The 110,690-nt window shown below is 42.6% G+C and overlaps 1 protein-coding gene, 1 non-coding gene and 1 pseudogene across 14 annotated transcripts; 1 reads left to right on the top strand and 2 right to left on the bottom strand.

The window, feature by feature from the left end:
* Positions 1 to 405: 405 nt before the first annotated feature.
* Positions 406 to 75,569, bottom strand: RCBTB1 (RCC1 and BTB domain containing protein 1). Of its 13 annotated transcripts, XM_058276795.1 has the most exons (14): positions 75,245 to 75,338; positions 74,809 to 74,894; positions 64,648 to 64,903; positions 29,354 to 29,523; positions 28,810 to 28,960; positions 24,013 to 24,179; positions 20,681 to 20,839; positions 19,334 to 19,441; positions 18,826 to 18,968; positions 16,429 to 16,619; positions 12,497 to 12,623; positions 9,276 to 9,427; positions 8,618 to 8,748; positions 406 to 2,572 (listed from the first exon to the last, which is right to left on the bottom strand). In XM_058276795.1, the coding sequence occupies exons 4-14, from the start codon at positions 29,477 to 29,479 to the stop codon at positions 2,432 to 2,434; spliced, it is 1,596 nt and encodes a 531-aa protein (XP_058132778.1). In that variant the 5' UTR covers positions 29,480 to 29,523; positions 64,648 to 64,903; positions 74,809 to 74,894; positions 75,245 to 75,338; the 3' UTR covers positions 406 to 2,431. The 13 variants fall into 13 exon arrangements, with proteins under 13 accessions (XP_058132778.1, XP_004472249.1, XP_004472248.1 ...); XM_004472192.5 differs by lacking the exon at positions 64,648 to 64,903 and having other exon boundaries at positions 29,354 to 29,500; positions 75,245 to 75,569; XM_004472191.4 differs by lacking the exon at positions 64,648 to 64,903 and having other exon boundaries at positions 75,245 to 75,528.
* Positions 75,570 to 93,849: 18,280 nt separating this feature from the next.
* On the top strand, positions 93,850 to 93,952 carry LOC111758824 (U6 spliceosomal RNA). The gene has a single exon (XR_002792976.1). It is a non-coding gene; the product is annotated as a U6 spliceosomal RNA (small nuclear RNA).
* A 5,528-nt stretch (positions 93,953 to 99,480) lies between these two features.
* On the bottom strand, positions 99,481 to 101,322 carry LOC139436505 (low molecular weight phosphotyrosine protein phosphatase-like; annotated as a pseudogene).
* Between the last annotated feature and the right edge of the window lie 9,368 nt (positions 101,323 to 110,690).

Below are 110,690 nucleotides of genomic sequence, written 5' to 3'. Positions count from 1 at the left end.
CTCCATTCTAACCTAATGAACGTGCCTACGGTACGTTCCGAGAGGCTCTCCAGCCCCACGCTGGGCGTCTGTTCAAGCTGTGACCCTGTCTGGTGATGAGGAAGGAGGACACTTTCGTTTCCCCGTGACACTGCCCACAGTATCTTCAGGACGTCTTCTCCTACTAACCACGTCGGCTTGCTTCTCAGTGAGCATCATGAGAAGCTGTGCATGGTGTGACGTCTCAGTGGTGCCCAAGCCTGCCTCTTCTCTCTCCTATGACTGGGTCCTTGAGGATGGAGAGTTAAGCCTACAGCATGTGTGCATGGAAGGTCTTGGGGGCACCTGCTTTTAGCCTGATACCTAAGAACTATACTTTATTTGGGGCAGGGGGCAGGGTGCAGGGAAAGCAACTGTCCAAGCCTCTTTAATAGATTATTTTATTAACAATTTTATTAACAATTCTAAACATTACATAAATACAGCCTATAATGTACTAGAGTATCAAACATTATTCCAGCAAGAAGTTCAAGAGTACATTTAAGGGCTATTTTAAGAAATGTGAATACTTTGGCTTCCATTATTACATCAGAAGAAAAAAAATCAATTCAAAGAACAGTATTCATTTCTTGTATGATTAACAACAAAACCAAATAGAAAAATAAGCGTGTACTTTTTCTTAAGGACTTACTCCTGTTCTCTATACTACCAGATACACACAAGCTGCTCAGTAAGAGAACATGAGAAGTGGTTTTTCACTTTTATTAGGAACTCAAATATTTGCTAACATCTATAGAAATGGATGTTACTTTAAGTTGTGCTTTTTCTGAAGTTTAGTTTTTTCAAGTAAGAGTAAGAGTAAACATAGGAAGTCCTCATTTTACTCATTTCATAACCCTACAGAACAGTGATGGCTACAAACACAACCCCTCATCGCTCCTTATTAAATTAATGTGCCTTTATCAGCCTAGTAAGAAAACTTCTATTATGTTGCAGAACTAATTCTAACCTCTTTGTTCACTTACAACGTTTAAAAAAAAAGGAGGCTGGGACTTGTGGGCTTGTACCTCCTTGAATTCCTACTTTTGGGGCCTCTTCCTTCTTCCCCCACATTTAAAAACATTGCAAAAAACAAAGAAACTGCAGCCTGTCTTCACCCTCTTGTTAGGCTTCTACTTTAGATAGGAGGGCATCTAAGCAGAAACAAGAATCACTAAGAGAATGCACACCAACAGAAAAGGGTTCACGGACCAAAGGAAAAAAAGCTTTGCTCTCAAAGCAAGCTCTATGGAACACACATAATAGAACTCAAAGCTGAGACCTCTTAAATCCTAAAGACAGGTTTCATAACCTGGCCAAAGATGACAGAGCCACTGCCTCTTTAAATGGAATCTTTTCAGGAAAACCTTAATTTTGACCCTTTCTCAAAGTTACTATGTACAAAATATTATACCTAAAGCAATTAAAAGTGAAAGTTGGTGACATTTCAAATTAGCAAATCTGTGGTGGTATTTGGCTTACATAAAATAGGTAAAGCAAATTCCACTAAATCCTGTAAGAAAGTTGGTTTTAAGAACCACTTCTTCAGTTCATGTGTAGCAGACTTGATAATTTAGCGGATGATATTCAGGAAGGTAAGAGCTTATGGAACATGTCATTTTTTTCCTCTCATGAGTCAGAATTTACTGAGGAAAGGGGAAAGGAGATAATTTAAGTTCTCAAATTTTACCTTAATAAACTAAAATATCTTTGGGGAAGGAGTGGAGAGTCTACTTTATAAAATGCCCCCATTTATCCAAGGAAATTTCATTATCAACTTGCCATGGGAAGTTCTAAATGACTACTTTTTAAGTGTGCTTAAATCTTAAGAGAAATCTTTGCTACCTAGAAATTTATCTTTACATAATATCATTTCAGTTAGGTTAACCCGTGTTACACTGAATAGTACTGGGATACACGGTGAAGTTAAGAAGTCACCCAGCACCAGCCACCACCAGAGCCGGCCCCGCCGCCCTCACAGCAGGGCCGCCAGCCAGCCGTGCGGCAGCGCCACGGGCCGGTGCCATCAGCCTGGGCCCTGCAAGCTTATCTCGCCAGTCAGAAACGTCAGGAAACGTCACAGCTCTTGCACCACCAGGGCTGAGGAGACGTGACCCCAGGGTGCTGCTTCCCAGGGCTCAGGAGTTCCTCCCATCAAAAAACCAGAAGCTAAACTTTCACCCTTCTCCAAGGTTCCAGCCCAGAAGTAAGTAAGGTCCCATTTAAGGTACACCTCTCGAGAGGCGAGCTGTGTGAGCGGATTCAGGAAAAGCTGGACATCCTTCACGGAGAACTGTGTCTCGGGCGGAAAAACCACCTGATTTTTTTTACCTGCGGAATTTGGCCAGGGGAGAGCGCCAGCGACACCCGCCAGCAGCGCCTGGGCACTCCCGCCAGACTCCCAGCTCGGGCTTCAGTTCTTAAAGGCTCCGCATTTACTGGCTTTAGCAATGAACTCCTTCAGCAGGGGGCCGTCCATTTGCCAAAATGCTGCAGTCTGTGTGACTTCTGTCAAATGATTGATGCAAAACTTAAAGCAGAATTCTTCTAACTCCTGGGCACACACGACAAAAATAAAAACAAGAAGAACTTTTAAAATTAACTTTGATGGCATGACGTCTCTCCAAACCCCTCACCTGACTGTCTCGTCCTCTCCTAGGAAAGATGTTCGAGAGGCTGACAAGGTCCAGGCAAACCAACGCCCATACGGGGGGCAGGGGAGCCACGCTGCTTACTCGCGGCAGTGACGCCCCCGGCCACGCCTGGCCTGCCAGCCCCACACGCACACAGCCCACGGGCAGGTCTCCTCCGTGGTCGTCAGAGAGCCTGGCCACACTCCACGGCTGCTAGGAAGGCGGAAAGCACTTCAGTCCACATCGCCATGTTCTACCACATTCACGGAATGAGAGAAGAACTAAGATGCAGGTTATTCAGGTGAAAGAAGAGAAGGCTTTAAAAAACAGAAAAGTGGTGAAGGTGACATGATGAGATGTGGTCAACCTAAAGTAATTTATTTCTAAAGATTCTGAGGGCTACTTTCATGCCCTTCTAAATAAAAACACTTTAGTTTTAAAGCCACACGGAATAAGAAACTAAAAAAAAATTTCCACTACACTCATTCCACAGATAATCAACCCCAGAGAGGTATATTCAAACGGATTGGATTTTTCAGTCAGACAAATCCAAGTTCCAACTACCGACATTTGTAAGTGACATAACCAAGTCGTAAACCAAGACAATAAAAAAAATCTTATTATGTCTATGCTAAGGTATCCTTTCATCTCCAGCAAAACTCTACTATAATATTGTTGGTCCCTCAAATGTTGGAACATATACTCACTAAATTCAATTACATGCCTGGCGTGTATAGGTACACAAAGACTAAACATCTATGAAAGCAAACCACAAGCTTTTACCACAAACAACTTGATTTTTAGTACCTGGCCTGCTGGTGAGTCCTGCACCAAAGCAATACTCAAGGTTCTACTGGGAAATGGACTTGGCCCAGGGGTTTGGGTGTCCACCTACCACACGGGAGGTCCGCGGTTCAAACCTCGGGCCTCCTCGACCTGTGTGGAGCTGGCCCATGCGCAGTGCTGATACACGCAGGGGGTGCCGTGCCACGCAGGGGTGTCCCCACGTAGGGGAGCCCCACGTGCAAGGAGTGCGCCCGTAGGGAGAGCCGCCCAGCGCAAAAGAAAGTGCAGCCTGCCCAGGAATGGGGCTGCCCACACGGAGAGCTGACACAGCAAGATGACGCAACAAAAAGAAACAGATTCCCAGTGTTACTAATAAGGATAGAAGAAGTCACAGAAGAACACACAGTGAGTGGACACAGAGAGCAGACAACTTGGTGGGAAGGGGAGAGAAATAAATAAAAATTTTTAAAAAAGGTTCTACTGACCCAGGCGCTCAGTAAGATTTGCGGGGAAGTTTAGGCAGAGCAGAGAAGGGCCGACACAAATACAGAGACCCCTCTTGTGCTCGCTCAATGCAGGCCTCTGCAGGCACATGTTCCTTCCTCTCAGGGCCCACCTATCCTGGCGGAAAGACGCCCTAGAATGAACTCGGGAGATTCGCTCAGTCATGTCACCACCGAGAGAGAAACGCCGCCTAACGCGTGGCAATGCTGCCACCGGAGTCCTGTCTTCCAGATCAAGGCGCACTCTAAACGCTAGCACAATGCCTGGATCCACGGTTTCAGGGAAGAGTGGACACCCCTGTGCTGTGTGTGCTGTAATACATGTCAAATGAGGGGAGGTATTTCCTCTCAGGTCATTGCCAAAGATCAAGCTCTGCTCCAGGTTACAACTCAAGGACGAACAAACGGCTCCACCCCCAGCTAAAGGCTAGACTTCTATCTTATTTAGTCATCAGAATAGAAAACTCGTTTATCCAGACATAACTTAGAAAGACGAGAAGACCCTCCTTAGTCAGGAGCACAAGCAAGTAAAGCTTCAGATAAGGACCTTCAAAAACGAGAAGTCTCACGTATATAATTAAGAGTGTGCTACGTTCTGGCATCATAAACCCTGATCACTTCTGTGTCATTAATCTGGGGTCAAGGGAAGTGTACATGAAAGCGTTTACTCCGCTACTAACCGTGCAGCTACTCACTGGTGTGCACGCATTACGAACTTCTTACACTGGCACAGGCGCACAAATGGTGCTTTGACTTACGGTCCCCCATCAAGCGGGCCTTCCCTTTCTCTCATTCGTTTGGCTGGTGGGATAATTCAGTGTGTAAAAATGCTTAACAGTTTCTAACATTAAAAGTCTAAAAAACACTGAAAATAATCTAAATCTGGAATTTAAAAAATAACTAATTGAACCTGGATTAAGACAGATCCATGGAGAAGGAAGCACAGGATGTATTGTAAGGAGATAAAAATTGAACTCTGCAAGTTCATGTACATGAACCGAGCGTGCTCACCTCTGCCGTATGAATTATGACCACTCTTCTGGTGAGCTAGTTCTTTAGTACTCCAAGAACATATACGACCTGTTCCCCTCAATCTACATGTGATCAGATCTTCAATTACCTAGAAAATAACACAACTCTTATCTAAGTAATAAGTCAACCATAAAAAGATTGCTGGGCTTTAAAGAAAACATTTCCAAGAAGGATGACAAGGACCAATAGATGAAAAAAGTTCACAAGAACGAAAAGTGTCTTTCAAGGTCAATAAAATAGGAAGGTGGTAGAGGTGTGAAATCAAGCAGTCTAATGTGGACTTCTTGATATCATAGAAACTAAACTCCATGTTATGGCATTCTATAGTGAAAATTATTATTAAATGGTTCTGAGGCAAATGAGACAAAATATCAGGTTTATTGTAATTAGCAAGGAACAGCAACATAAATATTTGCTAATTCTAAAATAATTTATAAGTTCATTCCAAATATTTCAATGTTTAAATTATTCCAATCACTATACATACTCTGAAAATAGTTTTCCTTGGATTTTCTTTAGAAACAACACAGAGAATTGATGGCCTTAGTAGTCCTATTTTTAAAAATGCTAATACAGCCTTCAAAGGAGTCCTACCCAGCTTACAATGCCAAAGCTAAAACAGCTGAATGTTAAGACCTGTTATGGAAGGCCAGGGTGAGAGAGCGTTGGCCTGAAAGCTGGATCACAAGCCACCCTGGAGATACAGTCCAGATGGGAAGAGACCGCAAACCCCACCAAACTGTCCAATCTTGTTGCTAGAGCAGTTATAGAACAAACCTCCAAACTATACATCTGCAATTCATTTCATAGTCTACCAGGTACAAAATATTCCGTATCAGAGTGGTTTTTTCCTTTGCGCTTAGAATCTATTTAAATGTCTTACCATATGGGAAAAAAACAAAGGTGTCAACTTACTACAAAAAAAAAAATTTTACAGCCTACTGATCATAGAAAACTTTTAATCTGGCCCTCTGAAAGGAGAAAAAAATGCTGACCATCTCACCTTAATGCAAAGTTTTCCAATACTCATATCTCAAACCAATTTTGGAATTAAGATTCCTGGGCTCCTACTTATTACTTCCCACCTAAAGTAAAACCATAAGAAAAGGTTGCTTAGCAGGTAAAATTTTCTGGAAATTTCTTTACTCTGGTTGTACAAATAATACTTCCTGTTTTTCCCAGTGTTCAAACATACATAAAATTTTTTTTAAAAGTCCTGATTCTATAGAAATAGTATAAATAAAATCATTTCAATTTTTTTTTAACAATGTGATAGTGAAATATCCTTCTGTTTTAATTCACGTTTTCTCCCTTGATGTCAGTATTTATTTCGGTCTGTAGTGGAAGAATATTTAAGTGTTCCTTCTTCAAGTCTTTCTTTACTTTATACAACTTGTAGAAAATTTGACAATATATTCATAAAGCAAGGGCTCCACAGCCATCAGTTTACTTTTTAAAATCCTAATAACTTCTGAGTCAATACATTTTTGTTACTTTTATGTGTGTTAATTTGCTTCAAAATAATCTCGTCAAAAGGGGGTATGTGGGCACTGCAATAACTTACAGAAAAGAGAAGTAATATGAAAAGCAGGTAGATCCCATCTTCCTAGCTTTTTGATTCACAGCATGAAGGAAAAGTCATCTAGTAGCCCAAAAGCTGAGCTTCTAAAATACTCTTTGACGTTAATTTCCCATCTGGCTTAGAAGCTTCCTATCAACTAATAGACATTGTAAGTGGGTTCTATTTTTGTACTCAAAACAGTTCATTTATTTACTTACTACATACTTAATATAGCATCAAGGAAATAAAATGCCAAAGTACATTAGTCAATTTTATAGCTCCTAGCAGAACCCAAAAAATATACCCCTACACCAAAATATGACCATGGTTATCCAGAAAGAAAGTAGTAGTGGTGATTATTTCTCTTTCTGTCTTTTCTAATTTTTCTACATTAAATGTGTAATATTTGTAGGGTTTTTAAAAAGTGTTTTTTTAAAAAGCACATCTTCATGGTGAGGTGTCTCAAATCCATTCATTCATTCAACAGCTATGGATGATGGGACAGACTGGTGAGTCACATGCATTTGCTATCTCTCTACAGCAACAGATTTGTTTATAATTAATATGAGAAAAACGAAGGCTAGGAGGGGAGAGGCTCGGCTGGCGTGGGGAGAAGAGGCTAGATTCTCAGTAAGCTTTCCGGGGCAGACCTTAACGGAAGGCGAAGCGAGGCACTGCAGCCGGGAGGGCCGAGATGTCTGCCTGGGCTCTCCCGCTGCTGCGAGCCGGGGGACGGAACTCGCTGGCAGGAGGAAGGTGCACGACGCAGAGTCCGCACTCAATCCCCAAACGGAGGGAAAAGCTGTCAACCCAGTTTAAAACTATACCGCTGGGTGGAAACGGAATCTAAAAAAATAGGATTTCTAATAAAGAAGTTCATGATGTCACAGGAAGGGTAGTTTAAAAAATGAAACATACCTCCATTTTCTATGAGAAATGATTTACTTTGATCAACCCTTACATCTACTGTCAAGCTGCAAAGAGAGTCAGCTATGTTTGACCTTATCAACTATTTATAATCATAATAAAATCGCCAACATAAAAAATAGGATACATTTTGAAAATACAAGACATGAAGTCATTTTCCATCTCTAAGTGTAATAAATATGAACTCTGTCCTCTGCTGCATTTCTAAAGTCATAGCTGCAGATCAGATCTTCGCAGGAATCTGATGAATTTCCTCATACTAGGTATTCTGCCTGTCAAATGATGGCAAAATACCTTTAAGAACAGACTAACTAGCTAGAAATCTTGACCCTCTAAGGCTAATCCCTGTTTTATTCTCTTTGCGTTTGTCAAGCCAGCTGCTACCAGCCTTTCACACACTAGTTATGTCCTGTGTGCGTCCTTTAGGGCGTTCTGTTTTCATTCAGTACAACATTTACCATCAAATGCCGAAGACATGCCAGGCACTACAGGGACAAAGCTCCTGCTCACGAGGCACTTCCAGTTTAATGCTCTGGTTCTTCACCTCAAGAAATTATTTAAAAAAACCATAATGCAAAACTTCAGACTTCTGGAAGCCTGTTCATTCACAGATGCACCAGATATCCATAAACCCAGTTTAAGAACTTAATCCAATGCAAAACAAACAAAAAACAAACAACAAAAGGGAGTCCACAGCAAGTTCTTAACACTGGGTAATTGTGTCTTACAATTAGACGATGACGAAATTACAGATACAATTCATACAGCATCCTTGGCGCATGACAGGGTAGAGCCACAAAGACAGAATAGTGGGTCTTGAAAAAAACACAGACACTGGCATTGAGAAATACTTGAAACTAAGACATGTTTGTTAGTACAACTAGGTATTTGTTTTCCAAATTGCAGGAGAGCTGGGAGGGAACTCAGTTTCTTATCCAAGTTTAAAATAGAAGAAGAGGAACAACCACTTTGGAAGTATGAGCACAGAAAGAAGCAGCAAGGCCAGACTTTATTTTGAAGCTCAGTCAGCTCCCTGACTCCCTGGACAGAGGGGAGCTACTCCTGGTCTTTCCCGGTTTCACGCGGGAGAAACGGGGGGAAGGGGCACTCGGTGAGCTAAGGGTGGTGCTGCTTTTCTGCCTGCTGCTTTGGGTTACCTCTGCATCATATCTGACTGCAGCAGAGAATAAGGAGAAGGCGTTCTCCACGGTAATTCCTCGCTTGATAATGTGCTGGCAGAGTTTCTTCAGTCTGTTTTCACAGTAAGATGTGGCCAAATCCAAAAGACCTAAAAGCAAACGATGTGGAAAGGTTTCATCAAGTTTACAGTAATTTCCCACAATTTTTAAAAGTATATATTTCATTTTGGTGAAAAGAGTTATATAGGTAAATCAGTAGAAGTTTCAAGAGTAATAGTCTGAATTTTATTAGATAAATTCTCTTGTTTACTCCCTATCTCCAAAAAAGTACCTCTATTTACTTTAGGCAATTTCTTCTACAACACAAAGAGAAAAAAGAAAGCATATCCACCTTCCTCATCTTTTTTTCTAAGCTGAAGATAAATATCTTCCCACCAAAATGATATGCTAAATCCTAATCAGCAATGGACACTATACTATTAACAGATTAAAGTGAGTCCACAGTCGTAACACTGTTCACAATTATTAATCTGGACAGTTGAACAATACTATTTTTAATGACCTTTCCTTCAAATCTTTATTTAAATCACAAAAAAAGCCAATAAATTGAAACTGTTCATTTTTGGCACTACAAGAGCAAGAGGAGGTACATTTTGGCGCTGTGTAGCTGAGGTACCTATGGCGTCTTCAGGCGGCAGATCAACTGTGTCTGTGTAAAGGTACTGCAGAAAGGCACGGTACACGGGGTAGGAAAACTGGTCTATTTCTATCACCTCCTTCATGTCCTCATTCCAGTACGACTGGAACATGGATCGAAAGTGCTCACACCTAAAACCAAGAGCAAGTTACTGGGTCAAGCAGATGAAATAAAAAAAACAAATGCTTCCCTGCTGTCCTTGAGGCCTGCAACGTGCCAGGACCACATATCTTAACAACTTTCCATGTGCACGGGATTTTTATGTATGCCTTTTACACATATGAATGTTCATTTCTGGTGACTATCTCCTATTAAATAGGAAGAATGACACACAGAGTCTACAAGTACCTAGGTTTCAACTGTATAGCCATTTGACAATCTCTATTCCAACAAAGTTTTGGTCCCATTGTGGCTGTTTTTTAAAGATGTTGTACAGAAATGTAACTTAAACAATGAAATGAAAAGTTCAGAAATGACTGTTCAGAATTTCAGCCACCTAAGTTAAAAATCACTTAAATTATATGTTTATGTAACCAGCATATTCCTTCAATTGTTAAATGTTAACTGAATGATGTTCAGCTGATTTTTAAAAAAAATTTTTTTAAATGTTACATTCAAAAAATATAAGAGGTTCCCATATACCCCCCATCCCCCCTCACCCCACTCCTCCCACATCAACAATCTCTTTCATCATTGTGGGACATTCACTGCATTTGGTGAATACATTTCAGAGCACTGCTGCACCACATGGATACACTCTTTCCTTGATACTGATGACTATGCTTATGAACCTGTGCACCTGAAATATGAACTAGGTCTAGAGCTGCAGGGTGCCTAAGAGTTACCTCCTGAGATCCTCCATGTTACTCAGATGTGGCCACTCTCTAAGCCAAACTCAGCATGTAAATGCATTACCTTCCCCACAGCATGGGACATGACTCCTGGGGATGAGCCTCCCTGGCGCCAAGGGATTACTACCAAGCACCAGCTGATGATGTAACTAGAAAAAGACCTTGAATAAAAGGGTTACCTCAGACCAGCAGAATATCTCAGACTACATGTAATATCAGGTGTTAAAAACTGCTTTTGAACCTTGAATAAAAGGGGGAAATGGAAAGGATAAATGAGTTTATATGGCTGAGTCTCCAAAAAAGAGTCAGGAGGTCATCAGAGGGGTCGCACTTACGCATGCCTCAGCAGGGTCCCAGAGACAGTCAAAGTAGATACAACCCCAGGTATTGGCTCTCCTGAGGGCTACAGAGACCCACAGATTCTATGGCCATGGCAGATGGCTCTGGAGTTCAGTGCCATGTCAGTTGGCCCTACTTTGGAGTCTGTGTTCCTGAGTGTGACGGAGTTGGACTCAGATGTGACCTTTCTACACATGCCTCTTCTGTTACTTTTTCCAGACCTGTGGTTGGTGCTGGGGTTGGTGTAAACTCAGGAGACCTGAATCTCTGGACTGTCCATGTGACAGCCAGGCCCTGAGCTTCAGCAGACTTGCAACTCCTACCCTTTGGTTTACTGGACTTACCCTGGCCAGCTAAGAGGGAGGTGAAGAAAGTCAACCTCCACACCAGGAAGCCAAGAGTGCCTACAACTGCAAGCAGGAGAATTGCATCCATCATCCATGTGGAATCTAAGGCACCTCTCGATATAGAGGTGGAGTGGACATCACCATCCCAGGGTCAGCAGGATGGAGGAAGAGAGTATGGATTAGAGCAGACTTACTGATATTCTACTATGGAACTACTGTGATTAGTAATGGAAGAAATTGTAGCACTGATGTGGAGAAAGTGGTCATAGTAGCTGCTAAGGGTAGGGAGAGGGAAGAAGAGATATGATGTGGGGGCATTTTTACGACTTGGAGTTGTCCTGGATGGTACTGTAGGGACAAATGTTCAGCTGATTATTATTCCACTGACTTACAAGACAATTTTTTCTTCTTTTCTGATCACCTCCAAAACAGCCACACTTTGACTTTGCTTCTCTGCCTCGCCCTGCCCTTTTTCCTCTCCTCCCAATTCCATCACATAGCTACTTAGAAAACACTCCCCATAATCTGGAAGAGTCACATATTTTAAGAAAACCTAAAAGGCTTGTTTTGTATTGTATTTATATGGACAAATCCACCTGTAAGAGGAACTAATTTCTGAGTTCTGGATTTTCTTAAGAGAGAATACATATTATGTTTTTATGAAACCATTTTTTCATATCCTATTAAAATGAGACCCAGTATAAACAAACACAAAGTAGTTTCAAAAACCATTTCAAATACTAAAGGAACAGCTCCCCGTACATAAGAAATTACTCCATCTGAGAAATAAAGAGTTGTCTGAGAAAGGAAAAACAGATGTAATGGGTCAGAAAACATGACTGCAAATGTGTCTGAACCTTACTAGGATGTGAACCTGGACAATAAGAGTCCCTTGAACCGTAAGTGAAATACGTAGCCTGGCTCTGTAGCCACAGATGCACAGGTAAGGACACTTACCTGCAATTAACACTTAGAGCATTGTATCAAGTAATGAATGAATATGGATATTCTCCCTTAGGACCTAAGTTATTTTGTAAATACACTTTTAACTAAACTTCCAAAATAATTTGTAAGTGGCCAGTTTGACCCTTAATGGTCTGAAATGTGAAGACTCTGTCTCTGGACTGGCAACCTCAGTGAGGGAACAGTCCCCAAACAGTGCCTAACATGTGTGCAGCTCCCCCAACACCTCACCAGGGAACTCCTGTCATTCACACCTGAAGAGCATGTCTCTGATTAGAATTAGATGTCCTGCAAAACCAAAAGCCCAGCATTCCTGACGAATATGCGTTTTCTGCTTGGGGAAAAAGAACCTCTCACTTAAGAGTAGAAGAGGCATAAACACTTTTCATTGACGATCTTTTGAATTTTTTTAAACCATATACACAAATTTTTCAATGGAAATAAGTACTCACAAGAACCTTCATTTTTAAAAAATATAGATATACTTATAATCCACTTACAGTTTTTCTAAAAGGAACATGTACACAAAACTCTTTAATAATAATTGAGAAAAAGCTGTTATCATTACAACAGATAATTTGTGACACCTCTCTCTACCATCAAGGGTATTACTTAGTCCTCATTTTGTTGTTAATTGAAGAATTTGAGATGGCAAAAAGAAAGCAAGGTTACTGATGCCCCTAAGCTTATGCAAAAGTACCTGATTTTTAAAACAGCTTTATGGACATGAATATATTTCCCATCAATGCGAAACTTCAGATCAGCAGTTTCTGGACTATCAAATTCCTTCTTCAGGGACTCCGCAACTGTTAAAAAGTCTTCATGCTCTGCAGGCAACGAGTATATGGTTAATAAAGAAAGCCAAGAAAACATATTCAAGATTCGAGTCAGATTTTGGGAAGATAATTGTCAGCATGGTGATAATTCCATTAGATTTTTTTTTTTACAAGAAAGCTCATGCCTTATCTGGCAAACCAATTTCACAGTATTAAAACAAACAACCTGTGTTTATAAACTACCAAAAATATATACAGAGGTATTTAGAAAGACCAAATACACGTTTAACACATTAAGTTAGACATCAGAAATGTGAATTTGAAAAAATAAGCTGTAGGAAGTCCATGATGAACCACCTGACTGGTTCTCTTCTAGGGCAAAGAACTGACAACTTCTCCTCGACAGAAACACTCAGTACATCTCTGCTCTGCTCTGGGGGGTCAGGGCTTGGCACAGTCCCAAGAAACAAACCTATTTCTCATGCAGTCTAGCTAAGCAGGCATGCTCCAGTAGAGAAACCCTTCTTCCTAAGGACCTGGGACAGAAACATCGCTTTTAGTCCTAAAATCAAGCTACAGTGTCTTTACACACCACCTGAAAACAGAGCAAATTTACTTAGTTACAGTACAGAAACATGTGGCCACGTTACCTGATAAGAACTGCTGTTAACGATTATAGGGAAGTAGTAGTGTGTTATTGTAAAGAAAAGTACAGGTACTTGTGCAAGCTCATGAAACACTTTCTTGTGCTTTGTGTGCATGGAAGGAGGAGAGGGCTGACGGGGCACTGGACAAGCCGCCAAGGACGCAGGACACAGGTTTCCACCACTTACAAGGAGCAAGCCTCCAGGTCTGGGGAGACCCGTGTGTTGTCAGCAGCCTGGAGTTCCTGGGGTAACTGAGAGAAGGGAACGCTGCTATGCCGAGACTGAACTACAAACAGGCTTACTCGCAAGCTTTATCACTGGAGTCCCAAGGAAACACCCCTTGCCCGGGTCCTGCTGATTCTGAGGCTAGGCTCCGACTGCACGCCGTGCTAGGGTGTGTCCCAACCAAGGCCCCGCACAGTCGGGAGTGCCCTTGACAGAAGAGGAAGGAGGGAAATCTCCCAAAACTCAGGCTTTTCCTGATCCTGTAATCTGGATGACCAGTGAATAAAACAAAGAAAACGATTAAGATGGGAAAAAAGTCCAGGGGTCTCGAACACTAGCCCACCCACCCAAAAGCAGTTTCTCGTCAGTGCCTCCACTTCTCCATCTAGTCATAAAGGTGGAATAACACGTGCCCCTCTATATTTCTGACAACTAGAACAGAACCTCCTTTCAAAGAAATATTCCTTGGAGGTGTGAATTCATCAAATATCTTTTTTCCTAACACTCAGCTAAGATTGTTAACAGAGAAAAAACATCATTTCTGACTTTTGGTGGGTAGAAGGGAAAGGAGTTTTCTAGAAGATACATTCAATGCTCACAGTTTCCCAACTTAACCTTAACAGCAACTCCAGCAGCAGAAAAGACTACTGACTGTAAAATGACAAGGACAGCCATGCAAGCAACATCCACCACAACCGAAGATCCAAAACAGCTCCCAGAGCCACAACTATTGCACCCAAAGTAACCACAGCAAGAGACTATCACAACTGAAGAAACAACAGTGACAACAAAAGGCACAGCTAATCTTAAAGTGACAGCTTGGCCCCAACGCCAGCACAGCACCTAACGTGAGAACACCGAAGTCTACCACTCCCTCGAAGATGAACCCACCTCTTCTGAAGAAGCTTCGTTCCAAACCACCACCAGCCCCGCCCACACGGCAAGCTCAGAAACAGCCAAGAACGAAGCTGCGCGGGCAAAGGTGCTGGCAGGCACCCTGGAGGAGCTCCTCCAGGCACCCCAGGCACGGATCCGTGGGGAGAGGCCCCGAACGGGCGCGGGCACCAGCACCAGGCTTTCCGGGGAGCGCACCTACGCAACGGGTAGCCAGGGACGGCCGGCGACTGCACAGCGGGCAGCAGGCGTTCAGGGGTCCTCACTTCCGGGTGCTGTCCGCTGGTCCACCAGCGCCACCTTGGGGAAGTACGGAAGTTTGGAGTATTCCCTTCCCCCGTGACACTGTTTCCACTGTGGATGCAACTGTGAAGGAAAACCTTCCCCCTTTAAGCCATCTCGGTACTGGTGTGTGGCCAACGATGTAGAAGATGGAGGGCACCGCACACAAATCGTACAGGAATCTGGAGGACTGAGTGGAAAAAAGAGCGGCTACTTTCTCAATAGCTAAATGCAATCCAGGCCCGAGTCTCGGTATTCCTGCAGGAGAGGGGGAGGCCTCGGCAGTGCACCTAAAACAGGACCCCAGGAGGACGCACGTGGGAAGCAGGCTGCTGGACGCTGCTCAGGGGGTGGGCCTTCTCAGACCCTCACCCCAGGGCTCCTGAGTCACCCCGTCACGAGGCGGAGGTGAGGGGGAGACGGTGGGCCAAGCGGACAGCACCCACGAATAAGGACCCCTGTGCGCACTACTGCCCCCCTGTGCGGTCGCCAGCCGTGGAGAGGGTTTTCCAGCATGGGTCCCCTGCTATGCCATTGCCCAACGTCAGAAAAGCTGCAGGCGCGACAGCCACGCCTCCTCTAGGAATCACTACGGTGATACCAACGTGCCGACTCCACCAGCAAGAGCAACCGCTCATGCCGGGCAGGCCCCATGCAAAGGGGCCCCGCGGCTCCTAGACTTTTGGCAGAGGAAGAACCAACCAAAATGAAAAAAAGAAAGGAAGAGTGTTGATGCTGAAATACATTTCATTGACAAAGGGTACTGAGATTAGGAAAAACATAAAGTTAGGTTATCTGCTCTGAAAAGAAAGTCTGGGCCATCCTGAGACACAGGAACCTGGGCCAGCGTCTCATAAAGGGGTCTGGGGTAGGTGGTAAGTGGAAATCTAACATGTTGCATGTATGGTTATGACCAGACAATTCATGTCTTATTATGTTTACTAAATTTTTAAAAATCACAATATTCACTGCAAAAAAAAACACCCAAATCCAGTGTCATAAAGAACCTGGTCAAATGAACCTTAAGGAAATGCTCGCTCTGTTTGACTTTAGGTTGAGAGGCAGGTTAACTCCTCCAAGCACAGTGCTGCCCTCACGGCCGTTAAGACTGGGCACCTGACACGGGGACAGCTGTGGATGTCTGACAGCAGGACAGAAGACTGGCCTTCCAAGTCAAAGGCTGAGCAGCCCAAGCACCTTGGTTGCCAAGGATGACATTGATTTTCAAGCACAGGGCATCAGAACCCACTCGCTCCCTCTGCTTATCAACAGAAAGAACAACTTAGGAAAAATATGGGGGCAAAAAGAACAAGAAATAAGAAAGAGAGAGATGAAAATCACCTTGTCAATGGCCACCCAGATTTAAGACCTCTTAACATTTTCAACCAATGATGGACTCTTAGACAATATTTAGATACGTGACCCAAAGATAATCCTCAATTTTACTGCCTGTAAAATACCTCTTTTTGATGCCCTTCCACAATAGAAGTATATGAGATTGGATGAAAAAAAGAGAGAGAGAAGGAAGGCAGGGTTAACTCATCATCTTAAAAACCACAGGCTCTTCACTTGTTTTAGAGTTCATTTTTGATTAGTATTATATTGAATTACACAATAAATTTAGTATAGCGAAAGCACATAATGAGAAAATGGTAGTCCTTGGATTATTTAATCACACATGAATAAAGCCCACCACGTCACTCTCATCTGGGCCACGGTGCTCAGCACTCCAGAACCCACAGGAGCCCGTCCCCAGCACACAGCCGGCAGCGCCCCTCCTCGGTGGGCGCTCTCCTGCGCGCTCTTACCCACAGACAGGAGGCGCCACGTGACGGCGGGAGTGGCGAAGCAGGCGAACACGTCGTCGGTGCAGGAGAGGTGCGTGAGGTGGGGCAGGGTCACCGACTGGCCGCGGCACTGGCCCCACATGTACACGTTCCCTCCCTGGGTCCTGGCGGCGGACGTGTGCGCAGAGTGACAGGCCGCGATCTCCACCACCCTGAGAAGTTTTAGCAAAAGTGCACGTCACTCTTCACCGTGTGGGCCACAGCACACCACACAGGGTCATTCAGGGTGCAGCTCAGAACACTTCACAGAGCCGCCGAGGGCTGGGGTGCCAGCTGCCAGGTCCGCCTGACGGGCGCAGGACCGGGGCCAGACCACCAAGCCTCCCTGGCTGACGCCCCTTCTCATCCTAATCTTTTTCTGAATTAGGACAAGTATCACGTATTGTTGAGGAAAACTTGGAAAAGGGGACTAGAATCAAAGTAAATGAGGAAAGTGGACACTGGCAAAACCAACAGTTCTGCGGGCTTGGACAGTAGCAAAAAATACTGTGTCTTGAGTCAGAATCTAGAATATAGGTGACCAGGGGAGGGGTGAGATAGGGAATGGGAAGCTAAGGCTTAAAATGCACAGCGTTCCTCTTCGGAACGATGGAAATGTGCTGGGAGTGGAGGTGACAATGGCAGCACAACGTCGTGAACACAGTTAACAGCACTGGAATGTGTTTCTGAAGGCGATTCAAAGGGAAGATGCTAGAGTGTATGTACAGTAACAGAATTAAATTTTTTAAAACCCAAGGAACTGCTCTACACAGGGATCCCTAACTTAAACCGTGGACTTTCATCACTTGTAACAAATGTTCCACACCAGTGCACGCTGTTAATAAGAGGGTGGTATGTGGGAATCAATCCTGTATTTTACGCATGATTGTTCTGCAAACCCACAACTTCTCTAACAAACAGCTCAAGCAGCTGAAAAGACTGGTCTAGATGATAAGGCCTCTAAACCATTCCACTTCAAATGGACATATAAGCCAAACAGACTACGTTTCTAAAGTGTGTTTCTCAGGTAGGCTCCCGGAATTAGAAGTCAACGCTCTGAGACTCAGTAGGTGAGACCTCATGATTTGGCTGAACAAACATGAAATATCTATTCCAGTAACATGCATTAAGTCGTATCAGCACTTAAATAGAAAATATTCTTTCAAAGGCAGATTTTATTTACTTCAAAGTTGTTTTAGTTGGCTCAGGGAAAAGACTGTACCGCCCCATGAATTTCATCATGGTCATAGACTCTATTTGACTTCCCTACTAAATGGGCACAGAAGGTTTGTAGGAATTGTGTCAAGGTTCATTCATGCCACTCAATCACAGCTGGTTATTTTAGAAAGCTGCATAAGAATCATATCAACTTTATGATCATTCCAACTGGTACTCAAATTCTTTCGTTCAAAAAGGAAAATTACTGTGGTGGTTTGGAGCAGAATGTATACCAGAAAACAAAGTTCTTAAACTTACTCCATTCCCGTGGGTGGGAACCCACTGTTAGTTGGACCTTTGGATGAGGTCACTGCAGTTAAGGAGTGGCCTTAATCCTATTTTAGGGAAGCGGATGTGGCTCAACTGATAGAGTATTCGCCTACCACATGGGAGGTTCAGGGTTCAGGGCCTCCTGATCCATGCGGTGAGCTGGCCCATGTGCTGTGCTGTTGCGCTCAAGGAGTGCTGTGCCACGCAGGGGTGTCCCCATGTAGGGAAGCCCCACATGCAAGGAGAGCTGCCCCATGTGAAAACAGTACAGCCTGCCCAGGAGTGGTGCTGCACACATGGAGAGCTGACGCAGCAAGATGACGCAACAAAAAAAGAGACGCAGTTTCCCAGTGCCGCCTGATAATCCAAACAGACACAGAAGAACACACAGCGAATGAACAGAGAGCAGACAACAGGGGGGAAGGGGAGAGAAATAAAAAATACATCTAAATAAATAAATAAAATAAATAATTAATTTTTTAAAAAATCCTATTTTAAACAGAAAGAAATTCAGACAGGTAGAAAGAAAGCCCCTGGATGCAAGAAGCTGGGAGTACACAGAACTCAGAAGAGAAGGGAGATCAGGAGAGGCCACCATGTGCATGCCCAAGTGACGGAGCCACGTCCCAGGACAGCTGGCAGCCAGCCCCAGGACGCCAGGCGCTGGGCGGAAAGCAGGGCCTTGATGACACCTTGACTGTGGACTTTCCCAGCCTCAAACCTGTGAGCCAATAAATTCCCATTGTCTAAGCCAGCCCACTGCGTGGTACTTGAGTTACCAGTGAGGAAACTGAAACCGTTATCAATGGAAGAGTCACAGGGCCCAACACGACGGCTCCAGCCCACGGGCCCAGAGTGAACGCAGTCACAGGCACGCTGCAGCCACGTTACCTTTCTTTCTCCAGCATGACGTGTGCCGGGCTCAGCAAGTTACTTTTATTGCCAGTTCCCAGCTGCCCATACGTGTTAGCTCCCCAGGCGTACAGCAAGCCCTCATCTGTTAGTGCGAGAGTGTGTGCGTAGCCGCAGACAATCTGCAAGTAATGTAAATGGTTACCATGGTTACCAAAAACAGGAACAGAGGGAGGGCAGGAAAACACCTCCTAACCAACCACAGCCAGCTTCTGCAGAAGGTCAGTCCATCACCAGGTATGGACCAACACTCTCCAGAGCATTAAAGAAGCACCAGCAAAGCCCACACCTTACCACTATGGATTTTTCCTTTAATTTCCTGGCACCTCAAGAATGCTGTGCCAGTGCCATGGTCTTCTCTGGATCACAGAGATGTAGGGAAGATGTTACATTAAACGTGGATGGCAAAGGCACAGCATATTCCCAGGAAGCTGTAGGCTGAGTATCCAGGACTTCCCCCTTTCTGGCCAGAGCAGACCACACTCACCTGATGCACACACACGCTGTGCAACGCCGCTACCCGCACAGGGGTCAGCTGGTTGCCATTGTTGCCCAGGCCCAGCTGCCCGTTGCCGTTGTAGCCCCAGCCGTACACCTTCGAGGGGAGGGACACAGAGAGTGGGAGAGGTAAGAAGGCAGCCCACGTCGACAGCCGTACTCTAGTCTATGGATGCCACAGCTGGCATCCAAAGGGAAATGACTCCGGGGGCAGGAGTGGGGACAAAAGAATGACAGCGAGCCTCTGGGAGTTGCTTCTGATTCCCTACTCTGTATCTTAATGTTGGATAACCTTGAGCAAGCCATTCACTCCGATTTTATAAAGGAGGTAGCGGAGGCTCATAGTGCCCACTCACTGAACACATATTAAGCACCTACTGCATATCAGGACACTGTGAAAGATGCTAGGAATAAGCCTCTGGTCATAGTTTAACAGAGGAGATGGACAAATAAATTTTTTGCAGCAAGGTGCTTAAGTGCTAGAACAGAGATCTGATCAAGGCTACAGGAGAAGAGAAAGAATTTAGGGCTAAGGAGAAGGTTTACAAGCAACTTTTCAGAAAACAGCTCTCTGAGCAGGGTTGCAGGGTGAATGTCAGGTGGCTGTCTCAAGGAAATGTTAAGTCATTAGAGATGATATCAGGATCTGAATCAAAAAATCAATTAACACAGGAGAGCATTCTGTAAACTCTAAAGCACTCTAGTAGCCCAATGCATGTATTTCTGGATAATTTTTCTCTCTCTGTATCTTCTGTACCTTTGAATAATTAAAACATGCACAGATGCTAACAGGCCCATTTAAATAGAGGTTGCACCCAGAAATCATTTCACAGAAATGACTGTCAGGTCAAAGGTGGCCTCCGTAAAGAAGGGTCACTAAGGGGTAGCTTTTAAAAAGTAGCTAAAAACAACTGGACAAAAAATCCTGCTTTTGCAAGTGCTTCCTCTTGTGAACAAGGACGTACGTAATCTGTTCTAAAATGACCTCTTGCCATCAGATTTCTTGGCTGTTTATAAGCATCATCTGTTAATTCTCAGTGAGTATATGGCTGACATATTCATTGGAAGAAAAAGGTGCTATCAAATTCTTTAACCCATTCCATTAAACTGCAAACAACAACCTCTAAGCATTAGGCTGTATGGATCTTGAAAAACAAAATGCAGACAGGCAAGTAAACCCTGGAATTTTAAAACGGCACCTTGATAAGCAGACCCGGCGTTGACGACCAGCAGGGCTACTGAGCACTCTTGCTCCCGCTGTGCACTGCACGGGCCTGGCGAAGGGGTTGCGCCTCCCTAGAAGGGAAGAGGCAGCAAGGGACAGGAGCGCACTCACCTCGCCGTTGTCCAGGACGGCCATGGACGAGGTCTGCCCACAGGCGATGCCCACCACCCTCTTAATGTGCAAACAGTTGGTGACTTTTCGAGGAGTTGGCTGATTTGCTGTCGATCCTGACCCCACCTGGCCGCAGTTGTTATAGCCCCAAGCAAACACCTGAGCAAGAGACGGGAAGCAGAAAAATAAAAAACAGCAAGAGTGGGACGTCTACCTTGAATGCACAGTATGGTCAGAAAATGAAAATAAACCCACTCAGGAAGCACCGATGCTGAGTCCAGGGGTTCTCGGGCCCCATTTAAGCCACTGTAATCCTCTAGGGTGAGGCAAGGGCAGGGGCTGTAGCCACCCCCATCCTACGTACAGAGACAGACAGAGAGGTTAAGCGGCTTGCTTGAGGTGCCATAGTTAGTGAGGAGCAGAGTTTGAACAGAAGCAGTCTGGCTGTGGTCTTTTTTTTAGGGGGTTCCAGGGATCCACCCTGGGACCTCGCAGATGGGAAACTGGCACTCAACCACTGAGCTACACCTGCTCCCATCTGGCTCTGAACCATGAGGCCAGCTAGCTTCTGTGATTACAGCAGTTTTTTTTAATTTGATTTTTTAAAAATCTGGCATTACTAGAATGTTAGGTATATACCACATAAATATCAGTGGTATGAAAAACCTGGCTAATTCTGGGCACAAATATTTATTGTTTTTCATGGGAATCTAAGCCATAGTATGCTTTTCCCTGTTTATTAGTAATAGTGGCTATCATATAACCTTTCCTTGATAACCCAGGACCACTACAATTACAACTGCCCATCGCAGCTCCACATCAAAACACAGTAATGCTCCCAAGTGCTGAGGAGAGACTTGCCCCACAGAAATGACACCAGAGCAGTAGGCCCTTTGAGTTCTACTTTGCTGTCTATCTGTCACCTCCAGGCAGCTCCCCTCCTTCTGAGCTACATCTTGGCTTTTTTTTTTAAAGATTTATTTATTTATTTTATTTCTACCCCCCCCCCAGTTGTCTGTTCTCTGTGTCTTTTTGCTGTGTGTTCTTCTTTATCTGCTTCTATTGTCAGCGGCATGGAAATCTGTGTTTCTTTTTGTTGCGTCATCTTGTTGTGTCAGCTCTCCATGTGGGCGGCGTCATTCCTGGGCAGGCTGCACTTCCTTTCGCGCTGGGCGGCGCTCCTTACGGGGTGCACTCCTTGCACGTGGGGCTCCCCTACGCGGGGGACACCCCTGTGTGGCAGGGCACTCCTTGCACGCATCAGCACTGCACATGGGCCAGCTCCACACGGGTCAAGGAGGCCCGGGGTTTGAACTGCGGACCTCCCATGTGGTAGACGGACGCCCTAACCACTGGGCCAAGCCGCTTCCGCTGGCTTACTTTTGACCTGTTATCTGCCATAACCTGGAAACCAAAGGTTCCTAAGGGAGAGGGACACAAATAGATCTCTAAGCTAGTTAAAAACTAGCAACAAGTGTGACAAACAAAATATTAAAAAGCTAATTACCTACTGATCCTATCAAATAGTACATGGCCAGAGAAAAACTGGGGCATGGGGGGTGGGGGTGGTGGCAGAGGCGGTTGACAGTAGAGGAAACAATTTCTTCAGCACTAAAAGAATTTCTAAGCACCGGCCCACCCCGACCTGGCATCACTTGCCTGCAGGAAGTGGCCCCCACACCTCCTGAGCTCTGGCCTCCACAATTAATTCTTTGCTCCCTCTGTCAGCACGTCTACCTCGGTTAGCGCACCTGACACTGTCCCAAAGCAAGCAACAGTAACACCCACCACGATGCGTTACAAGAATACGTACTACAGGTCCATCTCACAGGTGCAGCACTTCCACAAAGTGTATTCACAGGAATATCTAACGTAATAATGAAAACATTTATCGCAATTATCCCAAGGAGCACATGCTTAAGGTTAAAATAAGCCAGGAATTCAGCCTGTAAGAATGAGAGAGTTCTGTCTAACTGCACCTGCCTTTCTCCTGGCACTTCTTTCCACATAGTCCAAGCGACCTTGTAATGAATGCCTCTTATTTTTTAGAATGGGGACTGCTGCTCTACTTGCCAAGAAGTGGACTAGAAAAGAGCAGAGTCCAGGGCCTAAGGCCCGTGGGCCTGCCTCTGGCACATCCCACCATGAGACCCTGGGCATGTCACTCGATCCTCGCGAGCCTTCCTGGTCTCCTCAACACTTAGATCTCTGTATCACCATCAAGGGACGTTGAAAAGGGGAGCAAGGTCATTTATGTTCCAGAAATGAGAGGACAGAGAAGTCACGCTGGACAAGTAGACTTATTAAAAAGCTGTGGGGTGGGAAGCAGCTGCGGCTCAATCAGTCAGGCTACCGCCTACCACACGGGAGGCCCTGGGTTCCTCCTTGTGAAGGCAGGCTCAGCCACACGCTGCAGAGCACTGCCAGCCCACAGGCACGGCGGAAAGCTGACTCAGCAAGGTGACGCAACAAAAAAGGGAGACAAGTAAAAACACAGAAGAGAACACAGTGAATGGACACAGAGAGCAGACAGCAAGCAAGCCACAAAGTAGGAGGAGAAATAAAATAAGATAAAGACAGACACCGAAGAACACACAGAGAATAAGCAGAGAGAGCAGACAGCACGCAAAAAGCCACAAGGGGGCAGATAATAAAAAATAAAATTAAAATAGCTGTGGTAAAAAGAGCTATGGCAAGAGGCCGGCAGGAGATGGCAAGGCCTGAATGAAGGCTGCAGAGAGAGGATAAGGGGTGGAAAGGCAAATCAACAGATGAGTGGCCTTCAGGACACGCGTGGGGTGTGGTGGGCAGGCGGGTGGTACAGGTGCCTACTAGCATGCCAGTGACGTTATTTTCTATAATGTCTTCACATCTACTGAAAACAAACAGGACTTACGGGATGGCATCGTAAAAAACAAAAAACCTAGTGCAGAACACCATCAAAACACTTGATTTGTAGTCTTATCAAAGAACATGAGGCCTTACTGCCTTTTTTTTAATGAACCTTTTTTTGTCTACTGCCTTAAGAGGGACTTCTACTGTCACCAAGAGGGGTCCCATGAAGAGCAGATGCAGCTCAGTGGCTGAGCACCTGCTTCCCATGTACTTGGGTTCAACCCCAGGTACTTACCCAAAAACAGAAACAAAAAAAGAGTGGTCCTGGAGAAGGGGTGTAGCTCAGTGGGAAGAAAAAAAAGAATGTGACCCTGAGCACATAACATAGGTTGTGGTAGAGAAAGAGCCTATTCCACAATGCTTTTAGCTGCATGCCTAGGGCGACTAGGCTCAAGCACAAGTATGGTCTTTGGGGAAAAAAAGAATAGGGCGCTTACCTCTCCGTCAGCTGCCAGAGCCATTGAATGATGTGAGCCACAAGCTACTTCCACCACTTGCTTGATCAAGAGATTGGTGCAGATCTGGACGGGAGCAATGCCGGGATTGGTGGTCCCATTCCCAAGCTGGCTGTACCCGTTGTGGCCCCAGGCGTACACAACTCCATCTGCACGAGACAGCCACGTGGCAACAATCAGCTCCAAGGAAACGGCAAGCCTGGTCCTTTCTTCCCCCAACACTGCACTTGTTTTCTAATGCTTGTTTCTCTCCAACTGCCCCCTCCTCTCTATACAGTAACCACAGACTGGGAGTGGGGAAGAAGATTGGATGAGAGAGCAGGGGAGGCAGATCCCAAACCTTTAAGGAAAGGACGTGGTGCCGACAGAAAGAGGACCAGCTTGGGGTCAGAAGTCAAAGTTCGTTATCTACCAAAATGAGACCTCCTGGACTCTTGGGTCATCGCAACAGTTTCTGTGTCAAGTACCAAGCAAAGGGCCAAAGACATGAGAAAGATCATCACAGATTTTACCACAATGAATTTACCAAATACCATGCCCTGGGAAACACCTGGAGAGCGTGTGTGTGCAGGGGAAAGCGCTCCTCTCGAGCAGACAGTGTGGAGCCGTGAATTCTGGCTGCACTTCTGTCACTGGCCTGCTCTTTTAGAGATCTGGTAGAGGTAACTTCTGTTGATCCTCTCTTGAAGTACTGCTTTGGGCACTCCCCTACCCCCAGCAAACCTGAGTATTGAGAGCCGGTCTCCCCGAGTTACACCCTCTCTCATGCTTTTCCCACAGTAATGAAAGACCCTGACCTCTTAAGGACAACACAGACTAGGGACAGTGGGGGTCCAGGAGCAAGAGCAGAAACCCAAGGCTTCTGGAGGCTGGCTCTGACGGTAGTCCCCAGGCACCCAGGGAAGGCCTGATGTCAAACAGACGCGACTGATTACAGACCACACCGAGTTAGGGCCCCCTCCCCAGCATAAACCAGAGCATCACAGGAGCTGTTCCCTAGTACAGAAATCATGACAGAAACCATAAAGGGGAAATTTCATCCTAAGAAAACCAAAGACTGAAAGGGAGCAAGAGTATAAAACTTTAAAAAGTGATGCCTGATGTCATGTTAAAGTTAGATCAGGTAGAAGACATGTCCACAATCTATGAGTGTTTCAACTCTTGAAAGACAGAGAAATAGACTTGAACAGATGGAAATGCATCTTTGGAGGAGACAAACTGACTTAAAAGTTCATTGGGGGAAGAAACTGAGCTCCCGCCTACCACACGGGAGGTCCCAGGTTCAGTTCCTGGTGCCTCCTAAAGAAGACGAACAAGAGAGTGAGCGGACACATCGGCTGATAGCGCGAACTGACACAACAAGATGATGCAACAAAGAGACACAAGGAGGAAAACACAACTGGAGACTCAATAAAGCAGGGAGGCACCTCCCTCCCTCATGGGAAGGCCCTGGTTCGGTTCCAGTGCCTCCTAAAAAAAAGAAGAAATGCACACAATGAACAGACACAGCAAGTGCAAACAACAGGGGGTGGGGGCAGAAATAAATAAATAAATAAATCTTAAAACAATAGTTTATAAAGGGCGCCAGTAAGAGGATTAAGACTCACCCTAGGTCCCACCTTAACTGAAGTAATCTAACCAAAAACCTTACTTACAACAGGCTTACACCCACAGGAATGGATTAGCTTTAAGAACGTGATTTTTCTGAGGTCTGTAGAGTTTTTTTTTATTTTTAAATTTTAGTTTTTAAAAGATATTTAGATTACATAAATGTTACATAAAAAAATAGGGGGTTCCCATATGCCCTGCTGCCCACACTGCCCACATTTACCCACATTAACAACTTCCTTCATTAGTGTGGTACATTCATTGCAACTGATGAACACATTTTGGAGCATTGCCACTAAACATGGATTATAGTTTACATTGTAGCTTACACTCTCTCCCAAACAATTCTGAGGTTGTATAGCTTTAAATCATCAAAAATACCAAATGCATATTGTCCTTCAAAATATTCACCAGGTGGGGTAGATGTTCAGTTTAATAATATGGCACTGATGAAAATATTCCCAAAACACCCCTTAAAAATACTCCACAAGCTGGCAAAGCAGGGAGAATCGAATACACGTTTTTTATCTTCACTCCCTCCCCAAATCCTACTGAGATAATAATGAAAGGGGAGGGGAGCCATAAACACTCAAGAATAAGGGACACATTAGAGAAGAAAAGAGAGCACAAGAGATGTTAACAGAATTTTGGAAGATGGCAAGCGGCTGGGTGTAGTGACCGACGAAGCATACCAGGATATCTGACACCCAAGTCTGCCCAAGGGAAAGCCACTGGGAAGCCAACCCAGGCCCAGAACCCCAGGAAGGCCCAGGGATTGGAGGGACCAGAGACACAGGATTTGCAAGTGCAGGGCCCAGCTAAAACTGGGAGCAGTTAGATCATACCTGGTGTGTACAGATGTGCTCAAAGAAGGCTGACTACTCTACAGAAGAGTTGGGACATGTATTTACAATTAGATACACAGAAAAGTAATTAAATGAGAACAACCTGAGGCAATTATTAGCTGCAGGAAAACAAACAGTTATTCATGAAAGGAGATGGCTCAGCTATGAGCAATGTGTATATAGTCTTAATAATAAACACTGAATAAATACTGAGTAAATAATAAACACTTAAATAAAAATTGAATACTGATTTAGTAAAAATGGTGAAACCACTATATTGAAAGAATAAAGTGAAGGAAAGTAGGAAAAGAGAACTAAATTTCATCTACTATTACAGAAAGTCCAAGGAAAACAATCTTAAAATTGGAAATTCGGAAACAGCAGTATAAAGATGTTATTTTAAAATAAGACTACATATAAGAAGAAACATCTGAAAAAGTTAAAAGTTCCTTCGGAAGAGCAGTTCCTAAGAATGAAAAGGGGTAAGGCAAAGGAATCATTTTCATTAAAAGCCTTACACTATTTGATGACTCAAAGCAAGTATTAAGCCATTTTAAAATTTTGTTTATAATACATATAAAATACACATGAGTATACTACACACATATGAAACAACTTATAGTATCCTTAATATATATTGTATAAAACTTATAAAGGGAAACGGACTTTGGCCCAGTGGTTAGGGCGTCCGTCTACCACATGGGAGGTCCGCGGTTCAAACCCCGGGCCTCCTTGACCCGTGTGGAGCTGGCCCATGAGCAGTGCTGATGCGCGCAAGGAGTGCCCTGCCACGCAAGGGTGTCCCCCGCGTGGGGGAGCCCCTCGCGCAAGGAGTGCACCCGTGAGGAAAGCCGCCCAGCGTGAAAAGAAAGTGCAGCCTGCCCAGGAATGGCACCGCCCACACTTCCCGTGCCGCTGACAACAACAGAAGCGGACAAAGAAACAAGACGCAGCAAATAGACAGCAAGAACAGACAACCAGGGGAGGGGGGGAATTAAATAAATAAATAAATCTTTTTAAAAAAAAAACAAAGGAAAAAAAACTTATAAAAATTAAAATTGAGTAACAAAACAACACTCCCACAAAAAATTCAGTTATTTATTTTTATTTATAGTTTAACTGTAACATTCAGGATATTCAAAACTGTATTATCTGGACTCTGAAAATAATTCCAAAATAAAAAAAAGAATTAGTTTCCTAGGATCATCACTTTGAAGATGACCAAGAATTTGAATGTATATATTTTAGAGTATTTGCTTTTAAAAACTGCCTCAGCATTCTGTATTTGGATCTTTAAAAATATAAGAAATTAATGACTAGTGAAAACAGAAACATGTTAGAAAAAAATTAAATCCTAAGGTTGCAATGGATGACGGGATGAATCAGTCGGTAACGCAGTAACGGTCTGAAAGGGTCGGTGTGATACCAGACAGCACGATGACACAATGCGGAAGTGAGACAACCATCTCATTATGCTCAACGCCAGATAAATTCTATTATCTGATCATTTCTCACAGCTTCAGAAAGATGCAGAGAACTTGGAGTGGATTCAGATACGAATAAAGACAATGAAAATGCCAGATGCTAAAACCAAGGGAGCTGTGACTCCCTAGTCTAGAGATGGAAAGCTGGGGAAGCATGCTGCCTCCCAAAGCCATTCTTGAGGGTCCCCCAACAAAAGCTGAGGACCTGTACCAAAGAGAGAGCAAAGTCTAATGTGCCTTAAAAGAGAAGGGAAAATTTAAATTATATACAACAAACTTTCAAAGTGCGAATAAATTACCAAAGAAAAATGCCTCATCTCCTTTGTGGGCCAGGGGTGGTAGAGAAAAAAAGCAGAAACATCTGTTTGCTTGTATCCCCTATTCTTTCCATGACGGCATCATCATGAACACAGGGAATAAACTAAGATTTCTCTCATCTTCAAGATGCAGAAACTGCCTGAAGGGAGGAAAACCAGTACTTCAGTATCACCTGTGTTTGTAGAAATTATATCAGAGAACACTTGAAAGCTGCCCTGCTACCACAAATCCACTGAAAAATTAGGCTGGAAAGGACCACTTACCCTCTTTGCCACATCTAATCTTCTATAACTTTACATACATAGTCTAAAACCTCAGAAGATGGTCTAATTTGGAAAACACCCTATGGCTGTTCCCGAGTTAGCCTATACTTTCTTTTTACCTGCTTTGTGTACTGCCCCTCAGAAATGAAGAAACAAAACAAAATTCAAATTAATGATCTGCTACAGGCCTACCTCCTCTTAGTGTGCAATCAACTGCTCAACTGCCCACCACGTGCACAGTGAGATATGTCATCGCTTTACCTTCAGTGCTGAGAAGAACATGGGGTCCACTCCCGTAACTGAGGCTTTTAATCTTCTTTCCACATAAAGCTTCTAGCTTTTTGGGTACAAGGGTACTCTGATTATCTCCAGTTCCTAAACAGTTACTGTAGTTCAGTCCAAATACAAAGACCTAGGAAACAAATAGTTTTGTCTGAGGAGCTTGGCTTGAAGTTATATTAAAGACGCCATTCTCCACTCTGAAAATAGACACTCAATTCACATTTGATAGTATGATAGGTAGGAAGACACTGTTGAGACAAGGCTGTTAAGAAAAATCTCCATCTCTGCTGACATTATATCAGTTTTCGGACCATTTGGCTCTACTATGAAACACAAAGAGTAATAGAAGGTAGAAGGTGTTAAATCAAGAAGCTGAAAAGAGACACTATATGAAAGGCAAAGTTTTCCTGAATTTCAGCTTCCTTTTATCGTCCACTGTTCTCAGTCTTTAAAGGGCCTGCTTTAAAGCCCAAACCCCAAAATAAACCTTATAACTAAATTCCAGGCTTTGAGAGATTCTTACCTCATCATTATCAGTAACATACAGAGCTTCGTTGGCAGAGGTGCCAAAGACGCACGCTTTCCGAATCGAGGCGACTTCTTGAGGGGAGAGCAGAGTGAAGATGGGCCACTTTCCCACATCCACCATGGCTCTAGGTTCAAGCAATTCCTGTCAATAAGGTGACATCTCTGCTGTAAAAAACAGGAAGGATTCCGGGAGGAAAATAACCATTAAACCAACTAAAAAAGACACTATTTGTAAAAGCTAACAAAAGTTAATTCCATACTAAATTAGTGACCTTTGGTTAAACGGCTCACTGTGTGTCTGCCAGTTGTGAGTCAGTGCTCGCCTGTTACAATCATGCCTGTATGCAGTCAGAGAGCAGGGCACGGAGAGAAGACACGCTCACAGGGTGAAACCAGGGTCTCTTCTCATGTCCCCCGCTCCCCTCCAGGAGAGTGAGATAAAATTAAAGGTTACCAAAGGATTGGATCCAAGACGGTTAATTCTCAAATAGGAATCTGTACATACAGACATGTGCTAAGTATGTCTCTGTCACGCATGAAAGTCGGAATCATGATGTCTACCTCCCCGCTCTCCCAGGACACACTGAAACTCCCTCGATCCCAGGGGAAGATTGCTGCCACACAGCGCCACCGTTACTGATGGGAATGTGCCATCCTTCAAATAGGACAGAAAAATATTAGGAAGCACTAGCTTAAGACTTATTGGATGAAACCATAAAAGAAAGTACTATATTTCCTAAATATGGATAGTCCATATTTCATTTAATATTGAGAAAAATGACCATATGAACAAAGATAAGACAATTCACCCTACCTGGTGTTGAGCTGGGGATGGTAGCTGGCAAGCAAGTCACAATTAGTCTAAATAGCAACGATAAAAGGTAGGGGGATATATAAATGCCCATATATAGCTCTGGACTTTTCATCATTGGTGAAAGGAGTTTTAGGCAAAGAATCCTGGTCACAGCTCCAGTTCTTCTAGGGTTAAAAAGTATTTCTAGAAATTCCCCGGGCTGCACAAGCACAAAACTCAGGTGCTCCAAGGGAACTTCCGCTCTGGTTTCACCTCTGGAAACTGAAATAGAAGCAGCTGGAATACCACTGGGGCTACCACTGGGGCTTCCTAATGAGGGACAGAAGGCTCGGAGTTCCCTCCTGCTCAGCCTTAGATCTCTGAAACCGGCCAAGAGAGGCAGGCTTAAGGAGAGGTCTCTCTGGCTCCGGCCACACTGGTACCTGTAGAGAGCCTCTCAGCTTGGGTATTCTTAGCCAAGGCCTCCGTTTCCTCCACGCAGAGGGATTTTTCCCACCAGCACCACTGACGACAAGGGTCAGGCCTGCCGTCAGGTCAGCCTCAGGTCGTGCCCCCCAGCCAATAACAAACCCCCAGGTCAGGCTGTTCCCTCCCCCACGGCGAGAGCCTTGGATAACAACTTGAAGGTTCTGACAAGTATGCGTGGATGTGCGTTTTGGTGGGGACAGGTAAAGGGCCTGCGGGAGGGTACATATGTGATACATGAACATGGCAAAAAAAGTTTGTTTCCAGTGCTATGAAAGGGTATAGGAAAGTAAGCCTGTTTACCATCCCTCCCTGACTCACTCTCCTCAAAGACAATCACTGTTATTAGCTATTTGTGTTTCCTGCCAGAGGAAGGAAATATAAGTATCATATGTACGTGTGTAAATACACTTAAAAACACACAGTTTGAAGCTTTTCCTCCCACTCAACAGTACATCTTGGAAAGCATTCTAAGAGTGCACGTAGGTCTACGGCACTGCTTTCCAAAAGCACTGCAGCATTCTATTACATGGATTTAACCATTCACCTGTTTTTTGTTTTTAAAGATTTATTTATTTATTTCTCTCCCCGTTCCCCCCCATGCCGGTTGTCTGTTCTCTGTGTCTATTTGCTGCGTGTTCTTTGTCTGCTTCTGTTGTCAGCGGCACGGGAATCTGTGTTTGTTCGTCATCTTGTTGTGTCAGCTCTCCATGTGGGCAGCGCCATTCCTGGGCAGGCTGCACTTTCTTTCACACTGGGCGGCTCTCCTTATGGGGTGCACTCCTTGCACGTGAGGCTCCCCTACGCAGTGGACACCCCTGCATGGCAGGGCACTCCTTGCGCGCATCAGCACTGCGCATGGGCCAGCTGCACACGGGTCCACAGACCTCCCATGTGGTAGATGGACGCTTTAACCACTGGGCCAAGTCCACTTCCCCATTCACCTGATTTTTACCATGAGCCATTTAAGTCGTTTCCAGTCTTTTGCTAACATAAATAATGCTGCACTGGATGCCCATGTATGTATTAGACATATAATATACATAAATTTTATTGCAGTAACCTATATTTAACATGAAGTTTGCCACATTTTAACCATTTTTACACATGAAATTCAGTTGCATTAATTACATTCACAATGTTTTGCCACCACCATCATTCATTACCAAAATTTGTTCACCAACCCAAAGAGAAACTCTGTATACTCATTAAGTGGTAACTCCCTTTTTGCCTTTTTTTTTTTTTTAAACAAAAACTTCTAAGGTAAACTCCTAGAAATGGAATTGCTGGGTCAAATGCTAACAGCTATTTTAAACTTTAACAGCTATTTCAAACTGTCCTCTAATGAAGTACCACCCACACTCTTGCCACAAAGTGTATTACTTTGAGTCTTGCTTTGTTTAAACCTGCATTTCTCTTACCAGGAGAGAGGCTAAGCATCATTTTCTACAAATTACAGTAACAGCAACAATAACTAACAAGTATTGCACACTCAATCTATTTACAACACTGTTCTAGGAAGCTTTCCATTTATTCATTCATTTAATCCTCACTTTACAGATAAGGAAAGGTAGGCAGAGAGATTGAAAATCCTCACTCGGGCCAGGCAAAAGCAGAGTCCAGCTGTGAACGCAGGCGACCTGGAGATGACGCCGGCGCTCTGACCCATGCGCTCAGGGGGCTAAGAGCCTGTGCAGCATCCCTTTTGTGTGAAGTGCCTATTTTTCCTACTGGACTATTGTTCTTTTTCTTGTTCTTGATGTGTAAGTGTTCTTTGTACGGCAAGCAGATGATCTTAAATGCTTTGGGAAGTAACAGAAAAGATGGCCCCCGAATGGCCAGCCTTGTGTCTCTACAAGACAGATGGGGAAGGAATCCCAAGAAGGCAATCAGTGGGGCAAATGCCTTCGAGCAGGCAGATAAATTTCAAGAAACTCTAGATGTACGTCCTCCCAGAATATGAACTACAGCAAAGCTGATCTTCACATTTTTCAATTTTACATAATATAGAATTAAATTAGTCAAAAATATAAGATTTACCGCCTTTAAAATTACAGCGCAAAGGGTTTTTTTTTTTTTTTAAGATTTATTATTTATTTATTTAATTCCCCTCCCCTCCCCCGGTTGTCTGTTTTCTGTGTCTTTTTGCTGCGTCTTGTTTCTTTGTCCGCTTCTGTTGTCGTCAGCGGCACGGGAAGTGTGGGCGGTGCCATTCCTCGGCAGGCTGCTCCCTCCTTCGCGCTGGGCGGCTCTCCTTATGCGTGGGGCTCCCCTACGCGGGAGACACCCCTGTGTGGCAGGGCGCTCCTTGTGCGCATCAGCACTGCGCAGGGGCCAGCTGCACACGGGTCAAGGAGGCCCGGGGCTTGAACCGCGGGCCTCCCATGTGGTAGACGGATGCCCTAACCACTGGGCCAAAGTCCGTTTCCCCGAAGGGTTATTATTACCATTCAATGGCTCTACCCTAACCTGCTCTTAACTACCTTTAGCTCCTAAACCATCTTACTGTTTATCAAACAATCCCAGAAATATGAATCTTGGTCTTTTTTCTAAAAACTCGGGGAGTGGGTGTCACTGATAAGGTTTCACTCTCAATGTTTTAAAACAAAATTTCCCAGCTGGAAGTTAGTTTAGAACCCATATGATCCAAATGCATAAGCTGAGGCCAGAGATGCAGAGATTTGCCCACAATCACCCAGACAATTAGGGACAGACACCAGCAACCAGTTTCTTGGCTTCAAGTCTGCACTGGCTTCAAGTCCCCCAGCTCAACTTCTTCGTGACTCTGTCCAACCAATTTTCTGACTCAGTACAATTATTCTGAAAGCATTAATCAGTTACAGGCAGGAGCTGCAGGTTTTTTATATATATTCTCTGGATTTTAAGCCTGTGTCAGATCTATGGTTTCCAAATATTTTCTTCCATTCTGTAAGCTGTCTTTTCATTTTCCTTTTTTTTTTTTTAAGATTTATTTTATTTATTTCTCTCCCCTCCTTCCCTCCTCCATTGTCTGCTCCGTGTCCACTCGCTGTGTTCTTCACTGTCCACACTGGGAAACTGCATCTCTTTCTTCTTGCGTCATCTTGCTGCATCAGTTCTCCCTGTGTGTGCGGCACTACTCCTGGTCGGGCTGTGCTTTTTTCATGTGGGGTGGCTCTCCTTACAGGGTGTACTCCTTGTGTGGGGGGCACTCCCATGTGGGGGTGCCCCTGTGTGGCACAGCACTCCTTGAGCACAGCAACACTGCGCATTGGCCAGCTCACCACACAGGTCAGGAGGCCCGGGGTATCGAACCCTGGACCCTCCCAGCCACGTCCACTTCCCAGCCACATCTGCTTCCCTGCCATGTCTGCTTCATTTTCTTGATACTGTCCTTGATGCACAAAAGTTTTAAATTTTGATGCAGTCTAATTTATCTATTTATCTTTTTGTTGCTTTTGTTTTTGGTGTCATATCTAAGAACCCATTGTCAAATTCTAGGTCATGAAGATTTTCCATGTTTTAAGATTTTATGGTTTTAGCTCTTATATTTAGGTCACTGATCCATTTTAAGTCAATTTTTGTATATGGCATGAGGTAGGGGTCCAATTTCATTCTTTTACATATGGATAACAAGTATTCCCAGCACCATTTATAGAAGAGACTATTCTTTCCCTGTTAAATGGCCTTTTTACCCATGTCAAAAGTCAATTTTTTAGTGCTTCATATATAAAAGTACTTTTAAAAAAAGTGTTTCAAAATGCCTCTGCCCAAATGTGCCTGGTTAAGCCTCATGAATGTCATGCATCCCTTCCTTCCTCAACCTCCACCACCGGGCACAGGTTCTGGAGACAAAATGTGGCCTCTGTCCTCAGGGAGCTCCCGACAGTACAGTCACATCCTGGGCTAAAGACTGCTATGGCAGAAAATATGTCTCCATTAGACGATACTCCACCCGGGCAGCTGATGACATAAAGAGGGTATCCTAGAATTCAGACAAGGTTCTCAGAGGTTTCATGGGGGTATTAAAAAACCCACAGGATGTGTTATGTACAGTACAGAATAACACATCAGAGGCTTAACTTAGGCATGTGGTACAGACTCACTAAGGCAGCAGAGCAGAACTGTAAGTATCCCCAAAATTTTCTAATTAACTCAAAATTGCCATCATCACAGAATTAAATATTGTGGTGAGCTGTTTACTCCATTTTCCTGGGGGCAGTACAGCCTTGTTAGTATTAAAACAACCATACTAAATGTCCTACTTCTGTCAGCTTCAAGAATTAGTGTTTGATCTATCACAAAATTATAATGTGTATATACTAGTAATCAAATAACCCAATGCAGGTGGAGTCACTGAAAATTTTAACTAGTCTTTAATCTTTCCACTAAATCCCTTAATTATGAAATAAAGTATTAACAGTTTTCTTCTAATTGTATGGGCTTCATTTTAAAGGAATATAAATATAGCTCTGTTAAACTTCACTCGCATTAGCATTCCAGAGGTTGCAAAGTTATTTAGATGCTTCAAATAGTAAGATGTGGAGTTATTTTATTGACTTAATGAGGAGGCACTGCCAACAGGGGAGGCTCTTCAACTGGCCTGCTCAACCCAGCCATCCTCACAGGCAGGCACCGTGGTGAGTATTTAGCAGTGCTAAATGACGATCCTAAGCATGGTAACCCAGAGCGTTTTCTGACTAGCTACTACGCATTCCCCAAATCGTAATCACCCCAAGGACAGCATCCTGAGAGAAGATGCTAACAGCAGTATAATACGGCTGACCTGTGTGCTTACTTCCAAGTTAAAACCAAACAAGGTTTATGTACCTGAGGTCAGAAAAGGCAAAGTACCCTCAAAGGGTAACATGCTAAACCACTTGGCTCGCCGTATTTTCCTTAGCACTTGAAAATATACCCTGTATCTCCACTGGACTTATTCCGCATCCACTGGTACTACAGATCAATAGCCCATTCCAGGGATGGCTTTTCCTAGCTATTGGCACTGTTCCTCGGAAAACCTGTGGTACAGGAGAAAAGTGTTATTTTGTTTTTCACTGTGAAAGCAAACTGAGTCAGGAGGACAAACACACACCTTCCAATTTTAGAACTCTACATTTAGAACTGGAGAAAAGAAGGAGTGATATAGCAACCAATCTTTTTATTCCTCCAGAGCACAATTATTTTCCCCTCCCCTAGGAACCAAATATTAAGGGAGGGGAGGAGAGGATTTTGTTTTACTGATCTAACAAAAATATATTTGAAGATGTTTACAGAGTTTGAAAAATAACAGGAAAAGGAGAAAAACAGTACAGGAAAACTTTGTTTTTGATGAAATAATGGCCTCAAAGTTAAACAATCCTAGGAATTTAAGGCTGACCCGTAAGCAGGGGCTACCACGCAGACCTCAACCCTCAGCTCTAAACAGAACGCCTTCGGCACACAGGAGACGGATGCCACTGACGTAACTCTACGCTTCTACACCTACCTCCTGCCGACCGAGACCAGAACCGAGTACGAAATCCTCCAGAACTGACTCTCTTCTGGTGTCTGTCTTTGGGCATGAAGTAAACTGGTATCATTCTTTATCATGGAAGCTAACATCTTTACAAGAAATGGGGAGGACACTGAATGCTGGAACAACGCAGTTAAATGGGCTATACATGCTCTTCAGCATACAAGGCACAGCTGGTCACCTCAAATTTGATATTGTGAAACAGCAATGTCAAATTTGCAAAGTGATTTTTTTACTATAAAATATAAAATTAAATTAAAGCACTGATACCTCCCTGAAGATCCCTAATAGAGGTGTCTCTATTTTCATAAGCTGGAGGGGTGATAACTTCAGTTATCAGTCTAAATTGCTTAAGCTGTCTTACAATAGGGATTTATTTATACTTAATGAGCTATTAATAAAGTCGACAGTGTCCCAGAAAAGCAATATTGTATGATATTGTGAATGAAATAATATCATATTTTAACTCTTCTTCTAACACTGGCCTAAAATACCAAGAATGCTGAATGCTGAGTCCATCATAAAGAAAATGCAATCATGGTCTCTACCCTTGAAGAGCTCAGGATCTAATAGAAAGTCATCTGAGTAACTAGAAACCCAGAAAGCAAATGTGAGTGGAATAACTAACCAAAGTATGCAATGCAACATTCAAGTACACAGTCCAGGTGTCATGTGTTATTGTGTACATGAAAAATATATATAAAAAACACCTACAACTATATAAAAATTAGATAAATTAGGAAACTGTTATCTGAAATCCCAGAAACCAAATTCTCAATATTCTAGCAGATTATAAAGTATAAGCATTTCCTTAGATTATCCTGTTTCCTGCAAAAAGTGTTTTTCAGACTGTTCTTCCTTTTTTAAGAATGGCAGTTCCCCATTGAGCACGAAAGTCTTTATAGGATGACGTCTCCATCTCTATTTTTTTACTATGTTTTATTTCAATTCTAGGAAAACGTACAAACAGAAGAGTTCTAGGATTGTAGGTAAACTTAATGAAGTGTTGTGTTGTACATCTATGCTACAACAAAAGCAATTCAAAATGACTTCTCAAGTTACAGAAGATCCAAATGTTACCCTTCACAATTTCCACCATACTATTCTGATGAGCTTTTTGAGCTGAGCAGATGCTAGAGCTCTGATTTAGACACTAAATGTATTCCCCAGGTCCAGCACATGTCTAAGATAGAATGAGGTTCAAATATGCTTAAACAAAAATACATCTTGAAACTATTTCATGCAAACAAGAAGGCAGAGTGAGCTGCTTCAGGGCTCTGTGCTCCCCAAGAAGCTTTGAACCACCACCAAGACCTGGCAGAACACCTTTCTCAGAGCTCCAGAAAACAGCTAAAGAACAGCAGCTTCCCACGTACAAGGCCTGGGTTTACTCCCCAGTACCTCCTAAAAAAAAAAAAAAGAAGTGATCCTCTAGGGGTCCTCCCAAACCCCTCACCAGCTCAGAGCAGAGCCAGCCCAGCTGCCAGTTTGGACCCCAGGTCCCAGTACCAGAGAAGCAGAGTAAGTAAGCCTCATGCACATACTGGTAGCATGTATGTCTGGCCAATTTACCTGGGGGTGGCGTGAGGGACTAAACCATGACTGGTCACACACTCCCCATCCCGGAATTTGCCCTGCTCATGGAAGGCAGCTCACAGAGCTCTCCTACAGAACGCTGTGGGAGAGCGGACAAGTGGCTGCCTAGAGACCAGAGGACACACAGCGCAGGGCCCAGGCCATGAGGAACTGTTGCCTGGTGAAGAGGACACATTCATTCCATGTAAACAGGAATTCCAAGGGCCACACACACACGCCCAAGACAAGACACATGCACAGAAAGGATAAGGGCGGCCCCGATACTTTGGCCTGGAGCTATTCTCTAAACTTACATGTTTAAGTTCTGAAGGAGAGCACTAGCATTGGTCGATCTGCAAAGACTGGGAAAAGTGTTGTTTTTTCCGCTAGGTCATAGCATTCAAAGACAGCTCTGTCATAATACTAGCTACATACAAGCTTAAAGAACAGATGCCTCAAAGTCTAAATTCCAGCAATAACACATTAACTACCAAATGTCCAGGTTTTGATAAGATTACAAAATATACAAAGAATCAGGAAGCAATGGCCAAGGCAAAAAAGAAAATTAAAGCATTTAGAAACCATCACTAAGGAGGAGCAGACTTGGGACATACCAAAGACTTTTAAAAAATGGTCCTAAATGTGCTCAGAGAACTAAAGGAAAACATGGAAAAAAGAATGAAAAGAAATCAGGAAAATGATAGATACATACAAAGAGACTATTTCATCAACAAAGACACATAAATAATAAAACAGAACCAGAGATGAAGACCACAGTAGCAGAAATTTAAAATTCCCAAAGGTGTTCAACAGGAGATGAGAGCTGGAAGAAGAAAGCATCAGTGAACTTGAAGATAAGACGACTGGAATGACGCAGTCTGACGAGCACAAGTTAGAAAGAATAAAGAAAAGTGAACAGAGCCTGAGGAACCTGTGGGACACCATCAGGTATACCAAGTGACATACTGTGGGAGTCCCAGAGGAAGAAAGAGAGGAAGGGCAGAGAGCATATTCCAAGAAATAATGGTGGGGAACTTCCAAAATGTAATGAAAGCCGTGAATATACACGTCCAAGATGCTCAACAAACTCTAAATAGGACAAACTGAAACAGATCCACACTGCAACATATTATAACCAAACTATCTAAAGCCAAAGATAAAAAGAAAATTCTGAAAGCCACAAAAGATAAGCAAGAATAGGAAAGAGGGGCAAGATGGCGTCAGAATACGTGCACCCACATCACTTCTCCTATTAAAAAATGCCTGAGTGAGCTGTTCTCGGAATCCACAAAACAGGAGGCTTCAGGGCATCGATCTGGAAAGAGCAACACAAAAGGAGTGATTGCTTAAGGTAAAACTGTGAGTTTCTGGCACTTTAGGTGGGAGCTGGGGGCGGCTGAGCCCCTCCCTCAGGGCAGGAAGTCACAGCACTCCCTGACCCTTGCCAGTCAGTCAACTGGAAGAGACAAACTCCAAGAGTGGGAGAATTATGGTGAAGGGTGGAGAGGGACCATCCCCTGAGCATGGGTTTTATTGTCTGAACCCCCTTTTTTGAGCTTTGAGGAACATACCAGCTGGTTTGAGGAGAAACCAGGAAGAAGGAAGAGGCGAATGTGCTCAGGTAACCTGATTCGCCCAACCTCCCTGGGATAGGGAAAACTGATCTGGAAAAATGTGGGATCAGGCAGTTAACTAGTCCTGTGCAACTCACCTAAGGGAGGGGGACAGTAGGAAGGGCATAATAGGCTTCCAAGAGCATATTTGGGGTTCCTGGCAAGGTGTGGGTGCTCTCTCTCAAAGAGACTGACAATCATTTTATTCTGTGGTGAGTTAAGTCACCAGGGTCCCATGTGAATTTCAAAAGGGAACTCTCACACAGGCTATTGCTTCCTGCCACCCTGGGACAAAAAGCAGTTAGAAGGAAAAAAAAAAGGGAGGGGGGAAGGCAGGGAGGACAGATTCCTAATCAGCAGTTTATCCAATTGCAAAGAGTCAATCCTGCCCCAGGACTGAAGAGCTAATCAACCCAGCAGAAAGGTTTGGCTCAGTGGAGGAGTTTCAGTCCTGAACACACAAGGTCTCTAGTTTGATTCCCGGCTCCTCTTAGAGTAGTGACCCACTGGAATAAATGATAGTTTAGGACAGGGAAAACATAGACATTATCCTTGTACTAGCTTCTACTGGGTCTCTTATTTTTCCTAAAAAACAAAACAAAACAAAACACATTACTTTTATTATATGATTTAACTTAGTTTACTCACTGAAATGCACTTCAAAATCTGCAGTGAGAAAGCTGCACAGTAATTGATTGAGAAACACCAGCAGCCTGACAAGCTCCACAGGGTCTTAAGAGGGAAGTCTGTTTATTCTTAGTGTTTGGTTGACTCCCTGCTTGTATGTTTGTCTGTTTTTTGTTTTCCTATCTTTCCTTACTCTTTAACCCCACCCCCCAGCTTTTTAATTAGTTACTGCCAGCTTGTTTCTTGTATGCTGTGTTTCCTCTTTCTCAATTTCTTCTTTCCTGTGTGTAGTGATTTTGACTATCAATGCTATCTCTTTTCCCTCCTACATCTTTCTATCTTCTGCCTTCCGTTGTTGCTCTTACATTCCACCTCTCTTTGTTTAGCCCCCAATTTTTCTGGCTTTTTATTTCTAACACTTCTATTCTGTTTTCTATCTTTTATTAACTCTTTCTGTTTTTGTCCTTTCTTTTCTCTTTCCCTCTCTCCTCATCACACTAGCCTTTTAATTCATATTATATTCTTCTCCGTATTCACTTCCCCATTTCATTGTAGGTAGTCCACTTTTTCATTCCTATAACTCTATACTGCTTACATGAGTTTAATATTCATTCTCCTAGGTCTCACAGAGATCCTCTGCTAACTTTTACTATCAATATTACTTTATACTTTTTCTTTTCTTACCTCTTTTGCTTTCCCTCACCCTAATCTTTTTCCTTCTAGGAAACTTAGACAACAACAAGGAAATAGGAGAAGAAGAACAAAGTGTCAAAGAGAAAAATTAACACACAAAAAAAAACAGCAACTAAATAAAACCCGCAACTAGAGGGAGAAGCTAATCAAATGAACAAACCCATCAAGATAAAACGATGACCAGACAGCAACCAAAAATTACAAACCATACCAATAATCAGGAAGACATGGCCCAGTTAAATGAACAAACTAAAAACCAGGAAGAGGAGCAGAACATCGAATAACTAATCAAAGCTGTCCAAACAAATATCATGGACCAACTTAATGAAGTGAAGAAAGAAATTAAGGATATTAAGAAAACACCTGGAGAGCATGCTGAAGAAATTGTAAACATACACAAAAAGATAACAGATATGATGGTGATGAATGGCACAATCCAAGAAATCAAAAAATACACTCTCAGCAAATAACAGCAGATTTGAACAGGCAGAGCAAAGAATTAGTGGTGTGGAAGACAGTACATCTGAAATCAAACAGATAGTAGAATCGATATATTAAAAAGATAGAAAAAAATCCAATAGGGACTTTTGAATGACAACATAAAACACACAAACATAGGCATTATAGGCATTCCAGAAGGAGAAGAGAAGGGAAAGGGGACAGATGGGTGTTGGAGGAAATAATGGTTGAAAACTTCCCAAACCTATTGAGGGAGATGGATGTATAAGTCCAGGAAGCACAGCACACCCCAAACACTATAAATCCCATAGGCCTACTCCAAGATATATACTTGTCAAATTACCAAATGCTCAAGACAACGAGAAAATACTGAAGGCAGCAAGAGAAAAGAGAACCATCACATAGAAGGGAAGCCCAATAAGACAAACTGATTTCTCATCTGAAACCATGGAGGCAAGAAGTCAGTGGTATTACATAGTCAAGACACTGAAAGAAAAAAATCTCCAGCAAAGAATATTCTACCCAGCAAAGCTGGCATTCAAAAATGACGGAGAGTTCAAAATGTTCACAGATAAACAGAAACTAAGAGAATATGTCAATAAGAAACCTGCCCTTCAAGAAATAACTAAAAGGAGTTCTGCAGGTTGAAAGAAAAAAACAGGAGAAGACAGAGTTGGAGGACAGTGTAAGAACAACTAAAAAGACAAAAAAGAGAAATGAAAACAACATATGATCCACAGAAATTCAAGGAAAATATGGCTAATATAAGTAATTCCCTGGGAGTAATGTTAACAGATTAAACTCACCAGCCAAGAGACACAGATTGGCAGAATTGATAAGGAAATATGTCCCATCTATATGCTGTCTACAAGAAACCCACCTTAGATCCAGGGATTCAAGGAGGTTGAAAGTGAATGGCAGAAAACAATCTTACAAGCGAACAATAACCAAAAAAGGGCAGAAGTAGCTATACTAATATCAGACAAAATACACTTTAAATGCAAAACTATTGTGAGAGACAAAGATGGACACTATATATAGTAAAAGTGGTAATTTTTCAAGAAGATCAATCATAACCTAACCAGAGTGCCTCAAAATACATGAGGCAAATACTGGAAAAACTAAGTGGAGGAATAGATGCCTCTACAATTATAGTGGAGGACTTTTATACACCATTATCACCATTAGACAGAACATCTTGACAGAGAATCAATAAAGAAACAAAGACTTTGAATAATATATTAGAGGATCTGAACCTAGTAGACATAAACAGAACACTACAACCAAATACAGCAGGATATACACTCTTCTCAAGTGCACATGAATCATTCTCCAAGACAGACCATATGCTAGGCCACAGAGAAAGTCTCAACGAATTCAGAAAGACTGAAATCATACAGAACAATTTCTCTGATCACAATGGAATGAGGCTGGAAATCTGTAAGGGTCAGAGAATGAGAGTAGGCTCAAAGTTATGGAAGTTAAGCCACACACTCTTAGACAAACAGTGGGTCAAGGAGGAAATCTCAAAAGAAATCAGTAACTACCTTGAAACTAATGAAAATGACAACACAACATATCAAAACTTATGGGATGCAGCAAAAGCTGTACTGAGAGGAAATTCATAGCCATAAATTCATATATTAAAAAAGAAGAGCTAAAATCGAAGACCTAACTGCATACTTGGAAGAATTAGTAAAAAAACAACAACAAACTATCCCCAAGGGAAGAAGAAAGAATGAAATAACAAAGATCAGAGCAGAACTAAATGAAATAGAAAATAAGAAAGCACTAGAAAAAATAAACAAAGAGCTGGTACTTTGAGAAGATCAATAAAATCAGCAAACCTTTAGCTAGACTAACAAAAAAAAAAAAAAAGAGAGAAGATGCAAATACACAAAATAAGAAATGAGAAAGGGGATATCACCACTGACCCAAAATAAAGAGAATATCATAAGAGGACATTTGGAAAAAATATATGACAAGGACAATTTAGAGGAAATGGAAAAATTCCCAGAAACACATAAGCAGCCAACACTGACGAAAGAAGAAACTGATGATCTCAACAAACCAATCACAAGTAAAGAGATAGAATCAGTAATTAAAAATCTCCCAACTAAGAAGAACCCATGGGGGAAGCGGCTGTGGCTCAATCAGATGAGCTCCCGTCTACCATACAGGAGGCCCTCAGTTCGCATCCTGGGGCCTCCTTGTGAAGGCAGGTTCACCCGCAGATGCTGCAGAGTGCCGCCCGGCCCACAGATGCTGCGGAGAGCTGACTCAGCAAAGGTGACAAAACAAAAAGAAGGGGGACAAGCAAGAACACAGAAGAGCTGGCAGTGAATGAAAAGAGAGAGCAGACGGCAAGCAAGCAAGCTGCAGGGCAGGAAGGGAAAATAAATAAATACAGACACAGAAGATGTACACCAAAATGGACACAGAGAGCAGACAGCATGCAAAAAAGTCATAAGGGGTGGGGGATTAAAAAAAAAAAAAGAGCCCAGGGCCAGATGGCTTAACAGGTGAATTCTACCAAACATTCCAGAAAGAACTAAAACCAATCTTGCTTAAACTCTTCCAAAAAACTGAAATAGAAGGAACATTGCCTAACTCACTCTATGATGCCAACATTGCCCTAATACCAAAGCCAAAGATAACACAAGAAAGGAAAATTACAGACCAATCTCTCTAATGAACCTAGATGCTAAAATCCTCAACAAAATACTTGCTAATCGTATTCAGCAACACATCAAATGAATTATACACCATGACCAAGTGGGCTTCATCCCTGGTATGCAAGGACGGTTCAACAACGTAAGAAAATCAATCAATGTAACACACTACATAAACAGATCAAAGAAAAAAACTACATGATCATATCTATAGATGCAGAAAAAGCATTCAACAAAATACAGCATGCTTTCCTGATAAAAACACTGCAAAAGATAGGAATAGAAGGAAACTTTCTGAACATGATAAAGGGTATATATGAAAAACCCACAACTAACATCATATGCAATGGTGAAATCCTAAAATCTTCCACTCTAAAATCAGGAACAAGACAAGGATACCCACTACCACTCCTCCTATTTAACATTATGTTAGAAGTACTTGCTCAAGCACTAAAGCAAGAAACAGAATATAAAAGGCATCCATTTTGGAAAGGAAGAAGTCAAATTTTCACTATTTGCAGGCAACATGACCCTATACATAGAAAACCCTGAGAAATCCACAACAAAGCTTCTAGAACTTATAAATAAGTTCAGTAAAGTCACAGATTATAAGATCAACGTACAAAAATCAGTAGCATTTCTGTATACCAATAATGAGCAATCTGAGGAGAAAATCAAGAAAAAATATCATTTACAATAGTAAATTAAAAGATCAAATACCTAGGAATAAGTTTAAATATGTAAAAGATTTATATACAGAAAACTACACAACACTGTTAAAGAAAATAAAAGATGACTTAAATAAATGGAAGAATATTCCCTTTTCATGGACAGGAAATCTAAATATCATTAAAATGTCTATCCTACCCAAACTGATCTACAGATTTAATGCAATCCCAGCATTTTTTTAATGAACTGGAAAAACTACCATGAAATTTACTTGGAAAGGAAAGAGGCCCAAATAGCCAAAGACATATTGAAAAAGAAAAATGAAATCAGAGGAATCACACTACCTGCCTTTAAAACATACTACAAAACTATCCTGGTCAAAATGGCATGGTATTGGCACAAGGAGAGACATACTGACCAGTGGAACTGAATTGAGAGTTCTTATATAGATCCTCACATATACAGTCATCCGATATTTGACAAAGCCACCAAGCCCACTCAACTGGGAGAGAATGGCCTGTTCAATAAATGGTACCTGGAGAACTGGAAACCCATATGCAAAAGAATGAGAGGGAAATAACTTCTCACACCTTATACAAAAATCAACTCAAGATGGATCAAAGACCTAAATATAAGAGCTAAGACCATAAAGACCTTGGAAGACAATGTAGGGAAGCATCTACAGGACCCTGTGATAGGAAATGGCTTCATGAATTTCACATCCAAGGCACAAGCAGCAAAAGAAAAAATAGATAAATGGGACCTCCTCAGAATTAAAACTTTTGCACCTCAAAGGAGTTTATCAAGAAAGTAAAAAGACAGCCTATGCAATGGGAGAAAATATTTGGTAACCATATATCTGATAGGAGCATAATATCCAGCATATATAAAGAAATCCTATATCTCAAAAATAAAAAGACAAACAACCCATTTTAAAAACGGGCAAGAGATTTATTTGAACAGATGCTTCTCCAAAGAAGAAATACAAATGGCTAAAAAAGCACATGGAAAGATGCTCAACATCACTAGCTATTAGGGAAATGCAAATTCAAAACTACAATGAGATACCATCTTACACCCATGAGACTGGCAGCTATTAAAAAATCAGAGGACTACAAGTATTGGAGAGGATGTGGAGGAATGGGAACCCTCATCCATTGCTGGTGGGAATGTAGAAGGATCCAGCCATTCTGGAGGACAATTTGGCAGTTCCTCAAAAAACTAGCTTTGACATATGACCCAGCAATTCCACTGCTGGGTATATACCCTGAAGAACAGAAAGCAAGGACACGAACAAATACATGTACCAATGTTGACAGCAGCATTATTCACTATTGCCAAAAGTCAGAATCAACCCAGAGGCCCATCAACAGCTGAATGAATAAACAAAATGTGGTATACGCATACAATGGAATACTACCCAGCTATAAGAAGGAATACAGTACTAACACACAAGATTCATGGATGAATCTTTTTTTTTTTTTAAAGATTTATTTATTTATTTAATTTCCCCCCCTCCCCTGGTTGTCTGTTCTTGGTGTCTATTTGCTGCGTCTTGTTTCTTTGTCCGCTTCTGTTGTCGTCAGCGGCACGGGAAGTGTGGGCGGCACCATTCCTGGGCAGGCTGCTCTTTCTTTTCACGCTGGGCAGCTCTCCTCAGGGGCGCACTCCTTGCGCGTGGGGCTCCCCCACACGGGGGACACCCTTGCGTGGCACGGCACTCCTTGCGTGCATCAGCACTGCGCATGGCCAGCTCCACACGGGTCAAGGAGGCCCGGGGTTTGAACCGCGGACCTCCCATATGGTAGACGGACGCCCTAACCACTGGGCCAAAGTCCGTTTCCCCATGGATGAATCTTGAGGACCTTATGTTGAGTGAAGCAAAACAGGCATTGAAGAACAAATACTACATGACCTCTCTGAAAAGAATTAAGCAAATCAAGCTGTCTCAGAGAGCTAGAAACTGGAAGATAGGCTTACAGGAAATGGGGTGGGGAAAGGAAGGTTGTGAGCCAACACCCACAGGGGTGAAATCTATGATAAAGTGGAGGTAAGTATTTGTGCAGTGAAGGGATAAGACCAAGGTATAGAGGTACTATTAGGTTGAGCCTTGCAGGCTTACAGGGGGCTAGGGTGGGAAAGATGGGTCAGATGGTCCATGGAATTGGGAGGAGGATTGGAGGGGAGCAGGTGAACACAGGAGACTGTCAGGTACATGGTTGAAACGATAAGGTTTAGAAAACTCTTCAGAAAATATAATAAGGAAGGGTTGCTAGTTTAAGGTGTTTGATGGGGGGCATCTGGCACAGGGTGCACCTGGGGCAGCCTTCTAGGGAGTGTGTGAGTGCTCATCTTGTCATAGTGTGTTATATCAGTGGGTGGAGACCCATACAACGAACAGGAAGGTGTTGTACCCCCATCTGGGGAGGCCTGATGTTCTCACACAGAGGGGAAGGTGTCTCTTGAGAGCATGGGTGGCTCCCAATGGGGGAGGACAGACTAGTGTGTCAAGCCCTCAGCACTGCTGCAAGTATCTATGAATCTTGTCCTTCAAGCAGTGAAGCTTGTTTGTGGGCCCCAGAGGGTAGGGGGGGAGAGGAATAGAGTAGATAGAAGAGGGGGTTAACTGGTGGGCAATGGAGGTAAATTCTGCATGACTGTACAGTGATGGATGCAGGTCATGTTAAGTTTTACCAAAAGTTTGTAGAGGTGAATGGTCTAAAATGTAAACCATAATGCAAACCGTAATGTAACCAAAATTGTATAAAAGTGTACAGTCTAAAATGTAAACCATAATGTAACCATGGTTGGTAGCTATGTTTCAGTATTTGTATATTAGTAGTAGCAAATGTAACATTCACATGTAAAGAGATCATTGCTAGGGAGGGGGGAGAGGATGCTGGGTATGTGGGAGCCTCCTGTATTCTATTTGACTTCACTGTGACCTAAAACTTTTTTGAAGATATAACAGGAAAAAAAAAAAAAAAAAAAAAAAGATGTAAGACACTGAGGGAGAAGCAGAAGAGACTGCCTTGCCCTGTACATACGGGGAAACACTTATTACAGTGATGAAAGAAAAAACATTAAAAAAAAATTTTTATGCTATTTTTCATTTTAATACCCCAATTTATTTTTTACTTTTAGTTTTTCTAAATTATTACATATTTTATTTCTAATCTTTAAACCTATCATTACTATTTCATTTTCCTATTAATTGAATTTGGCAATATATTAGGCTTTATTTTTTAATAAGTTTTGGATCACAGAGGGGTTAACTATGGTAGGGGAGGAGCACTGATGTGGGGTGTCATTGAAGGGGGATGCATGGGTGGGAGGGAGTTTTCCAGGGCATCTATATAGAGTATATAGATATGTTCAGATGTTTGTTGGGTATTAACATAGTGGGTAGAGTTTCACACAACAACTGAGAGAGTGCTGAGTTCCCATCCTGTGAAGTTCTGTCACATTTCCCAGTGGAACAGCAACAATCCCTGAAGTGCAAGGGCACAGACCAGTGAAGGATGGTCCAATGATGGGCCCTTGATACTGATGACTATGCTTATGAGCCTGTGTGCTTAAAACTTCACCTTGGCCTAGAGCTGCAGGGTGCCTAAGAGTTACCTCCTGAGAGCCTCCGTGTTGCTCAAATGTGGCCATTCTCTAAGCCAAACTCAGCATGTAAATGCATTATAGTCCCTGCACCGTGGGACATGACTCCGGGGGGTGAGCCTCCCTGGTGCCAAGGAATTACAACCAAGTCCCGGTTGGTGATGCAACTAGAAAAAGATCTTGAATAAAAGGGGGAAATGGTAAAGACAAATGAGTTTATATGGCTAAGAGACTTCAAAGTGAGTCAGGAGGTCATCAGAGAGGTAGTACTTATGCACTTCTCAGCAGGAACTCAGAGATAGCCAAAGTAGATACTACCCCAGGTAGTGGTGTTCCTGAGAGCTATGGAGACACCCAGGTCCTACAGTCATGGTAGACAGCTCTGGAGTTCAGTGCCTTGCCAGTGGGCCCTACTTTGGAATTTGTGATCCTAATGTGATGAAGTGGACTCAGATGTGACTTCTCTCCACATGCCTCTTCTGTCACTTTTATTGAATCTGTGGTTGGTGCTGGGGTTGGGGTATGCCCAGGGGACTTGAATCTCTGGAATGTCCATGTGCCAGCTGGGTCCTGAGCCTCAACAGAGCGCAACACCTACTGTCCAGTACGTTGGACTTACCCAGGTCAGCTAACAAGGAGGTGAGGATAGTCAACCACCACACCAAGGAACCAAGAGAGTCTACAACTGCAAGCAGGAGAATTCCATCCATCAGCCATGTGGGATCTAAGCCCCAACTCAATTTAGAGGTGGAGTGGGCATAGCCATCCCAGGATCCTCAGGATGGAGGAATAAAATATGGATTAGAGTAGACTTACTGGTATTCTACTACAGAATTATTGTGACTCTGTGTCAGCTCTCCGTGTGTGCAGCACCATTCCTGGGCAGGCTGCACTTTCTTTCTTGCTGGGTGGCTCTCCTTACGGGGTGCACTCCTTGCGCATGGGGCTCCCCTACGCGGGGGACACCTCTGTGTGGCAGGGCACTCCTTGCGTGCATCAGCACTCCTTGCGCACATCAGCACTGCACATGGGCCAGCTCCACAAGGGTCAAGGAGGCCCGGGGTTTGAACCACAGACCTCCCATGTGGTAGACGGACACCCTAACCCCTGGGCCAAGTTCGCCGCCTGGTTGAAATTATATCATTGATGTGGAGACAGTGGCCACCGGAGTTGCTGAAGGCAGGGAGAGGGAAAAAGAGGTTTGACATGGGGGCATTTTTGGGACTTGGAGTTGTCCTGAATGATATTGCAGGGAAAGATACAGGACATTATATATCCTGCCATAACCCACTGAATGGACTGGGGGAGAGTGTAAACTACAATGTAAACTATAATCCATGCTGTGTAGCAGTGCTCCAAAATGTATTCATCAAATGCAATGAATGTACCACACTAATGAAAGAAGTTGATGTGGGAGGAGTGGGGGGTGTGGGGAATGGGGTATATGGAAACCTCTTATATTTTTTAATGTAACATTTTATGTGATCTATGTATCTTTGAAAAAAAAAAGATTAAAAAAAGGAAAAAAAAGAGATAAGCAAGGTGTCATGAACAAGGTGCTTCAATAAGACTAAGTACTGGTTTCTCATCAGAAACATGGAGGCAAGAAGGCAGTGGTATGAAATAAAGTGCTGAAAGCAAAAAACTGCTACCCAAGAATTTTACATCTGGCAATACTGACCTTCAAAACTGAGGGAGAAATTAAGACATTTCCAGGTTTACGAAAGCTGAAAGAGTTCATCACCATTATATCAGCCATACAAGTGATGCTAAAGAGTTCTGCAGGTTGAAAGGACACTAGACAATAGGCTGAAGACACATAAAGAAATAAGGATCTCCAGTAAGGGTAACAATGTGGCTAAATATAAACGCCAGTATCGTTGTATTCTTGGCTTCTAACTCCAAGATCTAAAATGCAAATTCATAAAATGTAATGAGAAATTATAATGTATAAACATGCAATTTATGACAGGAACTACATAAAACTAAAGGGACAGAAGAGTATAGAAGATAGTTTGTGTGTACTACTGAAGTTAGGTTGGTATCTAAGCAAACAAGACTGCTATAGATTTAGGACAGTAAATTTAACCCTCTGGTAAATACAAAGAAAATATCAGAGAATATATAAACTCATAGAGATAGAAATTGGAGTAAAGGTTCTTAGAGGAAAGGGGCAGATAGAACGCAGGGTTAATGCATAATGGGCATAGAGTTTCTGTTGGGGGAGATGAACAAGTTATAACATGGTGAATGTGATTAATCCCACTGAATGGTATGGTTGGGGAGTGGTTGAGTTGGGAAAGTTTATATTGTATTTAAGTTTATGTTGGAGTTTTTATAAAAAGAATGATCCCCCCCTCCCAATGTATTGGAGTTGGATACTTATAATTTTCCTACACACTGTTCCTAAGTCCCTTTTCTTTGAACCTCTAATTAACACTATACCCATTAAATACGTACCCCAGAGACTTAAATCTACTAGCTATTCATTTGGTGATTGAGTACCAAATCTCAGGAAAGTTGCAGCCAACACCTACTCTCCAACTTGTAGGACTCACACAGGACAACTAACAAAAGGATGATGATGGACAATGCTCATGCCAAAAAAACAGTATTTACAACTGTGAGCAAGACAGTTCCATCCATCTGCCCCCTAGGATCTAAGCCCCCTCTCAAGTGGAAGCAGAGTGGGCATTAGCATCCCAAAATCATTAACATAAGGGGGGAATGCAACTATGGACCAAAGTAGACTTATTATTCTAGTAATGGAAGAACTTGTAACATTATATAAAGACAATGGTCACCAGAGGTTCTGAGGAGAGGAATAGGGAAGAACAGGTATAACATGGGGCATTTCTGGGACACTGGAATTCTTATGCATGCCACTGCAATGATGGATAGAGGTCATTATATATAGGTCAAAACTTATAAAATTGTGGTGCAAAGTATAAACCATAACGTAAAGTACAGACCATGGTTAGTAGCAATGCTTCACTCTGTGTTCATCAGTTGTAACAAATGTACCACACTAATGAAAGATGTTGTTAATGAGGGAAAGTGTAGGAGGGGTAGGCGGTGGGGTATATAGGAATCCCCTCTATTTCTGATATATCATTTATGGAATCTAAAGCGTCTTTAAAAATAATTTAAAAAATTTTAAAAAGCATGAGCAGAGAGGGACAAGATGGTGGCAGAGTAAGGTGCTCCAAGAGTTAGATCATTCTATGGGGCAGTCAATAATCAACCAGAGCTATCTAAAGCACCTGTTTAGGAATCCCAGGAGACCAAAAAAGTATCCTGTAACATCCTTGAAACAATGGGAGGAGGAGACGGCATTTCTGCAGAGAAGATTCATGAGTAGAGTGCTCTACACCATGGAGGCTGGTATCCATAGGCCACTGGAAGCACAAGCCACCTCAGGAGTTATTCCATGGCTGGAGTTGGAAGCTCCATTTCCAAAGAAACAGGGGAGGAAAAGACAGTTGGGCACCAACTTTAGCTACTGATTAGTAAATTTGGTAGGCTAACGTATAATCCTTAAGAACAGCTAAAGTTTGAACCTGTCCAAGTGAGACACAGGCTGGTAGCCGCCATTTTTAACTACACTCCCAGCATGAGGGGAAGCAGGGGCTGACTGAAAATCACAGTGAAGGTAGGAACCAGCTTTTTCCACCCAGATCAGATTGCAGCTCTAGCAGGGAGGAAGCTGGGGGATCTGTGCCAGCCTCTCCTGGAACTGCAGGTCACGCCGCAGAAGCCGGTGCTCATCCTACCCTGGTGGAGCAAGCTGCCTCAGGAGCTATTCTGGGTCTGGAGTTGGAACCTCCATTTCCCAAACACAGAGGAGAGGAAGAAACAGTTAACCACCAACTTTTGCTCCTGATTAGTATATTCAGCTGCCTAAATATAACCCTAAGAATAGGTAAAGTTTGAGTCTGTCCAAGTCAGAAAGAGGCCGGTAGCTGCCATTTTGACTCCGCCCCTGGCATGAGGAGAAGCAGGGGTGATTGAAAATCACAGTGATGGTGGGGACCGGCTTCTTTCCACCCAGATCTGACGGCAGCCCTAACCTAGGCTTCAGTTCCACTTCTGGCTGGAGGAAGCTGGTGGGACCTGAACCAGCCTCTCTGGGAAACCGCAGGTACATTCAGCCCACAGACTGAATAGTCGGACACCTGTAGCTCCATCCCCACCCCCAAGTAAGAAAGGAGGGCAGTTGTGTTTCCGCTAACTTTCTGGGCAATGGCAGGTACTTTGGGCCTGCATGGCCTGGACTGGTGGGTACCTGTGGATCTACCCCCACCCCACAATAGGACAGGATGGGGTGGGTGTTTCCTCAGGCCCTCCGGGCAATAGCAGGCACTTCCGGTCTACAAGAATTGGACTGCTGGGCGCCTGTAGATCCACCTCATGCCCTAACCGGATAGGAGGGATGGTGTATCCTAGCTGCTCCAGACAGTGGCAGTCACTTTCAGCCTGCACGGAACGAACTATTGGGCATCAGTGGTTCTGCTCCCAGTCCCTAAAGGGCAGAAAGAGCAGTATTCCCTCAGCCTCCTGGGGCAACTGCAGGTGCATTCAGCCCACAAGAATTAGACTGTTGGGCAATCCAGAGGGTCCACCCCCCTGGCAAGGAGAAGGGGGCCAGTGCTACATCAGTCTAACTGGGCAACTGAGGTCATTTTGGACTCTCATGGCATAGACAGCTGCCGACACCTGCAGCTCCATCCCCACCCCAGGCAGGGGAGGAAAGGGTGTGAAGCTTCATTAGTCTTCCATGGCAACTAAAGACAGCCTTGCCCTGCACAACTTGGATTATTACACATGGCTGTAGCTCTATCCCTATGCCTGACAGAGGAGAAAGGTGAGAGAAGCTTCATCAGGTCCCAGGGACAATGCAGGCAGCCTCAGCCTCCACAGCTTACAGCACCAACTTCATCATCTTCTCCTACTACACAACCAGCAAAGAAGAAATAATACGAGTTTATTCTAAAGAAAGCCCTAAACTAAAGAGAGAAACTGCACAAAGAATAAATATATCTAGTAAGTCAGATGCCAAGACACCAAGAAAAAATTATAAGCTAGGGAAACGGATGTGGTTCAAGCAGTTGGGCTCCCATTTACCATATAGGAGGTCCAGAGTTCGATGTCCAGGGCCTCCTGGTGAAGGCAAGCTGGCCCATGTGCCAAGCTGGCCCATGGGGAGTGCCAGCCCCCACAAGAGTGCCACCCTGTACAGGAGAGCCACCCCATGCAAGAGTGCAAGCACAGCAAGATGACACAACAAGAGACACAGAGACTACTTAGAGACATAGCAGAACAGGGAGTTGAGGTGGCACAAGAGAATGATCACCTCTCTCCTACTCCAGAAGGTCCCAGGATCGGTTCCCAGAGCTGCCTAATAAGAATACAAGCAGACACAGAAGAACACACAGCGAATGGACAGAGAGACCAGACAACGGGGGTGGGGGTGGGGGAATAAATAAATAAATCTAAAAAAAAGGGAAAAAAATTATAATCCATATCAAGAAACAGGAAGATATGGCCCAATTAAAGGAACAAGATAATCCTTCAGATGACAAAAAGAAGTTGAGACAACTAATAATAGATGCTCAAACAAATCTCCTTAATAAATTCAATGAGATGGCTAAAGAGATTAAGGATATTAAGAAGACCCTGGGTGAGCTCAAAGAATTTGAATGCATACATAGAAAAATAGCAGCTCTTATGGGAATGAAAGACACAAAAGATGAAATTAGAAATATACTGCACATGCTCATCTCCTTCTCTGATGACTCACTTGCAGTACTTTCGGACAATGTGACAGCTACTTCGACAGCATCTGAAGGACAGGCGCCAGTGGGTGACTCAACTGCAGCCTGACAGGTGAATTTCTGTTCAGGAGTCTGGGTGGCGGTGCCCAGGGCAGTAAGCAGACTGGTGGACTGGTCTGGCACATAGTTACAGCAACTAAGGTGGGAAGCAAGAGGCCAACTCAGGTGGCCCCAGAGGACTGCGGGAAGACCTCAGCACTGTCCAGGTCCAGCTCCACCATGTTTCAGAACTTGCTCCCACTGTCCGACTCAGTCCTTTTAACCCCTGGACATCCAGGGTCTGGAGCGGGACAGCTGGACCTGCAGAGGGCTGAGACTGCGACTCAGATAGCACCAAGCCTCGGAGCCTGGGAAGCCAGGCAATAAGCCAGCTCATCTGTTCTTGGAGACACTGGTCCAGCTGAAGTCCCAGGAGATAGGAAGTTGCAGGCTGATGCCTCATGAAATCAGGGGCATGATGGAAGTGCAGTGGTTCAGGCTGAGAGCCATTCCCACCCCCAGGGCAGCCCCTTGACCCAGGGCAGCCAGCCAGGGTGGCTCACAAGCCGCTGCATCTGGATGCACCTGGTGGGGTCAAGGCGGGCTCCGAACACCCTGCCCAGCTAGGGCGGGCAGCTCTGGGGCAGCTCCACTTGCTGGGGCTCCTTGGGTTCTGACGTGGTGAGCTGGCAGCTCTCATTGGCCAGGCTGCTCTCCGCCTTCTGGATCTCTGGGTTGCTCCTGGCCCAGTTTCGGTGCATCTTCACCTTCTCCTCTGGGCCCAGCCGTGGGGGCGCCTCAGGCTCCTGCTGAAGCAGTGCAGTGAAGCAGTGCCCCTGGCAAGGCCACTCAACCTTCGGACTTCCTCCAGGATCGTCGCTCTTCCCTGAAAAGCCCATCTGCTTGGCCAGGTTTTAGCTGCTGCTGGAAGTAAGTGACACTGGATCTCCCTCAAGGGCTGAGGCTGAGCCAAGGGGCCTCAGCGGAAGATGAGAGGATGGACCCGGGGACATTTGCAGCTGAGGTGGGCCCATGTCCCCTTGGCTCTTGGGACAGCTTTTATTTCTGCTCCCTCCCGGGTGCCATGGGACATGCGGAGCAGAAGGGCACGGGGTGCACCGTGCCTGGGTGACCCACGTCCGTGCCCCCACTGCTGGCCCTGGAGCGGTGAGTGGAGCGGCCCTGGGCAGCCCTCAAGCCTGGCGCCCCAGGCCTTGCGGCACGGCCACGCTGTGGACCCTCCTGGCCCTGGAGAGCCGATGTGGACTGTGCCCCCCACTCACTGAGCGAAGGTCCCTTCCGGACCACCATGTGGGCACGGATGCAGCCTTCTGTCCCAGAGCTTGGTGCCCCCTGGCTGAAGTGACCCTCTCCACGTTCCTCACCCTGAAAAAGAAAAAGCCTCTTCCCTTTCTTCCCAGGTGGCCTGAGCTCTACACTGTGTGACAGGCGCCCCGCGGGGCTCCCTTGCATCCCTGCAGCGTGATGTCCACAGCTTCTGGACCCTTTTTCTGGAATGTCTACAGCCTGGTTGCCAAGAATGGTCTTCGTTCTCACACAGAGCAAAGAGCTCACTTTCCTAATGGTGTCTTTTTTAAAATTTTATTAAATTGTGTTTTTTAAATTAAATTGTCCTTTTTTTAAAGTACATAGATCACAAAAAATGTTACATTAAAAAATATAAGGGAGGAAAGCGGTTGTGACTCAAATGACAGAGCATCTGTCAACCATACGGAGGATCCAGGGTTCAATACCCAGGACCTCCTGACCCGTGTGGAGCTGGCCCATGCGCAGTGCTGCTGTGTGCAAGGAGTGCCGTGCCATGCCAGGGTGTCCCCGGCGTAGGGACGCCCCACGTGCAAGGACTGCGCCCCGCAAGGAGAGCCACCCTGCTTGAAAAAAACACAGCCCGCCCAGGAGTGGCACTACATGCACAGAGAGCTGACGCAGCAAGATGACCCAACAAATAAAGTGACAGTTTCCTGGTGCTGCATGACAAGAATGCAAGCGGACACAGAAGAACACACAACGAATGGACAGAGAGAGCAGACAAAGGGGAAGTGAAGAGAAATAAAAGAAATCTTAAAAAAAAAAATACATATATATATATATATATATATATATATATATATATAAAAGAGGCTCCCACATACCTCACCCCTCAACTCCTCCCACATCAACAACCTCTTTCATCATTGTGGCACTTTCATTGCATTTGGTGAATACATTTTGGAGCACTGCTGCACCGCATGGACTATAGTTTACATTGCAGTTTAAACTCTCCCCCGGTACATTCAGTGGGTTATGGCAGAATATATAATGTCCAGCATCTGTCCCTGCAGTATCATTTAGGACAACTCCAAGTCTCAAAAATACCCCCACGTCTCATCTTTTCTTCCCTCTCCCTGCCCTCAGCAACGACCGTGGCCACTTTCTCCACATCAATGCTACAGTTTCTTCCATTGCTAGTCACAATAGTTCTATAGTAGAATACCAGTAAATGCATTCTAGTCCATATTTAATTCCTCCACTGTGTGGACCTTGGGATGGTGATGTCCACTCCACCTCTATATCGCAAGGGGGCTTAGATCCCACATGGTTGATGGATGCGATTCTCCTGCTTGGAACTATAGGCACTCTCGGTTCCCAGGTGTGGTGGTTGACCATCTTCACCTTCCTGTTAGTCAACCTGTGCAAGTCCAACAAACCAGAGAGTAGGAGCTACAACTCTGCTGAGGCTCAAGGCCCAGCTGGCACATGGCCAGTCCAGAGATTCAAGTCTCCTGGGTATACTCCAACCCCAGAGCCAACCACAGGTTCAGTAAAAGTGACAGAAGAGGCATGTACAGGAAGTTCACAAATGGTGTCTTTTTAAGGACAAGAGCTCTCAGTTTTAATATAGTCATATTTTTTTCTTCCTGGTAAGAGGGTTTATGGCTTGTTTAGTAAAAATTAACCTACTCCCATATTATAAAAGTGTTCTTCCAGGGTGGTTTTTTTATTTTGTGTTTTAGGAGGTATCAGGATTGAACCCAGGACCTCAACACAGGAAGCAGGCACTCAATCAGAGTCAGTTTTTCCATTTCATTTGCTGATCGCCACTCAAAATTGGCAGCTTTCATAGCATCCAGTCTTCCAGACTTTCCAAGTGCATTCATCCTTTGGGTTCCAATTATTTGGGGAAGATTAGGGCCTAGTAGGTATATCAGGAAAATGCCTTCTCAACATTAGGTTCTCCTCTGTGAAGGGACTTCCCTAAGCAGCATCAGCAGAAGACTGCCCTGCCCCCACACTCACCACTAGGCTCTCTCTGTCACTCTGTTCTGTTCTCTTCTCGTCATAGCATTCGTCAAATCTGAAAATGTTCATTTGTGTGTGTGTTTACTAACTTATTAGTTTGCCCCTCCTAAGGGGGGAGAACCCACCATGAGGGCAGGGATTCTCTCTTTTCCATTCCTGTAGCCCCAGAAACTAGACTTGAGGAGCTCAATAAAATACTGAAGATTAAAAAAAAAAAACAAAAAAACACTGGAGGCATTTAACAGCAGATTTGAGGAGGCAGAGGGAAGGATCGGTGAGGCCTTAAGACATGGCCTCTGAAAGCAAACATAAAAAAGAAGATAAGAATGGAAAAAATGGAACAGGGTCTCAGAGAACTAAATAGACAGTAAGAAATGTGCAAATATACATGTCATGGGTGTCCCAGAGGAGAATAAAAAGGAAAAAGGGCAGAAGGAATATCTGAAGAAATAATGGTAGAAAATTTCCCAACCCTACTGAAGGACATAGATATATCTGTGTTCAAGAAGTACAATGTACTCCCACCCAAATAAACCCAAATAGACCAACTCCAAGACACATACTAATCAGAATGTCAAATGCCAAAGACAAAGAGAGAATTCTGACAAGAGAAAAGTAATGTATAACATATAAGGGATACCTGATAAGAGTAAGTGCTAATTTCTCATCAGAAACCATGAAGCAAGAATATAAGGTATGATATATTTAAGATACAAGACAAAAACTGCCAACCAAGCATCTTTCATCTGGCAAGACTGTCTTTCAGAAATGAGGGCAAGTTTAGAATATTCACAAATAAACAGAAACTGAGAGAGTTAATAACAAAGAGACAGGCCTACAAGAAATACTAAAGATATAAAGAACAGCTTGGGGAGAGTCTAGAAATGAAGAATATATTGGTGAAAGTGTCAGAAGAGTGATGAAAATAAAATATGACAGATAAAACCCAAAGGTCAAAATGGGTGAAATAAGAACTGCCTTTACAGTAATAACATTGCATGTTAAACTCCCTAATCAAAAGACGCAGACTGGAGAAATGGTAAGAAAATATGAACCATCTATATGCTGTCTACAAGAGATTCACCTTAGACCCAAGGATAGCAAAAGATTGAAAGTGAAAGCTGGAAAAAGATATTCCACGCATGCAGTAACCAAGAAAAAGAAAAAGGCTGGAGTAACTATACTTATATTGGATGAAATAGACATTAAAAGTAAAAGTGTTATTAGAGACAAGGAAGGACATTATATTAATAAGAAGGGAAATTCACCAGGAAGAAATAATCATAAATGTATATGAACATAACCAGGATGCCCCAAGATACATGAGGCAAACCCTGGCAAAACCGAAGGGAGAAATAGGTATATCTCTACAATAACAGTTGGAGACTTCAATATATCACTCTTAGCATTGGACAGAACATCTGGGCAGAGGATCAGTAAAGAAACACAGAGCTTCAATTACATGATAAATGAACCAAATTTTATAGATAAATGGATCTTTCTCTAGGATAAATCATACGGTGGGTCACAAAGCAAATCTCGATAAATTCAACAAGATTGAAATTTGGGGAGCAGATGTGACTCAAGCAATTGGACTCCCATCTACCATATAGGAGGTCCAGGGTTCGATACCCAGGGCCTCCTGGTAAAGACAAGCTGGTCCATGTGGCAAGCTGGCCCACAAAGAGTGCTGCCCCGTGCAGGAGTGCTGGCCCACATGGAGAGCTGGCGCAGTAAGATGACACAACAAAAAGAGACACAGAGGAGAGATAATAAGAGATGTGGCAGACCAGGGAGCTGAGGTGACACAAGAGCTTGATCACCTCTCTCCCACTCTGGAAGGTCCCAGGATCAGTTCCTGGAGCCACCTAATGAGAATACAAGCAGACACAGAAGAACACACAGCGAATGGACACAGGGAGCAGACAATGGAAGGAGGAGGGAGAAATAAATAAATTTTTAAAAGAAAGATTGAAATTACACAAAGTAGTTTCTCTGATCATAATGGAATAAAGTTAGAAATCAGCAAGAGACAAAAAATAAGGGAAAATTCACAAATATATGGAGATTAAACAACACACTCTTAAATAATCAGTAGGTTAAAGATATCTCAAGACAAATGATGAGAACACAACATATCAGAACATATCAGATGCAGCGAATGCAGTGCTGAGAGGGAAATTTACAGCCCTTAATGTTTACATTAAAAAAAGAAGAAAAAGCTAAAATCAATGACCTAACAACAAAGCTGGAGGAACTAGAAAAAGAACAGCAAACTAATCCCAAAGCAAGTAGAAGGAATGAAGTAGTAAAGATCTGAGCAGAAATAAATTAAATTAAGAACAAAAAAAACAACAGAGAATTAACAAAACCAAAGGTTGGTTCTTCAAGAAGATCAACAAAATTGGCAAACTCTTAGTTGTATGGACAAAGAAAAGAGAAAGAAGATGCAAAGAAATAAAATCAGAAATGAAAATGGGGACCTTATTACTGACCCCACAAAAATAAAAGAGATAAGAGGATACTATGAACAACTGTATGCCAAAAAACTAGACAATATAGACAAAATGGAAAAATTCCTAGGAAAAGTATGAACAACCCACACTGACCCTAGAAGAAACAGACGACCTCAACAAACCAATCACAAGTAAAGAGATTGAAACAATCATCAAACAACTCCCCAAAATGAAAAGCCCAGGACCAGATGGTTTCATAGGTGAGTTCTACCAAGCATGCAAAGAAGATTTAGTACCAATCTTATTCAAGTGCTTCCAAAAAATTTAACAAGAAGGAACACTACCAAATTCATCCTATGAAGCCAGTATCACCCTAATACCAAACCCAGATAAAGATATTACAAAAATAAGAAAATTACAGACCCATTTCCCTAATTGAATTCAGATAAATCCTCAACAAAATACTTGCTAATCAAATCGAACAACATATTAAAAGAATTATCATTATGATTAAATGGGTTGTATACCAGGCATGCAAGGGTGGTTCAACACAAGAAAATTCTTTGCGATCAGACAAGGATGCCCACTGTCACCAATGTTGTTCAATACAGTGCTAGAGGTTCTAGCTAGAGCAATCGGGCAAGGAAAAAAACAAAAACAAAGAAAGAAAGAAAAGAGGCATCCAAATCAGAAAGGAAGAAGTAAAACTTTTGTTATCCACAGATGATATGATCCTATGTCCTGGAAAATCTACAACAAAGCTGCTACAGCTAATAAATGATTTCAGGAGAGTGTCAGAATACAAGATAAATACACAAAAGTCAGTAGTGTTTCTATACACTAGAAATACACAAACTGAGAAGGAAGTCAGGAAAAAAATTCCAGTTACAATAGCAACTAAAAGAATCAAATGTTTAGGAATAAACTTAATTGAGGATGTAAAGCAATTGTATTCAGAAAACTACATTGCATTGCTAAAAGAAAAAATTTAAAGACCTAAAAACTGGAAGAACATTCCATGCTCATGGATTGGAAGACTAAATATCATTAAGATGTCAATTCTGGGAAGGGGATGTGGCTCAAGTAATTGGGCTACCATCTATAATATGGGAGGTCAAGGGTTCAATTCCCAGGGCCTCCTGGTGAAGGCGAGCTGGCCCACAAAGGAGTGCTAGTCCACACAGGAAGCTGGTCCAAGCAGAGAGCTGGTGCAGCAAGATGATGGAACATGAAGAGACAGAGGAGAGACAATGGGAGATGCTGAGGTTGCGCAAAAGATTAAGCACCTCTCTTCCACTCCAGAAGGTCCCAAGATCCTAGTGCCACCTAAAGAGAGGACAAGCAGACAAACAGAACAGACGAGGAAGGGGTGGGGGGGGGGGGAAATAAATAAATCTCTCTTTTAAAAAAATGTCAATTCTACACAGATTTATACACAGATTCAATACAATCCTGATAAAAATTACACCAGCATTTTTTAAACAAATGTAAAACACAATTATCAAATTTATTTGGAAGGGTATGGGGTCCTGAATAGCCAGAAACATCTTAAAGAGGAAAAGTGAAGTTGGAGGACTCTCACTGTTAGACTTTAAATCATATCACCTAGCTCCAGTAGTAAAAACAGCATGGTACTGGCATAAAGATAGACACATAGACCAATGGAACCAAACTGATGGTTCAGAAACAGACCCTTACATCTCTGGTCAAGTGATTTTTTACAAGCCTGGGTCAAAAATCACTTTTGTCAAACCCACCCAACTCAGGCACAACAGTATACTCAACAAATGGTGCTGGGAGAACTGGACAGGACCCATATCTCCCACCTTATACATAAACTACTTCAAAATGCATCAAAGACCTACATATAAGGGCAACAACCATAAAGCTCCTAGAAGAAAATGTAGGAAAACATCTTCAAAATCTGGTGGCAGGTGGTGGATTCTTAAACCTTACACCGAAAGCACAAGCCATTAAAGAAAACATGCATAAATGGAAACTCCTCAAACTTAAAACACTTTTGTGATTCAAAGGATTTAATCAAGAAGGTGGAAAGGCAGCCCACCTAATGGAAGAAAATATTTGGAAACCACATATCCGATAAGTATTCGATTTCCATGCTATATCAAGAGATCATGCAACTCAACAATAAAAGAGCAAGCAATCCAATTAAAATATGGGTAAAAGTTTTAAATAGACATTTCTCCAAAGAGGAAATAAAAATGGCAAAAAGCACATGAAAAAATGCTCTAAATCACACTATTAGAGAAATGTAGATGTCATCTCACACCTCACAGAACAGCCATTATTTTAAAAAACCAAAAACATTAAGTGCTGGAGAGGATGTGGACAATAGGAACATTCCTTCACTGTTGGTAGGATTGTAAAATGGTGCAGCCACCGTGGAAGAGAGTTTGCAGTACCTCAGGAAGCTGAATATAGAACTGCTATATGATCCAGCAATTCCTCTACTAGGAATATATCCAGAAGAACTGAAAACTGACATGAACAGACATCTGCACATCGATGTTCACAGTGGCATTATTCACAACTGCCACAAGATGGAAACAACCAAGTGTTTATCAACCAATGAAAGGATAAACAAAATGTGGTATATACATATGATGGAATACTGTGCTGCAGTAAGAAGAAACGAAATTGGGACATACATGATAACATGGTTGAATCTTGAAGACATTATACTAAGTGAAGTAAACCAGACACAAAAGGACGAATACTGCATGGTCTCTTTAAAAAAAGTAAATATGAAGAATAAACACATGGAGTTAAAACCTACAGTATAGGCTATTAGTAGGTAAGAGGAGAACTGAGAAGGACTACTGATGCTTAATGATGTACAAGTTTTAATTAATGTGATTGTAAAAGTGTGGAAATTGATAGGTTGATGGTATCACATTACAGTGAGTAGCTGGTGGTTTATAAATGGGAATGTGGCTAGAAAGGGTAGTCTTGTGATATAAATGTCAACTGAAGGAAAGCTAGAGAATAATTTACAAACTGAATAACACAATGAACCCAGAGATGGATGAGAATTGTGGTTGATGGAAGAGATGAAAGAGTGCCCTTCTGTGAGCTAAAGCAGATGTACGTCACTATTGCAGGGTGGTGGGAATGTGGAGAAGCATGGGAAAAATACAACTGGTGTGACGTATGGACTGTGGTTAACAGAAGTACTGTAATATTTCTGCCTTTATGCCAAAGACGTACTGTGTTGATCATGGGGGATTATGGAAAAAGTGTGCCAAATGTATGCTATGGACCATGGTTAGTGTTAACAGTCTGATGATTTTATCTCATAATCTGGAACAAATACTCTACCATAATGAGGTATGTTGGTGAGGGGGTGTTGTCTGGGAATTCACATACATGCATGATTGTGTTGCATGTTCACAACTTCTTTAATACAAATATATTTTAAAAATAATAATAGGATGGGTTGGGGGAAAAATACACACTAAATTTAAGATATGGACTATGGTTGGTAGTAATATTTTGATGATATTCTCTCATAATTTGTAAAAAATGTTTCATAACAATTCAAGATGGTGTTGGTGGGGGAGCCGTGTATGATGTTATGCATGTTTGTCTTGTAAATTCACAACTTTTACTATACACTTATTGTTTACGTATGTTCATACATGAATGATATACTTCAATAAATTTTTTTTAAAAAGCATGAGCAACTTTTAAAAAACCATTTTACCCATTCTATGATATAAGTGCTCCAAACAGGAAGCAAAGTTTCAGAGATTTCCTGAGACACAGATGTTTTTACTGCAGCAGCTGCGGAATTAAATTAAATTTTCTGCACACTTCTACTACTCTAAAAATGAAAGAGAATGCTTGACAAGTTCTACCAAGATTTGAGCAGCTCTGAGAATGGAGGTTCTCCAGTTTACTGCCATCCTTCATAAAGAGGCAGCTGAGGTCATGGACAGGTGACTGAGTTTAGAGAACAGCATGGCTAATACTACAGACTTTCCCAGAACGTGGACAAGAGGATTTTCTCATTTAAAGGCAGAGACAGAAGTGCGTCTAAGAATCTATCATTCTGTTTAAAGTCCTGTACCATAACATTTACATTAGAAAGAACAGTTTGCTTAATAGTCAACCCCCCTTGATCCTAGAAATCTGATAAATGAGTTCACTGCAGCTCCTCACATTCCCAACAACACTAAAAATGCATAACTGCAGTCAAGGAGCTAGCCTCATCAAAGGACAAACTGTAAGAGACATCAAACGTCCATCAGCTCAATTCCATTAAAAGGGTAATTCCTTTAAAAGGCTTTAGATAATCATAGCCCAAAGGGCTAACTAAAAACTGATAATCACATATACAAACAAAAACAAATTATGCAAAAGAAATGATTTTTTTATTTAACAAGTTACCTTGGAGAATGGGAAATATAGCCAGTCTTTGGTTTAACTAATTAAGTACATTCCTATGTTTCTTGAAGCAAAGGTTTAATTTAAAAATTTATCATTAAAGCAAGCTACTGCTCAGGATAACCAAAATTTTGTGCTCAAGGTTCACACTGTACATGCCCCAGTTGAATTTTGTCAATTCTTAACTGTCCTTAATAACCAGCTTTGTTGAGTTTATTCTCTGTACTTGTTACTTTCTGTTAATTGATTTCTAACTGTTGAGTTTAGCCTCCTTATTATTTTATATGGATTGAACTATTTACAACTTTATGTATTACAACAGCAAAATTTTACCAGTTCCTAATGGATACTAATTAAGCAATTTACAAAAAAAATAAAAAATTAAGCAATTTACGACTCAGTTTGTAACCTGTAATCCTACGCTTACCCCAGCAAGCTTCTGTAGATCCACAAAAGCAGCTTCTGGGGCCCATGCTTGCATACTTACAATTAAACAAGTTGATCAATAACTATCAACATTCCAATGTCACTAGCTCCATCTTCCTTTGTTTAAATTTCATAAAAACTCACAGTTTCTCCAATTCAGGCAAAAGAGAGCTGAGATTTCTCTCCTATTCTCTTACTTTGCGCAACTGCAACAAAACTCTCGTTGAAATCCGGGTGCCTCAGGATCGGTCTCTCAGCACATCAGGCGGCTTACCCACGTGTTTGTCCAGCAACACAAAGAGCTATGCTGTTGTTTTCCGTTATCTGTTGCTGAGTAACTTATCATCTCAAAACTGAAATGGCTTAAGACAAGAGCAATTTCTCATTTCTCTCCACGAGGTGTTGTGGCTGGATTCAGTGGGGGTTGCTCACGAGGTGACAGGTACTGGGAGCCTGATAAGGACAGAAACAAGCCTCAGACACCTGGGACACTCTTCCAAGTGGCATCTCTTTAGCACAAGCCTCTGGATATGCTAATTGACTTCCAAGAGAATGAAAGCTGAAGGTGTCATGCATCTTAAGAAACTGCACCCAAAACTAGCACAGAATCCCAAATACTGTTGGTCAGAGCAAGTCACAAGGCCAGCTGAGATCCAAACAGAGCAGATGGATCTCTTGATGGAAGGAGCTGCAGCTGAGTCCATGGATGGGAGAAATTGTTGGTGGCTGCCTTTGGAAGCCATCTACCACAGCTGTAGATGGACGTTTCCACTCTACCACTTGAGTTCAGGATTGAAGCCCTTGAGAGGTCAAAGAATTTGTCTGTTTCCAAAAAGAGAACACTTTCTTAAGCATACAAAGGACTACACCAGCAAAGAGCTGACTCTGTGGAAAGCTAATCTCCAAATAGCCATGGAATCTTTTTTTCTGAGGTTGTGGGAACAGAAGATACCATTCTTCATGAACGATTTGAGTACAGTCTTCCCTGGAATGATGACTCGCCTTTGGTCACTTCACATCTTACAAAGTTATGTGTAAGCATGATCTCATTTATTTTTTAAAGTATATCTAATACTAAAAAATATAGAGAATATATAGGTACCCCTAGTTATTTGAATTCATGCTACCAAATTCTCTCTGAACTCAACAAATAGATTTTGATACAGTCTTCATTACCCTAATCCTTGCTACTTGATCTCCTAACCCAGGAATGCACTAGAGTTGGATGTCCCAGTATCCCTTACAATCTGAAACAGCACTCTCAGAACTCAGGAACCAGATAAATTTGTTTAGCAAAAAAAGTACTTATATATACCACAGAACGTTTATAATTATACTTTAGATGTATAATTGCAGATGATATACATTCTTCTTTATGCTTATCTATATTATCCAAATTTTCTTCCATGCTTTGCTTACAAAAAATTTTTTTAATTAAGTTTATATTGTAGATTTAATGAATAGTTGGAAGATTTTTTTATTTAAGCTCCTCTTGTGGGTCAAATATATAATTGATTTTTATAATTATTAGATTAACTTAACTCTATCTGGTTAAATTCTGCCCACACCGAGCTCATACAATATCTCTTCAACACTATAATATATAATATTTTTAGAATTTTATGAACCACAGAATATTAAAAAATGTGTCCTAATACCCTGTGTGGACTTTAGACCCCTCGAGGGCCAAACCCTGTTTCCTATGGACAACTTACTATTTAATATAGTACACACAGAAAAAATATAATAATAAAGATCTTTCACTTCCCTTCAGTTTCATCTTCCCACTCAGGCTTTCAGATAAAGCAGGATACTGTCTCAGACTTCCTGGCTTGAACTAGTGATTATCAAGATAGAACCAAGCTCTTGCTAGAACAAATGGGTACCCTTTAACTTTAAAAATTGTAAAATAACTTATTTTTAAGCTACGAGCATAATAATTTTGGCTTTTATGGCAATTTGTTGTTTTTAAGTTCCCAGAACCTGACCATTTGGATCACAAACATACAAGTCACTGTGGAAGAAATTTCTTTAAAGGTTAAATCCTCCCTCTTCTGTGAAACAGAATAGTGGGTAGAAGAAAAATGAACTGTCCAGGGCATTAATAAATAGACTGGTATTTATACAATGGGTTAAAAGATATCCATCCCACAGAGGAACTGCGACATTAATAGAACCTAAATACACAGTTACAGGACTTCCCGGAAGATGGCAGTCTAGATGGGACACTCTTCTCTCCCAGAAATATAGCTCAGGGACAGGCAAAAACAGCCTGGAAAAAGAATCTTCTAGGGTTTAGGACACCAAAGGAAGGCTGGACACCAAAGGAAGGCTGGGCACCGCTCAGAGAGAGGGGCAAAGGAAAAGAAGTGCAACGGTCAAACGGTGAGTTACAAGCTGCAGCAGCAAAGGCCACTCCCCCTTCTACCCTATCCGTACATTTGAATTCTCAGACCTCTTGAATTCTCAGACCTCGGAGCTGGTGGCTACAAAGGGGCCCGAGGCATCCACTTCCCCAGGAAAGCAGAGAGAGGGGGACAGAGCCTAAGATGCACTCAGTTTTTGACCCACAAATCTCGTCTGCTGTGTCCCTCAAGGTGGAAGAGACTAGAAATAAAAATAGCTGAAGGCGAGCACTCCAGGAAGATGGCAGACTAGAAAGACACAGGGTTCTCCTCTCATAAAAACAGCTAGAGGACAGGCAGAAAAGGCCTGGAAAAATGTTCTAGAGTTTAGGACACCGGGGGACGGCTGGACACCGCCTAGGGGAGAGAGGGCAAAGGAAAGGAACCACAACTGCAGAACTGTGATGAAAAGCAGTGCTGCTACTCTGGCACCCTCCCCACACTACGGGCACTTCAGAATCAGGCCTTGGGGCTGGCGGCTACAGACAAAGGGACCCCAGAGATCCAGCTCCCCAAGAGTGGGGAGGGCAAGGGCCACAGCCTAAGACTGACCCGGCTTTTGACCCTTTGTGGTCTGCTGTGTCCTACGAGTGCTCCCAGGCCAGGACGAGCTGTGCCATTGTCTGCACTGGGAGCCGGCAAGGAACTAGAGAGATCCAGCCCTCTCATTCTCCCTCTCTACTGACTGGAACTGGTTGTTGCAGACACAGAGCAGAGTGGAATTATTTTCTACCTGGAAAAAGGGAAGGGGCTACCCACTCAGTTGGAGAACTGCCCTTAAGAAAGTTTGAATTACTTGGCTCTTAGCCTCCAGGCAGGATCCTCTAACACACTGGTCCAGTCCCTGTTAGCAAACGGACATTGACCGGGCACTGAACTGAAAGGGCTGCCAAGAGCACCATCTGCTGTCAGACCTAGGAAGTGCATGTGAGGAAATTAAAAGGGAGGCTTTCACAAGCTGTACTACCTCCCCTCCCCAAAGTCCTTGGAAGCAGGTCTGCAACCCATTACTGAGTCCAGGGTCCAGATCTGAGCAACTAAGGGATAATCCTAAAGGCCCAGTTGAATCAAGAATAAAAGAAAAGCAGTAACATACAGCCTCCTGCCACTAAATCCCTATGAAAGACAGAAATAGAGCATCTGAGTAAACTCACCATCATACTCAGATGCCTAGACATCAGCAAAAAAGTATGAGCCACACTGAGAAAATGGAAAAAATGGCCCAAGAGAAAGAATGTATCAAAGCCCCAGAAGAGACACAGGATTTGAGACAATCAATGAGATGAACACTAATTTCTAAAATCAAATTAATGAGTTGATAGACAATATGGTTAAAGAGATAAAGGACATCAAGAAGACACTGAGCAAGCACAAAGAAGAAACTGAAAACCTGAATAAAACAGTAACAGGGGAGAGCGGATGTGCTTAAGCAGTTGAGCACCCGCCTCACACATGGGTGGTCCCACATTCAGTTCCCCAGTGCCTCTGAAAAAACAAAAAACAAACAACAAGCAAAACAAATGATAAGACCAACACAGGGAAGCCAACGTGGCTCTGTGGTTAAGGAAGATCAAAAACACATTAGAGATGGGAAGCAGATTTGGCCCAGTGGTTAGGGTGTCCATCTACCACATGGGAGGTCCAAGGTTCAAACCCCAGGCCTCCTTGACCCATGTGGAGCTGGCCCACGTGCAGTGCTGATGCGCACAGGAAGTGCCCTGCCACGCAGGGGTGCCCCCCGCATAGGGGAGCCCCACGCGCAAGGAGTGCACCCCATAAGGAGAGCCGCCCAGCGCGAAAGAAAGTGCAGCCTGCCCAGGAATGGCGTCGCACACACGGAGAGCTGACGCAGCAAGAAAATGAAACAAAGGGACTCGGATTCTGGGTGCTGCTGACAAGAATACAGGCAAACACAGAAGAACATGCAGCAAATGGACACAGACAGCAGACAACTGTGGTGGGGGCGGATGGAAAGGGGAGAGAAAAAAATTAAATTAAATTTAAAAAACCACATTACAGAGAAACAGATGTGGCTCAAATGATTGAGTGCTGGCTTCCCACACTGGAGGTGCCAGGTTCAGTCCCTGGTGCTTCCAAAAAACAACAACAACAAAAACCCCAATAACAAGAAGCAAATTAAAAAAACCAACTCAAGAGAACTGGCTCAGCTTCCCACATACGAGGTCCTGGGTTCTATCCCTGGCACGGTACCTTAAAAAAAAAAAAAACAACACACACATTAGAGGCCTACAATAATAGACTTGAATGACAGAAAAAAGAAAAGAATAGGTGATACAGAAGACAGAATAGCTGAAGTTGAAGAGAACAAAGAGAAAAAAGAATGGAAAAAATTGGGAAGCGGATTTGGCTGAACTGATTAGAGCATCCGCCTACCAAACGGGAGGTGCAGGGTTCAAACCCAGGGCCTCCTGACCCATGCATTGAGTTGGCCCATGCGCAGTGCTGATGTGTGTAAGGAGTGCCGTGCCACACAGGAGTGTCCCCCGTGTACGAGAGCCCCATGCACAAGGAGTGCGCCCTGTAAGGAGAGTCACCCCATGCAAAAAAAGTGCAGCCCGCTCAGGAGTGGCGCTGCACACATGGAGAGCTGACACAGCAAGAGGACGCAAGGAAAACAAACAGATTCCTGGTGCCGCTGACAAGAATCCAAGCAGACACAGAAGAACACACACAGCAAATGGACCCAAAGAGCAGATAACGGGGGGGGGGGGGGGGGGAACAAGGGAAGGGAAGAGAAATAAAAAATCTTTATTAAAAAAAAAAAAGAATGGAAAAAATTGAGCAGGCTCAGGGAGTTAAGTGGTAACACAAAACACAACAACATACGTGTTATGGGAGTTCCAGAAGGACAAGAAGCGCACTATACCCCAATCAGGACACACTACTCAGAAAGTCAAATGTCAAAGATAAAGAGAAAACTCTCAGAGCAGCAAGGAAGAATCAAGCCATCACAGAGGAGACTCCCATTAAGACTTAGTGTGGATTTCTCATCAGAAACCGTGAAGAAGACAGTGGTATGATACAGTTAGGATCCTGAAAGAGAAACACTGCCAGCCGAGTATTCTTTATCCAGCAAAATTGTCCTTCAAATATGAAGGTGAGTTTAAAATATTCATAAACAAATAGAAGCTAAGAGACTTCGTAAAAAAGAATCCACCTTTGCAGGAATATTAAAGGAAACCTTACAGCCTAAAAGAAATAAGACAGGAGAGAGAGGCTTGGAGGAAAATATAGAAGAAAGAATAACAGAAAGGATAACCAAAAGAGTAAAAACACAGATGAAATACGATATGACATATGAAACCAAAGAATAAAACTGTTAAAGTAAATATTCATTCACAGTAATATCATTGAATGCGACTGGATTAAACTCCCCAATAAAAAGATATAGACTGAGAGAATGGATAAAAAAAACATGAGCCATCCACACACTGCCTACCAGAGACTCACCTCAGACCCAGGGAAACAAACCAGCTGAAAGTGAAAGGTTGGATGAAGATACGCCACACAGGTAGTAACCCAAAAAGACCAGAATTAGCAATACTAATATCAGACAACACAGACTTTAAATGCAAAAACGTTATAAGAGATACAGGCAGGCATTATATATTAATAAAAGGGAGAACCCACCAGGTTCAACATAAGAAAATCAATCAACGTAATATGCCACATTAACAAATTGAAGGAAAAAAACAACATGATCATCTTAATTGATACAGAAAAGGCATTTGAAAAAATCCAGCACCCTTTCTTGTTAAAAATGCTTCAAAAGATAGGAGTAGAAGGAAAATTCCTCAATATGATAGAAAGCATATATAAGAAACCCACAGCCAACATCAAACTCAATGGGGAAAAGTCGGAAGCTTTCCCTCTAAGAAAAGGAACAAGACAAGGATGTCCACTCTCGCCATTGTTAGGAAACAGTCTCTTCAACAAAAGGTGCTGGGAGAGAACATTGGTGAAGTTCTAGCTGGAGTAATTAGACCAGGAAAATTTTTAAAAAGACATCCAACTTACTGGTATTCTACTATAGAACTATTGTGACTAGTAATAGAACAAATTGTAACACTGATGTGGAGAAAGTGGCCATGGTAATTGCTGAGGGCAGGGAGAGAGAAGAGATGTGGGGGCATTTTCAGGACTTGGAGTTGTCCTAAATGATACTGCAGGGACAGATGCTGGACATTATATATTCTGCCACAACCCACTGAATGTACAGGGGGGCGGGGAGGGGGAAGAGTGTAAACTACAATGTAAACTATAATCCATGCAGTGCAGCAGTGCTCCAAAATATATCCACCAAATGCAATGAATGTGCCACAATGATTAAAGACGTTGTTGATGTGGGAGGAGTGGGGGGTGGGGAGTGGGGTATATGGGAACTTCTTATATTTTTTGAACATAACATTTTTTTGTGATCTATGCATCTTCAAAAAAAGTACAATTAAAATAAATAAATTTTAAAAAGGCATCTAAATAGGAAAACAGGAGTAAAGCTCTATTTGCAGATGACATGATCCTATATTTAGAAAATTCTGAAATGTCTACACAAAGCTACTTGAGCTAATAAATGAGTTCAGCAAAGTGGCAGGATATAAGATCAACATGCAAAATTCAGTATTGTTTTCTGTACCCTAGTACTGAACAATCTGAGGAGGAAATCAGGGGGAAAAATGCATTTACAATAGCAACAAGACTCAAATACCCAGGAATTAATTCAACCAAAGAAGTACAGAACCTATATGCAGAAAACCATAAAATGACGCTGAAAGAAATCAGTGAAGACCTAAACAAATGGAAAGACATTCCATGTTCATGGATAGGATATCATGAAAATGTCAATCCTACCCAAGCAGATTTATAGATTCAATGCAATACCAATCAAAATTCCAACAGCCTACTTTACAGAAATAGAAAAGGCAATTATGTAATTGCACCTGACTAGCCAAAAGCAATCTAAAAAACAAGAGCGATGTGGGAGGATTTCACTGCCTGACCTTGAATATTACAAAGCTACAGTGGTCAAAACAGCATGATATTGAAATAAATACAGACATATTGATCAGTGGAATAGAACTGAGAGTCCAGAAATAAACCCTACCTCTATAGCCGACCGGATTTTGACAATCTACCAAGACCATGTGAACAGGACAAAACCATCTCTTCAACAAATGGTGCTGGGAACTGGATATCCATAACAAAAAAAATAAAAGAGGACCCCTATCTCACCCCCTCCATAAGAATCAACTCAAATGAATCAAAGACCTATATATAAAAGCCAGGACCATAAAACTACTATAAGAAAATGTAGGAAAAAAATCTTCAAGACCTTATAGTAGTTGGTGGTTTCTTGGACCTTACACCCAAATCACACACAACAAAAGAAAGTTAGATATATGGGACCTCCTCAAAATTAAACACTTTTGCACCTCACAGGACTTTGTCAAAGGAGTGAAAAGAGAGCCGACTCAGTGGGAGAAAATATTTGGAAATCACATGTACGATGAGGGTTTAATATCCATGATATATTAAGAGATGCTACATAAAGACAAACAACCCAATTAAAAAATGGGCAAAAGACCTGAATAGACATTTGTCCAAAGAAGCAAGACAAATGGCAAAATAAGACATGAAAAAATGTTTAACATTACTAATGAGTAGGGAAATGCAAATCAAAAGTACAATGAGGTATCATTTCACACCTATCAGAATGACCACTATTAAAAAGACGGAGAACTACAAGTGTTGGAGAGGAGGTGAAGAGATAGGAACACTTATTTACTGTTGGTGGGAATGCAGAACAGTACAGCCACTGTGAAGGACTGTTTGGCAGTTTCTAAAGAAGTTGAATATAAATTTGCCACATGAGCCAGCAATTCCACTATTGGGTATTTAACCAGAAGAACTGAGAGCAGTGACATGAACAGATGTCTGCACACCAATGTTCATAGCAGTGTTATCCACGATTGCCAAAAGTATAATCAACCCAGGTGTCCATCAACAGATGAATGGATAAACAAACTGTGGTGTATTCACCAGATGGAGTATTATGCAGAAATGAAGTGATAAAGCACATAACAACATGGATGAATCTGGAGGACATTATGTTGAGTGAAGCAAGCCAGACACAAAAAGACAAACACTGTATGACTGCACTACTATGAACTACATATATAGTGTAAACTGATGGAGTTAATAACTTAAATATGGGTTACCAAAAAATGAAATGAGGGAAACGAATGTGGCTCAACAAACTAGGCTCCCATCTACCAAGTAGGAAGTCCAGGGTTCAAAGCCCAGGGCCTCCTGGTGAGGGCAAGCTGGCCCACGCAGTGAGTTGGCCCACACGGAGTGCTGGTCCACGCAGAAATGCCACCCTGAGCAGGGAATGCTGCCCAGCGCAGGAAAGCCACCCCACGCAGGAGTGCCGTCTGACACACAACTGGTGCAAGATGACACAAAAAGAGACACAGAAGAGAGAAAATAAGAAGATGGATCAGAGGGAGCTGAGGTGGCGCCATAGAGTAATTGCCTCTCTCCCGGGATCATTTCCCGGAGCCGCCTAATGAGAATACAAGCAGAGTAAGAAGAACACACAGCGAACAGACACAGAGAGCAGACAATGAAGAGAACAGGGGAGAAATACATAAAATAAATCTTAAAAAAAAAAAAAGGAATGCTGAGGGTTATCTTGTGCAGAATTGGTAAAAAGGATGCATGTTACTTTGGAAATGATAGAAAAGGTGAAAGCCCAACAGAATGTTTGTAACTAGTGGTATATTATGTGGGTATCAAAGTGGTTTAAAGGAAGCATCTAAGATCATGTATATTACTGAAAGGAAAGCTAAAAAATGTTATGGGACTATATAACATAGTAAAACCACATGTGAAACAAATATGGGTAAAATTGCATATGTAAGACCTGTTTTCTTTTAAGCTGAACAAATGTATGTTAATACTACAAGATGATCAGACAAGAAAAAACATTATGATAAGTGAAAGAAGCCAGTTACAAACTACTACATATTTTATAATTCCATTTGTATAAAATGTAGGTATAGATCAATTTGTAAAGAGAAAATTAGATTAGTGGTCATGTACGGCTGGGGAAGGACTCCTAAGGGCTGTGGAGTTTTTCTTTTTGGAGTAATGAAATTGTTCTAAAATTTTTTGTGGTGATGAATGCACAACATTGTGATTATATGAAAAGCCATTGATCATACATTTTGGATAGATCGTATGATAGGTAAATACACCTCAACAGAACTGCTTAATAAATAAATAATTGTGCAAGAATAGCCCGAAATAACAGCTATATACAGCAGGGGAAGCAGAGAGAGACTGAAAGGTAAAGAATTTTCTTGATTTTTTATTATTATTGAAATAATGCAAATGCTCTAATGATTGAAGTGATGAATGCACAAAGATGTGATTATACCAAATACCCTGACTGTATTCTGTGGGTGAATTGTATGCTTTATTAATATGTATCCAAAAAATTGATTGGTTTAAAAATATATAGATCATTACATACTCAATTCTGAAAGGAGTTCAAAGGCATGAAATTCACCAGGCACTCACTTCAGACCAACAATCTCTAAATTGCAAAGCACCCCATCAACTGCCTTCTGGCGTTAAATCCTTTTCCCACTCCCTCCGGCGTTATATACCATGATATTTTGATTTAGCATCCCGCAAGACACACCAGTTTCGGAACCGCCGTTTTTTGCCCTCCCAAGACTTTAAACCCACCCCCCGCAAAAAGAACAGGGCAAAGACAAGACCACGAATCTTCGTCTTTCTTTTCAAAGCCCTAGGACAAGCTTGCTTTATAAAACTCTAACCCCCAACTGCAAAGACTTCCGCAAGCAGGTGGCTTCGGAGTCCCTCGGGTGCAAAACGGTCAATAAAGTGCGACTAGCGGCCACTCACGAGCGAGCGCAGAGGCCCCGGGCGCTCATCTTCGGCGAGCTGCGCAGGCTCCGGGTCCCGGCGGCCGCGCCGCAGCGCGAGGGTCCCTGCGGAGAACAGGCCTCTCTCAGCACCGGGGGGCACCGGCAGGCGACGGCCGAGCGCGCGGCCTGCGGCAGCGCCGTCCCCCGGGAGCGGATGCGGCTCTCGGCGGAGCAGGACGCGGCGGGCCGGAGGCGAGGCCGCGCGCGCCGGCGCCGCCGGGGGCGGGGGAGGGGCTGGGGCGCCCTCGGCCCTCGCCCCTCGGCCCTCGGCCCTCGCCCGGCTCCGCGCTGGAACGGAGGGGCGCAGAGCCCCGGGACTCCGGGCGGAGAGACGCGCGGGCGCAGGAGCCGGTGGGGCGGCGGGCGGGTCTGCGGCGGGCCGGGCCGGGGAAGCCCCGGCGCCCACCAGCTACCTTTGAGGAGCGCCTCAGCCGCGCGCCGGACGCCGGGGACCGCAGACGGCGGTAGCCGCTACCTGGGAGGCGGGGCGGGACGGGGCGAAGGGACGGAAGAGGGCGGGGCGAAGGGGCGAAGGGGGCGGGGACGGGCGCCAGTGGGGCGGGGCGAAGGGGCGAAGGGGGCGGGGACGGGCGCCAGTGGGGCGGGGCGAAGGGATGGAGGAGGGCGGGGGTGGGTGCCGGCAGGGTTTAGGGACAAAGGGGGCGGGGGCAAAGGGATGAGGGGGCGGGGCGCCCCCGCGTGACCCGTGCTGCCGCACGTGACTGCGCCGCGGGTCCCGCGCAGCTCCTCTCCAGAGCCGAGCCGCCTGCGCGCGCTGGAGCGTCCGCGGTGCTGCGGGAGGCGGCGGCGGCACATGGTGACTGCGGAGGGCGCGGGCTCCTGCTCTCCGTCCGGGCGCGCGTTACCCGCGCTCACGGGACAGAAAAGCGGCTGGAGAGCCGCTCTCTGCCCGCGCGCGGGCTGCTCCCCGAGGGCGGCCTGCCACCAGCGCTGCCAGGTGCGATGCCACGGCCGCGGGCCTCAGACGAGCGGCTGTGTGACTCCAGGGGCATGCCGCCTGCTGCGATGCGAGCGCACCCCTGAGAGGCCAGGGGCTGGGGAAGATGGCAGCTAGCGAGGCCAGGCTGGGGCTTAGGTCCCCGGGGAATCAGACTTGGCAGGGACCTCGGAGGGCATCTGGCCTATAATATGAAAAGGGCTATAAACTTGTAAACTGACGCCGAGACTCTTACACCCAACCCAGCAAAATACGGGCAGCTCTCTGAGAACTCCCAGTTGCCGCTACAGGATAAAGCTCAAGCTTCTTGGCATGGAGTTCCCAACAAATACCCCCAACAAATACAACAAATGTGCTCCCCTGAATATAAAGAAAAACATTCCCTCTTCTAAGTATGGCCAAAGAGCTCTGACTGTCATCGCCTGGCACTTGCCCAACGCTGCTCTGGGGAATTCCTGTTTCCCTTGACTACTCAATTCTCTCTGAACTACTTTTCCCCTTAATTGCTTAACTTATCTTTGTGTTTGTTCATGTTATGGCTGTGCCTGGAATCAGCACCTGGCTCCCAGGCACATTGCTTCTCCTCCTCACCTTTCAAAATGCAGGTCAGAGAACCTCCTCTTGATTGTCTTCCTTCTCAGCATTCTCCTTTTTTTAAAAAAAATAGATTTATTTTTTTAAATTTGTTTCTCTCCCCCCTGCCTCCCATTGTCTGCTCTCTGTGTCCATTCGCTGTGTGTCCTTCTGTGTCCACTTGTATTCTTGTCAGCGGCACTGGGAAACTGTGTCTCTTTTTGTTGCGCCATCTTGCTGTGTCGGCTCTCCGTTTGTGGGGCGCCACTCCCGGACAGCCTGCATTTCTTTCACGCAGGGCGGCTCTCCTTATGGGGTGCACTCCTTGTGCATGGGCTCCCATATACGGGGAACACCCCTGTGTGGCAGGGCACTCCACTGCGCGTGGGCCAGCTCCACACAGTTCAGAGGCCCTGGGTTTGAGCCTTGGACCTCCCATGTGGTAGGTGGACTATCAGTTGAGCCAAATCTGCTTCCCATGCATTCTCCTTCTTGATCAATTTAAGCAAATGAATTTCATTCCGAGGGCACCAGCTGCCACTTCTTCCCTGATAGAACAATCTGTACCTCTTTCTTACACACCTCTCAAATCACCTATAGGAAATGATTTGTCACCTGGATTATAAACTCTTGGACCTCTGCCTGCCATGTGGCGGACCCTCAGTATTCACTAAGTCAAGGGGCTTGACCAAGGTCAAAGGTGTTTATTTAGCATCAAAGAAAGGCAAGAACCAATGTTGATTGACTCTTGGTTGGGACCCTGGTGGATCTACAATAGTTGTGAATCCATTCAATAAATTTACTAAAAATTAAAAAAAAATTTTTTTGTTAAACCTGTACAGGAGAAGCTGAAGTCTTTTTATTTTTTTAAGACATGGTTGCTGATCTCAGGGAATGTGGATTCTGGCATATTATTCCAAAACAGAGTGCAAAGTATAATCCCAGGGTGCTAAGTGAACAATAAACACAAATGAGGGACCACAAACTAAGCAGGCATTCAGGAAAAATCTTCCTGGGAAAGTGGGTTTGGAGAACAAGTGGTAGTTAGATGAAGAAGGGAGAGAAGGCTATTCTGAGAGATACACATGTTCAAAGGTAGGGATGTATGAAACAATATTCTTTGTGTAGGAAAAAGCAAGTAATCTTGTATCACTGGATTTTGGACAAAGGAAATCTAATTAGGTTCTTTGGCATAATTGAAAGAATGACGTTTATTAATATTTGCATTAGGGCTTTTTTTGGGGGGGGTTGTTTGTTTGTTTTGTTTGTTTTTTTTTGAGTAACTTTCCAATAGACAAACCATCTGTAAAATTAGCCTAGACTAATGCTAGATGATTGCTTACTCTTTTCTTCCAGCCCAAAAGCTGTTTATGATACCTATAAATACCAAAATTATTTGTTATAAAGAAGATTCCTTCAGAGCACCCTAAACTCTTCCTGCAGGACAAAAGAACTCAATTTACATACCACACTTTAAGGAAGGAACTGGACTCTGCCTTTTGGGAAATAAAAAAAACACAACACTTCCTTAATGCTAACACATGACTACACTAGTAAACAGAATCTGTCAAGAACCTAATGAAATGCTGCTAATGTAAAGTTTGAGGTAGAATAGAACAAAGGACGATTCTGATCACTTTTGGGGGATTTCAGAATTTCATTTCAAAAGTTAATCTCTTATTTAATGGAAAATTTAGAGCCTCCTCTTTTGTTCCTTATCTTTTCTGCCACTATGCTCCTCTCTGTGTATGTGGCGCTTTGGGCAGGTGTGGGTCAGCCATTCTGGGCCCAGTTCCTCCAGCTGATTGAATGCACTTCTGACACAATCTTCTTTTGCTAAGAAACTCTTCATGAAGGACCTTTACACATATACTTGTTTTTCATAGGCTAAAGTTGGCAAGAGGAATTAAAAGGGATTTCAGTAACTTCCTCAAAGGCTTGAACACTACATCTGAGAGAACAAAACCAGCCAGGAGCATCCAGACTCTCTCCACCTATTCCCGTTTACTCCTTCCCTCCTTTGGAGGTTGGTCAGGATTGAGAGAAGGGAAGAGGTAATGGAGAATTGGAAAATATTTAGCATTCTAATTCCTTTTTCCCCTTCCCCTCAAGAACCAAACAAATTCCCTGTCCTCATCACTCAAAAAACACTAAATAAACAAACAGTCCCGGCTAGCGTGGACTATTCTGCTGACCCACATCTGCACCTGTGTCTAGGCAGATACCGTCCTGAACATGTGGTGTAAAGAGATAAGCGTCTACTGCACCAGCCACAGCATCGCTCATGCCCGTGTGGCTCCCACATAAGATCATCTTTACCCATAAAAGCAATGCAGGATCTTCTGGTTAGAATTGCCTCCTTGGCCTCTGTCAGGTGAAAGAGCTTCTGAACTATAGAATTCCTGCACTGCCCGTGTCAGTTGACAATGGCGTATGTTTTACTCCTCAGCCGTGGTCCTGGTTCTGCAGTTTTTATTGGGATAGCACCCTGGAAGCACAGGGCTCCTCCAAAAGCCACCAGCTTCTGGTAGGAGTTGTGAAGTGTCTAGTCTTCCAGGAAACAGGGGCTCTGGCTGTGACTGGCTGTGAAGGGAGACCACTCCTCTGGATGTTAGGCTCTCCTGTAAAGGGTTCTTGGGATGTGGTAAAAATTCCCTCAGATGGGGCCAGACTCACTGGTTTAGAATATTAAAGGTCAAAGTCACCTGGCACAAATTAAATGACACTATGGGGGACAAGAACACTACTAGTCTTGGTGTCTTCAAAAATTAAGTTTATGGAAAAATGGAGGACTGTTTTAGTTACCCTGGCTATTCAAGCAAATACCATGCAGTGGGTTGGTGTGACCATTTGAATGTGGTGCATAAAAAAAAAAAAAAGATTTTGTTTTTGAAGTAATCCATTCCTGTGGGTGTGAGACCATTTGATTGCATTAGAATCAGTTGAGGGACCTAGATTAGATCTCTTGATTAGATCACTTCTGATTGGACTATGGCAGTGAGGTGTGACTTGGGTTGGGTCTCCTCCCTCTTACTGGAGCCTTATATAAACAGAGACTCAGAAGAAACACACAGAAAAGAGAGCTGCCATTTTGACCCTGCCATGTGAGAGAGGACTAAGGATAACAGCCAGAGCTGACGCATGAAGCCCCCAGAAGCTGGGCCCATGGAGCAGCTCAAGGCTGAGGAGATGAGCCATATGCCTGATAGCCCACAACTGAGCTTTGGGAGATGGTGGGCCTTGAGGGGAAGACAGGGACCTCCTCAGTGATGGATTTCCATCTTGCCTCGCCACATGGCAGGACACAAAGAACAAAGTAGCTGACTTTGGTGTGAAAACACCTCTGATGGCTCTTTGATTTGTACATACCATGGCCTTGGAACTTTTACCCCAAATAAATTCCCCATTATAAAAGCCCACCCATTTCTGGTACTTTGCTTTGGCAGCCTTTGGCGAACTAAGACAATTGGCTTAAACAAGGGGCATTTATTGGCTCACTGTTTTGAGTCTAGGAGATGCCCAAGTCAGGGCAGCATCAAGGAGATGCTTTCTTTCTGAAGACTGGCCTTCTGGAGCTGGCTGCCAGCAATCCATGGTCCTGGGCTTCTCTGTCACATGGCAGTGCATATGGTGACTTCTCCTGGCCACTCCCTTCTCTTTATGGTTCCATGGACCTTCAGTTTCTTGCTTCCAGGGGTTTTCTCTCTACCTGTCTGAATTTCATTCTGTTCATTAAGGACTCTAGTAATAGGATAAAGACCCATCCTGATTGAGTTGGATCACACCTTAATTAAAGTAACCACAATAAAAGGTCCTATTTACAATGGGTTCATGCCCACAGGAATGGATCATGTTTAAGAACATGTTTCACTGGGGTACATAGCTCTAAACCACAACAGGGACTTTTCCAGGTTAAAAGAGACTAAAAGCAGGGAAACGGACTTTGGCCCAGTGGTTAGGGCGTCCGTCTACCACATGGGAGGTCCGCGGTTCAAACCCCAGGCCTCCTTGACCCGTGTGGAGCTGGCCCACGTGCAGCGCTGATGCGCGCAAGGAGTGCCGTGCCACGCAAGGGTGTCCCCCGCGTGGGGGAGCCCCACGCGCAAGGAGTGCGCCCGTGAGGAAAGCCGCCCAGCGTGAAAAGAAAGAGCAGCCTGCCCAGGAATGGCGCCACCCACACCTCCCGTGCCGCTGACGACAACAGAAGCGGACAAGGAAACAAGACGCAGCAAATAGACACCAAGAACGGACAACCAGGGGAGGGGGGGGGAATTAAATAAATAAAAATAAATCTTAAAAAAAAAAAAAAAAAGAGACTAAAAGCTAAAGAAACGTGATATTCAAATGCATTACATGAACCTTGGATGGAATTCTGGATCAACAAAAGAAAACTATAAAAGCTATATTAGGGAGATTGTAGAAATTTGAATATGAACTGGATATTAGATGATATTATGGAATTTTTTATTTTGGATGTGATAATAGTAATATAATGCCCTCATTTTTAGAAGATGCAGAGTAAATTAAAGACAGAGTGTCATGAGGTACAACTTGCTTTCAAATGGTTCAGAAAAAAATTAACTCTATATTTGTATAAAGAAAGAGCAAATATGGCAAAATGTTAAGAGTTGTTAAATCTCGGGGGAAGTCTTTGCGCTCTTAATGAAACTTGGCAGTATGCTTGAAATTTTCAGTGTTAAATTTTGTTGGGTGAGATGAGATGTGACCTTTATACTCCACACTGAGAAACAGGACATTTCAATAATTTATTCACTTATTTTTAAAAAGTTTTTTCAGTACCCATCACATGCTAGGCACTAGATGAAGATCTGGGGCATATAATGGTGAATAAGTAGTAATGGTTTCCTACATTGGTGCCAGGCTGCACCTCCCGTCTTTCCTTAAAACAGAAGGATTCACTCCCCCCATTTCTGGGAAGGTTGTAGGCTGACAGTGTAGGCTCTCTTCAGTGATTGTTTTAGCTGATGAGAGCTGTTTTGCCAAGGCATACCTCCTTCTAGGGGCAGCCTGAAACAAATGATTGGTTATTGTGGAGTTACTAAGACTTGACCCTTCACCATAACAAAGGACATCCCAGCTTGAGAATTCCCCAAGGGGTTTGGTGGAGCCCTGGTTGTGACAGTGCTGCAGCCCACTTTCTCCCTCTGCACACAGTACCTGAGAACACCCATCACTGAAGGGGCATTAAACCACCAAGGAGATGATCAACTCGGCCAGTTGATGTCAACCAGCTTTTGTCATCTGCCCCGCCAGAACTGGTACAACAGCTTCATGAACAGAGAAGACATGGTAGGGAGCGGATGTGTCTCAGGCCATCGGCACTCATCTCCCATGTGGGAGGTCCCAGGTTCAGTTCCCAGTGCCTCCTCAAGAAGGCGAGCAAACAATGAGCAGACAGATGAGAGAGCCATTGGGGGTGGAGGAAGAGATAAATAAAAATAAATAAGTCAGTCAGTCTTAAAATAAACCAAATAGTTTAAAAAAAGAGAAGACATGGTAGCAAAGAGAGAGGCTATAGGCAGGGTCAGCAGCATGATATCCCACTTGCCAAGGTTAAGCTAACTACTGCCACAGCCAAATGGTCACCCTGCCAACAACAGAAACCATTGTGAAGCCAGGACAGCACTATCCTTTGAGGATTCCAACCAGCCACTTCCTGGCAAGGTGACTATATTGGACTCCTCCCATCCTGGAAAGGAGCCATTTGTTTTAACAGAAATAGGCACATATTCCATATACGAGTTTGCCTTTCCTGCCTGCTGAGCCTCAGCCTGCACGACTATCCAAGAGCTTCTAGTATAATTGGTCCACCAACATGGCAGCCCACAGATCATTGCCTCACACCCAGGAGCCCACTTTATAACAAAGGAAAAGTAGCAGTGGGCACAGGACCATAGGTTCTCTGGTCCTATCATGTCATACCTGTTGAAAGCTTAGCTGAAGTGCCAGCTTGGCAATGATACCTGTGAGGATGGGACACTAACCTCCAAGATGCAGTATATACCCCAAATCAGTCACCTTTAAATGCTGCCATATCCACAGTAGGAGAATACTGGGGAGTGGGATCCAAGGTATGCAAACAGGGATGTCCCCACCAACCATCCATCTCAGTGAGTCTCTTGGGGAATTTGTGTTTTTCATTGTTGCAACTCAACTCAAGAACACATGTTTGGGAAGTGGATTTGGCTCAAGTGATAGGGCTTCCACCTAACATATGGGAGGACCTGGGTTCGATCCCTGGGGCCTCCTGGTGAAAAAAGAACAAGAGAAAGCGTGCCTGCATGGTGAGCCAGTGCCCACGTGAGTGCCCACATGGTGAGCCAGTACCTGCTGCAAGTGAGTAACACAGCAAGACGATGACGCAACGAAAGAGAAACAAAGGGGAGAGTGAAGGTGAAGTACAGCAGAGACGGAGGACTGAGTGGCGCAATTGACAAGGAAACTCCACATCAGGGGTCCCCAGGACTGAATCCCGGTGGATCCTAGAGGATAAAAAATGAGAAGAGAAGACAAAAAGAGAAATTGACACAGAAGATCACTCAGCAAATAGACACAGACAGCAAGAACAGCAGGGCGGGAGGAGGGAAGGGAGAAAATAAATAAATAAAAACAAATCTTAAAAAAAATCCACATGTTTAAGGGTATTGGTTCTCAAAGAGGGAACATTTCCACCAGGAACCACTTTAAGTGACATCATGTAGGTATCTTGGAACCTTCATGCCAGGGGCCAGGAGCCAGCAGACAAGAAAAGTACTCTGGTTGGAGGAAATGACCCTGGTCATCAAGAGCAGGTAGGGCTACGGTTACACAGGAGAGGTAGGGAGGCACAGGTTTAGCATCCAGGCAATAGCCTAGGGCATGTTTTAGTCTTTTGCTGTTGCTGCTCTCATCCAGTCTTGATGACAAATGGCCAACTGCAGCAGCTATGGTCTTAGGAAATGGAACTCATTGGTTCTGAGAGTCTGCGTCACCCCACTAGATAAATCACCTGGGCGTTCAGAGGTTCTCATCCACAGAGAGAATAGGGGTGTAAAAGAAAGAGTATCAACTGCAGCCTCCAGACCGGCTGCAGCATCAGGGGCTGTGTGCATTGACTAACATTCCTCTCATAAGGTTCCCCGGAAGAAACCCTCACAGCGTCCTAAGGAGGTACCACCAGAACTCACGTGAAGAAAGTGTGTCTGATAGGACTGGGGAAGGACTGCCAAGGGCTGTGGAGTTTTTCTTTTAGGAGTAATGAAATAATTCTAAAAATTTTTGTGATGATGAATGCACAACATTGTGATTATACTAAAAGCCCTTGATTGTACACTTTGCATAGATTGTGTGGTATGTGAATGGATCTCAACAAAACTGTTTAATAGACAAATAAATGATTATGCAGGAATAGCCAGAAATAACAGCAATGTACAGCTACAGCAGGGGAAACAGGGAGAGGTTGAGAGGTGAAGAGCTTTCTTGTTTGTGTGTCTGTTTTTTTATTATTATTATTATTGAAATAATGAAAATGCTCTAATAATGATTAAAGTGATAAATGTACAACTATGTCATTATACCAAATACCATTGATTGTACACTTTGGATGAATTTATAGGCCTTATTAATATGTATCAATAAAATTGATTTGTTAAAAAATAAAATACAAAAGTAAAAATAAAAAAATTTAAAGAAGAAAGTGGATCTGACAGCACAAGGGATAGGCCATCCCAGGTGCGATACTGCACTGTTCGGGTTACATTGTTGGACCTCTTAGGAACTGCTTCAGGTAAAGAAAGCTGTCTCACTCAAAGTCAGGTCCCCTCCGGGCAGCTAGCACCCACTGACTGGTTGACACTTGTAGTAGTTTAAGACTGTATATATCCTAGAAAATCATGTTCTTAAATCTGGTCTTGGGAAACAAATGTGGCTCAAGCAGCTGGGCTCCCATCTACCACATAGGAGGTCCAGGATTCAATGCCCACATGGAGTACCAGCTCATGCAGGAGTGCCACCCCACACAGGAATGCTGCCCCACACAGGAGTGCTGATCAACACTAAGAGCTGGTGCAGCAAGATGACGCAACAAGAGACACAGAAGAGAGACAATAAGAAGACATAGTAGAACAGGGAGCTGAGGTGGCACAAGAGAATGATCTCCTCTCTCCCACTCTGGAAGGTCCCAGGATCAGTTCCCAGAGCTGCCTAATGAAAATACAAGAAGACACAGAAGAATACACAGCAAGTGGACACAGAGAGTAGACAATGGGGGGGAGGGGGGAATCAATCAATCAAAAATTTTAAAAAAGCTGGTCCATTCCTGTGGGTGTGACCCTATTGTGGGTGGGACCTTTTGATTAGGTTACTTCAGTTAAGGACCTTTAGATTAGGTTACTTCCATAAGGCATGGCCCACAATGGGCCATAATCTAATCCCCTTACTTGGAGTCTTTTATAAAGTAGATGAACATGGAGAGAAAGGAGAGGGAGAACCACAGAAGCCAGAAGCAGAAAGCAGTGAAACCAGGAAGAGAAGGGAGAGCCCAGCAGACACTGCCACGTGCCTTGCCAAGTGTCTGAGGAGTCCAGGATCACTGACAGCCATACTTCACAGAGAAAGCATTGGTCAATGATGCCTTGATTTGGCCATTTTTCCAGCCTCAAAAGTGTAGGCTTATAAACTAAGAAATTCCCATCGTTACAAGCCAACTCATTTCTGTTATATTGCTTTTGGCAGCTTAACAGACTGAAAAAACTACTGCTCCTGCTTCCTTCTGTTCCCCTGGCAGATGTTGATCCTGAGAGGACCCCGTAGTAAACTTGCTATGTGCTCATCTCCATCTCAGAGTTGCTTCTCAGGAAATCGTCTCTCTGACAGTTTCTCTGTAGTGTAGTATAGATTAACAGTTTGGAGAAGAAGTCAACAAACAAGAAACATAAATTTGTGACTTGTGCTCTGAAGGAAATGAACAAGATGCAACGATGGCAGATAACAGGGGAGGTGTACTTGGATAGAAGGTGAAATTTAAGCCCAGAGAGCCAGAAGTCAGCCATGTGAAGGGCGGGTAGGAGAGTGTGTTCCAGAAAGAGCAAAGATCTTGGATAAAAGCTGTTTCCAGAGAGCTTGACCTGTTTAAGTCCCACTCAGTGCTTTGTGGTCCTTTTTATTTCAAATGCAACAGGAAGTCGTTAAAGGATTTTCAGCATGAGAGTAAAATGCTGTGGTTTACATTTTTTAAAAAATGCTCTCTATTTATAGGATGGAGAAGAGGCTGGCAGGGAGGAAACCATTAAGGATGTTACCACAAGGTCGAGGAAACATGCCCGCCCAGAGTGTGTCTCCTCCCCTCAAACCGTGTTCCAGTGCCCAGGGCCCGGGAAGTCCACACCCAGGTGGGCCACCCACTTCCAGGGCCTGTGGGGGCCTCTTCTCTTGGTTCATCCCCCTGAGGACAGAGTGCACTGAGGGCGCACTCGAGTCACAGAGGGTGGCTGACTGTGGAGGATGAGGACAGAGCTTAAAAGTGCAGGATGGGGTAACAAAAGCATGTTTGCAAACCACCTTGCAGTGAGAGATGGAACCCACGGAAAAGCAGAAGGCTGAGCCGATGAGATCTTCCTACACTGCCAAGTTCTAAGTTGGAACGCCAAGGATTCCAAGAATCCTACATTTGAGCCTTGGCTGTCCAGAGCACTCCAAAGCTGTATGTCAAGGTGGGAGAATAGAACGATTTTATTTAAGTTTGTTACCTTAATTTTTAACTTGTAAAATTGGAGACATATGGTAGGTGGGCCACCATTTGTCATTTTGTCCTGGCTCCTGCAAATGTAAAGAATGCACCCAAAAAGTCACAATATGAAGCTAAAAGCTGGTTTCTTAACAAATGATGTGAGAAAATGTTTGCTAATCTGGAATTCTTTATCCAGTTAAACTACCATTCAAATGTGAGTGTAAAATAAAGACACTTACTCTTTTTTTTTCCTTCTTTAAACTTTATTGTGTATGTTTAATTGAAAAGATAAACAATAATTTAAAAATAAAAAGAAAATACAGTTGGATAAAAATATACACTTCTCAATTAAATGTACTGGATTTATATAATTTTTTTTAAATTACACAATATGTTCCACAATTTATTTGGTTCATAATAACACAATCATACAGTATCTGTCCTTTTTGTGTCTGGTTTGCTTCACCCAACATAATGTCCTCCAGGTTCATCATGTTGTCTTATGCTTTACCACTTCATTTCTTCTTACAGCTGCCTAATATTCCATCATGTGAATACACCACAGTTTGTTTATCCATTCATTGGTTAATGGGCACCTGAGTTGTTTCCAGCTTTTGGTAATCATGAACAATGCTGCTATGAACATTGGCGTGCATTGTCTGTTCATGTCACTGCTCTCAGTTCCTCTGGATATACACCCAGTAGTGCTATTGCAGGGTCATGTGGCAAGTCTATATTCACCTTCTTTAGGAACTGCCAAACAGTCCTCCACAGTGGCTGTACCATTCTGAATTTCCACCAATAGTGAATAAGTGTTCTTATTTCTCCAACACTTGTAGTTCTCTGTCTTTTTAATAGTGGCCATTCTGACAGGTGTGAAATGATACCTCATTGTGCTTTTGATTTGCATTTTCCTAATCATTAGTGATGTTGAACATTTTTTCATGTGGTTTTTTTTGTTTTTTTGTTTTTTTTTTTTTGCTGTTTGTCTTTCTTCTTTGGACAAGTCTTTTGCCTATTTTTAAATTGGGTTGTTTGTCTTTTTATTGTTGAATCATAACATCTCTTTATATATCCTGGATATTAAACCCTTATTGGACATGTGATTTCCAAATATTTTCTCCCACTGAGTTGGCTGCCTTTTAACCTTTTGACAAAATCCTGTGAGGTGCAAACATGTTTAATTTTGAGGAGGTCCCATTTATTTATTTTTTCTATTGTTGCATGTGCTTTGGGCATAAGGTCCAAGAAACCACCACCTACCACAAGGTCTTGAAAATGTTTCCCTACATTTTCTTCTGTTAGTTTTATGGTCCTGGCTTTTATATTTAGGTCTTTGATTCATTTTGAGTTGATTCTTGTATGGGGAGTGAGATAGGGGTCCTCTTTCATTCCTTTGATTATAGATATCCATTTCTCCCAGCACCATTTATGGAAGAGACTTTTTTGTCCTGTTAACATGGACTTGGTAGATTTGTCAAAAACCACTTGACCATATAGGTGAATTTTTGGATTCTTAATTCTATTCCACTGGTCGATGTCTATCTTTACGTCAATACCATGCTGTTTTAACTTCTGTAGCTTTGTAATCTGTTTCAAGATCAGGCTGTGAAATTCCTCCCATGTTGCTCTTTTTTGTTAGAATGCTTTTGGCTATTTGAGTGCACTTTCCCTTCCAAATGATTTTGGTAATTGCCTTTTCTAATTCTGTAAAGTAAACTATTGGAATTTTGATTGGTATTGCATTGAATCTACAAATCAGTTTGGGCAGGAATGACATTTTCATGATAGTTAGTCTTCCAATCCATGAACAAGGACTGTCTTTCCATTTGTTTAGATTTTCATTGATTTCTTTCAGCATTGTTTTGTGGTTTTTGTAGGTCCTTTACTTCTTTTGGTTGAATTAATTCCTAGGTATTTGAGTCTTTTTCTTGCTATTGTAAATTGATTTTTTACCCTGATTTCCTCCTCAGGTTGTTTAGTTCTAGTATAAAGAAACATTACTGAGTTTTGCCTATTGATCCTGTATGCTGCCACTTTGCTGAACTCGTTAGCTCAGGTAGCTTTGACATGGATATATTCAGAATTTTCTAAATATAGGATCATGTCACCTGGAAATAGTGACATTTTTACTTTCTCTTTTCCCATTTGGATGCCTTTAATTTTTTTCTTGTCTAATTGCTCTAGCTAGAACTTCTAGAACAATATTGAATAACAATGGTGGCAGTGGGTCTTGTTCCCAATCATAGAGAGAAAGCTTTCAACCTTTCCCCATTGAGTATGATGTTGGTTGTGTGTTTTTCATACATGCCTTTTATCATATTGAGGAATTTTCCTTTTATTCCTATCTTTTTAAAAAGATTTACTTATTTATTTCTCCCCCTCCCCATTGTTTGCTCTCTGTGTCCATTTGCTGTGTGTTCTTCTGTGTCTGTTGTGTTCTCATTGGGCAGCTCCAGGAACCAATTCTGGGACCTTCTGGAGTGGGAAAGAGGCAATCATTCTCTTGCACCACCTCAGCTGCTGAGTCTTTTATTATCTCTCCTCTGTGTCTCTTTTTGTTGCATCATCTTGCTACATTAGTTCTCCGCATGGGCCAGCACTCCTGCACAGGGCAGGGCTCGTGTGCAGGGCAACACTCCAGGGCAGGGGAGCACTCCACATGGGCCAGCTCGCTGCGTGGGCCAGCTCGCCTTCATCAGGAGGCCCTGGGTATCAAACCCTGGACCTCCTATATGATAGATGGAAGCCCAATTGCTTGAGCTACATCCGCTTCCCTCTGTTCCTATCTTTAGGAGTATTTTAATAAAAAAAGGATGCTGGATTTTGTTGAATGCATTTTCTACATTGAGATGATCATGTTGGTTTTTCCCTTCAATTTGTTAATGTGGTATGATACATTGATTGATTTTCTTATGTTTGAACCAGACTTGCATAACAGGAATAAATCCCCCTTGGTTGTGATGTAGACGTCTTTTGATATGCTGTTGGATTCTATTTGCAAGCATTTTGTTGAGAATTTTTGCATCTATGTTCATTACAGAGATTGGTCTGTAATTTTCTTCTCTTTTAGTATTTTTATCTGGCTTTGGTATTAGGGTGATTTTGGCTTCATAAAATGTGTTCGGTAATTTTCCCTCTTTTTCAATTTTGGAAGAGTTTAAACAGGATTGGTGTTAATTCTTTTGAAATGCTTAGTGGAATTGACCTGTGAATCCATCTGGTCCTGGACTTTTCTTTGCTGGGAGATTTTTGATGACAGATTCAGTCTCTATAAATGTGATTGGTTTGTTAAGTTCTTGTGTTTCTTGTAGTGTCAGTGTAGGTTCTTTGTGCATTTCCAGGAAGTTGTCCATTTCATCTAGGTTTTCTAATTTGTTGGCATACAGTTTCTCAAAATATCCTCTTATTTCTGTGGGGTCTGTCATAACTTCCCCTCTTTCATTTCTGATTGTATTTTTTTTCTTGGTTAGTCTAGCTAGGGGTTGTCAATTTTATTGATCTTCTCAAAGAACCAGCTTTTGGTTTTGTTGCTTTTCTCCATTGTATTTTTGTCTCAATTTCATTTATTTCTGCTCTAATCTTTATTATTTATTTCCTTCTGGGAAGCAGACTTGACCCAATGAATAGGGCGTCCACCTACCACATGGGAGGTCCACAGTTCAAACCCCAGGCCTCCTTGACCCGTGTGGAGCTGGCCCATGTGCAGTGCTGATGTGCACAAGGAGTGCCGTGCCACGCAGTGGTGTCCCCATGTAGGGGAGCCCCATGCACAAGGAGTGCGCCCCATAAGGAGAGCCGCCCAGCGCGTAAGAAAGTGCAGCCTGCTCAGGAATGGCGCCACACACACGGAGAGCTGACACAAGATGATGCAACAAAAAGAAACACAGATTCCTATTGCTGCTGACAAGGATAGAAGCAGTCACAGAAGAACCCACAGTGAATGGACACAGAGAGCAGACAACTGAGGGGGAGGAGGGGAGAGAAATTAAAAAAAATAAATTAATTAATTACAAAAAATATTTCCTTCTGTTTGCTTTGGGAGTGGTTTACTACTCTTTTTTTCTAGTTACCGCAGTTCTTCATTTAAATCTTTGAGTTTAGCTCTTTCTTCTTTTTTAACATAGGCATTTAGGGCTATGAATTTCTCTCTCAAAACTGCCTTCACTGTATCCCAAAAGTTTTGGTAAGTTGTGTTCTCATTTTCATTTGTCTCAATATATTTACTGATTTGGCTTGCAATTTCTTCTTTGATCCAAGGATTATTTAGGAGTGTTTAGCCTACACACATTTGTAAGGCTACTTTTTTTCCTATTATTAACTTCCAGTTCCATTCTGTTATAATCTGAGAACTATAATTTCAATCTTTTTATATTTATTGAAAGCTGCATTGTGCCCTAACATGGTCTCTCCTGGAGAAAGATCCATGGGTACTTGAGAAGAATGTATAACCTGCTGAGTTTGGTGCAGTGTCCTGTATATGTCTGTTAGGTCTAACTCATTTATCATATTGTTCAAGTTCTCTGTTTCTTTGATCTACTGTTTAGTTCTATCTAATGATGTGAGTGGGGTGTTGAAGTCTCTAATGATTATTGTAGAGATGTCTGTTTCTCTCTTCAGTTTTGCCAGAGTTTGTCTTATGTATTTTGGGTACCCTTGTTAGGTCCATAGATATTTATGATTGTTATGTCTTCCTGGTGGATTGTCCCTTTTATTAATATATAATGACCTACTGTATCTCTTATAACTTTTTTGCATTTAAAGTCTGTTTTGTCTGATATTAGTATAGCTACCCCTGCTTTTTTCTGGTTGTTATTTGCATGGAGCATCTTTTCCCAATCTTTCACTTTCAGCCGGTTTTTATTGCTGGGTCAAAGGTGAGTTTCTTATAAGCAGCTTATGGATGGCTCATGTTTTTTAATCCATTCTGTCAGCCTGTGTCTTTTGATGGGTATTTAATCCAGTCATATTCAGTGATATTACTGTAAATGCATTATTCACTTCCACCATTTTATTCTTTGGCTTTATATGCCATATCATATTTTTGTCTGCCTTCTTACTCTTTTGGTTATCCTTTCTGCTTTTCTCTCTTCTATACCTTCCTCCTGGCCTCTCTCTCCTGTCTTTTTCTTTCAGGTTCTAAGCCTTCCTTTAATATTTCCTACAATGGTGGTTTCTATTTTTGTGAACTCTCTTAGTTTCTGTTTGTTTGTGAATACTTTATACTCACCTTCATATCTGAAGGACAATTTTGCTGGATAAAGAATTCTCAGCTGGTAGTTTTTCTCTTTCAGATCCTAATTGTATCATACCACTGTCTTCTCACCTTCACGGTTTCTAATGAGAAATTCACACTAAGTCCTACTGGGAGTCCCTTGTATGTGATGGTTCAATTCTCCCATGCTACTTTCAGAATTTTCTCTTTATCTTTGATGTCTGACATTCTAAGTGGTATGTGCCTTGGAGTAGGTCTACTCAGATTTATTCTGATTGGAGTACAGTGTGCTTCTTGGACATGTAAGTTCATTTCTTTTGTGAGAATTGTGAAATTTTCTGCCCCCTTTCCTTCTCTTCTCCTTCTGGAACTCCCATAATACATCTGTTGTTGCGTTTGTGTTGTCATTCAGCTCTCTGAGCCTCTGGTCAATATTTTCCATTCTTTTCTCTCTTCAATTTCTGCTGTTCTGTCTTCAGTATCACTTCTTCTTTCTTCTATCATTTTGAATCTCCTGTTGTATGCATCTGATGTGTTTTTATCTCACCTATTGTGTCTTTCATTCCCATGAGATCTGTTACTTTTCTGTTCAGGATTTCAAATTCTTCTTTGTGCTCACTTTATGTCTTGATGTTGCTTATCTCTTTAGCCGCATTGTCTTTCATCTCATTATTTTGATTTTGGAAATTTGTACACATCTCATTAGTAAGTCCTATCAATCCTGCATCTCTTCTGGGGCTTTGATATATTCCTTTTCTTGAGCCATGTCTTCCATTTTCTTGGTATGGCTCATAATTTTTGCTGATGTCTAGATATCTGATTTTAAGGTAGTTTACTCAGATGCTCAATTTATTCTTCTTTTGTAGAGATTTAGTGGCAGGAAGTTGTGTTACCACTGCTCTTTTATTCTTGGCTCAACCTGGGTTGTTAGGATTGTCCCTGTAGGTTGCTCAAAACTGGGCTCTGGACCCAGGAATTGGTTGCAGACCTCCTTCCTAGGGCCTTGGGAAGGAAGGCTATAAATGTTGGAAAAAGCCTCTCACTTATTTTTTATTTTCTCACGCGTGCTTCCTTGGTCTGCCATCAGGTGGCGCTCTTTGGCAGTCCTTTTAGTTCAATGCTGGGTCAGACTGTGTTTGTTGAGACAGAGACTGAATCAATGTAACAGAGCTTCCTGCCTGGAGGCTAAGAGCCTTTGTAATTCAAACTTTGTCAGAGAGTTCTCCAGCCTTGTCTGGCAGCCCCCTCTGTTTTCCTGGGTAGGAAATATTTCCTACTCCCCCTGCATCCTCAACCATCAATCTGGATGAGTAGTGAAGGAGATTGGGAGGGTCGTATATCTTCAGCCTCTTGCAGGATCTCAAGGCAAACAATGGTGGGGCCTCATCTGGCCTGGAAGGGCTTGTGGGACACAGCAGACCAACTTCGTGGGTCAAAAGCTGCGTCAGCCTTAGACTGTGTCCCTCTCCCTCCCCTTTTCTGGGGTGGTGGATCCCTCAAGCCCCCTTTGTCTGTAGCCACAGAACCAGAGGTCTGAGTATTGAAAGTGTCTTTGGGGGGGGGCGTGGCTCTGGGAGCAGCAGCCACTGCTTTCAGCTCACAGTTCCTTTGTCTTTCTCTCCTACAGGTGGTGTCCAGCCTTTGCCTGGTGTCCTAAACCCTAGAAGATCTTTCTCCAGGCTGTTTCAGCCTTTCCTCTAGCTATTTTTCAGAGGAGAAAGGAGTCCCATGTCTTTCTAGTTGGCCATCTTCCCAGAAGTCCAAGACATTTTTAAACAAGACTAAGAGAATTTATCACTCACAGAACCTGGCAAAAAGAAGTTCTAAAAGATGTAGTTCAGAAAAAAAAAATTCCACCCAGCAGGAAAGATTTGTTTTCAGGAATCAAGGACAAATAAAGAAATTAATAAACACATTGGTAAAAATAAATAAACACGAACTTAGACATGAGCTAATTTTTAGAGGGTAAACTGAGGGTAGAACTAATACTATGTAGCAATAAAATTGAACACAAAAGGCAAGATTCAGAGTTAAAAACATTCTAAGGTCCTTATGATGTTAAGTTGAGCATACATTATCAAAGTGTTCAGCTATATCTGAAACTTTCAATATTTTTAAGGAAAAAAACAAGCAAAAATGCAAAAAAGTGAATGGTGGAAACAGATATGGCTCAAGTAGTTGGGCACCCACCTACCACATGGAAGATCCTGGGTTTGGTTCCTGGAGCCTCCTAAAGAAGACATGCAAGACAACGAGCTGATGCAACAGGCTGGCATGGCAAACTGACACAGCAAGATGATGCAACAAGCTGATGCAAGAAGGAAACACAATGAGAGACATGACAAGTGGGTGCAGAGGTGTCTCAAATGATTAGGCCCCTCCCTCCCATGTGGGAGAACCCAGGGGTCAGTTCCCAGTACCTCCTAAAAAAGAAGATGAGCACACAACAAACCCACAGAAAGCAGACAGTGAGTGCAAACAACAAGGGGAGAGAGAAGAAATAAATAAAATCAAATCTTTTTTAAAAAAGTGAATGGTTAGATGCTTGCTTTGACAGTACACATACTAAAATTGGAACAATACAGAGAAAATTAGCAGGGCCTCTGTGCAAGGATGACATGTAAATTTGTGAAGAATTTCATATTTTTGTCAATTGAAAGAAAGCTAGAGAATAATCTAGGGATTGAATAACAGTGAAACCAGAGATTAATGAAAATTGTGGTTGATGGTACAGATGCACGAGTGTCCTTCCGTGAGCTAGAGTGGATGTACATCATTATTTAGGGTGGTGGGAATGGGGAGAAGCTTGGGAAAAATACAACTGGAGTGACCTATGGACTGTGGTTAACAGCAATACCATAATATTTGTGCATTAATGCCAAAGATGTACTGTGTTGATAATGGGGGGGGGGAATGGAAAAAGTGTGCCAAATGCACACTATGGACCATGGTCGGTGGTAATAGTCTGAGGATATTATCTCATAATCCATAACAAATACTCTGCCACAGTGTGGTGTGTTGGAGAAGGGGTATTGTGTGGGAATTCTACATATGTCCATGATTGTTTTGTAAATTCAAACCTCTGTAATAAAAGTAAAATTTAAAAATATTAATAATAGGGTGGGTTGGGGGGGAAATATACCAAATGTAAGATATGGATTATAGTTAGTAGCAATATTTTGATGATGCTCTTGCATCATTGGCAACAAATGATTCACAACAATATAAAGTGTCAGGGGAGCGGCGATGTATAAGACTCCTGTATGATGTTATGCATATTTATTTTGAAAGTTCACAACTTATTGTTTATGTATGTTCATGTATGAACAATATACTTCAATAAAAATATATTTTAAAAAGTGAATGGTTAGGATGAAGAATGAAAGAGGCATGTAAGTTTAACTGGAAGTACGTGGAAAACACTCCTCATTTCAGTTTATAAATCAAAGAATGAATTATTCTTCATAAAGTTCCTCTATCCCAGGGGTTCTTAATCTTTTTTGTTCCATGGACCCCTTTTTGGAATGTAGCAGCAGATAGTTTTATGACACTCAACATCAGTATGTCTTTAAATTAAATTTTAGGATTATTCAAAATGTTTTACAACTTTCCTATAATTTCAATGCCTGATAACCTAACACAGTTCAACATCTGTTCAAATGGTCATTTTTAGCAAACATTTAGAAATCTGAGTTTTTGAATTGATGTCATAAAGTCATCTCTGCTGTCCTTACCAACCTACTTGCAGGCAGTTATCCACTGCACTCAGAACATGCCACATCAAAATGAAACTCATACTAAGTCTACACTATATTGTGTATTATTTAATAAATATATCACACCTGCACCAACACATCCCCACAAGAATAATGTTTGTTTGAATTTTCAATTCAAGCTCATGGACTCCCTGAAATCTTTCCGTGGATGCCTTGGGGGTCCACGGATCCCTGATTAAGAACCCCTGCTCTAGCCAAAACCAATGGCCATAAATTACCACCTCTGCCATTGTCATCCCCCAGCTACAGATTATTATTCGTCTATGAAGGAAACTATATGGGGGCTATCATGCTTCATTCACTCTATTTTTTAAAATCCTTGTATGTTTTTATACTCTCCAGATTATTTTGAAAACAATATTTTTGATATATATATAAATGAACAGTTGTCTCAAAGTGCACAGAAATTACTTACATTCCCCTATAAATGAAACACTGATAAAAGAACACTTAACATATTATATGAGGACTTCAACATAATAGAATTCTCTTTCTCCAGCTTTTTAAACTATTTTTTTCTCATTTAAGCCAATTCATATTTGACATTTGGGCTATATATACATATAAAAACAGAGTCATTTCTCAAAGTGAGCATATGATAAAACAGCATTCAGGGAAACTGATTTGGCTCAATGGATAGAGCATCCGCCTACCACATGGGAGGTCCAGGGCTCAAACCCAGGGCCTCCTGACCTGTGTGATGAACTGGCCCATGCACAGTGCTGGTGCGCACAAGGAGTGCTGTGCCACGCAGGGGTGTCCCCCGCGTAGGGGAGCCCCACGCGCAAGGAGTGCGCCCGTAAGGAGAGCCGCCCAGCATGAAAGAAAGTGCAGCCTGCCCAGGAATGGCGCCGCACACATGGAGAGCTGACACAGCAAGATGATGCAACAAAATGAGACACAGATTCCCAGTGCTGCTGACAAGAATGCAAGTGGACACAGAAGAACACACAACAAATGGACACAGAGAGCAGACAACTGGGGGTGGGGGGGGCAGGGAAGAAGAGAGAAATTAAAGGAAATAAAACAGCATTCAGTGTCCTTTCTGGATATAAATAAAATTTCAGAGGCAAAGTAGTCCAAATGGGAGCAAAAAAAGCTAACTTCCTGATGAAATAGACTAGATAAACATAAGAATTAAGAATAATTCCATAAATCATTCTCTTTCTTATCTTTTTAACATGCAAGTATGCATTATAGTTGTGTGTGAATTAGAATACTTTCCATCATGATTGTGGACTCCTATTACTGGGATGTGTAATTCAATAAAATGCCCTGGGGTAACAGAGGTAGAATAGGTGAATAGAGGATATTTGTCCATCATGTTATCCATATCAATTTACTGAAGAGGTAGAATATTTAAAAGTCTCAATGGACTCGGATATTGACTTGGGCCTTACAGTGATGTTTGATTTCAGTATTTATTAAGATCCTAATTAAGCATATTAGAATGCTAGCCATCACCGGATTAGTACTTCCAGGTGAAACACTGGAAAGAAATGACTGCACTACAAAACACACACACAAAACATTATATTTTGTGGTTACTATTTCTTCCACTATTTTTGTAATTGAGCCAAGATAAGAGTTCTAATTTGTTTAAGAATATTTTTTTTTATTTAGGCAGTACCAGAAATTGAACCCAGGAGCTCATCATACATAGGAAGCAGGTGCTCAACCACTTGAGCTAAATCAGCTTCTTTAAGAACATTTAATGTACCCCAGAAATTGTCTGAATCAAAGACTTTTATTAATTCTTCTGTCAAACACAACACTGATTCCCATCTATAATTCTTTTTTTTAAGTTTTTTTATCTCTCCCCTTCCCTACCTGCCCTCGCCCCCCAGTTGTCTGCGCTCTGTGTCCATTCACTGTGTGTTCTTCTGTGTCCGTTTGTATTCTTGTCAGCGGCACCTGGAATCTATGTCTCATTTTGTTGCATCATCTTCCTGCATCAGCTCTGTGTGTGTGGCACCACTCCTGGGCAGGCTGCACTTTTTTCACACTGGGCAGCTCTCCTTACGGGGTGCACTCCTTGCGTGTGGGGCTCCCCTATGTGGGGGACACCCCTGTGTGGCACTGCACTCCGGCACATCGGTGCTGTGCATGGGCTAACTCATCACACAGGTCAGGAGGCCCTGGGTTTGAACCTTGGACCTCCCATGTGGTAGGCAGTCACCCTATCCATTGGGCCAAATCCACTTCCCTATAATTCTTTTTTAAGATAAGAAATAATAAGTCAGATGAAAAAACATTTGTGGCCTTGAGCTATGAAACATTACAGTTAAGCACACTGATTGATTGAACCACTTAGAATATTACTGTATTCAACTATGGCAGGGGAGGAATGCTGGTGTGGGGTGTTATTGATAGGGGACACATGGTTGGGAAGAAGTTATCCAGGGCATGTATATAGGGTATATAAAATGTTCAGATATTTGTTGGGTATTTTCATAGTAGTTACAGTACAAATGACAACTGAGAAAGTGCTGAGTTCCTAGCCAGGGGAGCTCTGCCACATTCTCCAAGTAACAGCAACAATCCCCCAAGTGCAAAGGCAAAGACCAGTGAAGAAGAATGGTCCAATGATGAACACTTAATACCTTTGACTATGCTTATGAGCCTGTGTGCCTGAAATATGAACTAGTCCTAGAGCTTCAGGGTGCCTAAGAGTTACCTCCTGAGAGCCTCCATGGTGCTCAAATGTGGCCACACCCTAGGCCAAACTCAGCATGTAAATGCATTACCTTTTCCCCAGCCTGGGGCATGAGTCCCAGGGGTGAGCCTCCTGGCACCGAGGGAATCACTAACTGGAGATTCACCTAGTAAAAGACCGTAAATAAAAGGTGAAAATGGTAAAGACAAATGAGTTTATATGGCTAAGAGTCTTCAAAAAAGAATTGGGAGGTCATCAGAGGGGTAATGCTTATGCATGCCTCAGCAGAATCTCAGAGACAGCCAAAGTAGATGCAACCCCAGGGCTACAGAAACACACAGGTTCTACAGTCATGGCAGATGACTCTGGAGTTCAGGGCCTTGTCAGTGGGCCCTACTTCATAATTTGTGTTCCTGAGTGTGATGGAGTTGGACTCAGATGTGACCCTTCTACACATGCCACCACTCTGTCACTTTTACTGAACCTGTGGTTGGTGCTGGGGTTGGTGTACACTCAGGAGACTTGAATCTCTGGACTGGCCATGTGCCAGCTGGGCTCTGAGCCTCAGCAGAATTGCAACTCCTACTCTCCGGTTTGTTGGACTTAACCCAGGTCTCCTAACAAGCAGGTGAAGATGGTCAATCAATACACCAGGGAACTGAGAGTGCCTACTACTCCAAGCAGGAGAATAGCATCCATCAACCATGTGGAATCTAAGCCCCCTCTTGATATAGAGGTGGAGTGGACATCACCATCCCAGGGTCCATAGGATGGAGGATTAAAATATGGATTACAGTGAACTTACTGGTATTCTACTATAGAATATTGTGACTAGTAATGGAAGAAACTGTAGCACTGATATGGAGAAAGTGGCCACAGTAGTTGCTGAGGGCAGGGAGAGGGAAGAAGAGATGAGATGTGGGGGCATTTTCAGGACTTGGAGTTGTCCTGAATGATATTGCAGACAGATGCAGGACATTATGTATATCCTGCCGTAACCCACTGAATGGACTGGGAGAGAGTGTAAACTACAATGTAAGATATAATCCATGTGGTGCAGCAGTGCTCCAAAATGTATTCACCAAATGCAATGAATGTACCACAATGATGAAAGAAGTTGTTGATGAGGGTTGGGGGGGGGGTGTGTGTGTATGGGGGGAGTATGTGGGAACCTCTTATGTATATATTTTTTAAGATTTTTAAAAAATTTATTTCTCTCCCCTTCACCTCCCCCCCCACACCATCCCAGTTGTCTGTGTCATTCGCTATGTGTTATTCTGTGCCCGCTTCTATTCTTATCAGTGGCACTGGGAATCTGTGTCTCTTTTTGTTGTGTCATCTTGCTCTGTCAGCTCTCCATGTGTGCAGTGCCACTCCTGGGCAGGCTGTACTTTCTTTCACACTGGGCAGCTCTCCTTGTGGGGCACACTCCTTGCACATGGGGTTCCCCTACACAGGGGACACCCCTGCATGGCACGGCACTCCTTGCATGCATCAGCACTGTACATGGGCCAGCTCCACACAGGTCAAGGAGGTCCTGAGTTTGAACCGTGGACCTTACATGTGGTAGACTGATGCTCTATCTGTTGGGCCAAGTTCTCTTCCCTCTCATATTTTTTAATGTAACATTTTTGTGATCTATGTATGTTCAAAAAAAAAAAGCTATAGAAAATTAAAAAAAAAAAAAGAATATCACTGTAAAGATGTTAATCACTGTTGGCTTCAGCAATGAATGGGTGCAGCTTTACTGTGACTTCTCCAAAAATGATTTGTAGCAACTAACCCACTGCTGATACACAGTGTCAAAGTCACAGTTATTCCCTTAATAGGCTCTTCAATAATAACTTGTTTTTGTGGATCATAGCTCCCAAGTAGTTCAACTTTGCCTTTGCAGTTTTTAACTTGATTATCTTTTTTATGCAAATCTCTCAGATTGCTTTCATGTATATGTCGTATACATATTAGGGTTCTCTAGGAAAACAGAACCCAAGAAGTTATCTGAAATTGCATGAGAGTTTATAAAATTGTCTCATATGACTGTGGGGATTCACAAGTCCAAATTCCATAAGACAGGCTCAAAGCTAGGAGCTCTGATGAAGATTTTCAGTGCATTCCCCAGGAGAAGATGGGCTGGCTGAAGTAGAGATGAAAATTCTCTCTTTTGACTGCTGAAATCATCACTTCTCCTTGTATGCCTTCAATTGACTGTATGAGACATCTCACTGTTGAAAGCAGTCTCCTCAGTTGATTCTAGATGTAATTGGCCATAGATGCAATCAAGTTACCGATGATTTAAGCTATGAAATGTCTTCACAGTTAACAATCAGGCCAGTGCTTGCTTCACCAAACAACTGGGCACCATTATTTGGCCAAGCTGACACATGAACCTAACCACAGTCTACCCCATGTCAACTTGGCAAGCACCTTAAACCAGACTTAACCTCTGAATAAAAAATAATAACAGGGCAAGTGGATTTGGCTCAATGGATAGAGCGTCTGCCTACCACATGGGAAGTCCAAAGTTCAAACCCTGGACCTCCTGACCCATGTAATGAGCGGACCCATGTGTAGTGCTGATGTGCACAAGGAGTGCCGTGCCACACAGGGGTGTCCCCTGCGTAGGGGAGCCCCACACACAAGGAATGTGCCCCGTAAGTAGAGCCACCCAGCATGATAAAAAAAAGTGCAGCCTGCCCAGAGTGGCGCTGCATACATGGAGAGCTGACGCAGCAAGATGATGCAGCAAAAAGAGACACAGATTGCCAGTGCTACTGACAAGAATGCAAGTAGATGCAGAGGAACACAAAGCGAGTGGACACAGAGAGCAGACGACACAGGGGCGGGGAAGGGGAGAGAAATAAATTTTTTTAAAAATCTTTAAAAAACAACAACAACAATAGCAGATATATCTGTCACCTAACAATACGTATCTGGCCTGTGTACAACTGGAAATGCACTAAATCTCTCTAGAATAGGGTGGAAGTCCTTGGGTAATATTCATTCTTAAACTTGATATCTTATAACTTGAATATTACAGCATGAAACTTAAGTCATATAAGGGGATAAGATAGGGAAGAAAACAAAGATATTTGCTTTATGTACATATACAACACACTCATAACAAAACAAGGAAGAAATATTTGTAACCATTACTGTAGCTGGTCATGTGACCATAATTCTGATTTATCACTGCCTTCTTCAAGCTACCCATTTCACGTTCCTTTTACTCTTGGCGAGCACCTCAGCTGGCTAGGCTCTTCGCCTGGTGGGGTGACTTCATTCCTGAAGTTTCTGGACCAGTGTTTGAAGCAGAACCATCACAGTATATAATCAAATGTGGCAAAGTCTTCTTTGGTAACTTTGGGCTATGTGATTTTTAGAAATACCGTTCTTCTTCATGCAATTTTGCCCTCCATAATCACAAGGACTTCCCATCTCATGTGTGAATTATGGCACTATCTATCTTCCAATTATCTGAAATATTTTGACCAGTCACAAGTTTTCTGAAAACTACTTCTGTAATGGATGATCGACAAAGGTTACACAGACATACAAACAGTACTGACTTGGGCTCCTGCTCTGCCATCTTCTCAGGCTCAATGAGAGGTGCGGAGTGCTTGTTCACTCTTATGAAACTCCACAAAAGATAAATATTAAAATGTGAGGGGAAATCTCATATATTGGGGCCTTTCTAGTCAATGAGTCAATTGTCAATAATTAATTGCCCTGAACTCTTAATTTTCTGGGATAATGCTAAGAAAAAAATGTACAGTCCATGTCATTAGGTAGCTTACAATCTGATTATGAAGAATCAAACCATATACACCCACCTGAAAATAAAACCTAAGATAAAAGACAGCAAATGGTAAGAGCCTTGGATTGGTATAAATGTTGCAACTGAGTGCAGATGGGATCCCTTCGTGCTAGGATGGCCTGGAAGGTGTTTTAGGCTGCCAAAGGGCTGCCGATGCAAAGTACCAGAAACGGGTTGGCTTTTACAATGGGGATTTTATTTAGGGTAAAGGCTTATGGTTCCAAGGCCATGAAATGTCCAAATCAAGGTATCAGCGAAGTTCCCTTCTCAGGGTCCTGCCATGTGGTACAGCAAGATGGCCACCGATCTCTGCCGAGGTCCCTGCCCTCCGCTCCAGAATCTACCATCTCCCAGAGCTCCGCTGTGGGCAACCAGGCAACCTGTCTCTCTCCTGGCCTCCCCTCTCAGTCTCAGCTGCTCTGCTTTCTTCCCAAGTTCAGCAGGGAGCTATCAGGCACACAGCCCATCTCCTCTTGAGCTACTTATGGGCCCAGCCCCTCAGGGGCCTCTCTCTGTGCCTCTGTGCTCTGCTGGCTCCAGACCCTGGGACTGTTTGCAGCCTTCAGGGGCTTCTGTTTCCCTGCAGTCCTCTCTCGCAGGGCAGGATCAATATGGCAGCTTCCTTTTTCTGTCTGTTTTTATCAGACCCAGCAAGATGGCAGAGACCCAACCAGAGACACGCCTCACTGACATGGTCCAATCAAGTGGGTCTTACACCCACAGGAGTGGATTAGTTAAAAAACATAATCTTCCTTTTTTGAGGATTCATAAAAGAATTTCAAACTGTCACGGAGGGCTTTGACAGAATACAGGAGATTGGATCTGGGCTTTACAAGGGGTAAAATTTCATTATGCAGGGAAAATGGGGTGGGTATGAGCAAAAGCATTGGGACTTCGAAGGCATTGGAGCCAAGAAAGAAGACGTGTTCAAGGAGAGCTCATCATGGTGTGAAAATTGAAAGAAACCATTGAGCGGATCATAGCATGGGGCGATGGTTTCATGTGTCAGCTTGGTTAAGTTATGATGTCCAGTTTTTTGGTCAAGCAAGCAGTGAACTGGTTATTACTGTGAGGGCATTTCATAGATTCATGTGTATCATTAGTTAGTTGACTGTACATACAGCTCATTGCATCTACAATCAACAAAGACCACCCTCACCAAGGAGGAGAGTCTCTTCATCCAGTTGGAGATATTAAAGCCAGAACTGAAGAGTTCAGGAGTCAGATGAAGAATTTCTTCCTCTTCAGGCAGCCATCCTCTCCTGGGGAATACAACATTACCATTTGCTAGAGTTTCTAGCATGTGGCCTGCCCTACAGAATGAGGATTTGCCAATCCACACGGTTGTATGAGCCAATTCCTATTATAAGTCTATTTATATAATACATACATACAAACAAATCCTGTTGGTTCTTTTTTCTCTGTAAACCCTGACTAATACACATGGACTGAAGTAATCACAAAAGAGAAATAATTTAAAATTATTAAAAATAATTTTTAAAATTCAAATTGAATTTTTAATTTAGTTGTCCCTCTTTTTTCTATTCAGTTAAATTTTTTACTTTTTAAAATTTAATTTTATTGAAGTATATCATTCATACATAAGCATACATACACAATAAGTGTATAGTAAAAGTTATGAACTTACAAACCAAACATGCATAACATCATACAGGGGTCCCATACATCACCCAACCACCAACACTTTGAATTGTTGTCAGACATTTGTTACAAATTATGAAAGAATATTGTCAAAATATTGCTACTAACTATAGACCATATCTTACATTTGTTGTTTTCCCCCAATCCACTCTATTATTTTTTAATATACTTTTATTACAGAAGTTGTGAACTTACAAAACAATTGTGCACATGTGTAGAATTCCCACTCACCCCTTTGTTTTTTAAAAAAGTGTAGCAAATATAAATATGAAGTATTGACTTTCTACAAGTCACATACATGAATAGCTCAGATATTACTGCTTCCACATGCAAGTTTATTTCCAAGACATCTTTAGTCAGAAAAAAAAAAGGCAACAGCATGTTTAATACAAAAGGGATCCCCATATTTTTGCTTGTGTTTAAGGTTGGAGTTTTCAGTTCTTGGTTTATAATATTAATAGCATCTAACATTTATAAAGTAGGAATTTTGTTAGGTACTGTGGTAGGTGTTTTACATGCTGTATTAGTCAATGCTAGCTGCTATAAGAATCTCAGGGGCTTAACAAAGTAGAAGTTTATTTCCCACTCCTGTAAAGATCCAAACAAATGTTTCTAATAGGCAGAAAGTTCTCCAACTAGAGATTTGGGGCAGAAAGTTCTCCTCCAACTAGAGATTTGGAGACTAAGTTTCCATCATCTTATGATTCTATTACCACTGATAAGCAGTTTTCATGGTCTTTGTAGAAGGGGAACAAATGAGGATCACAATGGGAGATTTTGAGCTAAGCCTGGAAGTACCAAACATCGTTCCGCCCACATTTCACTGACCGGAATTCCATCACTTGGCCACAACTAACTGTAAGTGAAGCTGGGAAATGTGGTCTAGTGGTTTGCTCAAAAAGAAAGAGAAATGGGTTGATGAATAGTAAGCCAGTCTCTGCCACACATACAGATTTTTTTCCATTTAATCCTATCAACCCTGTACTATCATTAACACCATGTTACAGAGGAGGACACTGAAATATTGATAGGCTAAGTAACTTACCTAAGATCCCACAGGTAATAAATGTCAGAGCTCTAAGTCAAATTGAGGCCATCTAAACTCCAGAGACCATACTGCTCACGAAGTTAACTACAGTATGAAGGAGATTCCTATTACTTAAGAGGAATATTTAGGAGTTTTTAGTTAAAAGAGAGGTATGAAAATTTTATAAGTGTAAATAACCCAAAGCTATCATTTACAGATGGAGAAATTGAGATCTAGAAGTAGAATGTCCTATTGAAGATCAAATCATCGTTGCTCAAGTATTATGCATAAACACAAACTTGACAAAATAACAACTTATGTCATATTTTCTAAAACTTATGTTCCTAAAGGAGGTGGTTTAATGTAGTTATATCAAAGCATTAGCTTTATTTCTTGGTGAAATATGTTTTCCCCGTTTTTAGTTTTGGTTTTGGTTTGGTTTTGGTTTGCTATTGTCCTCTAGAGGAAGCACTATGCAGAGTAAGCCTGCCACCATGTGGCACAAGCCAAAACCCAACATTTGTTAAATATCTATTTCCTTTAAAAATAAAAATAAAAATGTGGTAACATACATAAAAAGTGAAATTCCCCATGTTAACCATTTTTAAATGTACAATTCAGTGGTCATTAATTACATTCACAATATTGTGCTATCGTCACCACCATCCATTATCAAAACTGATTCCTCCCCCCCAACAGAAACGCCACATCCATCAAGCAATAACTCTCTATTCTTCTTCCCCTCAGCCCCCAGTAATCGCTAATCTACTTTGTCTCCATGAATTTGTCTAGTCTAGATATATAAGTGGAATCATATACTACTTAACCTTGCACAATACTTACCCTTTCATGTGTAGTTTATTTCACTCAGCATAAGGTATTCAAATTTCATCCATGTTGTCATAGGTATCAGAATGTTATCCCTTTTATGGCAGAATAATGTTCCAATGTATGTGTATATCACATGTTGCTTATTCATTCATCTGTTGACAGACACTCGGGTGGCTTCCACCTTTTGGCTATTGTGAATAATGCTGCTCTGAACACTGGTATCTGTTGTCAATTCTTTTGGGTATATATCTAGATGTGGAAGTGCCAGTTAGATAATAATTTTATTTTTAACTTTCTGAGAAACTGCCAGACTGTTTTCCAAAGCAGCCACACCATTTCACATTCCCACCAACAAAGCATAAGCATTCCTATTTTTCCACATCCTTGCCAACACTTGTTATTTTCTGCTTTTATTTTCAATAATGGCCATTTTAGTGTGAAGTGGTATCTCTTTAATTGTGAGGAGGCCAATTATAGACAGTCCAGTTGATAGATGTACTCCCAGCTGGTAGCCAGCATCAACCACCAGTTATGTGAAGGTGCCATCTTGGACATCCAGCACAGTTGAGTCTACAAATATCTCTAGCCCCAGCTGACATCTGATTGAAGCTGCTTGAGTCACCCCAAGGGAGAACTGCCTGGCCAACCCCTTCCTGAAATCCTCTCAAAATTATGAACAAAATAAAATGGCTACTTTAAGCCATTAAGCTTCAGGATAATATGTTTCACATGAGAACAGACAAGAATTAGGAAATTATACCGTCCATCATTGTGATTATTTAATATTCAACTAGAGCTTATAGACCTTACAATAAGACAAGAAAACTAAACGAGGGGACTAATGTTGGAAAGTAGAAAAACAAGACTGTCCCTATTTGCAAACAATATGATAGTCTCCATAGAAAATTCAAGAGACTCAACTGAAAATCAGTTAAAGGGAGTGGATGTGGCTCAAGCATTTGGGCACTCACTTCCCACATGGGAGATCCCAAGTTCAGTTCCCAGTGCCTCCAAAAGAAGACAGACAAACAATGAGCAGACATTAAGCAGAAACAATTAGCAGACAATGAGGAAAACAAAGAGCAAACAATGAGTAGACAATGAGCAAAGTCAAAACAAGCAGAGAGCAGATGTGGCTCAAGCAGTTGAGCACCTGCTTCCCACATGGGAGGTCCTGGATTTGGTTCCTCATGCCTCCTAAAGAAAAACATACAAACAAACAATTAGAACAGCAATGACAAAAAGAAATCAGTATGGAGGAGGGGGCAAGATGGTGGCTGAGTGAACTTACCTGATAATTTCTCCTGCAAAGGAGCTGCTGGGCAGTGTTAGAGGTTCTTCGGGACCAGGCTGTTTTACGATTTTTGCAGGACAGGAGTTGTCTGGACATCGATTTGGTGGGAAGGTAACAGAGAAAATACGTCTATAAAATATAATTAAGACTCTTTACATGGAACTCCAAGCCGCGCGCAGAACGCTGCCTCCTAGGGTGGGTGGAGCCACGGTGCCAGGAACCGCTACAGCATTTTTTTTTTTTTCTCGGAGGCTCTGCAGTACTGGGGAATTCATAAGCCCTGAGCGGCCTATTGGGGGGTTAATAGGACAGGAGGCACTTGCAGACCGATTTGGGGAGACAAACGGGAGTTTTATTGTGAAGCGGGGGAATTTTTGATGGCAGACACAAACAATAGCGCTTCCACCTAGAGCCCCACCCCCCCCAAACCCGGCTGCCAATCTACAGTGGACTTAAATTGATAGCAATAAAGAGACGCCACCATGGTCTGGCAGGGTGGGAGACGTTTGGAAGCCAATTAGGGGAATATTTTGCAAAGCATGGGAATTTCGGGTTTGGACTCTGTTATTAGCGTTTCCAGCTGGAGCCTCACCCCCGGGCCTGGCTATTGATCTGCATCATTAAATTGGATGCAGTGTAGAGGCGCCCCCAGGTGGCCGTTCCGGGGGATCACAGGGTGGGAGGGGTCCTGAAGTCAAATTGGTGATACATCCACAGAATAGACCCCAGTGAGTGAGTGAATTGGGGGTTACAGACACACAGGCTAGAGCATGCGGATGTGAACTCATCTATAGGGCTGGCAGCCAGCTGTGGGGATCCCTGAAGGCTGTGATGCACTGCAGTGCTCCCAGGCTCCCTGTTAACCGGACTTGAGGTTGCCAGGTCTAAGTCCCCTAAACCCTGGTGGCCCACACCCCAGGGACTCACACTTCTTGAGTCTTCAATATCTCAGACTTTCCATCCCTGAATCCATCACGCCTTGAGGTCCATCTGAGGTCCTTGCATGTCCTAGCCCTCAACGTTTGCGTTTTTTCTTTTTTGTTTTGTTTGTTTTGTTTTTATTTTTATTCTATATTATTTTTTATTTTTTTAATGTCCTGATTGCTAACATTGCATTATCCCCTAGTCTTTTCTCCCAGCGTGTCCCCCAAAGTCTTTTTTTTTTCAGTTATTTAGGGTTTTTTTTTGTTGTTGTTGTTATTGTGGTTGTAGTGGTAGGTGTATATCTTTTTTGTCTTTTTCCTACCTGTTCCCTGCCCTTTACCCTCCCCCTCTTTCTTTCTTCCTTTCTTCTCCTTTTTTTTTTCTTCTTCTCTCTCTCTTGTCCCTCATTTTCTTATTTTATTTTATCTTAACTATACAATAGGTGCTGCAGGGAACACCTCATATTTGCTGGGTTTCCTCATCCTCCACTGCCTCATTTCTGTGTGAATAGATTTTGGCTACCTACTCTATCCCCTTTCCCCTACATCTTGATATCCTCCAGCATCTATGGTCTCTCCTATATTCCACCTCCATTTCTTTCATCCACAAAGTGTCTAACTCTTAATTTCTAATACCTTTGTTTTGTTTTCTGTCTGTTATCCACTCTTGAAACTATTGCCTTTCTTTTCTCTTTCCCTCTCTCATGAAAACAATAGCTTTTTAATTCATACCATATTCCTCCTATATTCAGTCAACTACCTCATTATAGGTACTCTACCTACTGCTATAACTCTACAGAACTTACATGAATCTAACATCCATCCTCCCAGATCTCATATTATTGATCTGTTAACATATATCACCAATACTACTTTACACTTTTTCCTTGCTTACACATTTGCCTTTCCCCGGGCCTAATACTTTCCTTTAAAGTGAACTCAACCAGCAATAAGAAATTAGAATAAGAAGAACAAAGCGATAAAGAGAAGATATAACACTTACACAAAAACAACAGCTAATTAATCTCCAAGACTAGAAAAAGAAGCTAAGGAACTGATTAAACCTATCAAGATAAAATGATGACCAGACAGCAACAAAAATCTACAAACCAAACCAGTAATCAGGAAAACATGGCTGAATCCAATGAACAAACTAAAAATCAGGAAGGGGAGCAGAACTTTGCACAAGTAATTAAAGATCTCAGAACATTTATCACTGACAAATTTAATGAAGTAAAGGAAGAGGTTAACAACATGAAGACAACACTTGGAGGGGAAATTGCAGACATACACAAAAAGATAACAGATATGATGGGAATGAACACCACAGTTCAAGAAATCAAAAATACTCTTGCAGCAAATATCAGCAGACTAGAAGAGGCAGAGCAGAGAATTAGTGATGTGGAAGACAGTACATCAGAGATCAAACAGATAGTAGAATCGGTCGATAAAAAGATAGAAAAAATCCAGCTAGGACTTAGGGACCTGAATGATAATGCAAAACACTCAAACATACGTATTATAGGCATTCCACAAGGAGAAGAGAAGGGAAAGGGGTCAGAAGGAGTGTTGCAGGAAATAATGGCTGAAAACTTTCCAAATCTACTGAAAGAGACAGATGTACATATCCAAGAAGCACAGCACACACCACTCATCATAAACCCCAACAGGCCCACCCCAAGACATATACTTGTCAAATTATCCAACGCTCAAGACAAAGAGAAAATTCTAAAAGCAGCAAGAGAAAAGAAAACCATCACATACAAGGAAGGCTCCATAAGATTAATTGCTGATTTCTCATCTGAAACCATGGAGGCAAGAAGGCAGTGGTATGATACAGTCAAGGTACTAAAGGAAAAAAATTTCCAACCAAGAATACTCTATCCAGCTAAACTAGCATTCAAATATGATGGAGGTTCAAAATATTCACAGATAAACAGAAACTGAAAGAGTATGCCAACAAGAAACCTCCCCTTCAAGAAATTCTAAAGGGAGTTCTGCAGGAAGAAAGGAAAAAACAGGACAGGCAGAGCTGGAGGAGAGTGTAAGAGCAACAAAAAAGACAAAAAGAGAAGGAAAAAAAGCAAACAAAATATGACAAACACAAGTCCAATCAAAATATGGCTAATACAAATAATTCCTTGAGAGTAATAACACTGAATGTCAATGGATTAAACTCACCTATCAAAAGATTCAGACTGGGACATTGGATAAGGAAATATGACCCATCTATATGCTGTCTACAAGAGACACATCTTAGACCCAGAGACTCATGGAGGTTGAAAGTGAATGGTTGGAAAACAATCATACAAGCAAACAATAACCAAAAAAAGGCAGGAGTCGCTATATTATCAGACAAAATAGACTTTAAATGCAAAACAATTGTGAGAGACAAAGAAGGACACTACATTTTAGTGAAAGGGACAATTGGTCAAGAAGATCAAATAATCATAAATATTTATGCTCCTAACAAGGGTGCCTCTAAATATGTGAGGCAAACGCTGGAAAAACTAAGTGAAAGAATAGATGCATCTACAATTATAGTGGGGAATTTTAATACACCACTATCAACTCTGGACAGAACATCTCAAAAGAGAATCACTAAAGAAACAAAACATTTGAACAGTATATTAGAGGAGCTGGATCTAATAGACATATATAGATCATTACACCCAAACACAGCAGGATATACATTTTTCTCAAGTGCACATGGATCATTCTCCAAGATAGACCATATGCTAGACCACAAAGAAAGGCTTAATGAATTCAGAAAGATCGAAATCATACAAAGCAATATCTCTGACCACAGTGGAGTGAAGCTGGAAATTTGCAAGGGACAGAGGCCCAGATTTCACACCACGATTTGGAAATTAAACAGCACACTCTTAGAAAAACAGTGGGTCAAAGAGGAAATCTCAAAAGAAATCAATGACTACCGTGAAACAAGTGATAATGATAACACAACATACCAAAATTTATGGGATGCAGCTAAAGCAGTACTGAGAGGGAAATTTATAGCCATAAATTCATATATCAAAAAAGAAGAAAGAGCAAAAATTGAGGAACTAACTGCACATTTGAAGGAATTAGAAAAAAAACAACAAAGTAATCCAACAGGAAGAAGAAGGAAGGAAATAACAAAGATAAGAGCAGAACTAAATGAAATAGAAAATAAGAAAGCACTTGAAAAGATAAACAAGACCAAGAGCTGGTTTTTTGAGAAGATCAACAAAATTGACAAACCTTTAGTGAGACTAACAAAGAAAAAAAGAGAGAAGATGCAAATACACAAAATAAGAAATGAGAAAGGAGATATTACCACTGACCCCACAGAAATAAAGGCTATCATAAGAGGATACTTTGAAAACTATATTCCAACAAAAATGACAATTCAGAGGAAATG

Source organism: Dasypus novemcinctus, chromosome 15, assembly GCF_030445035.2.
Source record: "Dasypus novemcinctus isolate mDasNov1 chromosome 15, mDasNov1.1.hap2, whole genome shotgun sequence".
NCBI lineage: Eukaryota > Metazoa > Chordata > Mammalia > Cingulata > Dasypodidae > Dasypus > Dasypus novemcinctus.
Note: the sequence above shows the minus strand (reverse complement) of the source record. Positions and strands in the feature narration are given on the sequence as shown.

Excerpts from the sequence above, each read along its gene's own strand:
- RCBTB1 (XM_004472192.5), bottom strand. The coding sequence starts at position 29,479 with ATGGTGGATGTGGGAAAGTGGCCCATCTTCACTCTGCTCTCCCCTCAA. Across the intron at positions 24,180-28,809 it reads TGTTCTTCTCAGCACTGAAG|ATGGAGTTGTGTACGCCTGG; the intron begins GTAAAGCGATGA and ends TGTCTCGTGCAG. Across the intron at positions 18,969-19,333 it reads ACAGCGTGTGTGTGCATCAG|ATTGTCTGCGGCTACGCACA; the intron begins GTGAGTGTGGTC and ends CATTACTTGCAG.